At 41.7% G+C, this 141,656-nt stretch overlaps 6 protein-coding genes and 4 long non-coding RNA genes across 27 annotated transcripts; 5 read left to right on the plus strand and 5 right to left on the minus strand.

Moving 5' to 3' along the window:
• Positions 1-2,257: 2,257 nt before the first annotated feature.
• LOC310760231 (small integral membrane protein 8-like) lies at positions 2,258-13,245 on the plus strand. Of its 5 annotated transcripts, none has more exons than XM_083608426.1 (5): positions 4,776-4,964; positions 7,879-7,973; positions 10,535-10,642; positions 11,646-11,848; positions 12,708-13,245. In XM_083608426.1, exons 4-5 carry the CDS (start codon positions 11,673-11,675, stop codon positions 13,126-13,128), a joined length of 597 nt encoding a protein of 198 aa, XP_083464552.1. In that variant the 5' UTR covers positions 4,776-4,964; positions 7,879-7,973; positions 10,535-10,642; positions 11,646-11,672; the 3' UTR covers positions 13,129-13,245. The 5 variants fall into 5 exon arrangements, 4 of the variants coding, with proteins under 4 accessions (XP_083464553.1, XP_083464554.1, XP_083464552.1 ...); XM_083608425.1 differs by lacking the exon at positions 4,776-4,964 and adding an exon at positions 4,971-6,000; XR_014546842.1 differs by lacking the exons at positions 10,535-10,642; positions 11,646-11,848; positions 12,708-13,245 and adding exons at positions 2,258-2,405; positions 3,818-3,959 and having other exon boundaries at positions 4,776-6,917; positions 7,378-8,358.
• Positions 12,846-15,125, minus strand: LOC310760254. Of its 4 annotated transcripts, none has more exons than XR_014546849.1 (3): positions 14,996-15,125; positions 13,082-13,205; positions 12,846-12,984 (listed from the first exon to the last, which is right to left on the minus strand). It is a non-coding gene; the product is annotated as an uncharacterized lncRNA (long non-coding RNA). The 4 variants fall into 4 exon arrangements; XR_014546850.1 differs by having other exon boundaries at positions 14,957-15,063; XR_014546851.1 differs by having other exon boundaries at positions 13,082-13,202; positions 14,957-15,042.
• CFAP206 (cilia and flagella associated protein 206) lies at positions 15,045-31,299 on the plus strand. 2 transcript variants are annotated; one of them, XM_083608365.1, is made up of 13 exons: positions 15,045-15,125; positions 16,730-16,838; positions 18,386-18,469; positions 19,731-19,821; positions 20,572-20,760; positions 22,267-22,425; positions 23,302-23,510; positions 24,695-24,814; positions 25,732-25,930; positions 27,754-27,894; positions 29,223-29,416; positions 30,300-30,443; positions 31,025-31,299. In XM_083608365.1, exons 2-13 carry the CDS (start codon positions 16,731-16,733, stop codon positions 31,253-31,255), a joined length of 1,869 nt encoding a protein of 622 aa, XP_083464491.1. In that variant the 5' UTR covers positions 15,045-15,125; position 16,730; the 3' UTR covers positions 31,256-31,299. The 2 variants fall into 2 exon arrangements, with proteins under 2 accessions (XP_083464491.1, XP_083464490.1); XM_083608364.1 differs by lacking the exon at positions 15,045-15,125 and adding an exon at positions 15,231-15,354.
• Positions 31,300-32,145: 846 nt separating this feature from the next.
• SLC35A1 (solute carrier family 35 member A1) lies at positions 32,146-44,700 on the plus strand. Of its 2 annotated transcripts, none has more exons than XM_083608423.1 (8): positions 32,146-32,288; positions 35,446-35,623; positions 38,910-39,069; positions 40,570-40,722; positions 41,510-41,576; positions 42,377-42,553; positions 43,774-43,908; positions 44,238-44,700. In XM_083608423.1, the coding sequence occupies exons 1-8, from the start codon at positions 32,273-32,275 to the stop codon at positions 44,366-44,368; spliced, it is 1,017 nt and encodes a 338-aa protein (XP_083464549.1). In that variant the 5' UTR covers positions 32,146-32,272; the 3' UTR covers positions 44,369-44,700. The 2 variants fall into 2 exon arrangements, with proteins under 2 accessions (XP_083464549.1, XP_083464550.1); XM_083608424.1 differs by lacking the exon at positions 32,146-32,288 and adding an exon at positions 32,432-32,869.
• A 1,299-nt stretch (positions 44,701-45,999) lies between these two features.
• On the minus strand, positions 46,000-66,135 carry RARS2 (arginyl-tRNA synthetase 2, mitochondrial). Of its 2 annotated transcripts, none has more exons than XM_083608379.1 (20): positions 65,999-66,135; positions 65,398-65,471; positions 64,693-64,798; positions 62,900-62,983; positions 61,299-61,396; positions 60,201-60,256; positions 59,013-59,096; positions 57,982-58,058; positions 57,132-57,290; positions 56,813-56,919; positions 55,552-55,638; positions 54,827-54,887; positions 54,222-54,298; positions 53,675-53,799; positions 53,192-53,259; positions 52,995-53,104; positions 52,590-52,688; positions 51,748-51,822; positions 48,791-48,854; positions 46,000-46,553 (listed from the first exon to the last, which is right to left on the minus strand). In XM_083608379.1, the coding sequence occupies exons 1-20, from the start codon at positions 65,999-66,001 to the stop codon at positions 46,467-46,469; spliced, it is 1,701 nt and encodes a 566-aa protein (XP_083464505.1). In that variant the 5' UTR covers positions 66,002-66,135; the 3' UTR covers positions 46,000-46,466. The 2 variants fall into 2 exon arrangements, with proteins under 2 accessions (XP_083464505.1, XP_083464504.1); XM_083608378.1 differs by lacking the exon at positions 65,999-66,135 and adding an exon at positions 65,745-65,951.
• On the plus strand, positions 66,022-101,423 carry ORC3 (origin recognition complex subunit 3). Of its 7 annotated transcripts, none has more exons than XM_083608335.1 (20): positions 66,022-66,145; positions 67,492-67,543; positions 69,502-69,599; positions 71,094-71,238; positions 74,559-74,663; positions 76,767-76,918; positions 77,527-77,663; positions 79,251-79,410; positions 79,606-79,719; positions 80,621-80,754; positions 82,785-82,848; positions 85,727-85,843; positions 88,251-88,330; positions 89,597-89,730; positions 92,363-92,445; positions 93,724-93,821; positions 95,039-95,180; positions 97,701-97,817; positions 99,660-99,733; positions 100,783-101,423. In XM_083608335.1, exons 1-20 carry the CDS (start codon positions 66,122-66,124, stop codon positions 100,886-100,888), a joined length of 2,136 nt encoding a protein of 711 aa, XP_083464461.1. In that variant the 5' UTR covers positions 66,022-66,121; the 3' UTR covers positions 100,889-101,423. The 7 variants fall into 7 exon arrangements, with proteins under 7 accessions (XP_083464461.1, XP_083464462.1, XP_083464464.1 ...); XM_083608336.1 differs by having other exon boundaries at positions 92,366-92,445; XM_083608334.1 differs by lacking the exon at positions 66,022-66,145 and adding an exon at positions 66,276-66,680 and having other exon boundaries at positions 92,366-92,445.
• On the minus strand, positions 98,676-99,653 carry LOC310760273. The gene is made up of 2 exons (XR_014546880.1): positions 99,155-99,653; positions 98,676-98,817 (listed from the first exon to the last, which is right to left on the minus strand). It is a non-coding gene; the product is annotated as an uncharacterized lncRNA (long non-coding RNA).
• Positions 101,424-103,289: 1,866 nt separating the features above from the next.
• Positions 103,290-118,750, minus strand: AKIRIN2 (akirin 2). Its single transcript, XM_083608449.1, has 5 exons — positions 118,029-118,750; positions 106,084-106,224; positions 105,208-105,357; positions 104,238-104,309; positions 103,290-103,969 (listed from the first exon to the last, which is right to left on the minus strand). Exons 1-5 carry the CDS (start codon positions 118,234-118,236, stop codon positions 103,959-103,961), a joined length of 582 nt encoding a protein of 193 aa, XP_083464575.1. The 5' UTR covers positions 118,237-118,750; the 3' UTR covers positions 103,290-103,958.
• Positions 105,364-112,816, plus strand: LOC310760263. 2 transcript variants are annotated; one of them, XR_014546866.1, is made up of 3 exons: positions 105,364-105,642; positions 109,907-110,082; positions 111,919-112,816. It is a non-coding gene; the product is annotated as an uncharacterized lncRNA (long non-coding RNA). The 2 variants fall into 2 exon arrangements; XR_014546867.1 differs by lacking the exon at positions 105,364-105,642 and having other exon boundaries at positions 106,231-110,082; positions 111,919-111,985; positions 112,482-112,525.
• A 13,645-nt stretch (positions 118,751-132,395) lies between the features above and the next one.
• On the minus strand, positions 132,396-138,508 carry LOC310758988. Its single transcript, XR_014546151.1, has 3 exons — positions 138,408-138,508; positions 136,231-136,393; positions 132,396-132,832 (listed from the first exon to the last, which is right to left on the minus strand). It is a non-coding gene; the product is annotated as an uncharacterized lncRNA (long non-coding RNA).
• Between the last annotated feature and the right edge of the window lie 3,148 nt (positions 138,509-141,656).

Genomic DNA, 141,656 nt, shown 5'->3' on the forward strand with positions numbered 1-141,656 from the left:
CCATATTACAATGAAGGGAACAAAACACTATTTGCCTACCATGTTCTCTTCCTCTGAGATGATTCATTCAGTATTTTAAGGTGAACAATTGCTTTAATCTTTGCTGACAAAGGGCAAGGTCAAGCAATCTAATCCACCTGCTTCTTACAACAGATGATAAGATGGAAACAGCAGGGCTTTACTTCTGATACGATCTTTCATTTTAAAAATGTAAGTATTCACTACAATTGCTTTTTAACATTACCTTTTTGAACTCTCACACATATGCAAAGCTTAGTTCTTTTATATATCAGAATTCTTGTTAATGGAAAGATACAATAGGATAGTAGCCAGTCTTTTGATAAAGACTAGATACAATGGTTTTTTAATGGTGCTGGGAACTGTAGCTCTGTGAGGAATAAACTACAGTCCTCAGGATTCTTTGGGGTAAGCAATGTGCTTTGAATGAGTGAAGGCATAGTTGCATCTAGCAAAAGGCTCTTGATTGTTTTTTACATTTATAGTTTATTTTAAAGACTTTTTTTTACATTTATACTTATTTTTAAGTTAAGAGGAAAAATGGTCATTTGCTGGTGTGGTTTGAATCCAAGCCACATCTGCAAATGAACTTCAAAGGGGTCTGCCAATCAGCTGATTGACTGTTACAGTGAGCCCCTGCCCACCTTTAAAAGTTCACCTATGGGAAGGGAAAGGGATCATGTCTTTCGGATGGATCCATCCACACCAGAGGTAGACAGTACTGAGCTAGATAGATCACTGGTCTGCCCTGAAATAAGGCAGCTTCCTACATTCCTTTGTTTTAAATAAAAAGTATCTACAATAACAGAAAGAGTGGGAGGGGAAGCAGATGTTAAATATGTCTGTTTTATAACACTGTAAATATTAATATAAACCTCAAATTATAATACAAAGTGATTTTTTAAATAAAATTGGGTGTGACCCAGTTTAAAACTGAGCATTTCTAAGCCCCACTGATTTCAACATACGGTAAAAGAGAAAACCAAATGCCTAGCTCTTTCATTTAAATCCGTCAGCCACAAATGTCCTTAATTTTTATTGTCTGTAATTGGAGTGAGGAAAGTTTTGAACCGTGTTTTGATTTTACTCCAGATAATCACAACGGCAACACACACAAGGGTCTTGTGAAAGCAAGCTTCTAATCTCAATTGCACATTATATGATGCAACACAGCAGTACACAATCTTGTCTGTTGACTTTTCATTACCTCAATATCTGTGATCATCATTGTGAATATGAGAGGGACAACTTGTATGCTCCTCCTGATATTGCTGGAGTACAAATTTCCTAATCCCTGACCACTGGCCATGGTTGTAGTCCAACAATATCAGGAGGGACACACAAGTTCTCTATGGCTGCTGTAGGAGGTCTTCAGCATCTCTGCATATGCACACTGGGCCCCACATAAAAAACTTCTCTTCCCAGTTTCATCTCTACGGGGATATAGTCCCCCTGCTGCATTAGTAGGCAACATTTTTAACAGGAGCTTTCCTAGTTATATGAAAAATAATGGAATCCAGCTAATATTATTTCTTTGTTTACTTCTCTGCAGATTCATCATAAAAGCTGTTGCCACAATAGCTACCAGTACAGCAGTTGAAGTGCGAGTTAAATATTGACAGAAAACACAGATGGCCCATTCAGTTCTCTAGTACCAAAGTAGATTCTCCTCATTTCCTACTTTCTAATATTTGCAAACTAGTGATGCACGTGAATTGCATTCATAGTGGCTGGCGAATTCTCTTCCTTTAAAGTTCTCTTTCTTTTAATCCAGCAGTTGTGTAAAAGAGGAAGAAAAAGGGGAAGAAAAAAAACACCCCAGCAGGTGTCGCTTCTTCTCACACCTGTTAAAGGCGCAGGAGGCCCGCTCTGGCGTTTGAAGCCAAAGACATTTTTGGAGCCCGCTTTACAAAGCAATCTCCAGCACGTTTACTCAGAAGTAAGTCCTGCTGCTTTCAACGGGTCGCCTCCTTAATTTCCTCCCGCCTTTTGCATGGTTGGCCGCATGATAAGATAGATTATTGTCAAGGGTCCCACTGTGGTGAAGACCGAAGCTTTCACAACTCCTGCATTTATTTCCACCCTCATCCATTCCCCTAATGAGGAAACAAAGCGGGGCGGTAATGGTGGTGTTGGGGGGGGGCTTAACTCTTCCTCTGAAGCGGCCTGGTGCCTTCCAGACGTTTAGACTTCAACTCCCATCAGCCTAAGTCGCGGTCCAAAATGGCCGGCCTGACCGGGGCCTGATGGGAGTTGTAGTCAAAGACGTTGGGAGGACGTTGCTTAGACTAGAGCAGAGTGCCGGCTTAGGCTTCGGAGGCGCGAGAGCGAGCGAGCAGGAGACGACTTTCTCCTAGGCCGCCCCGTGCGAGGAGCAGATCCCGAAGGTGCCCCCCCCCGCTCCCTTCTTTCTTTCAGGTCGCCGCCGCAGTATTGAATGCGGTGCCAGGTTATAATAATAATAATAATAATAATTTATTATTTGTACCCCGCCCATCTGGCTGGGTTTCCCCAGCCACTCTGGGCGGCTTCCACAGAAAACCAAAAATACACTAAAATATCACAGATTAAAAACTTCCCTGAACAGGGCTGCCTTAAGATGTCTTCTGAATGTCAGGTAGTTATTTATCGCTTTGACATCCGATGGGAGGGCGTTCCACAGGGCAGGCGCCACTACCGAGAAGGCCCTCTGCCTGGTTCCCTGTAGCTTTGCTTCTCGCAATGAGGGAACCGCCAGAAGGCCCTCGGCGCTGGACCTCAGCATCCGGGCAGAACGATGGGGGTGGAGACGCTCCTTCAGGTATACTGGGCCGAGGCCGTTTAGGGCTTTAAAGGTCAACACCAGCACTTTGAATTGTGCTCGGAAACGTACTGGGAGGTTGAGGGAGGTGTGGGGCTTGTGCTCTAGTTAGTTGGCTTTGAACTTGTGGGTCTGGGGGTCTGGTCCCAAGGAGGCGCAGTTGGGGTGGGGGAGAAGGGTGAGATCGGTTAAATAAATATTTGTGCAACTTGACGACCTACAGCTAGTTTTCCCCTCTTTTGTTATGCCTGCTCTGCAAAGTGTGTAGCGAGCCACTTGTTTTCACTGCCTAGAAAACTTGAGGTGAGTTATATATAAGTTTTGAAACTTCTGGTAGTGAAACGTCCACAGCGTGAGGGGTGAGATTATATTTGGTGGAAGATGTAAGGCCTGCTGCTGCTCACATTTACCTGGAAATAAACTGCTCTGGGCTCGGACGGATTTACTGCCAGGTAAAGTATGGATATGAACAGGCTATGCAACATGTTCCTTCCTGCAGTCTGGAGCTGAAGCTGGGACCCAGATGGGCTTGAAATACACATAAATAATATGCTTTCAAAGTGGTGGGGAAAACTTATTAATTGACTAAACCAGGCACCCCCAAACTCGGCCCTCCAGATGTTTTGGGACTACAATTCCCATCATCACTGATCACTGGTCCTGTTAGCTAGGGATGATGGGAGTTGTAGTCCCAAAACACCTGGAGGACCGAGTTTGGGGATTCCTAGGCTAAACACTCTGGCTGTAGTTGTGGCAGGGTTTGTAGGAGTTGAAATGCATGTGCTGCTGCTATGTTTATTTACACATATACTACCTGAGCCTAAGAGGAAAGGGCTCACAGCATAACACCCTAACAGATCTTGCTTCTCCCTCAGTCACAGCCTTGGATTCCAGCACGAATCAAGCACAAAGCTGTGTATTGTACATGTTACCTTTATACATGTTTTTAGAACAGAACCCCTAAGCGAGCACTTACCTAAACCAAACTGTTTTATGCAGCAGTAAGATGTCTTCAGCACCTCAGCCTCCAGATTTACAACATGAAGCACCCAAAGAGAAAGACTATCGAACTCCCGGATTCCGAAGTGTACGAACTACCACCTTGTTCCGTGCTGTGAACCCAGAACTTTTTATTAAACCTGTAAGAAACTTGTTAAGAAATAGCCATGATACGTGTGTGTGCATTCATTATATTACATATTACATCTAATTATAGATTGGGGTTTTTTTTATTCACAAGCAGCACTTGCTTTGATGGAAAAAATGAAGTTGTTAACTAGCTAATCAGAAGTGTGTGGCATATTTGGAGGTGGGGAGAAGCCAGACTATCTCCAGTGTGTTTTTTAATGTTCACAGAATGGGGAAATTGTTATGGTGTATGTACATTCATGATCTAATAACTAGCTACTGTCTACATTTAAGCATTTTATAAATACCGGTACATGTTTTTACTATCGAGTTGGGTAAACTTCATTAAATCTATGAAGTAATGTGGAGCTAAGTGCACCAAGATTTTGGTTGCAATAGTTATGTAGATATACTTCAAAAGAGCACTGACTATCACAGGCAAATGGTCTCCTTGACAATTTATTTATTAGAATTATATCCCACTATTTCATGGGTTCAGAGTTGACTACAGCAGTTTTTCCAAATACAAAAACTTCATCCCCAAGTGTCATGCAGTCAAAGTAATCAAAATGTTTGAGGGATAAAAGAAGTCAAATCAGTCAACATTTTTACTTTTTATATACCGGTATGTTGAATTGTAACAGTGGTTAAACAGTTTGATTCTGTACGTTTCCATTCCCCATACTGAAAGCTGAACAAAAATGAAGAAGTAACTGAAACGTTGATAGCCCCCACCCACCTGTGCACACACAGATGTTTGTATATGAACTGGATTAAGTACAATATTTTGGATTTAAATACTAGTATGTATTTTTTCTTATCTTCACAGAACAAACCAGTTATGGCTTTTGGGCTTGTAACGATTACTCTTTGCGTAGCCTACATTGGATACTTACATGCACAACAAGAGAATAAAAAAGATCTTTATGAAGCTATTGACAGTGAGGGAAAGCGACATATGAAGCGGAAGACTTCTAAATGGGACTAAAGAAACGCATGACTTGCACATGTTCTGCATGTAAGGCGACACAAATAAGTGGTATATTTAGTTTTCTGATTTGTGACTTTTCAGGATTTTGTGTGGAAAGCCAGCATTTTTCTTGGCAATAATGGATGTTTCTTTTGAAATATAATGCCTTTTAATAACTAGGAAAAATGATATTGCCTGTACTGAATAAAAAGCCAGCATTATTAAGAAATGTAATATTTGTAACAACTGATGCAGATATTCTAAGAATAAGCACCTCTCTCTTTCTTTCTCTCTCTCTCTCTCTCTCTCTCTCTCTCTCTCTCTCTCTCTCACACACACACACACACACACACACGCCTGTTCTGTGTGTGTGTATAGAATGCTACACCGACTTACAAAATTTTAAGAGCAGAAAGGATAACAGAAAATCAGAAAAAGAACAATACATGATAATAAAAGCCATACAATAAATAACCTATAGAATAGAGCCAATTAAACAGCAGCAAAAGCATAATAATCTGTTTTATTATCTGGAAAATAACCTAAGCCTTTATTAAATGCTTGACTATCCTGTGTAAACTACTTGGGAGAGCACACAAAACTTTTTAAAGTTATTTGTTTAAAGGATCTAAAATGCTTTTGTGAGCAAAGCTTACCCAGCCTAGCAACAGTTACTGGGTGAGAAGTTAGCCTATATTATGAGACCTCTCACAGCCACATGATAGGCAGAGCTCCTTAACACCAGGGCTGCAGCTGAAGCGGGTATCATCTTGCCATCAAATAATCTCACCAAACAATGGTGAAACCTTTCTCTCTCTCCCCCTAGCATGCACAGATTCTAAGAAGACAATTCAGTTTAGGCTATGAGAACTAAGATTTCGCTTCCTCATCTAGTCCTCACTTGTCGTTGGAGGAGGAAAAATCTTGACTGCAATCATGATTAGGAATCCAGATTTTGACACATTTGTTTGTTGTGCTGTTTGTTCAAAACTAATTCCACCACCTCCTAGACCAGAGACTTTTGAGCGGATTCGAGAATACAAGCCTTACAAAACTCGGTATTATACACACAGAGATATATTGGGTGAGTAGATAGTTACTTTATTTAATTTTAGATACTCATGCCTGTCCACCAAAAAGCCAATATATCTGGTGCTCAGTTGTTTTCATGCAGACATTGATTGCTCAGATACACTTAAGGTGTATCCACACATATTACAGTAATTACAGTTCCAGTAATTCCCATGTTAAACAGGATAAGAGTAAAATCTGGAGAAAATGCAGAAAGAAGGCCACAAACACAAGAGGGTAGAGACCTTAGTTAGGTAAAAATACTTCCGTCAGTTAGGGGAAGGGCTTTTAGCTTATAAAAAGATGTAAGTGTGTGAGAGACATGATGGAGAGTTTATGAAAGTTTAGGAAGAGTATAATAATTACTTGTCTCCCTGTCAACACAATCAGTATAGTCGCATGACACTGGTTTGGGACAGACCAAAAGCAGTGCTTTATACAACGTCTAATGTACCTATGGGATTTACTGCTGTAGGACAGAGAGACTCTGATGGCCTCTAGAACTAACCTTCAAAAATTATTTGTTGTGAATGCATTTTTTCTTAATAAATATGTTAATGGATGAAAGTTTGACCGGTCATTTGATTAGCTTGTCTTAAGATCCGTGGGCATGTTAGCAAGAGCCAGGACCCGCTGCCCTGTGTGGCGAATCACCAGGGCTACAGGGTTTGGAGCATTCCTAGACTCCCGAACTCTCCTGCCCATTCAGCCACTGCTTTCCCCAGCTAACAGCCGAGGCTGATGCTTGATTTGTGACCACTGATTACTGGTTCCTGGATCCTCCCAGTGGTCAAAAGCCAGTCTCTGACAAAAGCCCAGTATCACTTGATGCAATGTTCATTCATCGCCCTATAGTGCCAACTGCTGGAACTGCACCCTTACCACTGTGCTCCATGTTGCAGCTGCTCATGTAGGTGCCTGGTTGGTATGGTCTTCCCTTCTGCTTTTTGAAAAGGAAGAATGGGCATCTGCACTGTGGGGTGGGAATGCAGAGTGCCTGCTTCAACTGGGAAATCGTCTTGCTGGTGAGGGAGTGCTGCTGCTGCTGCATTAGCACAGAACGTAGGAAGCTGCCTTATACTGAGTTAGACCATTGGTCTGTCCTAGCTTAGCGTTGTCTATTGCGGCCCTCCAGTATATTAAACGAGTCTCTTCCAGCCCTATCTGGAGCTGTCGGAGATTGCACATGGGGCCTTCTGCATGCAGAGCAGGTGCACTACCAGTCAGCTACAAAGCACAGGTGGGCCCACCAGTTACCGACACAGAATTTGTTCGTGCCTGTGTGGGGCACTGTTGTGTGCCCTGTGGAACTCCTTGGCTTGTGCTGCATGGTGCAGATTGTGGCCTGCTTTTTTAATGCGCAGGCCCAGAGAGCAGCTGAATCCCGCAGGCTTACTACGTGTGAATCCTACAAAGCCTCTCCTGAATGGGGCCAATGCATGCCATCACTTCTAGGTGTAAGCCTGATGTTAGTGCTTGCTTGTGTTCTGACATAGCTCACTTGGTAGAGCATGAGACTCTTAATCTCAGGGTCGTTGGTTCAAGCCCCACATTGGGGGGAAAGATGCCTGTATTGCAGGAGTTGGACTGGATGACCCTAGTGGTCCCTTCCAGCTCTACAATTCTAAGCAGTCAAATCTGCTAGCAAGTTGATCTGAGGAATCATTTTTTACATACTGAAATCAACCCAGGTCATTAAAAATGATGGGGCTGCACCAGCCTTCAGGAAATTATACATGGTTGAATAATATTAAATAAAAATACCTTAAATCTTAAAGCGTCTATCTTAAATGTTCAAGCAAAGGAACAGGTGGCATGCGTAGTAGTTTATGTATAACCTGTAGTGTTTTGTTCCCCAATTGTGGTTTGTTTGTTTTTTTGGCATACGTAGAATTGGGAGCTGACATTAAGCAAGCAGAAGCAGATAGAAGAGAAGCAGAAGTACAACAACGAATTGAAAAAGTGCAAACTAGACTATTGCTTCAGGTACAACTGTTCTGCTGTCATCGCATTATCCAATCTGTTGCACTGGGGCCTTTCTGTGAATATTTACTGATGTATAATGCAGACAGCATATTTTACAGAAATATGTGATATATTGGGTGGGGAACCTGTGACTCTCCAGAGGCTGAGGGGCTCCAGCTCCCATCAGCCCTGGACAGCATAGCCAGTGGACTCAGGGATTATGGGAATTGCAGCCCAGCAATATGGGCTATAACTTGCCTAACCTTGCTATATATGATTACATGAGTTTTATAGGTTTTACAATGTTTTGCTTTTAATGTTTATTTTGTAATCCACACTTTCAAGACTATACTCTTCAATGTGGGATATAAATATTTATTTACGTAATAAAATAATTGAATAAAAATACCATTGTATGGATCAGTTCTGTATTTATCTTTCTGATGTGTTAATTTGGGTATCTAACTCACCAGTGTTACAGATCAGGGTTCAGATTTGCTCATTAGCAACCCAGTATGGCAGGGAATAAAGCATAAGCCGGTGCCAAAGACCACAGATTTAATATTATAATTGAACCAAATCAGTTGATTTATTGGTACTACAGTGTTTCATTTAAGGCTTGTTACTATCTTCATGTAGAAGATAATGATATTTTGAAATTAGAGCAACTTAAAGATAGAGCAAATTAAAGCAATGTAATACAGCAATATAGTACCTTTAGAAAATAAATTTTACAGATGACATATAGCATAATAATTACATTGACAAAACAATGAATCAGTGTCTTCTTCCTGCCCTTATAGTTGTAACCTAGAATTTCTAAGTTTTGCAGCGTATTAGCATTTTGGAATAAAGTTCATGGTTACCCAGCCAGCGCTGTGAGCTAAGATCTTGTGACCTTCGAAAGCAGAATTAGATAAACTGCAAGCAGAGAGGGGGGGGGGGGATTCTTTGAACTCAGCATCTGGACTGTGAGGATGGAATTTCCCATTCTATCGCAATTTCAGTACTCTATCTTGGAGTAGGGAGAGGGAGTGAAACTGCAACCCTTGCCTCTTCATCAGCTCTTCACTTAGGACAGGGATGGGGAACCTGTGGGCCTCCAGATGTTGGACTACAACTGCTGGGGCTGATGGGAGTTGGAGTCCAAAACATCTGAGGGGCCACAGGTTCCCCATTCCTGGCATACGGCTTGTGTGCCATGACACATCCCAGCACTGCTTTCCAAAGCAGTTCAGTGTTCTGATCCTACATTTGTTTAGGCATTGTGGCTTGTTGTCTTTAAGTTCCTTAACATCTCATTACACTGATGGTATGGTGTTTCCTTTTAATCTTCTCATCTAGGATGCCGGTCTCCCATATATGGCAGAGAAACATGGCATGAAGTTCCAAGCCGCCTTTGTATAGTGTCACAGAAGCAAACTTTTCATCCCTTTAGTGCATTGTGGCTGCTCTCCTGTGTGTTTGACATTGGTTCTGCTGGTGCAGCAGGGTCCTGAGTAACATAATCTACATGCAACACTGAGGCAAAAGCTACGAAATAGCCATTAAATTACTCCAGGGGAAACTACTGCCACCAGCCATGTAGAAACAGCAGCAGCAGCTGTCTTTTCATGGCAGCAATTGGGAATTTGTGGCCTTCCAGATATTGCTGTCTTCCCTGACCATTTGTCCAATGGCTCTTGTGCCAGCTCACCACCTTTCCCAGAAAGCTCTGTTTAGGGGTTTTCCCCTGGCTAATGCAAATTCTTCTGGTGCCACTTCTGCCTGCCCGTTTGGGAAAAAAGGTTTGGATCATTCTGCCAACATGTTTCTGGGCTGTACCACTTTCAGACTGCAGGTGGGCATGTGCATAGTTGAATGGTTTGCTGTAGAAATAAAATCCCTACACACAGGTTTGCTGTAAAAAGCAAACACAAACACACAACCCTTCATATATAAAACCTAGACATTTGATGAGGCCCAAACTCTTCTCCCTGCTACTTCTCTGTACAGTGGTACCTTGGTTTAATCCATTCTGGAAGTCCGTTCTTAAACCAAAACCGTTCTTAAACTGAGGCGCGCTTTCCCTAATGAGGCCTCCTGCCACCGGTGCCTTTCCACCATTCAGATTCTGTTCTTAGACCGAGGTAAAGTTCTCAAACCGGGACACTATTTCCGGTTTTGCGGAGTTTGTAAACCGAATCGTTCTTAAACCGGACTGTTCTTAAACTGAGGTACCACTGTACAGGGAACTTACTTTGTATGGAAGAACAGACAGTTGTGTAAGCTGCCACCTTTAGTCTGGAGTGGTAAAGCCCAAACACAGGCATATCCTCTATTCTGCTGCTTATGAGAACTATTGCTGTGCTGCTGCTTTAAAAAAGAAAATTAATGGGAAAATAATAAATATAGGGTGATATCCAACTAAGTCATAAAGCAGACCCATTTAAATTAAGGGACTTGTTGCTTAAGGTCATTGATATTAATGGGTCTGCTTTGACTATGACTTAGTTGGATATCACCCAGAGCGATCTAGCTGATGTGCAGCATTAGAATGTCCTCAGCACAAGTTTTCTTCATGGCTATGCCTTGTTTTGTAGGCTGCAACAGAAAGAGAGGATGCTGTGGAAGATGCCCTCAATCGTGCAGCTGCTCTACACCAGCAAGATATTGAAGCCCTTAAAGAGAAAGACGAAAAAGCATTACAAGTCAGTAGTCGTTTTATTTTTGTTTTAAACATGTCAAGAGACAGTGCCTTGCATTCGGAGTTGTGTGGGGACGGATTCCCACCAATTGACACCCCCATGTCTGGATCCCTCTACAGTATGTCCTGCACCATTCCCAAAGCCCCCCCCCCAAGTTCTTGGGGAAGGGAGTATGGGGCTGCAGAGGAAAGGGTGGAAGAGGCAGAAAAAGTCCCACTCCATGAACTGAAATCTGCTTTATTTTTGAATGGAATGTTGGGTCCAAACCTACATAAACATGCAGAAGCTTCATGTGGCACAATCTCTCTTGTAACAAGTAGGTGGGGGGGGGATTTTTCTTGAAAACTTTGCTGAATTAAAAAAAAACACCCATGAATTAAAATATAGGGTGTCAAGGTAAAGATTCAGCTGAAACCTCTCTGACATGCAAGAAGGGTTTGTTTGTTTGTTTGTTTGTTTGTTTGTTTGTTTTAGATGGGAGCAGTGCTTTTTTTCGGGGAGGATGCAGGGGTATGCATACCCCTAAACATTTTGTGAATCTAAGTTTGGCCTCATTGAGGGGCAGTATTTCAATATGAGTAGGGAAATGAGACTATCCCTTAACATTTTTTAGAAAATAAAGTACTGGATGGGAGAGTTCAAAACTGATTCATTACTGGCATTTTGACATCCTTTCTAGTCTGTGTCTCATTCTATTTCTACACATAAGAGCTGGCAGTAAAACTTTATTTTAGAACTACATTTATCTATTTATTTAAACTGTAAAAGGGCATTTCATTTTTCATAAATATATAAAACCTAAGCATTCAGTGCACTAGTGAGACAGTCACCAGAAAGATAGCCTCAGTAAGCTATGTGGCTGAAGCATCTGAATTTGCATCTTCTACATCCAAAGTGGTTTATAAAGCATGGTGTGTTCTTTCTAGGCTCGTCTTGTTTAAAACAGGGATGAAGCAGCCTAATCCCTCCCTTCCTATTCTAATCTGTTTTTCTAACGCTGCTGCAGGAGGCTGTGAAGAACACAAGGATAGAAATGCTCCATCACCTGGAACTGGAACTGAAAAGAGAATCGGAAGCTGCTGAGCAGAGGATGACACACAAACTTCAGCGACTCATGCTGGAGCTCGCAATGGAGAAGTCGAAAGCCGTTGCTGAAGCTAGACAGGAAGAGAGGAACAAAATATCTGGAATGCTTGACAAGCAAAACAAGTACTTGGCTTAACAACCCCATTTCATATTTTAAAGCAGGGATGGGGAAACCACTGGACTGCATCACCCATCATCCCTGATAGTTGACCAGGCTGGTTGGGGATAATGGGATAATGAGTTCAATGCCACCTGGAGGGACTTGGGCTTCCCATCCCTGTTGAATATAAGGGGATGGGTTTAAGAGAGCTGCACCTGACCTTATTTGCATCCAGATATCTGCAGATAGAGCGCTTTCCACCACCAGTGTTCCTCCAACTGATCTGCAGGAGCTGGATGTGCACTGGGTGCTTTCAAAAGTGGGATTGGTTTGCTAATGGGTCACTGAGACATTGCAAATGGGACATGGGCAGCAGTAAATCTGGATTAAATTGATGGGTATTTTGATGCCAATGGCATTGTGAGGATGTAGCTTGTGGTTAGTGAGGAGAGCACTTAAGCACAAGCCGAGGTTCAGGTGACATTCTAAATCAACTCTTAGTTTTTTAAAAGAGCCTCTTTTAGGTTGGGCTCCTCCTGGAAGCCTGCATGTTGATACAGCCCTGGTAAGCCATTGCTGGGCTTGCTGTGATTTGCAAACAAGGCTGATGTGATCAGTGGAGTTAACTCCCTGTTATGTGTGCTGTTGGATAGTACCAGATTTAATAGAATCTGATAGTAAAGATGGGCAGGGTGGGGGTTAGGTCTTCAGAAGTTTTGCTATCTGGTTTCCACCTACAGATTTAGTCCAGTTTATTGGAAGGCATTTCGCTTTGCCTCCAGCTGAAAGAAATGTGCAGTTCACACAAGACTGGCTTTCAAATTGCCAGTAATGAAAAATTATGTTGAAGTTATCATACGATCTTTTCTCTCACCCTTCCAGGAAGTTTTTGGAACAATTCCGGAAAGCTGGAGAGATTGCCAACGAAATTTATCAGAAGAACCTGCAGCAGTTGTCCGTGGAGAAAAAATATGAAATGGAAATGGCCTTTAAAATCTCCCAGAAAGAGTTTCAGGAAGAAACTGAGAAACTTATAAAAAATGCAGAAAATCTCCGTGAGGCTCAGTTGGAAGAGGTGTCACATGAGGTGAGCAGGAAAAATGGCGAGATCCTGACTCTTAGCCAGCAACTGGAAAGCATGACAGACTGGAAAGATAGCCTGGAAGCAGAAATATTAGAAACAAGAGAAGCATTTCAGAAATACATTAACCTCACATTTCCACAACTTGCACCAGGGCAAGCAGACTTTATCTTACCATTCAGAAAAGTATCTCAGTTTGTTGACTCTGGTGTAGAAACGTAAGCTGAATGACAACCAGGAAGGAGTTCTGCCTGTTTGCTGCAGCCATCCAGTCTTGCTGTTGAGGAGTTGCTTAACTGCTGGGGAAGGAGGAGAAATAAATCCATCTTCTCTCACTAAGGTTTAACTGTGTGCCTGTGTCTATGTTTCCCTTGGATAACTCATGAACTCCCCTGTGACTCAGACTGTGAAGCTGTGCTCTTTGAGGGGTGGATGGAGAATCTTGCTTCTGTATACTAAAAGAGAGCTGCTTCTGAAAAAGTTAGGGAGCACGGATGTCTCAATTTGAGCCCTGAAACTAGCAAGCGTGCCTCTGGACATGTGCAGAGAGCCTATCCCACCTTGCCACTGGGTTAACTGTAAGCTGCCTCCATACATATTTTATTTGAAGATGATATACTGCCAACTCAAGAAGGGTGGCTTATAACAACTGCAAGCCCCAGCACCTTAAAAAAAAAAATGGAAAGGGGATGGAGGAGCTAGCAAATTGCTCCTGATTTACTGCAACACGTTCTAAGGCTATGTGTACCCATCATAAAGGTGGCAAAGCTGTGGACTTCCAGCTGTTGCTTGACTACAACTCCCATCACCTATAAGCTCATTGGTCTTGCTGGCCGGTGCTGATGGGAATTGGAACACAATCAGATATAGGTGTGCCCTATTAAAGTGCATGGAAGTGTTGAGGCACAACAAATCAATCACCCCATGACTTTGCAGTTAGGAAAGTGATGTGGAAATGCAGTGAAAGATGCAGAATAATGATTGATGGACACAAAATGAAAGCTCTATAAGCTCAGTAAAGAGCAGATACTGTATAATCTCTGCATCAGTGAGGCTGGGGGTGGGGTCTTGTCACCTAGCAGTCCAGGACCTACATACACCCTGCCCAGGCTTGCGCATCAAGAGTTCACTGCTGTGCTGCTAATGCAGCAAAAGCATGGGAGATCACGATTACCAGCCTCTACAGCAACAGCAGTGCTGTGATTCTCCAACAGTTTGACTTCACCCCCCCAAGGTGTACCCCATTGTCTTTTGAGAGACAGATGCCAACAATGTTGTCCTGTGAGATTGTCAAAAGGATCAAGCAGACGGCATTAATTAGCTGGCAAATAATGTTCCCTTGCTCAGTGGATTCACTTTAGGAAAGCCCTCCCATGGGCAGCATGTTCTCACAATCTCGTGTGGCTCAACAGTAACCAGTGTGTCCAACACAGTAGTTCCACAGTAGAGGCTATTAAGAGGGGTGCAGAAAACAGCTTTCAAATGCCTCTTAGGTGGATTTCGGAAGTCACAATCTCTTGAGTTTTGTGTGTTTTAAAACCTAGCACATAGCTGCTAGGACGAGATACTGCTTTGAAGAACATTTCTCCGGCTGCGTTTCCAGCAAGAGCAACAAAGAATGACAGGCAGACGATGCATCCTCCAGCAGGATGGGACGCGTGCTTGGAGACCCCAGTGGGCTATTACGATTCGCACCGTGTCCTGTCAAGCATAGGCATTGCCAGGGCGGACGGGGGCAGCTGCCCTCCCCCCAGATCAAGTAAAACAATAGAAATACTTAACTAACTGACCAATCACGTCGGTCCTGCTCCCCCACAAAAGTCCTGCCTCCCCTAACCAAGTCCTGCCCCACACCAAAAAAAACCCCTAGCTACGCCCATGGATGCAACGGGTGCGTGTGTATGTGAGAAACAGGGGAGGACAGTGGGGTAGGCAAGCGTGGGGACAATAAGCTCCGCGGCGGGGAGGCTGGACCTCACAGAGGTCGGGAGGTGGGTTAAGTTCCCCAGCGAACACGTGTGCGCCCATTCCGAAGACCACTGAGCCTGACCTAAGACCGCGCCGCCTCCGGCCTTCTAGCTCCGCCTACCTCCTAGGCCCCGGCGGTCTCCATGGAGACGCGGCTCTTCAGCGGAAACGCGACGCGGGCGCTTCTTCCCTTTCAGGGGCCGAGACTGGAGGCTCCGAGGGCGCCGCGTGAGGCGGGAGGGGAGAGGCAGGTAAATCTCCGTGCTCGTCTTGGGGGGGAGAGACTGTTGTTATTTACAGAGACGGGAAAGTCAAGGAGTGGCGTGGGGGGGAGGGGGAGAGTTTTACTGGAGCCAGGTGAGCGGGATGGCAGACCACATCTTGTTAAATTCCTTCAAGAGGGTCGCCAGTATCCCCTTCCCCCATCTGCTCAGGACTCTGGTGCGTTTCCTTGCTATAGAGAACAAAGAAATTACACAGGTGAAGTTTTCCCGCTGCTGCACTTCTGGAGGGGGGGGAGAGAGAATTAAGCACCTGTTGAATTTCTTCATGTCTGCCGCACAGCTGAGGGGCAAAGGAACCCCACCAAGCGGGAGGAGAAAGGGGGGAATAGACCGCTGTTTATACCAATAATAATAATAATAATAATAATAATAATAATAATAATAATAATAATAAAAATAGTAGTAGTAGTAAATTTGTATACCGCCCTATATCCGCAGGTCTCAGGGCAGTTACAACATAAAATCACAAAATAGATAACAAAAACAACCCAATAAACCTGCACACCTCCCCAACATTTAAAAAGGGCATGGGCTGTAATTAACTCTGGAAGCCCAAATAATGTAATGTGGAGCCCAAGGACATGACACAGCCAGGCAACTCTGCCATGAGTGCCAACATTTTTCTTGTAGCTGTGTATTTTTGTAATATTTTGGCTTAAATTGCCTGGGAGTCAGGAATTCTCACTCTTGTCACTGATATCACAGTGGTGGGGAACCTCAGGTCCATGAACCAAACATGGCCCACCAGGCCATTTTTAGGAAGTCATACCCACACATCCCGCACCTGATACCATGCATGACATCAGATGTGGTGTGGGTAAAGGTGGGACTCCAAAGGAACCACCAGGAGCCAAAGTTCCCGGTTGTTCCTTGGATCCAGCAAGGCACGCTCCCATCCACCCATCTTGTTTACATAATATGATTTTTATTATTATTAATCACATAAACATCAATATCCATAATAATGAATAAATCATAGTAAATATTAAGATATACATACACACAGCAAATAAGGTGTGTGTGTGTATATATATATATATATATATACACACACACACTCTAGCTCTTAATTATAAGTTTAAGAAAAAAGGTGGAAGAATGGAATAAGAACATGTAAAACACAAAAATAATTATAATTTCATCTCATAAAGTCAGGATTATCTATTTTATTACATCAGCTTGAACAAAGGTTTTTTGTTTTTTTTCAAAAGGCAACTGATAAAGTTAAATGCCATAGCTAGTTCACATGAACAAGGCCTGGTACATTTTAGAAATACATAAACTGAAGCCTTCCATGGCTTGAGGCATGCTCAAAAAGAGTGTCAAGCATGCCTCCCTTTCTCTCAAAAATGCACAATTTCAAATCTCAATTAAGATACAGGTATGTATAATCCCTAACTGAAGTATTATATAGTATATTGTGTCTTTATGCAGAAGTAGGCAGCTTCTTGAAAACTTAAAAGATTGAGGAAGTTTTAATTGAATGTGCAATCACAATACTGTCAGTTATTCTGTGAAAAAAATTACCATGTATTGTAACAACGTGAGCCCTTCATATCTTGACAATGCAGAATGACTCACTCTCAAGCTGAAAGTGTCATAAAGAATATCATCCGTGAAATAGGACAAGAATGTGCCATGAAAGGTCAAACCGTATCAGAAACTCTGGTGGCATTCATGGTAAGTGCAAAATACACAGTTTGCTAATGTGCTTCATTTAAAAGCTCTTCTTTCTAGCAGTGTTAGAAACTGAGATATGAAAGCTAGGAGCTAAATGGCACCTTAAACATGGGTGCCACAACAGAATGTCTAGGTGCGCTTTTTTAAACAACAAGAATACCAAGCTGAAAATGAATGAACTGCAGCTAAACCTATCAGTTTGCCTGACGCTGCAGCAATCTCTTGGAAATCGAGGTGGGGGGAATTTCTCCTCTTAGGCCCTCAGCGCCAGCAGTGGCAGTTTTAATCTGAAATCTTAGACGCGGTACTGTGCCCAGAGCTCAGAAACTGCTCACGCGAATGAAATTCCCTGTCGCAAAATGCGCCCAGAACAATGGGAGTTTCAAACACTGCTTTCTAGTCATGTTAACATGTCACTCCTGTGGCATTAAAATAATGTTAAAGGAACAGAACATCACAAAACACGATTGTCTTGGGGCTAAAATGCAAGTACAGTGGTACCTCGGGTTACATACGCTTCAGGTTGCATACGTTTCAGGTTACAGACTCCGCTAACCCAGAAATATTACCTCAGGTTAAGAACTTTGCTTCAGGATGAGAACAGAAATCATGCTCTGGCGGTGCGGCAGCAGCAGGAGGCCCCATTAGCTAAAGTGGTGCTTCAGGTTAAGAACAGTCTCAGATTAAGAACAGACCTCCAGAACGAATTAAGTTCTTAACCTGATGTACCACTGTAACACAAGAGTTATGCAGGCAACCCTTGGAACTCTAGAACCCATGGACAACTAAGGAAGCTGAACGTTGAAAGGTTCAGGACACACAAAAGAAGATGCTTTTTCACGCAGCACATAGTTAAACTGAGGAACACACTTCCAAATGAAGCAATGAGGACCACCTGCCTGGATGGTTTGAGAAGAGTATTCATACAGTGGCTACTAGCCGCAATAGCAGTGCTCCACCTCCACTTGCAGACTGGGAAAGACTCATTGCTTCTTGTACTTTCCACAGTAGTACACCTGCTCTAGCATTTTGCTTCGTGAGCTGGGCAGGTAATGATGACATTTGTATTTACTTCCCCAAATGCCGGGAATGAGGCCCCTATATTTGTTCTCTGGAGCTCACAACCACACTTCTCCAAGCAATGTTTTAAAGGAGGCTGGAACTGAGAGCAGAATAAAACCTCATACTGGGTTGCTTCTATCCAGTGCCACCATAAGGGCTGTACCTCTGGGGCTCTGCTCTATATTTTATTTAATAGAATGATAAATTAACCACTCAACCATTTATTGCATATTTAAAAATCATTTTTAGTTCCCATTGATTTTGATAAAATTTCCAAGTAAGTAGGACCAGGAAGTTAGTCCTCATGCCTATTAAATTAAACTGGGAAATGACATTTAGTGGGGAAACCTTGAGCAGTTGGGACATTTAATCTGTTTTATTCTGCAGTTGTATTTGGCAGTAATATATCTTTAAGAGCACAAGATAAATATTTAACTGGAAGCCTGGTGTTTTTTCTTTTTGTTTTTGTTTCTTTTTACTTATAGGTGAAAGCTGTTGTATTGGATCCAAGGAATGGATTTAATGTGGACAGGACCCTTACAAAGGCTGATGTGCAAAAACTTATTAAGGTAATTTTGTGAATCTAAACATTTGTTTAACTATTTTTATACTGATTTCAATGAACTTACTAAGACTTATCAACAAATTAAAGCAGTCTTTCAAGCAACTCATGAAGTCTGTGGGAATTAAGCAGCCTAACTCTAGTCAGGATTGCAGCCTAAATTATTGTTTTGTGTATAGTGTTTACCAAATTAATAAAAACCTATGTTTCAGACCACAAAATCATTTAAAGCCTATGCTCTCAGAGTCATCTAAAGCCACATATCTCTCAGTGATAAACCTTTGACTGCTGTCCATTTACTCATTATCCGTTGAAATCTCCCCCAACTGTTTCTCCAAACCTGCACAATTGGATCATAATTTTGTATACCCAGTTGATGAACACAAAATATAACGTTTGATTTAAATGTAATGGAAATTTGGCGAGCAGATGACACTTAATGCATTCAGCCATAATAAGTAGAATTTAAAATATGCCTCACATAAATGGCTTTATAAGCACAGCTACATACATATATCATTGCTTCAAACTGTGATACATGCCCTTTTGAGGTGTGTAGGACACCTGAAATATGAAAATGCTTTGTTCTAAAGAAAGCCTCCTGTGTGTGATTTTGAGGTTGTTAGATAGATTTTAAGAAGGTGGTTAGACTAGTTCATTGCCACTAGTGAACTAGCATTTCAAGCAACAAATCTCTCTGTGTGTCCGTAGCCTAGTGCTGCTGTATTATGCAGCAACAGGCTGCATGCAGTGGTATATGAGACTGCTTGTGTAGAAGGGATTATTGGTTTCAAGGCTGAGGGCTGCATATTTGCTGCTTTAGAGTGTGTTGAGCTGCTTGCCTGCTCTCTGTATTGAAAATGAGTAGCTTCATGAAGCTATGTGCACTTCAAAGTTCATGCAGCCACCTGGAATCAGGCAATAGCAAAAAATCTAATCCATATTATTCAACTCCACGCAGCAGTCCACTTATTATGCTATTTAGGAACAAGTAAATTACAAAAACTATGAACGTTTTGTGTCTTGAAGCTACATTATGGCAACGCAACATTTTGTTCTTGCAGTGGTGCTTCTCAGCCCCTTAATTTGTTTTCTCAAGTAATGTTTAAGCAAAGGGCACCTTATTTTTTAAAACTATTAAACTGATGGATTCTGTTTCACATGTATAAATTCTCTAGCATAATGTTTCCAGGTGCCCAACGGTAATATTATTTTAATAATTAGTTAAGGGGCTTGAAATAACTTACATCAACATTTTCTCTTTTTAGCTTTCCATTGAAAGACTGCTTGACACAAGCAATCCATCCCTGGACACTATTAAGATGCAAGTTTATTTTGATATGAACTATATCAGTCGAGGTAATCAATGTGTGGAGTAATTTAATGTGAATATGGTGATGGTACAATCCTATGCATGCTTATTCAGAAGTCACACTGTGTTCAAGAGGATTTGCTGTCTAGTAAATTTACATGGGATTGCAGCCGCAATGTATCTATTCTTGCTACATGTGAAAACTTATAGTACTGTAATACAGTGACACAGCAAATCCAATAATATGTGAACATGCTAAGAGATGCAATCTATAAGGAGGTTATAAATTAAATTGCCTTTTTAAAAAATATTCAACATTTACTTAACATTAGAACAGTTAATATTTATTGTGCATTTAAAATCCTGGAAGTGCATTTGTGGTTTTTTAAAAGTTATATCCTATACCAAATAAATGGAACCGGTACATTCCACTGTCTCAATTTACCTACAACTGAGTTTGTGCAATTATGTTACATAGTGCAGTCCTATGTGTGATTACTTGTATGTAAATCTCAGCATGATCACTAGATAATGCCTTAGGATGGCAGCCCTCAGAACGAGAAGAGCATGGGAGGATTTAAGCATGTGAAATATGGGCATTTTCAACTAGCTAAGTTGAAAGTCTGTTGATGCCTATGCATGTCTTTTGGCTGTCTGTGCCTTGGGGTTACAACTGATGTGTAACTGAAAAACTATCAAGTCTAATGAAATCTGCATCACTATGTGGTCTGCTGAAGCATGCAGGTGGTGCCAGTGATATAACTTGCTTTTGTATCGTCCTCTGTGTTTCCTCTTAGTTGAGTTAATCAAGGAACAGCATCGTGTTTTGGATTCTCGCCTTGCTCCAGTGGGCAGAGAAATTACAGATAGCCGTGCTCGTACCAGAGAGGAATTGGAAAGTGTTTATCGAAAAATTGTCAGCTATGTCCTGCTGCGCTCTGGCCTTGGATCCCCTACAGACATCAAGGTCATTAGAGAGGCAACTGGTTGGTAACTGTTTCAGATATATGCCGTGAAGAGTTTTGCCAATATGCACTTTACTGTGGTAGTCATTGCATAGGAACTGAGCAACAAGCAGTGGCTAGTTGGGGGACTGTCTTTTTACTTTCTTTTGTTTTGAAGTATTTGTATGCTGCCTTTGTGCCTCAGTATGTACCTTTGGCAGTTCACAGCAAATCTAGAAACAATCCAGAGTATGTATACCTCCCCGGTAAAAAAATTCAAAGAAAACACTCAAAAGCACGTATACAAATATCTGCTCCAGATAGCAAAACCAGTCTGAGAATAGAACATAATCTGAGAGCCAGAAAAAGACACTTCACATATCCAACAGGCCAAATGCAAGCAACCGTCCAACCCTTTCCTGAAGATATGGAGATCTTCTGAAGCAGCATTCAACACAGCAAGAAGGGATGCAGACAGAAGGACACAGCCCCTGTGCTGTGTATTAACCAAGTCACAAGTATTGTGTCAAGGGAGCAGTGGTGGGGTTCTTGGCACTTGACAACTGCCCAAGCTGGCCATTCACCTCCTTACTCACTGTGGCCTTCCATTCAAACTAATTGCTGATAAGGGCATTATACTATTCTGCATACAAAATTCTATACCTGAGATTCTAGGTAGTTCATGCAGAACTTGTAGTCTGGTTGTCTGCTTTAATGCCTTGCACAACTCCATACTTCCCTCCAAGCCTCCATCCCCCTGATGATATTCCTTGACCACTTACTCTTGCATGTCATTCATCTCCATCCTAATCCCTCCTTACACTCTTCAGGTCCTTAACCCCCTCAGTCCCGAAGTCCAAATTATTCAGACTCTTACCTCTTGGAAGGAGAATTAGTAGCGCAGAATTAGCAAATGTCTCCCAGTGGCCTTATTCACTGACATTTATACTGGAGGGGGAAAGTGTGTTAAGAGTCTCTAAATTCTGTAGAGGCTCTTGACACACTTTTTTTTTTTTAGAGAGAGAGGGGGGTGGGGCAGTTTAACACACGTAGCTTTGTCCATAACAATTTCAGTTTATGTTGAGTGTTAGTTTATTGATTATCCTCTTCAGCCATCATAAGATTTAGCATTTTATAGCTCTTGGTAAGTTAAAATACTTTATACTTAACTATGTCCAGAGGAGGGGGGGGCATGCAAAGGGGGCTGCAACAGGAAGAAAAAGATTGAGAAATTCCCATTCCACAAACAGAACATTCACAGTTCTTAGGATTCAAGACATGATCTCCAGCATAGTGGGATCTCAAATGTGAATAAGTATCTTACTATACTAGGGGCGTTTCCATGGAAAATCCAGTAAGATACACCCACACCAGTTACCTGTTGGTGATACCTAAATGATTGATTTGCAAAACGAAGCCCCGACTGGAAGCAACCCAATGTGAACAAATTGTGGTCTCGTCCCCTCACCTTTCTGTTTTATTTGATGTTACAGCTGTTGTCTGCCTTTTTTTTTTTGTATGACATTTTCCACATTTAATATTTTACAGCTGCCCTGCAGAGTGTCTTCCCTCAAACAGAACTTGCTGCTTTCCTCTCCCTTTCAAAGAAGGAGAAAGAGAGGCAGTTGAAGGAGCTCACCATGATTGTCACAGGAATTCGGCTATTCAACAAGGAGTGTGGGAAGGGAGGAGAAGGCATTGATGAGTGTAGGTATATACTAGTAGGTGCTAAACTTGATGGTGTGTCTGCATTAGCCATTTAAGCCACTTTAAAATGTGCAAAAATGCTCAGTGCTGGCTGATCACCAGTAGTCCCATCTGAATTGCTTCATGCAAATACAGCATTTAAGTTGATCTTCCAAATGAGATGTGATAACATGCTGTTCAGCTGCAGGTTAACTTTACTGAATATCTTCAAAATTGATAATCTGTACTGTATTATCTATTAAAAACTCTGTTAAATTGGCTTGTTGTAAAGCCTTTCATAGGATTTTTATATATTTATATAAAATAGAAAGCCGTGTTAGCCCCCTGAGAGAAAAAAGAAATGTTTTTTAGTCTCACCATGAGACTAACTTTAAATAAGTTTTAGAAAAATAGTGTGAGCTTTCAGAGGTGACAACATACTACTTCAGATGCTTATTTTTGGAACTAGGAGAAGCAAGGTGGAAAAGTCAGTTAACATATGATAGTTTATTGACTAAAATCCAGTACTTTTAAAAGGTTATTGACCCAAACCAGGATCCAAAGATGCCACCAATGTGTGCTTAAGAGTCCTTTTGCAGATGCCCAGTCTTGTCTGCAGTCATTCAAACTATGTTGGATGCTCTTCTGAGGTTCTCTCGGTCCTCAGGAGAGACCTTTCAGGGCATGCAAGGGGCTTCAAGTGGAAGGGAAGCCACAAAAGCCTTGGTGTGCTCGTATGGAAGGCTCCATGCATCTCTTCGGATGTCAGCCCTGTTTATTTTAGACAGAAATAGGTGGGGAAAATGCTTGTGGTTAGTTACTGAATTTGAGGTTGGCATGCTTAGTAATTACTGCCATGCCCCTTCTATATGTTTCAAACCAACCCTGTGTCAACAGTACCAGCTATTCTGAATGAAGCTATCCCAGCAGCCAACCACCATATAGAAATAGAACTGCAAGCTTCCAAGGATTTGGCGTACCAATACACAGCCTTGATTGAAATGATGCACCTGAGTCAAAATGCTGAGATAGAACTTAAAACGACAATGTTAAAAGAAGTCCTGTACAACGTGAGACAACACGAGGCTTTCCTCTGCATCATTCTGGTAAGATTGTTTTATACTTTGCATCCCTTCTAGAATGCTGGCATATACATTGATTGTGCCCGTAAGCTTTTTGTATACTTATAACTATGCTTATTAAATTTATATACAGTATTGCCCTTCATTTGAAGATCACAGATTTTTATGTCGCAGTTTGCAACATAAAAAATAAATTAAAAACCCAAATACAAAACAAAACAAAACAAAAAACCACCTATAATACACCCACTCCCCTGAGACATTTAAAAGGCCACAGTTTAATCAGTGAATGGCCTGGTTGAAGAAGAATGTTATCGCTTGGTGCCTAAAGATCTGTAATGAAGGAGCCAGGTGAGCCTTGCTGGGGAGAACATTCCACAAACAGGGAGCCACCATAGGAAAGGCCTGTTTTCATGTTGCCACCCTCTGGACCTCTCATGGAGGCTTCAGTTGATTATCATTCCTTTGGTACATATCTTTAGACACTAGGCAAAAACATGCCTCTTCTCCCAGGCCTTTGGCTAATTAAACAATCTGTGGCCTTTTAAACTGTGGCGGTGGGGAGTATTGTTTTCGTTTGTCACTTTGGTATGTATTTTTGTGTTCTTATATTGCAAACTGCCATGTGATCTTCGGATGAAGGGCAGTATAGAAATTGTATTATTATTATTATTATTATTATTATTATTATTATTATTATTATTATTATTTTATTAATTCACCTCCCTGGCACAGCTAGCTGCCCCCTCCCAACTATGTTGCCACCAGATGAAGAAGAGCCAAGTGGGGAGGGGCAGGTTCAATTTAAGAAACCAACTTTTAGTTGGTAGAGAATTGTACAAGGTTCCAAGTTGGACTGAACTTTCTTTCGTGCACTTTGGAAAAGAAGTGTCATTCTCTGCAGTACATAGCAATATAGGAGTACATGTCCAGATGACTGAGAATCTAATTGGAGATTGTCAATATGTGTGTGTGTGTATTCCATCCCGTATTTCATTTAAAGAGCTCAAGATGGCATACATGGTTCTCTCCCTGCCCCTGCTTTGTCCCATTATTTATCCTCACAACAACCCTGGGACTTTGGTTAGGCTTGGAGATACTGACTGCCTCAAGGCCACTCAACGAGCTAAGGTAGATGTGGTAGATTCAATGAACTGTGGAAATGTCCTGAATTTCCATTGGTAATCTGCTGTATGCTGTCTTTTCAGTCTGATGTGATCACATGTGCACAAGAAGTTGATATGATGCAGAAGCAGTTTGCAGCACAGATGGAGCACTTAAAAAGTATTGTTCAGGCAAAGACAGCAGTGCCTACGTCTCTGGTTTATGTAAGTTCCTAAATTGCTAGAATGTAAAAAGGACTAGCTTGTGTTTGTGTGCTGAGTTAGTGACACAGACCTCTTTTACACTGAGAGACAGAGAGAGCCTGGATCCTTGTCTTTCTGTTCAGCTAGTCCAAGGGAGTTTTGAGCTTGTTGATAGTGCTGAGAGAGGGGTCTTGACTCTCCCCTCCCCTCCCGATGTTTTCCCAATTTCAACTGCCCCCAGGAACTATTACAACATACAACATTACAACATACAACAAAGCATACAGGTGCCCATATGATACCATAGAGCATATTGGGGTGGGGTAGGGAAAATAATCCATTACAGGGACAGGGGAGAATTAACCCACCCTGCATCTTCATGCAGCTTTATTTAAAACAAAAAAACCCTGCAGGACATCAGATCTCCTGTCATCGTAGCAAGTTTGTCTCTAGGATTTTACACAGAGCTGCTAAAAAAGAAAGTACTGTAAGTTCTGTAGGTTTGTACAGATTTGTGGGTTTGTACAGAGCTGCTAAAAAAGAAAGTACTGTAAGTTCTGTAGGTTTGTACATGCTGTCAATTTAACAGCATGAAAATTCCCTGTTCTCTGTTTAACTTTCATCAGAGGAATCTATTGCTTTATTGTATACAAGGAGTATATATCCTGGCACTGTGATAGTCTTTGGTCCTATGCTGTGCTAGAAATAACATAAAGAAATCAGGGATGCATGTTAAGGAGAGGAGAGAGTGTAAATATTCCTTCAAAAATCCTTTACAATTAAAATTGTTAGGGTTTAAGATCATGAATTGCATCCTCTGCTTTTGTCTCCTCACCTGTGGAGTATATATAAAGAACAGCAGACTACATATTTTTGGCAAGCAGGCAGCATAATTTTGCAAATACAACTTCAATTTCTTTGTTTTTCCCCCCTTCCAGCCTATATTTATTGTACTTTCTAACCTTTGGACCAGTTTTCAAGACGAGATCCTGGTGCTGAGTTTCCTCAATAACTTGACTATCAATCTCCAGCAGTTCCTAGGAGCCCACTCAGTGATTTTTCCAGAAGATGTGATGGAATCTCTTCTTGAAGATATTATTGTAAAAACTGATGAGGAAAGGTTAAAAGAAAGTGCTGGTACTAAAACCATAATTATGCATTTTGAATTAATGTATAAAGTCCATGGAATACTCTTGCTACCTTCAGATTCTTAGCCCTTTGAGAGCTAGAGCTTCCATTTTATTGCTAAATAAGTATCATGTGCCATAAAAACCACTGAGCCTCTTACTGATTGGAAGGTTGGTGGTTCGAATCCCCACAACGGAGTGAGCTCCCATTGCTCTGTCCCAGCTCCTGCCAACCTAGCAGTTCAAAAGCACACCAATGCAAGTAGATAAATGGGTACTGCTGTGGTGGGAAGGTAAACGGTGTTTCCGTGCGCTCTGGTTTCTGTCGTGGTGTCCCGTTGTGCCAGAAGCGGTTTAGTCAGGCTGGCCACATGACGCAGAAAGCTGCGGACAAACGCCAACTCCCTCGGCCTGAAGCAAGATGAGCGCCATACCCCATAGTTGCCTTGACTGGACTTAACCATCCAGGGATCCTTTACCTTTTGCCTTTACCATGTGTCATGCACTTACGGCTATATATATATAGCTGCCCTTGAGACTGACCCAGAAACTCCAGCGGGTGCAGAATGCCACGGTGAGACGCCTTACGGGGTCCTCGCCGTGGGATCGCATTCACCCGGTGCTATACCAGCTGCACTGGCTCTCGGTGGAGTACAGGATCAGGTTTAAGGTGCTGGTTTTAACCTTTAAAGCCCTATACAGCCTAGGACCCTCATACCTACGGGACCGAGTCTCCTGGTATGTCCCACGGAGGACCATACAGTCTTCAAACAAAAACAGCTTGGATGTCCCAGGCCACAGGGAGGTTAGGCTGGTCTCAACCAGAGCCAGGGCTTTTTCAGCTGTGGCCCCGATCTGGTGGAATGCTCTGTCACAAGAGACTAGGGCCCTGCAGGACTTGACATCTTTCCGCAGGGCCTGTAAGACAGAGCTGTTCCATCAGGCCTTTGGCCAAGGCACAGTCTGACCCCCTGCTTTGGTAATCCTCATAGAACTCTAGCCCAATGGTTGCTATTAATTTGATTCTGAATTGATTTTAGAATGAATTGATTTTAGAATGCATTTCAATTAATAGATTGTGGATTTTATGTAAATTGTGCTACTTTTACTGTTGTTAGCCGCTCTGAGCCCGGCTTCGGCTGGGGAGGGCGGGATATAAATAAAAATTTGTATGGCTGCCCAATAACATATGTTCTCTGGGTTGCTCTCAGAAAATTAAAATAGAAAAAATAAAATGCAGTATCAAAACCTCCTGTGCTGCAAACTGTTCCTAGGCCACACTATAGCCTCATCTTTCTAGATGAATTGTGTTATTATTTGGGGGGGGGAATATGTTTTAGAATAAATGTTTTGTGAGCTGTTCTGAGGGCCAATATTGTGGATATAAGTAATAAATAAAAGTTGCCCTGAACCTTCCCACCTAATATGAAATACTAGATTATTCAGTACCTCACTAGGTACTTGTGCCATGGGATTCAGTGGTCTCAACCTTCCCCAGTAACCATGTGTATACATGAGTATGATCTGGGGTGTTTCTAGGTGGGACCTCAATGTTGCAAATGGGCTATTGAGATACAGCAAATGGGTCCTTGGCAACAGGTTTTTAACATCATATTCCCCCCCAGAAAGGGAACATCTTGATTAAATGCTGGGGGTAGGGGAAATATACTCTGTCATTTTGACACCAACAATATTGTGTGGACATTGCAACTAATAATAATAATAAAAATCTGCATGCATAAGCAATTTTCTCCTGCAATAAATACCTGTCTGGAAGCACATTTTCTGCTACTGAAAATATATCCTAAGCTGCTGGTTTTTTTTATATTTCAGATAGCAAAGTAAATCCCGCTGACTTTACCGTAGAAGAATGGCTCTTCCCAGAAACCACCATTAATTTCAGCCAACTGCAAATTCAGTACCATGGGTTTTGTGCTTACACTTTTGCAGTGAAAGATGGTCTTCTTATCCCAGGTTTGCCAATTGTAGATAAGTCCAGGTTGCTTTTTAAGAGCATTCTTACTGCTTCGTATTATGTTTTAAGTTGTAGACTGCCTTGATTTAGTTTTATAGAAGTTTGGTGTATAAATAAAATAAAAATATCTGACGTATAAGGAGCTTGCCACCCAAACTACTGGGGCTTGGCTTATAAATGGAGATGGAGAAGAATTTGAGGCAGTAGGAATGTGGGGGTGAGGAGGGAAGGAACAGTGACAAATATTTGGTAGTTGGGAGATAAAGCTGAGGAAGGGAATTAGAAAATTGGTATACACAGTGATCGATGGTAGCTGGGACAGAGAAACAATCGAAAAGAAGACATATCAACAAGACAAAAGGGCAAAGCCAATCAGTGCCAGAAAGAGATCTATTGGAGACTAATTCTCTTGGTTGGAGAGAAGAGGGATGTCGGAGCCTCCACTGCTTTAACAGCACCCTGTTTAGAATTCCATTCAAAGCATAAATTTGTATTTGTTTGTCCAGCAAAGAAACTAGAATTTAACAGTGCAATTTTTAAAAGGGTATTACTATTTTTACTGATGTAATCCACATCATGCAGGATTAGCTACGAAATACTGTATTTTTTGCACCATAACACTCACTTTTTTCCTCCTAGAAAGTAAGGGGAAATGTCTGTGCATGTTATGGAGCGAATGCCTATGGATGGCGGGGGGATCTGCTGCAGTTGTGAGCAGAGGATCCATGGTTCCCCTTCCTTCCCTCCTCCATGGCTCGCTTTGAAACAGCAAAGCGGGAGAAGAGCCGCTGAGTGGGGAGGAGAGAGGGACAGATAGCCTGCTTGCTTTAAAGGAGCAAAGCGGGAGAGGAGAGGAGCCTTCTCCTCTTATACCCCTCTTCATCATTATTAGCAGCATCTTTCTCCACCCACCCCACGTGTGTTCCTTCTCCCCTTAAACCCCTCGCCTGCATTATTAGCAGCATCCTTTTTTTGCATTGGGCTACCCCAAACTCACCCTCAGATCACATGTCTGTGGCCACAGCATGAACCACAAAAATCATACATCCACTGTTTCGTTCAGAATATTTTTTTTCTTGTTTTCCTCCTCTAAAAACTATGTGCGTGTTATGGTCGGGTGCGTGTTATAGAGCGAAAAATACGGTACTTTAGTCTTGTTCTTAGTTCATAGAAAGTGATTTGCTGGGGGAGAGCATGATTTAAAGTTGACTGAATTTTCAGACAGGTTAGACACTAGAGCCATTCTTAATTTCAGAAGTGAAAACACTATAATCTGCATCAGGAATGTCATGAAGAAATCCTGTGTTCTTTTGCGCTTTGTTATCAGCGAACTTTGCTGTTGGAATCCTGAAGTTTCGGGAGAAATACTATGCCTTTAGTTCCAAGGAAGCGGCATATAATTTTGCCAAGAATCCAGAGAAATGCGTTAAGATGATTGCAGAAAAAGCAAAGGAATCTGCAGAGCTTATTCAGCTGCTTGAACTTCATCAGCAATTTGAATCCCTTGCCCCTTATTCTCAGGTATTCAACACATTTATCCCTTACCTATTTAGGCCACTCCAAGAAAGCTTCATTCTAGAGTAAAGCCAAATAAGAGGCAATATGATAGAACTTATGCATAGCATGGAGAAAGTGGATAGAGGAAAGTTCTTCTCCCTCTCAAAATGTGTAGATATCCAAGGAAGTTGAATGTTGAGAGATTCAGAAGAGATAAGAGAAACTACTCCTTCACACAGTATGTAGTTAAACTGTGGAGTTCTGTCCCACAGGAGGTAGTGATGTCCGCCAACTTGGATGGTTTTAACAGGGGAGTAGACAAATTTATGGGGGACAAGGCTATCAGTGCCTACTAACCACAATGACTGTGTTTAGTCTCAACTGTTGGATGCAGTATGCTTCTGGGAACCGTAGGAGAGGAGAGTGTTCTTGTGCTTGGTCCTGGTTGTGGGCTTCCCATAGGTTTCTGGTTGGCCACAGTGAGTACTGGATGCTGGACTAGATGGGCCATTAGCCTGATGAAGCAGGCTCTTGTGTTCTTATGCTCTAAAAGCAATATAGGTACCATTTTAATAATACAATAAGTTGATCAGGAAGTATCTCAAAGAAGAGGTACTTCTTAATGCATAAGGTTGGTGCCACACTTCTTGTTTTGGCAGTGTCTTGTCCTTACTAGTTCATTGTGGGTTTAGCTGCGGTTAGCATGGAGAATAGCACAGTTCCAGAGTGGCTTGTGGTAGTTGGATGCATTGGTTCAGTACACTCAACACTCCAAACAGCCCCATCTGGAAGTGTGCTAAATGATGTGGTGTTGAGATATCTTCCCTTTTAGTTTTTATCTAATGCTTGGTTGGAAGGTGAAAATGTGGAAATAAAAAATAGCTATTCCTTTTTGTTGTTGTTACAGATCAGAGCCAAAGACAAGAAGAGTATGAAACCCATCACAAAATGTGACACCAGTACTCAGACGGACGTCCATATTTTGCCACCAAATATTGTGAAGAACTATGAGTGGAATGAATGGGAACTGAGAAGAAAAGCCATCAAACTGGTTTGTGTCAACATGATTTAAGAGACTAGTTCAGACAAACTACAGATAACAATTATCTCTCAGATCTTTTCAGACTTAACTCCATGCATTTGACCTTAAATTTTTTAGCCCCTCCATCTTTTGTTCTCAGCTTTGTTTGGAATAGCATAGTGCAACATTCGTGCTGAAGCTTTTACTTTGTTGCTTTAAAATGTCTAAACTTCCCTTCATTGTGTCTGGGTGGTGTACAATAATGATAATATAAATAAATATATAAACATCACATATCCTTCATAACAATAAAACTGACAGGTAACAAACCTATGAAGCAGGCAGTGGCAATAAAATGAATTAAAATGCCTGGGCAAACAAAAAGTCTTGATCTTGCACCAAAGAAATGGAAAGTGCTTTCCCCTTGCTAGTTCATTGTCGACATAGGCTTTATACACATCCTAGAATTTGATCAGTTTATTCAATCCACCCTTGATAAGAAAGTATAAATCATTTATAAGTCTTTCAGGCAGTGCAATCCTTTAACATAATCTCACGTTATGTTAAATGCAACTGTGATTATTCTTTTATCTTTGTTTTTTTATATTCAGGCAAACTTGCGTCAAAAGCTAACTCACTCAGTGCAGACCAATCTAAGTCACATGAGAAGGGACAACTGCAGCCAGGTGTACCCACTGAAGGATAATGGCACACAGACCAAGCGTGAAAGCAATACTAATGTACCCAAACCGCAGATTTTCCTGGCTGGTCTCCGTGGAGGAACACCTCCAACTACCCGCATGATCAAAATCAACTTAACAAGAGCAGTTGATGAAACATAAATGACAAGTCCTTCAATAAATGAACTTTAAAAACAAAAAACAAATTCATTGTGTCTCATTTTTGTTCTATTATTTCAAAGGCAATCTTTGTATCATTAATGGGGCCAGATGAAAGGTATCATGGGTAAGTTGAGTCTTCTATCCCCAGCCTTGTCCCCATTGTAGCATCCTGTATTGGAAGGTGCAGTACTAGCTATATTTGTGGACTGCTATTCCTCACCATGCAATGCTCCCAGCTATCCTGTGTCAATCTTAGCAATTAGCCCTCCCATTCTGAATACCTTTTTTTCCTTCTTTTTGAGGGGACAACGGGAAATTCACTTTTCCTTTGGACTTGGATTTCATCTTAAGAAATATTTCGCATGACTGTAATTGTGCTAAAGACACTGAAATTCTGGTTCCTTGAGGCCTGACTGTAAAGTAGTGAAGAAATCTAGAATTTTAATGCCGGTGTTTCCTGCTTGGAAACCAAAGGCAGCGGCAAAGTCCCGACTTTTCCTACCTTGGGTATCATTTTGCATTGAAAATATTTTGCGTATTTATTTGAACATTTTAAGAAATTCCCGGCAGTACAGCCCGTTATCCCTATATTGCTACAGCAAGCTGGAGGCGGCAGTGAGTGGAAGAGCGTGGCTTGGGGGGTTAAAAAGAAAACAAAATTAGCAATTACATATAAAAGCTCTCTATATGTGTGTGAGGGAGATCTATAGCTATATACAAATCACAAATTAATAGGGCGTACGTATGATACTGTAGTGCAGAGTAACGTGCTATATACGTGAAAGCATCCACTATGAACTCATGTAACGTTTTAAACCGGGGCAGGCTGCGCGCGCACGCAATACCCTCCTCCTGCGGCCATTCCCTTCGCTTCCGGCGGAAGTAACGACGCATCCTGCGCTCCAACCATAGAGCGGCTAGTCCGCTCTAGCCTCCGACGGTTGCTCTCTCTGGTATGCTGGGAGGCTTGGCTTGGCGGGCTTGAGCGCTCGCCGAGACGGATTCCTTTTGGATACCATGGCGCCTCCGAAAGGTGAGTGAGAAGCAGCCTGCCGCCGCCGGTTTCCCCGTTCTGCGTAAATGGAACAGTCCGTTCTACTGAGGCAAATAGCCAGGCGTCGTCCAGTTACTTGGAAGGCGGGGGGGGGGGATGTGAAGCGGGGTGGGGGGGAGTTTGGAGACCTTCTGCCTGATAAAGCGAGCGCGGAGGTGGCTGGCACCGGGGACTCCGGGGGCAACAAAACCGGCCCGGCTGCCTGGCAGCTCTGCTGGAAAGCGGCTGTCGCTCAGCGTCTCTCTCTGCTCTTGTGTCAAGCAGGCGAAATAGTACAAGGTTCCTCGATGGAAGACAGTGCTTCCTCCCCTTCCTGCCCCTCTTTAAAGACATGACATGTCGGGGTCTCGCCAGGATTTGGGGAGGGGGGGCTGAACCCAAAATGTTAATTATAACGAGTTTCCGCTCCCCATTCCCTCTCCTTCAGGTTGCTTAGGCGAAAGAATAGCCCCCCTTGAATCTCCCTTCGAGCATGGAAATAATTGCTGACTTTGTCTGTGAACAAAGACTTGGAAACCTTTAAGCAGCCGCGTCTGGCATCATCCTCTCCTGCAAAAGGTGTAGGATGATGCTCTTGTGTCACTCACTTGGCAACGTATTGTAATGGCTGTTCTTGTGCAATGACCCTGGTCCAGAAGGCAAGCTCTTCCTCTAGATCCATGTGTACAGTGGTACCTCAGGTTACATACGCTTCAGGTTACAGCCTCCACTAACCCAGAAATAGTGCTTCAGGTTAAGAACTTTGCTTCAGGATGAGAACAAAAATCGTGCTCCGGTGGCGCGGCAGCAGCGGGAGGCCCCATTAGCTAAAGTGGTGCTTCAGGTAAAGAACAGTTTAAGGTTAAGAACTGACTTCCAGAACGATTTAAGTACTTAACCTGAGGTACCACTGTGTTTATTAATCGGTCTGAAATGCTAGGACAGATGTTTTCACATTAGAAAATAAATGCATCCAGGGATACATGAAATTGTAATGCAAGAAGTGGCTTGCCTATTGTGGTGTTAGAAACGTGCTTTCTCCCGTTTTTGAAAAATTGGGCCGAATAGACTTATTTACGCAAGCACTTTTGTGTGTGTGTTGTCATAAGGATGTTAGATGATCTCTGTTGGATCAGGCCAATGGACCATCTATTCCAACATCTTGTTCTCACAGAGGCCAACCAGATGCCTATGGAAAGCCTGCAGGTAGGACCCAAGGGCGACAGCACTCTTCTCACAATTCCCAGTATGATATTCAGAGGAATAGTGCCTTCTACAGTGGAGGTACAATAGCTAATAGCCATTGATGGGTTTGTCCTCCATGAATTTGCCTGTTCTTTTTTTAAAAAAGCAATCTGAGATGGTGACCATCGGGTTACAGACGCTTCAGGTTGCAGACACTGCTAACCCAGAAATAGTACCTCGGGTTAAGAACTTTGCTTCAGGATGAGAACAGAAATTGTGCTCTGGAGGTGCGGCAGCAGTGGGAGGCCCCATTAGCTAAAGGTACCTCAGGTTAAGAACAGTTTCTGGTTAAGAATGGATTTCCAGAATGAATTAAGTTCTTAACCCGAAGTACCACTGTATATGTGCTGCCTGAAGAAGTGCTTTCTTTTGTCTGCCCCGAAGCTTCCAACATTCAGCTTCCTTGGATGGCCCTGGGTTTCTAGGATGAGAGAGGAATCTGCTTTCCCTACACAGTGATAATTGCATCTTTTCAGATAATTCTGCTGTTTGCATTTAGCTTGATATACACCCAAATTAGGCTGAAGGAAATAGAGTTATATCTCTACCAGGGTGTACTCAGTTTAAATTATTGCAACAGTGCATCTATAATTGTACCTTGCAGGGATGTTTACACAGGCAAGGTGATAGTATGAGTAACAGGATTTAGTAATTCCCAGTCATATCATAATGTGGTGTAATGATTCAGGCATTCACTGTTGAGTTAATAAAGAAATAAAAGTTTATACAGATAAAGATAAATTGTTTAATCAACAGTCTGATTCAACTGTAACTATGTTATTTTTGGTGGCCAGAGACTAGATGATGGCTGTTCTACTATACATCTCTCCTATGAACAATCTGAAGTTCCTTGATTAGTAGCTTCTTATTTGCTGATCCTAAAATCAGCATGTGGAAATAATTTCATTTATTTCTGTTGGCCTTTGGTTTCAAGTAGAGTTATAGGTGCCAGATGAGGTACCATTTTGAAAATAGCCTACATGTATCTAGACCAGAGCTTTCCAAACTGTGTGTCGTCACATGTTAGTGTGTCAGCTGCAGTGTGTCAGTGTGTCACGCAAACACTCCCCCCCCCCTCAGGGCTGGAAAGGGGTTAATTTAACCTCCAGTTTGCTAATAAAACTGAATTACTGTGTCACAAAATGATGCATATCTAAAAAGTGTGCCACCAACATGAAACGTTTGGAAACCTCTGATCTAGACAGCCAGGAGTAGGATAAAGCACTCTCCTGCACCAGTTTGAAGGACCTTTGAGCCCTGGCCCCACATTCGCTCTTCTGACGGGATGAGCAGGACTGCTTTGGCATGCTAATCAATGAATCAATCGGTTAATGCTTATCAATTAAACAATTAATTAATTAAATGTATATCCCTCCGTCCCAAAGGAGCCCAGGGCAAACACACTAGTGCTAAACCAATACAGTTAAAAATAAAACAAAACATGTTTAAAACATCCCAAAACAATTAAAAACATCTGAAAGCAGTAACCTACTCTCACAGCTAATAATTTCAGAGTTGCCACGAACAGTATCTTTTGGCCATCCTTGGTAAACAGGAACATTTTAAAGTTCCTCCTGAAACTTAATTGTGAAGGAGACAGATGTGCCTCACCAGGGAGGGTGTTCCACAAATGAGGAAACCACCACCAAGAAGGCCCTATCATAAGTCAGTGCCAACAAGGCATCCCCTAGTGGTGGCACCACCAACAAAGTCACCTGCAGGTTTTAGGGTGCAAATCCTTCTCATGGTTAACTGTAATGTTTCTGCAGCAGGCCTGCCATAGCTTTTTGAATATAGAATGCTCCTGTTTTAAAACCTGTTTTCTAAGGACCAAACAGCAAACATAACTTCACTGTAGTTGTCAAGGTGGTTCACGTCTTGTGTCCAATAGAGCGATGCTTTTGTTTTTCAGAAAATGTCAGCTTGCTTTTTAAGTTGTACTGCTTGACGGTGATGACCTTGGTGGCTGCAACGTATACAGTAGCTTTGCGGTACACGAGAACAACAGAAACAGTTTTATACTTTTCAACTACAGCTGTCTGTATTACAGAAGTTATCAAGCTATTCCTAAGTTTGGGCATTTTAGCAAAGTAAGTATAAATGTCGATGAGTAAATTGGAGTGGCGTATTTGCTCTTTTTTCTGATTCTTTTATTTTACTTGTTTTGTTTCTTGCTATGGTTCATGTGGACTGTGTTAGGCTTCTGTGAGCAGGTGGTGTCAGAGGAGTCCTTCTCGAAAAGATGAGTTTTGAAACAAGTGAAAACATGCACATTTTAGTTTCCTAATCTCTCTTATGAATAGGTGTCACTGCCTTGAGTTCATTGCTTTGGATAAAGTTCAGAAGTCTGTGTAAATTAAGTATGGATGCTTGGCTGGCAGGTTTCTGGGTTGGTGTAGGCAGGAGACTTCAGAGTCATTCAAGAAGAACTTGTATTCTCACTAAGGCGGTATTGAAGGATTAGAAGCAATCTTCTGAACCATGTTGACCTGTCCTTCCTCAAATATGCCTATGATGTTCTAGAAGGATTCTCAATCAGAGGGCACTTATGATTTCTTTTAGCCTACACAGAAACTATTCAAATGGCTTCTCTCCCATGCTGGTAACATATGAATAATTGACTTTTTTTTGTCTTTTAATGGGACCCCAGGGCTGCTGCCTCATCTTGTGTAATGGTAGAGCTGGCCTTGAGCCTCATGGTGGGATGCTTGGGCACTTTCAGTAATAGTCACTGTTCTTGCTGCATCTTGTAACATGGTACAGTGGTGCAGCCTTGGCTAGGAATTTCTCTAGCCTCTCTGTCTCTCAGAGCCTCAATATTTCCCCAAATCTGTGAGTTTATACAGGTTGTTTATGAAACTCTATCTTATTCAGTAACATGCTCTGCAGCAAGGGGCCCTCCAGCTCCCATAATCCCTGGCCATTGGTCATTCTGGCAGAGGCTGATGGGAGTTGTAGTCCAGCAACAGCTGGAAGGTCACAGGTTTCCCGCTGCTTACTTAAATCATGGTTAAGTGTAGACTGCAAATTGCAAAGTAGAACTTCTGTCCTGAAGTGGGTTTGCTAATCTTGGTCTCGTTCTGTCATGGTGGGTGAGGCCACCCACCTGTCAATTACCTGATGTCACAATGATGGTGCTTTAAAGTGCCCGAGGCTTTGGCTTTACTACCCATCAGCTTTTTGCAGGCACTGGGTGTGTGGGTGAATTCCCCGCAGGGAGCTCAGTAAAGCACAGCCTTATCCAACAAGTGAAGAGTGGTAGAGTCAAAATCTGATTTTTCTTTTGCCAATGCACAATTGGGAACGCATGTTAAGGTTCCCAAATATGAATTGGCAGCTGTGCCTCTATCTGTCCCACACCTGACAACACAGGTCATGTCAGGTATGAGGCAAGCAGGTGAGTGTGGTTTTGGGGAAAACTTCCTCTAAGGCCAAAATTGAATCCCTGGGGGGCAAAGTTTGGCCAATGAGGTAGAAGTTGTCCACCACAGAATATGGGACAGAACCTGAGAGAGAGTTTAGTTCTGCAGGCTGATATAACCTCTGGTTTGTGCTAACCTTGGTTGAACTTTTTTTCTGAATTCAGCATTTGTCTTTTTGAATAAAAATCAGTTTGCCTTTTTGAATAAGCCAGCAGTCAGTCAGACTTAATCTCTTCTCCTGCAGTTGTCTTTGCCATCCTCACCTCTACTTTCCAACAGATGTAATCTAATATGTGTAAATGTTTTATTCCCCTTCTCTTGCAGTTGTGTCCCATTCGCTTCCTTTGTAAAGTCAGCTGAGAAGCACACGTTAGAACGGTGGGGGCTGATATGAGGGAGTGTTTAATCCCGGGTGTTCTCTGTGTTCAGAGTGAAGCAATCTTCTCCTTAACACTGCTAGATCCCAGAGTTGAGTCTCAAGGGGCAAAAAGTAGGTCACCAGTTATGGGTATCTTTTCTGAGGCCTGGTTTCAGCTGCATAATCACTTTAGTCACCCTGTAATTATGAGGGCCATATGAAAAAAATGACATTTCATGCTGTGCTGACTCCAAATACATAATTACTATCCTATCAAATTCAGAAATGACATAGATTCTTGAAATTGGGTCCCAGGAAAGCCCAACTTCCCTGGCAGGTATAATTTAAACAAGCAAGTCACAAGCAATGGCTTGGACTTTTGAAATATAGAGATAGCATTGACACGAAGAGGCTGTCCTCATTTTCGTCACAGGAGGTAGATTTAAGGGGAAACGGCTTTCTTGCTGTTTCACAATATATGGTGACATGTCATACTGTACTGGATTTTGTGAGATTGTGTATTTTGCAATTTTCCTGTACATACGTGTATGTACAATGGCCGTGTACAGGCTCTTTTACTTTTGTTCTCCCAGATCTCTGGTTCTCATACAAGGGTAATTTCACATGCACAGGAGTAAAGACAGTGTTCCTCTGCCTCCCCGCCCCGTTTTTCCCCCCCCATACACTACGAAATCATGGAGGCGGATAAAATGCATTTGTGAAGCTGTTCCTTTTTGCAGCAGGAACAGGACTGCTGACATCTCAGGTGGCTAAAATTAGGCCATCAAAGTGGTGTACTGTATAAGATAAAAATCCTGAGATTCACCTAATGTAGAGTTGCCATATGTCCGGAATTTCCTGGACAGAGCCAGTATTTGGGTCTCATAAACAGTGTCCAGGCGGAAATCACTTAAATGTCTGGGAAAATCCAGACGTAAGGCAGCCTATGTCGGAAGTATAGATTTTGGCAAATTTCATTTGTAATAATTATAATAAATTTCATTTTTATAAAAAGTTCAATAACTTTGCCAAAAAAAGCTCACTTTTTGAAATATGGCAACCCTACCTGATGAGCCACAACAGAGGACAGCTGCACAGCTTCTGCTGTTTTTATGGTGCCTTGAAATGGTATGTAAAGGGTGATAGGTAAATTTAATTAATTAAGTACTTTTAAAATCTGCCTTACAGCAACATTTAGAGGAAGTTTTAAAACCAACCAACCCAAAACCGAATGTTGTCTTCATTCCAGCACTGCCAACTGGAATGTCTGGTTTGCATTCTGTCACCCTCACGGCAGTTACAGTCTTTGTTTGTCTTGCGGAAGGAGGAAGAATGTGAATCTTAAGCTTTCCAGGAGACTCAGCACGACTCTCCTTCCTCCAGTTGGCTTCTGCTTTTCTCTTTTTTTGGAGGGCCTCAAGATTGATACAGGATAGGAAGCGGGTGTTGTTGACAAGCTCATCCTGGCAGCTGAGAGATTGTGGAGCTAGGCCTCTGTTGGGCTATTTCTGGATTGTTCTTGTTCTGCTGTACTATTGTCAAGCAGCTACAGTCATATTTGTGCTCAGAGCTTATTCTTCTTTAAATGTTTTCCAGAGAGACTGGAAGCCCGGGTAGACTATTGACATCTTTAAAAGAAAATGTCTTGGGCAGCCCTAAAGAGCTACTCAAATTAAGTGTTCCATCTCTTGTCTACGCCATCCAGAACAACATGGCCTTCCTGGCTCTTAGCAATTTGGATGCAGCCGTTTACCAGGTAATGGTTGATGTTTGGAAGCTAGATGCAGACTCCCTAACCCTTACCAGGCCACACTCCTCATTGGTCCTGCTTTGTAGCCACTGTGAGTGTTCTTTCCTGCTTAGAACAAGCCCTGGAGCTCTGACCACTCTTTGTGCTTGTCTGGGAGAGAGAGATTTTAATGTGCCTGGAAACACACCTACAGTACAAAGGTGAAATTAGCATTCCATCAATCAATCTTTATTGCGATCATAGTCCAGGCAATAGAAAGAAATTAACATTAGTTTCTATGCCCACTGGCATGTGGCCCCTGAAGCATTGTTCAGAGGGGGCTGTGGCCCTCAGGCTGGCAAATGTTCCCCATCCCTGAGCTATGATGGATGAGCTCATGCAAGTGTGCCCATCAACTGGCGGCTGCAACATCAAGCAACAGGTTGTGCGTGTGAAACAGCTATCACAAACAGAACACCCCAAACAGAACTTCTGCATTGTCTGATAGGAATTCAGGCGCAGTATCTTTTCAGTGGAAAATGGTTCACACTTTCAGCTGCTAGTCACGGAAGGGAAAAGTCATCCTGTGCGTGTAACTCTTTTCTGAGAGGAAGGGGATTGTTCACCAAGGAAGATCCTGCCATGAGCATAACATTCCTTACATGAACCAAGTAATGATGTTGGATGCAAACCAATATGCTTAGAACATGGGTGATGCATTAGTATAATAAAATCATAGAATCGTAGAGTTGGAAGGGACCCCAAGGGTCATCTAGTCCACCACCCTCTACAATGCAGGAATCTCAACTAAAGATTCCAATCTCTGCTTAGAAACCTCAAAGGAAAAGAATGGCAGATGAAGATAATGGACTTTTCGGAGCTAGCCGACCTGACCGGAAGAGTCCGCGACCAGAATGAGTAGGAGTACCAGGAAGAATGGATGAAATTTAATCATTATTTAGTTAAATACGTCAAGTTAAACTAATTGGAAAAAGCTTGCAATTACCAGTTAGGCTTAGGATTTAAATAAGTAATGTGATGAATTGTTGTGTTTAATACTGAATTGGGAAGAAAGACTGATGTTAAGTGATTAAGAGTTCAAGAACCTTGATTGGAAAGCCGTTAAAATGATGTGCATTGAAATCCAACTAGGGGGATACAAGGAAGTCACTTAACAATGTTAAGAAGCTTAGTTTTAATAAAGATATGATTTATGTTTGTTTGTGTATTTGTTAGTGTGGTTTTTTTTTAATTTTGTGAAAACCCAATAATTTTTTTTGAAAAAAATAAAAAATAGAAACCTCAAAGGAAGGAGAGTCCACAACCTCCCAAGGGAGTCCATTCCACTGTCAAACGGCTTTGACTGTCAGAAAGTTCTTCCTGATGTTTCATTGTATTACATTGTTGTTATAATGGTTGTGTTATATTGTTGTTATTAAATAAAGCAGGTTAGATATTAAACAGATTGTCTTTCTGCCCTTTTCCTAATAGCTAAATGAAACATGCCCTTTCTTTCCGGCTTCCTAGGTGACCTATCAGTTAAAGATCCCATGTACCGCTTTATGTACAGTCTTGATGCTGAACCGCTCTCTCAGCAAACTGCAGTGGTTCTCAGTCTTTATGTTGTGTGGCGGAGTCACGCTTGTTCAGTGGAAGCCAGCTCAAGCCACAAAAGTCCAGGTAAAGTTGATCACTGGGAGCCTTTCTCCATACCTGCTTTCTGAAATAAGTTGCTCGTGCATCAAGTTGCATAATCTTACCCTAAGGGCGTTGTGGAAGAGTATACTGCAGGGGTGGAGTAATTGCAGCCCTCCTGATGTTTCTCTACTGCAGCCTCCATCTTAATCAGGATGTCCTTTCCACACTGTAGGAATTGGGCCTTCTGTGTGTTGGCATCTGCCTTTCGGAAGCCCCTCCCTTTGAATATGAGACAGGCACTGTCTCTGTTGCCTTTTTGGTGCCTACTGAAGGCCTTCAGCAAGTTGAGACCTTTCCCAGTCTGTATTGGAACCATTTTTAAGATGTTCTTCGGATTTTGTTTTTTCACTGTTTTAGCACTTGTTTACCACCTTACGGTCCTCTGGGAGAAGGGGTAGTATATAAATGTAAGTAAGTAAGTAAGTAAGTAAGTGAATGAATGAACGAATGTCCTCATTGCATTTCAAGAATTAGCTAAGCTGTGGTATCCTGCAGCGGCTGGTTGAATTAGCAGGACAGGAAAGGAAGGAGCAGCTCTGTTGAGCGAGTGGATGACTGCCTGTGCTACATTGGCTCTCACCCTCTTTTCCCCAGAGACAATTGAGCACACTGAGAGTCAAATTCTGTAGTGCTGCTTGCATAGCACTGGCAGATGTTGCCAGATGGCCTAAGTCGTATTTTGTTGTTGCAGTAAATGTACGATCTGGCTTGACTTCTGGAAGTGACTGCAGCTATAAATAAACTTCCTCTGTTTTTATTTGTTCTTTAGATGGAGCAGAGCCCATTGATAGGCTTCGGTGCGATAGCCATTGCTGTTTTATGTTCAGGATTTGCAGGTAAAACCTTGTAGTTAAAGTTATCTTCAAGTAGCAGGCATTTATCTGTGACTGTGGCTAGTCCGACAGCAAAGGCCCCCTCTTACTTTACCTTGCCAGCTTAGAAAACACCATAGCACAGCTCCTTCCCATCCTTCTCAGGTAACATGGGAGAAGCTCTGGGAAGTGTCTTGGGTCACATCCACACCATACATTTAAAGCACTCTTATACCACTTTTGGTATGCGGGTGGCACTGTGGTGTCAACCACTGAGCCTTGGGCTTGATGAACGGAAGGTTGGCAGTTTGAATCCTCATGATGGGGTGAGCTCCTGTTGTTTAGTCCCTGCTCCTGCCAACCTAGCAGTCTGAAAGCACGTAAAAGTGCTTCGGCGTCGCGGCGTCAGCAGGAGGCCCCATTAGCTAAAGTGGTGCTTCAGGTTAAGAATGGATCTCCGGAATGAATTAAGTTCTTAACCCAAGGTACCACTGTACATTGTAGATGTGACCTATGTCGTAGCTCAGGTCTGCCCAACCTAGGTCTCTTTTGTAAGACAACTCCTATCATCTCTGGACATCAGCTCTACCTGTTAGGGCTAATGGGACTCAGGTGACAACAGCTGTTGGAGGGCATCAGGTTGGGGAGGGCTGCTGTAGCTGTTCCCCACCTCAGCATCACCTCTTCCACAAACATGTACGGTCGGAAGATGGTGCAAGTTGACCCTGGGTTTCTTCTCTCTGTGGTGTGTGGTAAATTACCTAAATCAAAATTTAATATATGGCAGGAGCCGTACATTGTTTCATCTCTCCCTTCCCTTTCAGGGGTATATTTTGAGAAAGTGCTAAAGAGTTCGGATACATCTTTATGGGTCAGGAACATTCAGCTGTACCTCTCTGGGATTGTAGTGACCTTGGTTGGTGTCTACATGTCTGATGGCGTTAATGTAATGGAAAAGGGCTTCTTTTATGGCTATACCCGTTATGTCTGGTTTGTCATCTGTAAGTATCCGATTGCCTTTTATCTTCAGTTCTACTTTTTTCTTCTCCAAGCTGGGGCCAGAGGTGTATGAGATCAGCTTGGGGAACATATGGGGCAGAGACATCACTGAGCACAGCAAATTAAATTCACAGTGGTCTACTGTTCTGCAGGAAATAATTTGGAAGCATGCACTTTCCAGGGGTGTCTGAAGATTGGCAAGAACTTAAGAATCATGGGGTGACTATCAGCTAGACTGCATGAAAGGAATTAGGGATACAGGAAGACACAGGCCTTATTTCCTGGGTTACAGAGAAATAAGTATTCAAGGTTAAGACTAACTGCTGTGCTGGCTTTCCAAAGGGACTTTAGGTGGCATAAGAAATGCAGGTAGGGCAGGTTAGTCACACTGGTTCCATTCAGAGAATAAGCCAAGATGTAAACAAGCCTTTTTCCTTGATATGCAGACCCCCCACCTGTCCAGAAATCAAACCAGGACATTGCTAACCATCATTTCCTATTTTGTCTGAAGTCCAAAACCTGAGTTACAAGCTTCGGAACAAGCCAGGATCCTAAACCAACTCCAAACCATGGTTTCCCAGTTTGGACATGGGGAACTATGCTTAATTGGACACTTCCTGGTTTGATTGGCTGTGCCATGTGCAAGTGTCGGTGTGTATAGGAAAAAAGCCTTGTTTGGATCTTAGTGTAGACTTTGATCTTGCCCATCCTTGCTTCCTGCTGTCGTATGTTGCTGAATCGGCTGCTTATGTTCCCGTATTGAACAGACGGGAATTAAAAGTTCTCTTAACGGCCTGTACTCGAGACTAGCACCAGCAAATATGGGCTCTAGATGTGCTGTGTTGAATCTTGCTGGGTGATGTCCAAGGATAGCCATACTCAAGAGCAGACCCATTTAAATCCATTGACTTAGTTACTTAGGTATTGCCCCATGACATTTAGGTCAGTCTTGTAGGGATGTAAACAGAATTGCTGGTGCAAGCTAATAGGTATAGACTAATACCAGGTTTGGTGTACCATGGGACAAGGGTATGCCATACTGGAACACAAATTTAATCCCCTAATGAGGTTGTGATACATGTCCCAAATGGACAGTATCTTCCATCCTTCAAAAGTTTTGCTATAAAAGGTATTTTCTTATTCGTTTCTTTGAACCCATGTGGTAAATAAGAAAAAGATGCCAGACACTTCATTAACAGGGATATCTCCGTTTGCTGTCTAGTCCTTTCCAGCGTTGGAGGTCTCTACACTTCAGTTGTTGTCAAGTACACCGACAACATTATGAAAGGTTTTTCTGCAGCTGCTGCCATCGTTCTCTCTACCGTTGCCTCGGTCCTCCTCTTTGGCTTACAGATAAGTACGTTGCTTTTGGCCACAGTCCACAATCTTAGGTGACGCTCCTTTGGTGCGTTTGTTTGGCATGGGCTTGAATAACTGTTGTCAGCTAATTGTATTATTGTATAATATTATAATCTGATGTTGTCGGCCCACAAACAAATTAGCAAGGGTTGACATTTCAAAACTGGCAGCATCTACTATTATTGCCAGATGGGGTGAAGCTTAAAGGTAAACTTAAATATGAAGTACACAGCAATCTGATAACGAGTTTCATATAAAAAAAGTATTCTGGAGTTTCTGTTTGGATCAGTGTGCTTTAAACCATGTGCTTTATGTTTTTCCCTTTAGCCATCACCTTCTCTCTCGGTGCCCTCCTTGTATGCATCTCAATATACCTGTATGGACTGCCTCGACAAGACACCACAAAAATCCAGCCAGCAGAAGCAAAAGGGTCAAAAGAAAATCTTATTAGTGTGTGATGTTTTGCATCATGAAGAATAGAAAAAGACAATCTAAAGACTTGACATGAGTGTTTGTTCCCTTTTTTTCTTTTTCCTTTTTAAAAAGCCTTAAACTGGTAATGCAAGATTGTTTGAACTAAAAGTGAAGTAACTCATTAGTGAAATGAAGGATTACACTGGAGGAATGGAAACTTCACTAAATTGTGAAGCACTGCTTTTCGTGTAACGTTGATCTGTGTTGGACTATGAAGAGTCTGTTCACCAAGAAGAATGAAGAAATTGAATGTGCAGTTTTTAAATATATATATATATATATATTGTATATAAAATAAAGGGGAATGCCATTGGAATTCACTTTGCTGAAACATGTATAATAGGGATTCTCTTCACATGTTCTTGTAAGGAAAGGTGCTACATTTACTAACTAGATTGTTGATTCAGTCTTAAAATATCTCAATCAGATTCTCAAACACACAGTACAACACATTTCCCGGTACAGCGGTACCTCGGGTTACATACGCTTCAGGTTACAGACTCCGCTAACCCAGAAATAGTGCTTCAGATTAAGAACTTTGCTTCAGGATGAGAACAGAAATCGTGCTCTGGCGGCGCAGCGGCAGCAGGAGGCCCCATTAGCTAAAGTGGTGCTTCAGGTTAAGAACAGTTTCAGGTTAAGTATGGACCTCCAGAATGAATTAAGTACTTTACCCGAGGTACCACTGTATCTGCTTGTGCCTTGGCTTTCATATTGTCGGTTGCTGAGCTACTCTGATAATCAGCTAGCTGTCGTAGCCAAAATGAAACCAAGATGATTGTTATGAGGGGAAGTGGGGGGTGTGGGAACAGAATGCTGTCATCTGATTGCTGAAGTGAACATAGGTGTAGCTGAAATGGATTCTATGTCTTTTAAGCTTTTGATCTGCTGAATCCACTCTGAAAGCAGGAAGAAAAAAAACGAAGCTGTTGCTCGTAAGAGGATTTTTTTCTATTGTGATTGGGTTTTTTAACACCATTTTGTATAATATTTGTTTTTGTTGCACATCTAATATTCTGAAAGTGCTAAATAATTTTTTGTGCAAGTTAGGTAGTGCAGAGGCCATTTGGGTTTGAACCCTTTGTTCTTGCATTAAATAAAACTTAATGGGGGTGGGACAGTATTTAATGCTACTTAGATGTAGTTCTTCATTTTTGTCAACTTAATCCAACACTGAAATTCATGAAGGACAAGTGTTTTGATTTAGCTTTTCTGCAGCTTTGTAAAGATGTAAAGTTGATAATTAAACAATTAGGAGTGTGTAAGCTTCTCAAGTGGAGAAACTAAGACTGGAAAGGAGGTCCTAAATTCTAGACATGGCAATCTACTCTAAGGGGCTAGAATCTCAATTTTTACCTTGACATTCATACAGCAAACTTGTGTTCCTTGGGTTATGCTATAAATCCTTTTTGTTCTACGCCAGTAGTCTTAACGCAGTAGTTCTTGTCCAGTTATGCAAGATGGATTGTACAGGGACATGAGGGCTGCCCCTAGACCTTCTCTGTGGCAGACTGCCCAACTCTGCTCTGCTTGAATCAATGTCCTATCAGCGGCTAGGCACTTACTTCATTTCTTGGCTCTGTTGGGCACTTAAAACAAAAAAGATGGAAAGGTCTTTAGATTTTAAGACTGCTTTATTGTGCACAGTGCACTGAACTTGCTGTAGCTGCATTTGCATTGCTGTGGGGTTTTTTGTTTGTTTACATTTTACTGTGACATTTCTTTTACAAGGGCAGCAACCTCCTCCCCATGACATATTTTGAAGAAAGGGGTGGGAATGAAAGGACAAGCTCCTCTCATAAGAATAATACAGACAAAATAATACAATGGCAGAAGGGAATGGGATCTGTTCTTCAGTGGCTAATGCTGTGTGTGTCCAATGATCTCGTCTCTAGGTACTGCCAGACTCCAACTCCTTTAATCTCTGATCCATTGTCTGGGGTTGGTGGGAGTCCAAAGACATCTTAAAAGTCCACACATTTCCCACCTCTGGTCCAGGCAATATAGAGAAGCAAGGACAGAATAACAGCTAGTCTTCAGAACTCGTATAGTTTAGAATATGCAGTGCAGGAGATCTTCTCTTTACATTTTATTGACAGGTGTGATTCCTAGAAGCTTCATTCCATTAGCCAGAACGGAGCGAACAGCCTGGAACAAACAGAGCCTTGCCTGGAAAAATAAAAGGTGGGGAAGAGGAGGACACTAATTAATTTTTATCCTTAGCTCCCTTAAACAGAATTAATTCAGTAAATCTTGAATGTTTGGTGCATGTTCAACCATAGCAGAATTACAAACTACTAAAGAATAACAACAAATGTTAAGATGCCCACTTTGCACCAACAGCCGTTTCTTCCAGAGTTTAATCCTAGTAATGCTGAAAGTCTGCTATTATCTGTTTCACAGACACATGCCTATATTTGTATCCTTGTTCCCCATGCATAGTAAGTAGTAGGTTGAATGCTATTTCAGCTGAACATTACCTACCTCTCTACAGTGAGTGTATTTTTAGGGCAGCAAATACACTACAAACTGTATGATGTGAAGTACATATGCGTGCGCACACCCTGACTATGGAAATGCTGCATGGAAGACATGCTCGTGCATAGCGATGAAGTCTTAATCTAAAATTACAATACATGAAGTGGTCCTAATACACCTAGCTCAACCTTCCCCTAGCTGGTGCCTTGCAGGTGTTTTTGACTATCGCTTCTATGCACCGCAGCCAGTACAGAAGGCTAATCTAGCCAGTGATACACGGTCTATGGCACCAGGAAGAAAAAAGTGAACATACTTGTTTCAGGACAATTGCCTCTTGATGAAATACAAGGATATCCTACATCCTGCCTCACCTACATCAGTAAATATACCAAAGGCAATGTGCTTTTATGTTTCACAAATAAAGGTGGACAGAAGGCTCTAGTGGGTGCTGTCAAGTTGAAGACAGATGAAGGGAAGAATTGACCACATACATTGGAGCAGTTTCTTTTCAGCACAGTTGCAAGAAATCTACCTGGTAGGTTAAATCTGCTCCAAGTTTGTGATTAATTAATTTGCCCCGAGTAACAGTGCAAACCCTATTATGTGTCCACTCACGTCTTTTGATTACAATGGGACGTACTGCCAGCAGTCGTGTGTAGTATTGCAGCCTAAACGGATTTATTTAGACTGCAACCTTATTTGGGAGTAAGTCCTACTGAGCTCACTGAAGCTTCTGAGTAGGTATATAATTTTGCGCTGTTAAGCCTGCAGCTGTATTTTTAGTTAATTAAGCAGCCGGAGCTTATTTTAAAAGGTAAACTCAAACATTAGTGCCACACGTTTTTTGTCTTAACGCTGTTTTGATTTGGTGCACTACCTTGGTGTGCTGCCAAAATAGGGAATAAAGACAAGCAGAAAATAGTCTTTTCCAACAAGGATTGGTAGAGTTTGATTAACTCGCTAACCCCGTTTGTATCATCTCAAAAGGAGAAACAAAACCACACCAAACCAAACTGCTTTTCACTCTGCCTCTGTTTAGAACAGTTCACATATCTATAGTATTGGTAGTATTTTGAGTGGCACTATAAGGGGGGAAGTGGGTAGATTTATTGTCTCTGGCTACAAAAAGCCTGAGAAAGCTGAAGTCTAACAAAAATGGGAAAGATTCTCCACGCTAAGGAGAAGGCTTAAAGAAACACGTGGCAATTGCAGAAAATGGCTTATTTAAGCAATGTATCTCCTCACCCCCACAATTATTAGTATGGGGAAGGAAAACATTTTAAACTAAACCAAAAAAATTATGCACCGTATTTTTTGCTCTATAAGACGCACTTTTCACTTCCTAAAAAGGGGAAGTGTGTGTGTGTGTGTGTGTGTGTGTGTGTCTTATGGAGCGAATGCAGGCGGGAGGCTCTGCTCAGTGCTCCCTTTAAAGAGCCACGTGGAGCGTGACACGGCCTGTCAGTCCCTTCTCCCTCCTCGGGGAAAAGCCCCCAAGAGCTGCAAACACACTCCATGCGCTCTTTAAAGGGAGCGTGGCTCTTGGGGGAGCCTTCCTCCCGCTGCCCAGGAGAGGCTGCGCTGCGATCTTGCTTGCTGTCCTGGCTTATGGGATAGCCGCGTGCAGCCTCTTCCGGGCAGGGGGAGCCTTCATTCCCTTCATATCCCATAAGCCAGGACAGCAAGAGGCTATCCCAGAAGCCAGATCCCTCTTGCTGTTCTGGCTTCTGGGATTCAGAATATTTTTTTTCTTGTTTTCCTCCTCCAAAAACTAGGTGCGTCTTATGGTCTGGTGCTTCTTATAGAGCGAAAAAGATAGTGCTTATTTGATATATACCCCATCCTTCAACGGACTGCCAGAATGTACTTCTCTGTAACACATCTCACGAGTAATGCATTCTATTCAAATAGCATCTTTTTTACTTTACCTCTGCTAGTTCCGGAATACTGCCTTTCACAGGTAGCATTTTGTGAGCCACAGCTGCTAAGTGACTGAAACAGAAACAGAGATATGAAACAAACTCTTTAAAAGCTGCAACCCTCAGTACGCATCTAAACTTACTAGCATTTGCTAGGGATGTGCAGTGAACCCAAGATTTGCATTGCATCTAGTGTTTTTAAACAACCCAATCTGTTTGGATCAGCTGTGTGTTGTTCTGATTCAATTCCATTTTAGGGGCCCAAATCTGATCCGTTGGATATGAAACTCTGTTTTATCCACCTCCCCATTCACTCTCATGGGGAAATCTATAAACTGCTATAACTTTATTTACTCCTCACATATAAGTGAATGACATTTGCAAGCAAATGACCCCTCAGAGTGGATTAAACCTACCAAATGGATCAGGCATCATGGAAATTAATGCATTTCCATGCAGGGAACCTTTGATGTTACTTTTTTTAAAAAGTTTGAAACTTTTTCATCCTCTGCCAGAATTGGATGCAAATTTCAAACCTAGTTGCTCCTACTTGAGAGGGATGAAGCCTGCCAAATTTCCAAGAGAGAGATAAAGCAGTTCTCCTGTAAAGGTGGAAGTAACCATTTTGGAGTGGAAAAATAGACATCACAATCCCTTCTTTCTTTCTTTTTGCGGAGGAAGCAATTAGTTTGAAAACTGGGTACATGAGGAAGGTCCCCTGGGTAAGAAACTTGTCAGAGTTCAAACAAACAGATCCAGGGCCTATTCTGCTAGGTGATCTGACTTTTGCAAGCCACCTCAATTTGCCTAACTCTGGCACTTGCATGCTGCTCTCGTAGCCCAAACTCAAGAGAAAACATGACCTAGGTATTTACTTCAACATCCCTCCCTCAAATCACGGTGGTTGGAGTCCACTGTGAAAATAATCTACTCTGTTTTAAAAGCTAGACCTGTCCATTCGAGCTCTGGGCATTTCCCCAGTCAGGTTGGTTTCTGTTTCTCTGAAAATAAAAGGGGTTGCGGGTGGGGGAAGGGATGAGCATTTCATTAATGAATGGGAAAATGAAAGCAACAGAGTTGCTCAGAAGGTTGGGCACTCCCTGCTCCATCACAATAGGCCTTGTCAAGTGTGTGATCCAACTTGGTGATGTGAAAGAGTACGCCCGATCACCTCTATTTACCTTGCCATTCAGCTTTGTTACCAATGAAATTTACTTAAGAGCAGGTTGAGTAACCATAGTTCTATAACACAAGGGTTACCAACAAACAGAGAAACCACCACAGTTTGGATCCTTCTGCCAATGGAACAGTCATTTTCTGACCTATTAAGATGAGCATTATGTGAGAAGCAACTCCTCCCATACCGGAAGAGTTTCTTCCGTTTGCACACGTTTTCCTCAATACAGTGGTACCTCAGGTTAAGTATTTAATTCGTTCCGGAGGTCCGTTCTTAACCTGAAACTGTTCTTAACCTGAAGCACCACTTTAGCTAATGGGGCCTCCTGCTGCTGCTGCGTCGCCGGAGCCCGGTTTCTGTTCTCATCCTGAAGCAAAGTTCTTAACCCGAGGTACTATTTCTGGGTTAGCGGAGTCTGTAACCTGAAGCGTATGCAACCTGAGGTACCACTGTACCTTTTTATAGCCCACTGGAATTTGATAATTTACTCACTATGTTTCTCATGCTGTAATACGGAGGGAGCAGGAAGAATGTGTGGCTTCCCAGAGGTTGCTTGACTCCTAAGCTCACATAAGTTCCAGGCAGCGTGGCTAATGGCCAGAGATGCTGGGAGTCCAGAAACATCTGGAAGGCCACAGGTTCCTCAGCCCTGATTTAACGCCATCCCCAGGGCACTGCAATCCTTCCCTAGAGGAACTAATGCCTTGCCACACTTGCACAGGAATACACTCAAATAATACCACCAATACATTTTTATTTTATTTTTTAAAAATTATACTTGTGGATCTCTGAATCCACAAGGAATAATCAGCAGGCTTGGAAAAATCTTTGCCCTTGTTTTTAAAGGAGGGAAACCTTTGCTGAAGTAAAAACAAAAACAAACCCACAACTTTATGGGGCACAAAACTGGGGTGGGAGCACCTCAACACAGCCACCATTGACTGAAGATGCTCAGCGGCCATAAAATACTGTTGCAGGGAGGGAATAGGAAAACCAGACTGTGCATTCTGGGAAATGGAAGGACACCACCACACATTTGTTTGCAGTTCCCACAGTTAACGTTATTACTGATACAATGGCACGAAACAGTCACTAATGCATAGCTCTAGCCCTCCTGCAGAAGTTGTACATGAAGAGCCTGCTAATACTTGTGCAGTATATTGAAGAGGCTTCTGCAGAGTCTTCCCCTCACCCCCATAAAAGCAAATAAGCTCGAAATGTCATGTACATTTCAGTTCTATTGACGCTATGCACTGTTGGCCTCAGTCACTGGACTGAAATCAGCTCATGAGGTGCCTCGGGGCAAAATGTCTATCAGAGTCAGATGATGGACTTAACAGACCATTAAAAGTAACTGGTTTTTCTAGTTGAGGCAGATTCAAATTCTATGAATATGTACAGGGTTTCCTGGACAGTGTGCCAGAAAGAAAGGGGTGGCTCATTAAGGCTGGGAAATGAAATAACACTTGACAGAAGGCCCATTTCAAAGTTTTCAAGCCTGATTCACAGAATGCATTCTCTTATGAGGCTTATTATTATTAATGGAAATGCAGTATTAACATGTGAAGCGATGCTCAAATGTTCAATCTAAAGAAGTTCATTCTTCAGTGAACCACAAGTTTAGGTTCTAGGTATAGATTTGGCTCTAAATAAAGCCTAAACTTCCTCAAGTTTGGAATGAGGGTCTGTGAATTTAATTACATCAAACTATTCCTTATCAAGCCTTATTTTTTTAAGTAGGCTGAATTCTTGTCAAAGGGCAAGACGTTTCTCTCACCCACTCACCTACCTTAGTTTAAGGAGATAGGCAACAATATGCTTGGGCTGGAGATCTTGAGAAGACTTGTAAAGAATCTCATCATACCTGAAGAGAATAAATAGAATAGCTGACACATACTTCAGAATCTGATCATAGCTAGGATACGCACAGGTCACATCTATATTCCCATACTTATTCTCATTTAACACTAATGGAACACCTGTGATTTTCTAAGCAATGTAGGATGAGGTAGCCTGTGCCTGGAGTCTCACAATCTAATAGACATGATGCGCAGTCTGAGCAGTACAGTATAGTATAGTATAGTATAGTATAGTATAGTATAGTATAGTATAGTATTAGTATAGTATAGGTCCTTCTATCACCTTCCTATACTGGCCACCAAGCTATATCCCCCTGAGTTGGAGAGTGGTGTCTTTCTGAAGCCAGTTTGCCTCTTTCTGATGTTATTTATGAATTGCCTCTCCGGTCAAAAATGCCTGAGGTTATATAAAAATTTAAAAAATCTCCAAAAGTTGGTTTGCAGCCTCGACAAATCACAAGTTAATCATGAGTCATCAAGGAAACCATGGCTTGTTTCTCACACAAAAAAAGTATGTTTTGTTTTCCAGCTGTTGGGTTTACACAAAACAGAAGGCCTTAATTAAACTAAAGTTTATATGCCAACAGTAATTACTTCCGATCATGGCAGTAAAGAAATCATAGTTAAGATGCTGGGCAGGGTTCACACATAACAATAAGCTTTAGTTTAATAAAACAATGGAGCCATTGTATCTAATGCAACTTCAGCTCTCAATTAAGCAAGCAACTAAGTGAACAAGCAAGCAGAAGTTTGCAACTTATATTCTGAATACCTGAGAAGGTGCTGAATTAGCGAAATAGCCTGTGGATCTTGTAGGCATGCAGCATTAATGCAAGACGCCTGATTGACTGCTCCACACATCTCTTCTAAACTGGGTGGAGAAAAAGACAACAGAAATATTAAACATCTAAAACGTCTACGCAATTTTACTGAATGGAAAAGAGCCACATTGCCTTTTCATGAATATTTTCATTGTACTCAATGGAACAGTATTGCTAAAACCGAACTAAAAGCACTTGAGGAGATTGGGAATCCTAAATCCCAAGATTTAGAAACAGTGGCTGGGATCTAAAGAGTTGTTTTGGTTGTGGCCAAGGATTTGGGTTGGCCCCCTGAGGTTTTCTTGGAACAACAGACCCTGACCCAGACTCTCGCCATTTTCAACTGCACTTCTTACCTGTGCAGTCTGGCGTGTGTGTACTGCAGGAAGACACCAGTATCACCTCGGCTCTGGAGAATACGATCCCAGCTGAACTGATAATCAGATAATAGGAGGCCCCTGAAGTCCTGAAATGGTAAGTTATTCAAGCATCTTGTAAACCCTGACAGCATCACTTTACATTTTGTCATGAAAGGATAACAGCATCAACAGACCTGAATGATAAATGCTGCGAGCCCAATCCTCTCAGCTGTCTCAAGAGGGTTGTCCAGTTCTTTGGTTGCTAAGCAGATAACAAAAGGTGAGGTGGGGAAGAGTGTCAATGGCTGCATTTCAATGTGACACTAAACTGTGGATTGTCAAAGCATATATGAGCCTAGTGTTCTCCTGGGCTTGCAGATTCCTTGTGAACTCCTTTATGCGCCTCCTGCTTAAGTAGCAGAAGGAGTTCACAAGTTTTCACATCTGTTTTTGGTTAACCGCAGTGCCATCTGAACTGGCACACTGGTCAATGCCTATAGGGAATTTTAACAAGTCAGCTTAGAAAGCAGGGTTTGAAGTTGTCTTGTTTGAAACTAATTGTAGCTAATGTTAAGCACCATTTGTTGGACTTGGAGGACACAACAAAAATGCTAAGGCCAGGCCGGCATTTCCATTTGCACAAGCATTACGTTAATAAGAGAGAATGATCAGCTAACTTTTTGCAGAAGCACTTTGTTCTATCACCATGGAGCGAGCTTCGTCCAAAACATCGTCAAGGAAAACCACTTCTCCTTTCCGAGTCCTCATTCCTTGAACTCTTCCAAAGGGCACATGCTGGCACCTGCAGGAAGACAGGGGACCAGAAACTTCAGTTGTTTTACTTTACCACCTTAAAGGGGGGAAAAGTGACATTTTCCAAAGTGCATAAACTAAAAATGTTATTCCTTCTGAACAGAGATAATGTCAGCGCATTTTGGGATTCACAACTGTGCCCAGAAAGAAATTACTTTGCAGTTCTTAATATCTAGACACATGTACAAACATGAGGTGGAGGAGAAGGGAGATCATTCTTTCTGGCAAACATAAATGCTTGCACTGACTGAGCAATCAGAAGAACTCAACACAGAATTCCTCCAATAGGGTATCTTCAAAGCCTTTTCCCTGGGCATTTCAGCAATTTCTGCCTGGACGCTGCTTAAGGGGGTTGAATATAGGACGTATGGCAACCCTGCTATAGATATAGATAGGCAAGTACACATTTACCTTTCTGTCCATTGGTAACCCATTAATTTTAGTATCTGGAAGACCTGTTGAAAATGAGGGATCTGGCTTTTATCTGTCTTGGAGAAGGGGAAAAAAGAAAGTATCATTAAATGTACATTCAAACAGACACACAAGTGAAAATGTTCATATCCAAGGTGGGACAAATAATGGAGATGAAGTGAGGATGAAACTTGTGTATCTGAGAACATGATCTTCTAACATAAACTTTGGAAAAGCAGTCAGGTATGCGAGATCAAACTCGACTGAAAGATCCAGTCTTGAGACCACCACCCATTTCCAAAAAAGTGTCAGAAAAACTCCACCCTCACAACTTTGAAAGCTTTCACCTTTTTATTTGTTCAGGCCACAGGTTGTGCCAGAGATTCTGGGCTATAGCCAATGGCGTCCCTCCATTGATGGAAAGCTCTGATCCAGCAGAAGCTTCCATCCCTGCCCCGCAAGCCAATCTCACCCCAGCACTATATCTACTTTCATTTTATCTTTCCTTTTGCTGCTGCCAAAGTCAGTGGGGTTTGAGGGCCGAATCAGAATTATGTGTTTGACGGGCTGGGGAGCTAGCCAGTCTGCGGGACAGCCAGACTTACCACATATATCATAGTGTCAGGATTCCATTTTTCCACTCTGTCTATAGCAGCAGCAAGATCTCTGGAAAACAAACACAAATACAGTCGTACCTCGGTAATCAAACGGAATCCATTCCGGAAGTCCATTTGACTTCCAAAACTTTCGGAAACCAAAGCGCGGCTTCTGATTGGCTTCTGGAAGCCGCAGAAGCCCCGTCAGATGTTCAGCTTCCAAAAATAGTTCGCAAACGGGAACACTCACTTCTGGGTTTGCGGCATTTGGGAGCCACAATGTTCGAGAACTAAGCTGTTTGAAAACCAAGGTATGACTATAAGAGCAAACGAAACTTTCCAAAATTAAACAAACTTTAACTTACTCATTGTTAATCCTTTTGTGATTATGATTTGCGACTGGTCAATATTTTGTCATGTCCATCTAACAGAGGATAAGGCTGGCTGCAACTCTATACTGAGAAGCATCTCACCAGGTAGGCTGGAGCCCCATTTAACTCAACAGGTCTTACTTTGGAGTGGATACGTATAGGATTGCTCTGTAATAGCATCGGAATGCTGGGCCATTTCTATGGCAGCACCTAGGCTATAGAACTCCTTCATTTTTTTATTTCACAGAGTTTTTAGTGTGGGTGACAGTTCTGGGTGTGGTTTTTTGCCAAATTCTTTTATGTTTTTGTTTTTATTGTATTAAAGTTACTGCTAAACAATCATGCAAAAAGAATAACACTTGCCTCGTTAGGTAGAGTGAGGTTCCATCACTCCGCATCACAGCAGAACAGTCCTCCTTTTCTGATAGGTAAACTACTCCTGTTCCTTCTCTAGAAAAATGGAGAAACAGAAAACAATGAAGCAACCATATGCGATACACAGATGAATAGTCATAATCTCACAGCACACTTCTAACCATAGTGTACTCAAAAATAAGTCCTCTTTAATTCAACAAGGCTTACTCCTAGGTGCATGGGTTAGGACTGCAGCTTGTGATCACAATTCTACAATCACACTTATTTCTCAGTAATTCTCCCCTCACTATCCAGAATTAAGGTTGTTTTCAAACAAGGATGATTAGGGCAAGAGGGACTTTTCACAGAAAGGTGATTACTCCCTTTCCTCAGCAACTTTACTGTACCCTCCAGCTCACTGATCACCTATATGGCAAATGTCTATGCTTCTCTCTCTACGAACCAGGCCAGATCCTGTACACCGCACACAAGAGAAGTATGGAGGGTAGTCACATGAGAATGGGCCTTTTCTATGGAATGCTATTCCCAGGGAGATATACTTGGTGTCAGTTTTTAAGCACCAGGATGAGACTTCTCTGTTTACTCAGGTCTTCAATTAATTAATACTGCCCTCTGTGGTGGTATTGATCTTTAGGACTTTGTTCTCATTAATTCATTGTTAGATGAGCATTTTATGCCTTTTGTATTGTTGGCTTTAAAAAAAAAAACCATCTCTGGTTTTAAATTGTTTTCAGAAGCTGCATTTTTGATAAGTGACGGATAAATTAAATAAAAATAATAATGAAGCCATCACGTTTACATTACCTTTACCCTCCCCATTCTCACCTGCCTGCAGACTGCCAACCCTAACAACCTAGAGCAAACTTTGTTATGAATATCAGTATCAATTCAATACATGGTCCTTCCCTGCACAAAGCATGGGTAGGGAAACTGAGGCCAGGGGCCAAATGCAGCCTTCTACACCTCTCCATCTGGCCCTCAAAACTCTCCCTAGGCAACATCCCTCTCTGGCCCTGTTTTGCTAACTGCTTGTGCCTGGCTAGAATGTGCACTTGAACCATGATAACACCTTTTGCTTGTCTGGATGGAGGACACAGAGGGGTGTGTGAATGGGTGTAGAAATCAGCCTACTGTACAAAGGTAAAATTTACATTAGTTGCTCTGCCCCAAAAACCCAAAGTTCAGACAAGCAGGAGAGGTGAGGATGGCAGATGGTTCAAAAGCTGTAAACAGAAGAACCTGTTCGTACTGAGTTTTCTTAAGGAGTCCTTTCGTGTCCAGCATCTTTAAGACTTCTTGGCTTTTCTCCTGGTAGAATGATTCTCCAGAATATTCATCAAAGCACACGCCCAGGCGCTGAATGGCCCCACCAGGACGAAAGGAAAACAGTGTTACCATGAGACAAAGACGACCTTAATTTCTGTAAGTGCGTCATTCGGAATCAAGGTGGCGAACTGAACTTTTGAAACCATACTGATTTTGTGTGCTTCTTAGAATTCCCAAGCAATGCCAGATGTGAGGCTGCTAGTGATATATAAATACCGGAAAAAATGGACCCGAGTTAGCACCTTGTACATCCGGGCATAGTCGTCAATGCTAATGTCTCTAAAATGTTGCCACAATGACACGGCTTGTTCTTCACGTGCCTCCAATCTTCTAAAGAAATCTTGCGCCAGCTTTTTAATGTTTTCCTCCTCTTCTGATGCTTTATTGGCCTGTACATAAACCTAAAGGAAACGAATGAAAAATATGGGTCAGTATTAACTGGGAGAACTCTCTCCAACTAGGAAAGGGACATTAGGCAGTGGTGAAGCACAGCTTTGTACCAAGATGGTCCCAAGTTCAATCCCTGGTGATCCTGACTCGGTGCCAGTGATCTCAGGAAGAAGGGAAATATATCTGGCATGAGACCTTGGAGAACCGCCATGCTAAAGAAATGAATGGTTCGAGTCAGTATAAAGGAAGCTTCAAGATAAAACAGAGTCTGAATTGTCCAACAAGGTTATCTAAAACACTGTCAAATAAACAGTACCACTATTAAAAAGCTATCAGATGCTTGTAGCATTCATTCCACACAGGTGCTCAGTTAAAAGAGGGCATGTCTGTGCTAGAGATTTGTTAATAGCCATTCCACCTTTCCAGAAACCCTAGTTATGTATGCCTCCAGAGGAATGGTGGTATAAAATTAAATAAACGTAATGTGAAAATAAACAGTATTTTAAGGCTCAATTACTTTTTTATAAATAAAATACTTATATACTGCAATTTCACTTAAAAATAAGCAGTGTACAACAAGCAAACACACACATACACAATTTAAAAACCACATTTCATCTTCACTCTGGAGCATGCACTCTGATTAACCTCACTCTTTCAGATTCAAGCTTTTTCAGACTATTTAACTGTGGATTAACGTACCTCAAAAAGATGCTGCAAAGGATTAGATTTTAGCTTTTCTTCAGAGCCAAACTGCTGGAAGCCAGCTCCCAACAAACCTGTGTTATTGTAGCCAATACAGTATTTGTTAACAAAATAACTGCATGAACTGCAAATTAATGACACAGTATTTTTTGACTACTTTTCTGCAATAGAATCTTACCAACCTGTTAAGCAAATATCAAGGGTAGAATAGCCAAGAGCATAGTGGTAGCCAACACCTGTGTTGCACCTCACAATAAATCCCTATGTCACACTGCTGGTGGGAGGCCAGGTCACAGCGCTCCTCCTCACCACTCACCAGCTGCCTCTGTACTATAGCAGAGATCCTCAGGCTTAGAGTTTGAATACAGTTGTACCTTGGAAGTCGAAGAGACTCTGTTCCGGAAGTCCATTCGACTTCCATAATGTTTGGAAACCAAAGCGCAGCTTCTGATTGGCTGCAGGAAGATCCTGCAGCCATTTGGAAGCCCCGCCGGACATTTGGCTTCCAAAAATAGTTCACCGCAAACTGCAACACTCACTTCTGGGTTTGCGGTGTTCGGGAGCCAAAATGTTCAAGAATTAAACTGTTCAAAAACCAAGGTACAGATGTATAACCTTCCAGGACTCTCTTTCAGGCTCCTAGAACTCTCTCCCAAGGCCACATCCCTCACTGCTCCTGCTCTAAAACCTCCTTTCAGGTGTTTTTTTTGTTTTGTTTTGTGTTTGCCAAGATGGAACATGTCCCTGGACTGCTCCAATGCCCTTTTCCTGCCTGACTAGAGGTTGGAGGTTTGTGAATGTAAAATCCTCCGAATTTCTGCATGGCTGGAATACAGCCTATTGTGTGAAGTGAAGCGCCACGTTCATGGCTCCACTGACTTTTGCCTCTGGCTCCCACCATGACTGGCACGCACCTGCCCACTCCCGCAAAGGTCGCCCACAAGGGAATGCAACACGTGAACTGAAAAGGGTTCCCCACCCCTGCACTATACATATCCTGAATGAGAAAAGGGGGGAGAATTACTTACCAAACTGCATGCCCCAATCTCCAAGGTAATTTACTCTTGTAACATGATGTCCCGTTGCTTCTTTGATATTTGCTATGAAATTTCCTGAAAACAGAACGTGACAATTATTGATCCCAGCAGCACACTTCATCCCCAAACACTCAGTTATATGTAACCCACACTCTGCTTTTCTCTGTGACAGCCAACAAAAATAATGACTCTATAAGGGCAGTTTCCTGCTGGATCTCTAAATAGTCTGAATGTGCTTTTACAGAAACATTATTTCTTCTACACATTTAATTCAATGTTAAAGAGCCTCCCTGTTTGCATTGTGTTCCATTCATTCCAGAAACACAGTAACTTGATGCCTCTAATCTGTGTAAATGTTATTACTCCCATGCTACAAATAGGTAAAAAAGGCACAAGGTTAAACTTGAAGGAAATGAACATAACAGCTGAAAGAGAATCTCAAGCATGCCATCCTTGTGCACCAACTGTTTCTCATTAAACATGCAATCTCAGTGTGATCTCACTGGACTCCATCCGGAGTTGCAATTCTTCCCTAGCTGCACTCAAAAGGAGGTCATGTATCCGTATCTCAAAGTTGTGACCCACCTGTTACTGCATCCTCTGTGAATTTGTCCCCTCCTCTCTGTGTTGCGTACGGGAACCCAAAGCTGGGAAAAGTCATTCTAATTCGGCCTATTCCCCACATGATGATACAGAAATTCTCTCTGGTCTATGTCACAAGGTTTTTTTTAGGATAAATGTCTTAACTTGTTTTGTTAAGTGCCTGTCTCAATCCTGACTTGACTGACTTTTCCTACGGCTGACCTTTGATTTCGCTATTGCAGAGAGACTCAAATTCCTTGTGAATGCCTACATTACAAAGGGAGAGAACCACATAGTGAAATATCAGGATTCTTGATTAATTGATTGCCTATTACTTGTCTCAAGGCAATTCATAAGAAGACCATAAAAAAGAGCTAAGAAGTGCTTACAATTATACACCCCCACCCACCCCCAAGGTAGGTTTAAATAAAGTTAACACCCAAGTCATATAAGCCAGAGCAGTGTTGGGAGCCTATTATGGTGCCGAAGGCAAACCATCCATACTGTGACACCACAAGTTGGGAGGGTGGGGCGGAAACACCCACGGCAAGCAGGCCGGCCACATGAGCAGAGAACATAGAGCATTGGCTATCTTACCTATTATTGTAGAGCGCAAATGACCCACATGAAACTTCTTTGCAATGTTGGGTGAACTACAAGAAACAATAACAGTTACCATTTGAAGTTTATTTTCCCCCTTGTCTGTAAAAGGCATACGTGCAGACACACATGCTGAGTCCTCACAGCACCATCTCCCAAACAAAACGGTTTCAATGTTTACCCCACACAATGAAAAATGAAAATCCAACTGCATGGTAATCCCCCCAAAGAACCTATTAAAGTAAAAGCAAAGCCACAGAGAAGGATCCTGGTAGAAAACCCCATTCCAAAATGCACTGGCAGCTTTGTTACTCAAAAACTAAATGTACTTTAGCAGTTCCCCTTGCACAACAGACTTCTATGTGCGCGACAGAACTTCCCCTTCCTCTCCTGCCACCTGCAGCTCCCCACACAGCCTCAAAATGTGCTCCAGAGAGTTGGGGGACCCGCAAGAGCCTATTTTAGAGACACACAAAGGGAGGAGAGGAAGAATTCTCACTGTGCAAGTAGAAAACTGACAGCACTGCAATGGCTACAACCCATTACCTTCAGAGATTTATATGCTAATCCATAGCTCATTCATATACTCTTCATGTGCGTGTTCTTTCATATATTTTACTGAATGGGAAAATGTTAGTGTCATAGCTGAGTTGAGAGGAAGGGAGGATGTGGCAGGTATGCTACAGGAGAGTATTTAATATGTGTGAAAACCTTTAAGCATGGAAGCACAAAATCCCCTAATAGAATTTAAACTATCAGCTGTCATCTTTGATGCAGTAAGACCACCAAACTACCAGTCTACATAGATCAAGCTAGATATTTCCCAGGCCACAGTGGGACACAAACCAGAGCCGTCACTTTGGAGAAAGGAGCAAGAAGATGACTAAAAAAAGTGAGTCAAGCATCATAGTGCATGGAAACGAAAGAAGCAAACAAAACCAGACTCAGTCCAGTGAATCTATGTTGATCCATAGCCAAATATATTTGTGTAACCAGACTGCAGACTCCCAAGGCATTTTAGAAATATGCTTCAAAATAACTGAAGCTGTAATCTGCATTGAGTAAACATGTGCATGATTGTGCCTATGAACTCACCTAAACTCAATCAGAATTTTTCTTTTTGGCAATCCTGAGAAAAGTTCACTCTTTATCCCATACTTGGAGCCATCCTCAAACACTTGCTGCAACACTGTCTTAGAAGGCAAAATATGTATACAAAGAAAGGCATTCATCAATAATGAAGAATTTCAGAAACAGGTTGATATCCCTTTCACAAAAAAGCAAACAGTTCCACCTGAAAGTAAACTTCAAGCATGTTAAAACTATAAACCATCAAGCACACATATCCCACTTACAGGTCTAACCTCAACAGCAGCTCACTTCAGAACTTCAACTCACCACTTGACACTAGTATTGTCAAAGTGTCCTTTTCCTGCCATTTGTCTCCCCTCATGTATCCGGTCTTCTTGGCTTGTAAGCCCGAGGTTTGCGTCAATTTAGTAGGATTGATGTGAGGTGCTTTGGAAGACAATACTTGTCTGAAAATGGGATCCAGGCCCAATTGCTGCACCAACCCCAGGCTGGGAAAGTGTCATCCTGCCCCTGGCCAGCAGTCTCAACAGGGCTGTGCATGAGGCTGAGACCCTGCTGTTCTTTAAAGCTCTGCTGGGCAGTAGCCAAGTTAAGATCACACGCTTACCTTGGAACTCGATGGGCCTTCCTTTCAAGCAGACACATACAGGATTGCACAATAAAAGGAGCGGTTGGTTCTCACTTGAGAAGTGTTTCACCGAGTGTGTGATCTGCTACCCAGAGAACTGCTGATTCTCAGAATTTTACCACACCCTTATCACGCTTTGCTTTGACATCAAGCCTGCTCATTTTAAGAGGCCAGAGCTCCAGCAGCTTTGAATCTCCAAGCATCTGTGACACCACACAATGTTATCAAATATCTGTGGTGGGCTTGGAAGATTGGCAGCAGCCAGAGCTTACTTCGGATTCTCCCTTGCGGTTCAGTTTCCCTTGGTGAACTGGGAAAGGCAGTTTGTTTTGCAGCATATTTCAGTGCTTCGGGCATTAAACACCTCGTTCAAATCAACGTTAACTAAATTTCTGTTTCCCCAGCTTTTAGCTTAGTAAAATGAAAACCAAATGAACTGTTGTGGTTTTAAGTTTGCTGTGTTAGTTGTATGCTTCACTCCCCACCCCCATTTTTATTGTATTTCAGTTGTTTTTATTTTGTTACCTGCCTTGGAACAAACATTTGTATAAATAAAGACTGTAACTGTCAACGTACAAGGTATTAAGCCCCATTGAAAATAATAATAAAATTTTACATTGATATCCCAACTTTCCTCAAGACGGTATACATAGTTCTCCTCCTCCTCATTTTATCCTCACAACAACCTTGTGAAGTAGGCTAGGCTGAAGGTTCAGTGATTGACCCAAAATTACCTAGTGAGCTTCATGGCTGAGTGGGGATTAGAACTCTGGTCTCCCAGGTCTTAGATCAACACTAACCGCTACACCACACTGGCTCTCATAATGGGACTTACTTCTAAGAATACATGTATACGTTTACAATCTAAATGCTCTAGAGCGGTGTGCAATCCACACTGCAACCATAAGCCTTGATTTAGATTTCCCTCCATTTATATCCAATAGCATTTTCACTGCTTATATATATTGGGTCTTACCTTTGCTAATAATTCTCGATTTATTGTGAAGTTTACTGTTCCTTCACCTGCGCTGATTTCACTCACCACTGGATCACATTTTAACTAAAATGAAAACACATTGACAACAGTGGATTACACAATCAATGAGTGGCACAGTTGATGCTGTTTTGTTATCAGTATTATCCCATACAGGTAGATCTTAATTATATTTTGAGAGATTTCAGAACTACTTTATGTTGTCTTTCACAGCTGCTGAATGATGAGAATGGCATGTCCTATATACAATTACTACCAGCAGATGGTGCTTTTTAGCACCCATTACATGTCATTTGCTAATGAGCTTTACAATTAAAAGTTTAGACTTCCAACCTGACATAGAATTTGTATAAGTTGTTTAAGCTATACAGTACGTTTAAACATGTAACTAACACAAACACACACACACACACAGTTAGCAGCTTAGGGCCTCACAGTTAACACACACAGTACAAGAACGTTCAGGAGTAGAGCATTAGTAAAGCGACTGCTTTCCAGATTACAATTTTATATAAAAATTGGTGATCGTAAAACCTTTGTAAAGCGCTGTCCAGAAGAAAGTCACTGATGTCAACATGGAACAGGCAGACATAATCTGAGGTGCATGAGTTGTGGGGCTGCAATATCCAACACCTGATCATTTGCAACCTACAAAGGTGAAGGCAAGCAACCATTTTCCTGCCCACTCCCCATATGCGCAGTAGAAGCGCAAGGAGGAAAAGAGAACATAGGAATCAACCTTTAAGCCAGAGGTTTCCAACCTTTTTGAGTCCATGGCTCCCTTGACCAACTACATTCTTTCTGCGGCACCCCAGTGGGGTTCATGAGCCCTGTTATGTCACCCCTTGCCTGCAGAGCTGGCAGCCTCTCACCCTATTTCGAACACCCTACCTTGTGGAGTGTTCCCTCAGCCGCCTCTCCTCTCCTTGGGAGTCCTCCAGGCAGCCGCTGCTGCTACCGCCCCTGCCCCAAAGAGAGGTGCCTCCTCACACTGCCCCACAGCCACCTGGGACTTGGCTGTCCAGACTCCATTCCCAACAGCAAGGACTGGATGACTGGACTCCCTCGCCCGCTTACTCCAAGGCCACCTCAGCTTCTGGCAACCAGCACCCCCTGACCAGCCCCAGAGGCACCATTCGCCTGGGAAGCTTATAGCCAGAGCTGCTGCAACAAATAGCCATGCAAGCCTTTGGGAGGCAGAGAAGTGAGAGGGCATCAAAGGAGGACAGGGGGCGAGGAAAGAAGGATGAATGCCAGTGTTGCCTGCAGCACTCCTGACCATCATTCAAGGCACCCCAGGGTGCCACGGCACACTGGTTGAAAACCACAGCTTTAGGCTATATCAGGGACCTCTGGCCCTGTTTAACCATTATGTCTATGCTATATAAATAGTCCCAGTCTCTACCTTCCATGCATTTGCATACCTATGGTTTATTTATTTTGGTTTTATATCTGCTTTTGTTCAACCATGATATATAGCTGTATATGGACTACTTATATCGTCATTAGATCTTGTTTTGATAATACTATATTGTACAGGATTTTGTATAGCCTTTTGTGGAGAAATTAATACAAATTGCTATTTTTTTTTAAAGAAAATCTTAGGCCCACCAGATGGTTGGACTCCACCTCCCATCAGCCCCAGTCTGTATGGTGAGGAATGATGGATGTTGTTATGTAGCAACATTTGAAAGACCACAAGCTTCCCACCCTGGGGCTATGCTGCCCTGTTTTTAATTGAATAAACACATTACAGTAAGTAGATCTCCGCATACCTTCTTTGCCAGCTTCTGGGCTTCAAGCTGAATATCTGACTTTGAGTAATTGCTGGAGCTAGCATCCAGCACAGAACTCACAGAGAGTTGGAAATCATACGCCTGCCTAGGGGATGAATAAAAAGAAGCAAGAAATTAAGGGGGGAAGCTTTTATTTTATTACTGCATTCTGGCATAAAGACCTTTATTTATTTGCACACTTTACAATACAATTACCAAACACAGGGAGTGGTCTTCCAAGACAAATACACGTACAGATGTTAGGCATGATTTGCCACCATCCACATGGTATCCAAGCAAACTTGGAAAACCTTTTACATTACAGATTCAGCTCACATCTACAAGGTATACATTAATCTAAAGCGTTAAGATAATTTCTCCATAGTGGCTGCTGCAACTGTGATGAAAGGGAGAATACTGTGCTAGTGTTAATAAATGATCAACTGAGACCATACGGAGTCAAACCCGTCTTTGTCATTCCTCTCATCATCCTTCATATCAAAATAGCCAATGTTTATTTGTACTGGATTTCTTTTGAATACTAAAAGAATTACAACAATTCTATTTTAAAAATTCCTAAATTATAAACAATGGCTAACTGAAATATTAGCAGCATCCTGACTTTTAGTCATCATCTTGTCTTACCATGGCAAAGTGATTTTAAGAAATTAAAATAATTAGAATAAAAATTAGAAATAACTCTACCCTTTTCTTGACACTGGAACAGCATATATTGACTTAATCAAGTTTTCTGGCGGCGTCTCCAGAATATGTGAAAGCTAGATTGAAAACAGATGATCCATATTAGTTAGGACAAAGTCAAGGCGCATGACTTCTGAGACCAACAGTGTCCCGCCCCCCAACTTGTCCATCTTTCACGGGGGTGGGGGAGTTAGCGAGCTGCTATCCTTATAGCTAACTGCTCTCTGCAGTGAAGCTTATGCAATCCCAGCAACCTTTCCAGGAACACTGTAGCAAGGAGGAACCATGAACCAAGGCCAGGGCAGGACGAAAGCCGACACCCTGGCTGCAGAATGAAGAGGGAGTGGTACCTGAGCAGCGATGCTCCTCCGAAATCGACACGCCGCCATGGCGCGCCCTCCACCCCCTGCCGTGGACGCGGCTCTTGGGAGGAGGAGGAGCCACTCGGCTCCCGCCGCCAATCGGATTGTACCACTTTCCGTCCGGCAGGGCAGGCGCGAAAGATTCGTCCCCGCCCCCTCCCTCCCTTCCTCTCTCTAGCCCGGCTATGGCGGAGTGAGGGAGTCACATGACTGGGAGGGGCACAAACTAGACTGGCTCGTACCATTCTCAGAGAGAGGGGGGAAAGGAAGACTACAAATCAGGCCCCGGAAGTGGCGGGAAAGGAGGCTCGAGTCCCGCTCGTGGAGTTTGGCCGCTGCATGTTGAGCGAGCTGGAGCCGCGGCTATGAGCACGTGCTCAGTCTCCAAGGTGAGTCAGGACGGGGAGGGTGCGCCGCCCCGCCCGCCCTCAGCTTTAAAGAAGCCGCCCCCCCAAACGCGTGCGCGCCTGGCTATCGCGTCGCCACGCGGAGGGTTCACTGAGCCCTGTCGACGGCAACGGCGGCCGCGCGTGCTTCGCCGCCCGTTCCTCGGAGCATGCGCGTAAAGGACCCCTGTAGCCGTATCCTCGCGCTTTGCCAGTCCTTACGTCGCGGTTGTAACGGCTCAGAAGGGGCTTCTTTCCCTTTCCTGCTCAGCTGTAATGAAGAAAGAGAAGCGCAGGAGATTCTGAGTCTCTTTTGACCCCCAAAATGTGGAAGGAGAAAACCGGGAGGAGGGACAGAAATTCCTCTCCCTCTAGAGCCTTATCCAGAAATATGGCTGTTGTAAAAAGCGCACACATTGCACATGCTCTAATACGCCCAGCAGGTGGAATATTTGAAAGGTGCAGCATTTTCTCATCTGGAGATGCAGTGAAGGGATGGAAATTTCCACCTGTTGACTGTCTGACAGGCCTACATCAAGTATTTATTATAATTATTATAAATTTATATCCTGCTCTTCCCCTGATGATCACTTGGTGGTTTATAATATAGAAGCACAAAAATGTGTAACATAGTAGCAAGCAAAAATAATACCCCCCCCCAGCTTAAAAAGGCCCTAGATTGTTTAATTAGCCAATTAAAAGCAGCAGATCTTCTACATGGTGGGGGTGAGGAAAGATAGCAAGCCAGTTCTCAGAATAGACTATGCCTGCTCTAGCAAAACCAACCACTTGACAGCCAGGTGCTGGCATGGACTCCTGTCTGAATCGTCCCCACCTTTTTATGTTTTCCATAAATTTACTTTGGTAAGGGTTAGCACTTACCACTTCACTCTGCATATGGATGCAAAGAAGTTTGGCTTGGATAAAGGGAGGAAAGAAAAAGATCAGGATAAATGTGATTTTTCGCATACAAACTGGTGTACACTGCAAAAATTAACCTATCATTTGAAGCCAGGGATGTTGTTAACCAGGGTCTGTACCCAAGGTTTGTCCTATGGTTACAGGCTGTGGTTAAGGAGGAGAAACCTTAACCATGAACCTAGGTTCAGATGACATGTTAAATCAAACCTTGACTTTGCTGCTATGCCATGCTGAGTTAAAAGGATGGGGAGGACCACAGCAATGTGAGCTCTTATCTGATAGCCAGGAAGTTTGGCCAATGCTGATAACCCATAGTTTATCATGATGTGCAAACCAAGCCGTTATATTTTCCTGCCAATCTGGAATTACGGTAAAATATTCAGTAGTTTTAGTCTTCCTTCCTTCCTTCCTTCCTTGTTACTCTTTAGGGCTGCTTTGTGTTCAAGCCAGATTCTAAGAAGGCGAAGGCATCTTCAGCAGGTTAGTACACAATATGTGTTATGAAACTCCACTTCCTAACAGTAAATTCAGACGGAATTTATATAACAATGCCATCTTTATTTTCCCATCTGTTCTGGACATCCTTTGTAGTAGATATAACATTTTCTCCAGTATCTAAAAAATCAAGGTCTTGAGGGATTCTTTTTTAAAGGATCAGGTCATACTGTAAATTCCAGATTTAAAATTCTGCACTTGACATTTTCATTGTTTCCAGGGCTGGTATAATATTGAAAAACAGCCACTCTCCTAGCTTTACGCTGTGAATTTATTGACTGCTATGAAGGTCCTTTGTATTTTTAAAGGCAAGGATAGTAGGACAGTATGTCTATCTGTTTTCAAGGTAAGTAAAAGTGAAATAGTGTTCTTTTGAGTATATGAGGGTGCTTCTTAGATGTCATTTTGCTCCTTTCTTGTTCAGTTCAATCAACTGCAACTCAGCCTTTGACCTTCCTCTCTTGTCTGACCATGGTCAAGTCCATTGTTCATCTTCATAAACTTGAAATGAGCCTTGGGCTCATGGATGGGTGTTGAAGGATTTTTAGCCAACATATGTATGGTCTCATCCTAGGCAAGTCATTTTCTGTGAGTCTCAGTTCCCCATCTGTAAATGGAAATAATACAGTGGCTATGCCTCAGGAGCAAAGGCAAGCATACAAGGATAGATGTGCAGCAGCAGTGAAAATGTGAATTCTGTGCTAGGAAGCATTAGGAAAGGAATTGAAAATAAAATAGCCAATATCATAATGCCAATATTCAAATCTATGGTGCAGCTACACTTGGACTGTATGTATTTTTAACTAGGGAAAATCTTTTTAAAATGGAGTCGTTGCTAAAATAATCCAAAGGATTATCGCCATTCTTGTATTGATTATTTTTACCTTACCCATATTGTGCTAGGTTAGATTTTTTTAAATTGCCCTCCATCATTGGGAACAATACCTGGAAATAAAAAGCAACATATTTCAAAGTTGAGTGCTTTTCTATAGCATGCATTGAATAATATGCAAGGAAACCAGTTCTGCATATGTCTTCCATGCATATTGTTCTCTTTACTGTTTGCCATGAAAATATTTTGCAGGGAGGGATAGGGTTTACTGAATATATTATTTATTTTTCTTCAAATTTTAAGCTACCCTTTAAGTTTACAAAAAATACAACAAAAATGATCAAACTAAAATATATTTAAAATATAAAGCCATTCCATTTAAAATGATATATTATCAACGGATCACTAAACTACAGCAGCAAAGAACCCAATTATACTGACCACAGACATCTCAACCCCAGAGACTTATTGACCAGTTCATGAAGCCTGGGCTCAATTTGGCTCTTCACCATTGGGCAACTGACAAGAACCACCTTGTCTTTGGGAAAATTGTTGTGTGAATCTATCCTCTGTAGAGGGCTTATTCAAGTAAATATGATACAACATTGCTCAAGATTTTTTATGGGCAAACCTAAATACTTGGATCCTCTTTCTCTTCTACACGAAAGTCGGAGAGTAACACAGAAAACCTAAAATGAGGGTGAGAGATTATGGGAGTTGTAGTCAGTAGCATCTGGAGGGCCAAAGATTTCCCATCCCTGACTTAAAGGAACATGGTGGTGAAATGTAATTAGGGATTCTGGCTACAATTTTATACCTACTTAGCTGGTAATAAATCCAAATGAACTCAGCAGGACTTCATTTGGGTTGACATTTATGGATACAGTATTCCATACTGAGGCTGTATAAATCTTACATCTTTCATAGCTATTGGTGGGGGTTTCTTTCTTCCTGAGCTTTGTCCTGACACCAGTTGCAACTCTCAGTTAATTTATACCTCTCCTGTGAAAAGAAATCTTCAGTATTCTGTTGCACTTAAGTTTTTTGCTTGAGAGGAAATTTGTTTTATAAATATTGAGTGTGAATGTCATTTCCCCCCTTGTTTTTCTAGCTGACTATTTTAGTAAAGGCAATACTGACTCAGAGGATAGTGAGCTACGATTTGATACTTGTCAGTTGTTATGGAAACAGATTAAATGTGAAACAGAGGTGAGTGTTGCTGCTTTTAACATTAACCATGAGATTTACTTAAGTCAGTTGTGTCTTGGGTGGGGGAAGGAAGCTTTGAAAATGCTTGCATTGAAAAAATAATGTGATATGCAGTCTTTTCTTTTACTTAGCCTGCACAATGGGTGAAACAGCAAGACTTTGAGCAATATTTTATACCCAAACTACTCCTTAATCTCTTAAGGTACCGTATTTTTCACCCTATAGGACACACTTTTTCCCCTCCAAAAATGAAGGGGAAATGTGTGTGTGTCCTATGGGGCGAATGCAGGCTTTCGCTGAAGCCTGGAGAGCGAGAGGTGTCGGTGCGCACCGACCCTTCTCGCTCTCCAGGCTTCAGGAAGCTATCCACAAACCTAGCGGGCGGCAGCCTGCAGCCCAAACCACGGGGTGCGCTCCGGAGGACGCCCAGTGCTTCGGGCAGATGTCTGCAAGCCTTGCGAGCCCTTGCAAGGCTTGCAGGCAGCAGCCTGTTCTGGGGTCTGGGGGGGGGATAATTTTTTTTAACCCCCCCCCCAAAAAACCTAGGTGCGTCCTATGGGCCCTATAGGGTGAAAAATACGGTACTTTTTGCAGGCTATCTGTATAAATTGTGGGTATCTTTCTACAATGTGTGAGCTGTTAGGAACGAGCTTGTACAAGGAGACAGATTGGACATCCCTAGAGCAAACCGTGCATATGCTTTTTCCTGTCGAGAATGAATTCCACATTCTTGGTCATCAATATGCATGTAAATTCCCCATGGATAACCTGGTAGAGAAGGTTTTGTAAATTGAAAGAGGGTTTTATTTTACCTTTTAGACCGTTCATGTAGTGCTGTTATTAAGACTTCAGTCTTCTGCCCTGCTGCTATCTGTAAATATGTAGCAGTTGACCTAAACATATTTAGGCTTGAACAGCCCCCCTTCCAACAAATATTGAAGGGGTCAAAGACACCTTGGCCCCCTAGAGTTGGCACACCTGCTTACGGCTGACAGAAACAAGTTGGATTCTGCTTGTACATCTTGTGGTATGGCCTCAGCATGAATTCAACAATGTCACTGTCTCAGTTACTATTTAATTTGTTCCTTTTTTTGCTGAGGAGCATTTTAATATAAAAGCTACTCTGTGGAATTTCTGTTGTCTTTGAACTGCTAAAGGTATCAGATCTTTGACTTTTTAGGGTCATATCTGTCTTAAGTAGCAACAAGTAAGGAATTGAATTTTTCCTACAACTGATTCCCCATCCCCCATATCTGTCTAAATGGCTTTAAGAACCCCGTACTCAAATAGAACATTTAAATTGGAATCATGAGTTGACTGAAACAGCTATGGAAACCACAGAAACAGTGTCTATAAACAATTGCCAGGAAACCTAAATAATTATGTGTATCTTGATTAACCTTTGGGGACTGTTCTTTAAAAATACACGGAATGACAATACATCTCTTCATTCAGGCAACTAACAAAGTTCTGTGCATGTTATCTTTTTAACAGCAACTACAAGAGGACTTGAATAAAAAATTGTTTGATAACCTCATAACATTTTTGAGACAATCTCATTCAGACTTCCAAAAGAAGAAAACAAAATGGGCTTGTCGAATGAAGTCCAGTGAAATTCCCACTGCAGCTGTTGTTCTAGGTAACGTTTTATCTGGCATTTTTATTTATTTATAATAACTGCCATAACTTGGTATGAATCCTAAAATTAAGAAAAAAGAGAGATTGGGTAGAAGACTTAATACAGGCAAGGATCATAACATTAAGAATTGTTAATGGGCAGATTAGACATGTTGGCAACATATTTGCCAAACAGGCAACAGCTTAATGCTAACACAGGCTTTTCAGCAGTTTGCAAAGTATAAAAGCCAATTACACAAACATTTAAATATAAACAGCTATAATTAACATAGGCAATAATGCAATCCTATTAAAATGCAATGTTGTATCCAATATTACAGTTCCATGCATGCAACATACTTCTGCATGTGCAATGGAACTTCCACTTCCTCTCCATCCACCTGCAGCCCCCTTCCAAACCCCATCTGCTGCAGAGAGTTGGGGGACTGTGGAGCAGATTTGGCAGGCATATACGGGGAGGAGAGGAAGGGGATATCCCATTGCACTAACGTATCTATTTCCAGTGTTAGATACAACCCACACCAATTAATCCAGAAGGCCTGGGTCAAAAGATGAAAGGAATATCTGTATAAACAGGTGCATCTTCTACAACTGGTCAATTGCCAGTACAGATGGGTCCTTGGGTTTCAGCAGGGAGTGATAACACCGGTGTTGCCAGTGAAAACTCATGTCTGTTACCATAAGGCATTAATCATCAGGCCGTAACAAGACTAATTAGTTCCATTTGTTGATCTTAATGCCTGTACCAAGCAATTGAAGGGTATTTGGTCTTTTAGTAATGTCATACAGAGCAGAGTTGTTTGGGGCTTCTACTTTTTTTAGATCAGTATGTCGGAAACGGGATCTGCCCCGGTCACATAAGGTGAATCATTCACTTTTAACAAGAAAAGGGCACACAGGCAGATGCACATTGCAGAGAGACAAACCACAAAGAGCTTTTCTCCTCAGCTGAGCTCCATCCAGTACCCGTCAAGTCTGCAATGCTAACATGGGGGTAAGTCAATTAAATTCAGCAGGACTTACTTCTGAGTAGACTTGGTTAGGATTACACAACTCCCTTGCTCTGGTAAGAGATACTGCTTATATCTGAGAGGATCACTTTTTCCAGTGTTGCGTTCCTAGATTTACTTTCAATAATCCTTAGATATTTCTCAGTAGAGATGTCCTAGCAATTTTCTAAAAGCATGAGTGAGGAAAATATATTTTCTTGAAGATGGTGGGGAAGGTATAGAATATACAGACCAGATTATGTATTCAAACTGATGAAACTGCTATTAAATTAATTTTGGTGTCATCCCAGGCCAGAGTTTATTGTCTGAGTAAAATAGTTTAAACATTTTGGCTCATGTTGGTAGCTAGCAGAGATTTGTGTTTGTCACAACCAGCTGGTGGAGGGGCCAGGACTCATTGGATGCCATCCTGTGATTGAAGCTCAGGGCAACTGTGAGGCCTTGCTCTCCTCCCAAGCTTCTGAGCTGGGAAAGATGGAAGGATAGCACTCATCTTTCCTTTGCTGATTCATTACATTTAATGTGTTTGCAAATTATTGGATATGTGCCACCTTCATTGCCAGACCCTAGTTATTTCAGTTTTGTGTCTACACATTCCTTATAGGGTGTAAATTATTTCTTTTGCCTTTGCTTTTCTATGCCTTTTCTTGTTTTGTTGCTTCTTCACTCAAGCTGCAGATGCCTTTGTTATATTGCTAACTGCCTTTGAACTTCGTCTCAGTTTTAATATGGAGAGCTAAAACAAAGGCCCAAATCTCCCTTGGGCATGCATTACTAGTTGCATGACCTTTGGATCACAGCCGTGTGAGGGGAAGATGTCCTTTTGGATTTCTAGCTCTTTGCATTTTTGCATTTATGTGTAGATTTAACAGTATGTCTCAGTTCCTTTGTCTAAGAGCCAGTTCTCATGTCAGCCTCATAATGAGGCATAACAAATACAGAAGCTCCCCCTCTGTCTGAGCAATCTACTTCCAACACCACAAATGGTTGTAGATTCTAATGCACCCTCCCCCCTCCCATTGTCTCATTCAGTGTGTCAGCATCTGTTTTCTCCTTGAGAGCAGGACATGAAAAAGGGCAAATGAGAATGCTGGAACTGGAGCAATTTAAGTCTGTGTTGAAATTAAATACAATAAAAAAATATATCCAAATTGGCTACTGGTAGTGTTCTTTCTTAAAAAATGAGAGCTTTATATTTTTTAAAAAATGGTTTTCCTTATATTTTCCACCTACCCACACCAAATAACATCCTGGATATAGTTTTTTTAAGCTAGCAGGCCTATTGTTCCTGATATTCTGTGAGGTTAAGCATTATATTGTTGTGTCTGATCAGTTTGGACATCTCCTGTTTTATGGTAACAGTTAGTGGCTTAAATGTCTATAGCCAATTCTTTGCCACAGAGAAAGTATATCCTAGTTTAATTAAAAGTAGTGAAATACTATTTAAACAGCTCTTTTAAAAAACCCTGACTTCTGTCCTTCACATATTAGAAATGGTGACTTTGCTTATTACTTGGCCACGATTAATTTCTTCATAAGTTTTGGAAGCGAAATAGGCACTGAGCAGTTAAGATTGCATCTTCTGACAAAAGTTGATTGCTTTATTGATCAGTCAGCCCACAGTTTATTTATCCTTCCTCCTACTTTGGATGTACTTGTAAATTTTCCTTTCCCTTCTTTCACTAGAGAAGAGTATTAAAAATATATATTGACCTTTAAAATAAATTATGATATGCAAGGCAGATAAAGTAGTTGTTCCTGAGCTTATATATGGAGCCTTCCCTTAAGTTAAAAATGTTTTTGTTAATCACTTTTTTCTAATTCAGGCTGCAATCCTATGGATGAATTTCCTAGAAGCAAGTTCTAGTTGAGACTTGCTGTACAGTGCTACCTCTGGATGTGAATGGGATCCGTTCCAGAGCCCCGTTCGCATCCTGAGTAGAAAGTAAGATGCATCTGCGCATACGCGGGTTGCGTTTCACCGCTTCCGTGCATGCGTGTGACGTCATTTTGAGTGTCTGCGCATGCGCGATCAGCGAAACCCGGAAGTAACACGCTCCGTTACTTCTGGGTCGCTGTGGAGCGCAACCTGAAAATACTTAACCTGAAGCTACTTCAACCTGAGGTATGACTGTATACATTAAAAGATATATTTAACTAGTACAATGTAGATATAGTCCAATATAGTCATCCACATTACTACTGTTTTACCTCTACAAATGTAAAATGACTATATGGTAAGCATGATAGAAACGTATATTTTGTCATGTTTAAATGCAAACAGCACAATTCTGACTTGTCTTACTCCTAGGTGTCAATGTTATGGACCATGATCTGACATTTAAAAGCCTCTCAGAAGTTCTTCATGATGATGTTACTCCTTTTGTAGTGTCCCTAAGGTCCAAAGAATGCCCAGGTAAATACTGTAATAACTTGAAGAGGCTTTTTAGTTAAGTAGCATGTGGAATATCGGAAGTATCCCTAGAAATACAGTATATATAGGCCTTTCCATCATTAGCCCTGGCAGTCAATGTTTGCTTTCATCAAAGTTGAAAGCAAACTTTGTTGTTGTTGTTGTTGTTGTTGTTGTTGTTGTTGTTGTTGTTGTTGTTGTTGTTCCCATCCATCTGGGTGGGTTTCCCCAGCCACTCTGGGTGGCTTACATAATATGTAAAGCAGAAGAAAAGATAAAACATAAAAAACTTCTTGATATAGGGCTGCCTTTAGATACCTTCTAAAAGTTGTACAGTCGTACCTTGGTTGACGAACGCCTTAGCAGTCGAACGTTTTGGCTCCCGAACACCGTAAATCCGGAAGTGGGTGTTCCGGTTTGTGAACGTTCTTTTGGAAGCTGAACGTCCAGTCGGGCTTCTGCAGCTTCCAATTGGCTGCAGGAAGGTCCTGCAGCCAATCGGAAGCCGCACCTTGAAAGTTGAACGGACTTCTGAAGGTACAACTGTATAGTTCTTTATCTCCTTGACATCTGAAGGGAGGGTGTTCCATAGGGAGGGCACTGCTGCTGAGAAGGCCCTCTGCCTGGTTCCCTGTAACTTTGCTTCTCGCAGTGTGGGAACCAGCAGAAAACCCTTGGAGGAGGAACTCAGTGTCTGGGCTCAGTAATGGGGATGGAGATGCTCCTTCAGGTATACTGGGCCGAGGCAGTTTAGGGCTTTAAAGTCAGTGGCAACATTTTGAATTGTGTTTGGAAACGCACTGGGAGTATTAATATTCTAACACGACTAGTTCAGTGGGTTCGAAGCCTTTCATTCTATACTGGGTATCAGTTTGTAACAAAGCTTTTGTATATAGCTTACAAAATTGGTTTTGACTGGGCATTTCTTATCTCTGGAATATACACACTAAGTGCAGAGATCTGTTTTTGGTTTTAAAAGTTCAGAAGCATTTATTAACTTTGAGGCATTGTTGTAGTGGATAAAATCACAAGCTATAACGATACTGTGTGTGATATCATGCTAAGTCTCATTATTCAGATTAGGCCTGTTGAAACCATGATTTAAAATGCAATCTAGGCTCTCTTGCTTCCTTCCAAGTGTCAAGAGATGATAGCCCACAATTCAGTCATTTTGCACAAGTGAAATTTCACACGTTTTGCAGTTTCAAGTATCTACTTCTACTATTTTTTAAAATATGGAAGGCAAAGGGAAAGATCCATTTCTTTCAAAAAAATATAACTGGTAGACTTACTTTGAATTCCTTTCTAGAAGTGAAATAAAATATTTTGCTTAAGTTGGAACTGGGCCAGAAGGACAATCTGATGGTTGAATGGTAGTGAACGGCTTATTCCAAACAGATCAGCAAACTGACTCCTAGTTCTTTCTGTTCAGACAAGTTGGTAAAGATGCTGTTCAAATAATACAGAACACAAGAAGCTGTGGGGGTATCTTGAGTACAAAGGACAAAGTTTGTTTTTTTGTTTGTTTGTTTTTTTTGCAAGGGGGCCAGCATAGAGAAGAGTTATTTATTTCATGTACTTACACATAAGAGAGTCAAATGACTTTTGTATGTATTATGTGTTGTATATAAACACATTACAGGTTTGGTAACATTCCAAACAAAAAACTGAAATTTGCCTGACCTCCTGCACTGTGTGATTGTCTTTTATAGAGATGCAAGTGGTCAGTGCATATTCAGTGCTTCTCCTATTGCCAGCTTGAGACCTTTAACTGGAGGTGTCACAAACTGAATCAGGAAATTTTTATGTGCAAAGCATGAATTCTATACTGAGTGGTGCTGTTTTAAACTATGCAAAATAAGCACACTTTATTCAGTTTTCTATATTTTAAGAATCTAGGCTGAAGAACTTGGCTTACCTTTGATGTAAATTTGATACAGGATTTGGTTGGTTAGTTTAGTCCCTGAATGAAAATTAGTGAACAAGTCTTAGTCACATAATTCCTTGAAAAATACAGTTATTCATATTTTTTAACAAGATTGCTGAGAAATCTAGCATTTTCATTATTATTTTAAATGTTTGTGTATGTATATTTGTATTGTCAAGGCATAAAACAGCTCCTGCAAAAGCTGATGATTCAGCTGATGGGCTGTCACGTAGATGTGGACTCATCCGAAGAAGAATATTCCAAGCCTTCCTCAAATCGGATACGCTGCTCCGTGGCATCTCTTATTGATTGGTATAGGAACATAACCAAGGTAAGCTTCAGAATTGCCTCTTGTAACGTGTCACTGTTTTCCAGACTTAGTTCCCACCAGAATTTTCCCTGATTTGCCCCATCTAGTTAAATAGCTTTATTGGTGAAGTGTAGATTACATGAAGATAAATCCTGTGTTGGGATAGATGCAAAGTACTTTAATGGATAATCCCTCTTCCTAGGGAATTCTGGGAATTGTAGCTGTGTGAGGAATAGGGGTTTCCTAACAACCCACAGCACATTCCCCAGGAAGCTGTGATTGTTCAAAGTTTTATGATGATGCTTTAAATCAATAGCGCAGATGGTGCCTTGGTCTTGCTAAGGTAACAATTTGCACTGTCAGTCTTAACACAAGCTAAGATAACACAAGAGAGGGTTTTTGTTTGTCCACTCCACTTTGTATATATATGTTAATTACATGTATATTCCATCTCTCATTCACCATGAACTCATCAAAATCTCCTATCCAGGCACTGATTTTAAGCCTATTTAGCTTCAGCAAGGTTGCGGCATCATGTTGCCTTCAAACCATGCCCCTGGGGCGTTATTTTTGATGAGAGGTTTAATTTTCTTTTCGTATTTCCCCCCAACATGCACTATGACTTGAAGGAAACCGATACCGAATCTCCATGCAGAAAAAGGGTGTTCTCTTCCAGACATCTGGAATCTCCTCCAGTTGTAGTTATTTTCAAAGACTTGGAAAGTTTCACAACCAAAGTTCTGCAAGATTTCATATTTATTAGCAGGTAATACGATAGATTTCATAAGGGGGGTGGGGTCTGTTCTAATTCATGAAATCAACTGATAATCTTGACTTGTGCCTGCATTATTATTATTTTTCTGTTTCATAGTAAGTACAAATGCAGGTTCGGGTTACTCTGTTGTGTCATTTGAAGATTATAGGCTGGGGGCACAGTGATGTGTACAATTCAAATGTGGAAGCAGACTTGCAGCCCACTCCTATGCATTCCCCCCCCCAAAAAAGTAAGCCAATAAGGTTGCAATGCAGTGCATGCTTACCTGTGAGTAATATATCTCATTTAACTCAATGGGACTTTTGTTTGAGTAGTCACAAATGAAATTGCATGGTGGATTTAGTTGTAAAAAAAAAAAAATCCAGGAAGTGTGCCTAGAATAATAGCCAAAAGATATTTAGAGAACAAAATAGGAAAAATCTCTGGGATTTCTGAACAAACACTGGCCTGACGTAAAGTGGTGGAGCTAGCTGAGAAGTGGTCTAGAAATCAAATAAGAGCCTCAGCATAGTTTTACATTTTCTTTTTTTTTTATTGACGCAAGCACGACAGTAACAAAGCCAGTGGCACTTGTGTGTTTAAATATAAAATAATGATTAGGCACAAAAGTCAACCTCCTAATTCTGTGAAGGTAGGCTTGAAAGTATGAGTGCATTAGTGGATGGAATCTCAAAGCCAGGAGGTCTCTGAGCAGCATTTTCAGGAGCAAGGACTGTGTTTGCGCCCTGCACCACACTTTACCTGTCTTTGCACCAACAGAGGTAGAATAAATCATGCAAATAAACAAACATGTGAAAGTTGTCTTTGTCTGCATAGTTTACAAAGAATCCAGACTTTCTTGCTGTGTAGTACTTAATTTTTGCTGCACATAACCTTGTGTGTTTCCTTTGTTCTATATATCACTTTCAGTTATAATTTGAACTTGAGATTAAAAGGAAAGCTTCAGATTTATTTATTTTTAATCTACTTTCAAATATATATTTCAGCTGCAGCTCTGGCTGTCCAGATGTTGCTGGACTCCCAACTCCCATTGGCCCTAGCTGGCACTATCAATCCTCATAGATGATGTAGTTCAAGGCTGCAGGTTCTCCATCCTGCCTGCGGTCTTGAACTATGCATAGTGCACTGAGCAGGGAGTTGGACTAAGTGGCCTCTAATCAAAACCCCATGATTCTGTGATAACTGGCACAGCACAACGTGTACCTATTAAACTGAGCACAGTGTAATAGCCATGTTATACTAGCCAACAAAGGACTTGACAAAGCTCCTCTTTCTGATGTCTTCCTGGGAATGTCAGCCCCTGACAGGCCACAATATGCAGCTGATTAGCTCCATTCTCTTTGGTATGTATCAAGTTGTACATGCCAAAACTAGGATGGCCAGAAGGATTTAAAGGCCACATTCCACATGAATAGAGGGTATGTATTGTAAAATTATGTTTTTGCTTCCTTGCCTCATTAATATTGACACCACTGTATTGTTTAATGCCGGGGTAGGTGGTGGTGGAATGTATTGCCCTCTGATCACGATATACAAATTTAATTTTCCCTTCCTGTCTTTTTCTCTTATGTGCCATAGTCATTGTATACAAGAATTTCCACTGGTACTTATTTTTGGAATTGCCACCTCTCCAATGATCATCCATAAGTTACTTCCTCACACAGTTTCCTCTTCGTTATGCATAGAGCTCTTCCAGTCTCTTTCATGCAAAGAGCATTTGACTAAAGTAATTGACAAGGTAATTGCCTTTAACTACAAAGGAAAAAGTAGTTTTTATTAAACGATATGATAAAAGTAAAACTGTAGATTTTTGAATGCAAGGCAGCACCCTTTTAAATGTGTCTTGTATATGTTGGGAGAACCCGCCAAATTATGTAATAAATTGAAAGGAGCAAGGTTTTAATAAATGTTATTTTCTTCTTTTTTACTTCAGCTACTCCTAACAAGCCAATTTCCCTTTAAACTTAGTGAGAAAGTTCTGCAGGTGCTAATAAATATATTTTTATACCATGATTTCTCTGTTCAGAACTTCATCAAGGGATTTCAGGTAAGAACAACACAGTTGATGAACTTTAGATGTTACACTTCTAGCAAACTTAGGTTTACTACTTCACTGTGAAAATTAAGACAGTTTCTGGATTATAATAACACTGCAGACTGCAACTGGGTTTCATATGATTGAGTACTTCTACTTACTTCCCTGCACAAACAGAACTGGCATGGAGAGGAGAAAAACCCTTCTCTTTGATGTCTGCTTTCTGTGTACAAAATCCCCACATATGTAATGGCACTGTTTCACCTAGAACAGATTGATAGGTTACAATCGCTCATTTAGCTGGGGACCATGCATGTGTCTTACACCATTGAAATGAAACAACAGTGGTTTGGCTGATTGATTTCACTCAGAAGAAAAAGGAAATAGGAAATGAATGGGTGGGAAGATAAAAATTGTAAACTTTAACAAAATCTATTGAGCGATTCCTTCATGAAAATACATGGAGTCAGCATGATATCTTTCTGTAACACTGCTGTCCCAGTGAATAAATCTATCAGATCAGTTATGTATACACTAATGGGCTGGTTTCATAACTAATCCATCCGGTTGCATATTGAAAATGTACTCTACAACTGGCATAATTGCTATTTGTTCAGAGTATATAATACTGAGCAGCAGCGGTTGCAGAGCAGGGAGGAATGAAAAAAGCAAAGTGGTTGATTATTGGTCTCTGGATAATTATTCATTTGCCTTTTAGGGAAGCAAGTGATTTCTGTAACCTGATTTACTGCCATATTTTTAAAAATGCATTGCACATGGTTTCAGCTTGATGCTAATTATTTAACAAAATAGATATATTTTTCCAATTGCTAACAATAGTTCTGATATTTTGAAAAATAAAATTTTGAAATCTCCGCATTGATATGTACTGTGATTACCTTGTTGCCTGCAGCTCTCTCTTTTGGAGCATTGTTATTCCCACCCACTCAGTGTGCTGTGCTGTGAGCTCCAAGAAGCTAGGAAGAGAACAGAAACGTTATCACACAGTCAGTGTGAAAACATTCGAAGACTGCCATCTTTTAGAAGGTAAAAGATGAAAATAAATCACTGTCTGCCTTTAAGTGAATTTCTTTTCAAGTTTAGCCTTTCACATGTGGTTATATATGGCTTGTATAGTTGTGTGTAATTTCATATGAGACTGCATGCATGCTGTGCAGAGAGGTCTCTGGAACCTGGTCTTGAAAATGACCATATTCCAATGGATCTACGCATTCATGGGAGACAAACTGTGTTTGCAGCTAGAGGGTACTTTTCCCATTTTTGCTGCAGCCACTTGCTGTGCTGAATGTGCAAGCTCCATTTTAAACTGAAAATCAACTTTCCTTGATAGCAGCATGCAGTGGAGTACCATTAGCAGGATTTCTGGAAGTCAAAAAGTTGATCTTCCTGTGCCTTTCCCTCTATCAACTTGCTTTAGTTCCATTTTTTTTTACTTCATTTCCAAGACTGAGCTTCCTGTTGTTGCTATTAACCATCCAGACCTTTATTTAAGAGATTCTAAATGAATGGAATTCTAATGGAAATTCTGATTGAAATGAATTAAGTGAACATAAAATTGCACATGGATATCTCCCCCCCTCCCTGAGTACTATCTGTCTGTCTGTTTGCCACCTGGTACACATAGCCTGGAAAGTACTGTGTTAGATCCAGATCTCAACTTTTTTGAATGAAACATCTCCTTCTGTCCACAAAAGGCTTTTGATCTACAGTGAGGGGGGGGAAGTATTTGATCCTCTGCTAAATTTGCCCATTTACCCTCTGATGAAGAAATGACCAGTCCATAATTTTAATGGTAGGTTTATTGTAGCTGTGAGAGATAGAATAACAACAATTAAGGTCCAGGAGTGGCCTAGCCAGTCTCCAGACCTTAATCCCATCGAAAATCTGTGGAGGGAGCTGAAGGTTCGAGTAGCTACACATCAGCCTCGTAATCTTACTGACTTGGAGAGGATCTGCAAAGAGGAGTGGGACAAAATGCCTCCTGAGATGTGTGCAAACCTGGTGGCCACCTATAAGAAATGTCTGACCTCTGTAATTGCCAACAAGGGTTTTGCCACCAAGTACTAAGTCATCTTTTGCAAAGGGATCAAATACTTATTTCACTCATTATAATGCACATCAATCACTGACTTTTGTCTTCTGGGTTTCTGGGGTTTTCCCTGTTGTTATTCTGTCTCTCACAGCTACAATAAACCTACCATTAAAATTATGGACTAGTCATTTCTTCGTCAGAGGGCAGACGGGCAAATTTAGCAGGGGATCAAATACTTTCCCCCCTCACTGTAGCTGGGAAATGCCATAGTGGAAAGTGGGAGGCATAAGAACATAAGAAAAACCTACTGCATCAGGCCAATGGTCCACTTAAGTCCAACATTCTGTTGTCCCAGTGGCCAACCAGATGCCTATGGGAAGCCTGCAAATAAGACCTCCTTTGGTTTCCACAACTGGTATCCAAAAGCATACTGCCACTGACTATGGAGGCAGAGCATAGCCATCATGGCTAGTAGCCACTGAGAGCCTTATCCTTCATGAGTTTGTTTATTCCTTTTCTAAAGCCATCCAAGTTGGTGACCATTGCTGCCTCTTGTGGGAGCAAACTCTGTAGATTAACTATACAACTTTGATGGTCTCCTCTCCACCGGCAGTCCCCCACTCCATCTCCAACTCTATTCCAGAGGATACCCCAACACTATGGAGCAGATTTTTGTAGGGTACAAGAGATCGCAGAGAGAAGGGAGAATTTGCAGAAGGTAGTTTTTCCACCCCTTACACCAGCAAGTGCAAAGTCTAGATCCAAGCCATAGTTAGTTTCTCTTATGTTTAGGAAGATAATATGTAATATCCTTCATCATCATCATCATCATTATTATTATATTTTAGAATGTGTGTATTCCAGATGGGACAATAACAACAGCTCATCTAGTATAAACTGGTAGATTCCCAAGGTTCCAAAATACTGTAATGAAGTCACTTCCTTAAAAAAAATGAAAGAAGTTATATTGTATGGTTTGGTTTAGCTTTTCATTTTTTGAAGCACACTTTTCTTTTCTCTTCAGGTTTGTTGAAAACCAAGTATCAAACAAGCAGACAGTTCTGCTGACAGATGATCAATGTTTAAAGGTAAAATGTAGGCTGAAAAACCCCCTTAAGCTTTTAAACCCCTGAGTTCAAGCCTTCTTTCCTACTGTGCTAAACAGCATAGAGTGAGCAGTGGGACCAAGGAGCAGCCCTGCTCCCAGCACTGCTTGCTCCATCTAAGCCCTCCTGCAGTATCCATGCATACAGCATGTATGTTTGTAGGGAGGGGGCCTCTTCACATGTAGTTGGACATGCAAAGGTTTCCCCTAGAATCTGGTGATTGTTCAGGGTTTGATGAACAGGCAGTCAACAAAATGCATGACAAATCTTTTGGCTAACATACATTTCTGTGTAAAGCAGGAATGGGGAATCTCTCTCAGTGGAGAGCTGCATGGTGGTAAGAGGCAAAAGTAGGCAGAGCAATGAATGTGAATGTTACTTTGGTACAGTAGACAAGTTTCTACACACATGTGCGTGGGCACACACGCATGCACACCCTTTTTATCCTCCACCTGGCCAAGTAAGAAGAAGCATTGGAGTTTGAGGACACCTTCCAGCTGGGCAGAAACACTCAAGGAAGGTGAAAAGGAGGAGGAGTGAGGATATGGAGAAACCTAGAGGGTTGCATTTGGTCCCCAGCCCTGATATAAAGCAGCCAGATGTTGCAGAATTAGATTCCATTGAAGTCTTTCATATTACACATTTGATAATGTGAGCCAAACCCATATTTTCATGTGTTATGTGTAACCAGCTCATTCACTCACTAAGTATGGCTTGTCTCTTCGACCTGAGCATGCGTAGGATTATATCCTTCCAGCAGCACTATACTACTTTTATGTATTCAGAAGTCAATCCCATACAGTTTAGTGAAGCTTACTGTTGAGTACGGAATGAATTACAGCTTCAGATGTTTATATACAGAAATTCATGAGTCTTAGAAAAGTCAACTGAGGTCCAGTTTTTTATACGATATAATGCAGAATGTCCAGAAAGACGTATACCTGACATGCATTAAAATGCTGCTCTGTTGTCTTGGAAGTGAAAGATTCTCTTTGGAAGATCACCCTCCTCAAGTCATCTTTATCTGCTAGAAATCATTCATCAAATGATAGAGTGGCAAACAAGGGCAGTGAAAGCACCAGTGATTCAGTGCTGCATCTTTCCAGCTTAGATAAGGCTTTCATAAAACTGAAATTAAATCTTCCTGCTTTGGGAATTGTCAGACTTTATTTCAAAGTTATAACAACAGTTGAACTTAATAGAAAAACCTGCCAAAAACAACCCAATATCATCAAATAGAAGGCCATAGCACAAAATTATCTGTCAGATGCATCCAATAAATTTAGCAGAACTGGCACACAAATGGATTTCCTCTGTATATCTGTAAGGGGCTGAAGATCTCTAAAGTAAATTTTGTGTGATAGGGAGATATAATCTCAGATCAAATAATTCTGCTAGAATAGAACAAATGGAGTAACTTCTCAAAATACTGACTTCTTCCATCTGTAAATTATAAGAAAATTTGTCGGGCTTTGTTATGGCACTAAGTTTTCAGTCTTTGCCAGAAATTTATGTAGTCTTCTATTCCCTATATGAAGGCAGACATTTAGTGTTTGACTACATACACACATAGTTTTATTTGTTGGCTTTTATAGGTAGAACAATGAGGTTCATTTTAGCCAAGAGATAAGAAGTTTCAGCTTCAGACACACAGGGGCACAGCTTGTTGGAGTTGTAAGGCAATCTCAAACACAAATGAACTTCCTACAGGAGATCTTTAGTCACAAGTAATTTAAGACACATTGATTTCAATGGGTCTGCTCCTAGGTATAGTTAAGTCTCAATCCAAACCATTAAACGTTTAAGTTGCTCATATAATTTTGAAGATTCACTGTTTAAGAAGTAGTTGCTTTATTGAAGACTCTTTATTTTCTGCCACAGTAGTGGATTTCTTTTAAGGGAAGAGAGTCTGTTATTCACCTCTATACCAAATTGGTGTAAAATAATAGTAGTAAAATGGGGAGAATAGAAAAGGTCATTGCTTTCTCTCTGATAGTTGCCACCCACTGCCCTGCATATTGTGGGTTTACAACCACTAGGAGGCAGATTCTTTGAAGAAAGATTGCCCAGGGATTGGTCTAGGAAGCACCTCTCACTTTCACCCTAGAGCCAGTCTTTCTCCTGCCTGCACAGTAGCTTTACTTCTGTTACAGATGGTTACTATTATTTGTTCATTATAAGCTAGCTAGCACGTATGAATACTCCATTTGCGGAATATAAATAACAGTTCTTTCTACTTTGTGTGTCTCTTCTTCATAGGTATTAAAGCAGCCTTTTCCTGATTTGTCACTACAGAATCATTATTTTGAATTAATTTGGTATTGAATACACAAAATATTTGTGATGGTGGTCCATATGAAAGATGTTTCAGCCAGCTTTCTCCCCCAACCCTTTCTGTGCAACAAGTTAATTTTTATAAACCATTATCAGAGTAAAAAGGCATGCATCAGAAGTAAAAACAGTTTGTAAGGTGGGGGTTTTGAGGTTTGTTTGTTTTTTAGTAGATTGAAAATGCTAGGCTGAGTCTGTGTTTAAATGTAGATGATGGCCTTTTCTTTTCAGGCTTAGGGAACAAACTTTATCTTAGTTTGATCCAATCAGCAATAGGGTGGGTGGACATTTTCAAGATTATTTTCTTGAGGACAAGAAACTTTTTTTTAAAAAAAACCCTGATTATTGGCATTCCAGCACAACTCCTAAGACTGTAACCCTATACACACTTACCTGGGAGTAAATTTCATTGAACTTTGAGTAGACATGTATCAAATTGTGCTGTAACTTGTACAGTTGTACTACAGGCTCCCAGTTGCTTGCTGTAGCAAGTGGTAGGCTAATCAGACATTTTCCTTTATCGATTTAGGAAACAACACAAGAATTGCTGCAAGACCTACATACTTACCATGAAAATTATTTTCCAATTCTGTGTTGTCTTCATGCTTTCACATCTTCTCTTCCCAAGTATCCATTAGGCAAACAAGTATGTACAAATCTTTTCTGCTTCATGTTTTCACATCTTGAGGAGTTTGAATTCGTTTTGCAGTCCTGCTGCTTCACTATCTCTGCAATAGAGCCCAAGCACTATTGAGTTCATTGTTCTTTCTTTTTACTGTTAGTATCACCCAGTATCCGTGCATGTACATCCATCTCAGTGTCTTCTTGACTCTGAAGCAAACACTTAGGTTTTTTAGGCCTAGTTATATTGGGTTGCATCTTAACCTGCTGGCCACAAATGGAAAGGCTCCAGCTGTACCTGCAGAGAGTCCTCTGTGAACTGGATACTTATATGGTGGGAGGAAGAGGTGACTTCTGCTTATCTTTTTCCTACCTCCTGCCCCCCAGAGCTACCTTCTAAACTGTTCAAGATGATCTCCCAAGTGTCTCAAGCAGATTTTCAGAGAGGGGAGATTTAGCAAAAATCACCACCCATGCAGGAAAGCATTCAGTTCATGGAGTTCTGTTCTGAGTAACTCTGGAGGATCAAAGATTTGGAGCCATCTTAATTGCTTTGGCATCCTTCTGGAAGTCAGTACAGTACTTGAAGGAGCATCTCCACCCCCATTGTTCTGCCTGGACATTGAGGTCCAGCGCCGAGGGCCTTCTGGCAGTTCCCTCGCTGCGAGAAGCCAAATTACAGGGAACCAGGCAGAGAGCCTTCTCAGTAGTGGCACCTGTCCTGTGGAACGCCCTCCCACCAGATGTCAAAGAGAAAAACAACTACCAGACTGTTAGAAGACATCTGGAGGCAGCCCTGTGTACGGAAGCTTTTAATGTTTAGCAGACTATTGTATTTTAATATTTTGTTGGAAGCTGCCCAGAATGGCTAGGGAAACCCAGCCAGATGGGCGGGGTATAAATAAATTATTATTATTATTATTATTATTATTATTATTACTGCACTCTAGTTAAAGGGCTAGGAAATAATAAAAGATACCGTATTTTTTGCTCTATAACTCACTTTTTCCCTCCTAAAAAGTAAGGGGAAATGTGTGTGCGTCCTATGGAGCGCATGCAGGCTGTGCAGCTATCCCAGAAGCCAGAACAGCAAGAGGGATTGCTGCTTTCACTGCACAGTGATCCCTCTTGCTGTTCTGGCTTCTGAGATTCAGACTATTTTTTTTCTTGTTTTCCTCCTCCAAAAACTAGGTGCGTCTTATAGAGTGAAAAATCTAGTAAATGGTATTTAGAATTTCAGTAATGGGTCGTGGAGTGTGTTCCATAATGTAATCATTATGGAATCAGAATATTTTATTTATCAGAATATATCAATCAGAATATTTTTCTTCTTGTTTTCCTCCTCCAAAAACTAGGTGCATCTTGTGGTCTGGTGTGTCTTATAGAGCAAAAAATACGGTACATTTCCCAAGGGACAGTTAAAGTAGCTTAAGTCTGTAGTGTAGATTTATGCATATCCCATATCACACAAGTGTCCTGTTTGGGGCAGGACACCCTAGATTTACAGAAGCCACTTGGCTTCTGGTGCCAGTCCCGAAGTCCCATTTTGGTTCTCACCACCGTTGCTGCCACAGCCACCAGTGTACTTCTGGAAGCCAGTGCCACACTCGCCTGGGAACCAAAAGAGTGCCAAACCAAAAGACGCAAGTTTGTTGGTGCTGCATTCTCCTATTCCTCCGGCACTGCTTCCGGAAGTTTGTGTGTGTGTGTGTGGCAGTGGGCAGTGGTGGGTAAAGGGCTGCTGTTGGCAAGATGCGGCGAGGAGGCAGTGTGTAAGTGCGGTGGGATGATGTGGAGGGGGAAGCAGCAGTGGTGCACACAGGCAGGCAGGGGCGGAATGGTGCAGGGGGTGGGGGGGAGGCCAGCAGAATGGGAGGTCATGTCCTAATTTGCACTCCCAGGATTTTTGAGGGTATGATATTCATCATTTTCCTTTTCCTTACCATCATTTTCAACTGAATTGGTTTTCTTTGTAATCTGGGTCTTGGGCTACAAACACTCTCCCTTCCAGTGGTGGAGCTTCATGCTCCGGCACTGGGGGGCAGAGAGTAGGCGGGGGCGGGGCTGACACGCGTCCTGGGGCGTGGCGCGCAGCCCACAGGGGCGTGACGCACATTCTGGGGGCGTGGCGCTCTGCCTGAGGGGGCGGGGCGGCCAGCGCAGGCGGGGGGCAGCCGCGATGACACGCTGCCAGGATCGCGCTGCCAGGGGTGGTGCGTTCCCCCCGCACACCTCTTCCTCCGCCAGTGCCCCCTACCCCATTTTAAAGATCTGAATGGTGTTGAGTCATCCACATTTGAGGTCAGTGAGTCCTGAGGACTTCCAGCTTTTCATGAAAACAGTGACAACTTAGCCCTTTGTGTTTTAGATTTTTTTAAAATGCTAAATTTAGTCTATTCCATGCTTGTAAAACGTTCTCTTCTATTTAACAGATCAGAGAGTTATATTGCACATGTTTGGAAAAGAAAGTGTGGGAAACAGAAGAATATGAGTCAGCTATTCAGCTGGTGAGGTAGCCTTCTTTCCATTTTCTTCTTGTGTTTTAGATATTTTAAATGCCTCCATCTGCTATTCAAGAAGAACTCAAGAATGTTGCCAAACAGGAAGCTTTTTTGTAACTGACCGCATTGTTTCTCTTTGATAAAGTGGATGTTTTTAATTTACATTTCTATCCTTTATAGTGGGGTTGCCAGCAGGGATACAGAGCCAAACTCTAATTTTTCATTCATGCTTAGTAACGCTGTGAGGAAAACCATTGAGCTCTTAGTTCTGTTCACTGTATCCTATTACATTTCATCCCCACCCGTTTTCTCCAAGGATTTTGGGACAACAAACATGGCTCCCTCCCCCATTTTATTATGTGAACAAGCCAGTGAAGCAAGTAAAAATGAGTAATTGGATTAAGATACTGAGATTTTGAACCTAGAACTTCCTGTTTCAAGCCTGACACTCTATTCTCACTACATCACTCTGGCTGTCATTGGTGTGTGCATATGTATATACGTACTTTCAGCTATAGATGTGAGGATTTTGAGGGTATGGTTTTGATTTAGAAGTTTTTGCTGTGAGCCTTCCCATCAGGGCTCTTATTGCATCTAGCTATCCCTGGTGACATTTCTGTGTAATTTCCCATCTTCACAATGTTCTTACAGTAGCCCTGAATGCGCTGTGTTGAAATATCTTGAGTTTGAATGAAAGGATTTTTACTAATGGAGAAGATTCAGAATAAAACTATTTGAGATTTGTAGATTATAAAGAGTGGAATCCAGATTAAGTTAATTGAATGTAGTTACCTTTGAAATCACTAGGAATTAAGTAATGGCTAAGTTAAGCGTATCTGTGAGCTGTTAGAGTTGCATCATATATAGTGCACAGTTTTGTAACTAGCCAAGTAGGGAATAGTGGGTTATAGCCAATGCTCAACAAATGACATTCCACTCTCACAACAGGATGTTCCTTTTCTCTCCTCTCCCTGTGGCCCCCAAAATCTGCACCCTCTGGAACAGATTTTGAGGCTCCACAGGAGAGGAAGAAGGAATTCTATTGCACAAGCAAATGGAACAGCAGCATTGAATACAACCCAGATACTTAAATGGTTTTAGCTTTGTTTCTTAATAGTCCACATTCTTAAACAATAAAACTGGTAGCTTGAAAACCATTATGAGTTTTCCATTCTTTTGCAAAAATGCTAGACAAAAGGCCAGGCATTCTGCTAAATGCTTCAAGCAGTTTACTGTGTCTATAATAAGTTACGAACATTGTTGGGCTGTTTTTTCAGGATGATGGCCAAGGATGAGTTGGTGGTGATTCTTGAAAAATGTGTGGAGATTATTACTTCCTCTCCTTCAGAACATCTTAAAATCCCTTCAGAGAAACTGAAGCAGTACCTGGACCAATTTAGGAATCTTGAAGGTATTTTGTATCAGTTTGTGTTAGAAATTTAAAGTCCATTCCCAGCATCAGTCACCATTCTCACTGAAAACTTGGAAAATAGCTTCAGTATACTGGGCACCGTTATAAGAAGAAACTATTGGCAGACAAAAGAATTATTGAAATGTTTGTCACAGTTACAGCAGCCGAGGAAAGTAGATAGTCATGAAGTCTGTAGGCTTCCCGACTTGTCTGAAATAAGTCAGCAGCAGGCCTGTTTAATTTTAGAAAATGAATTCCTGAAGTAGTAATGCAAATAAGAAAGTGGCTGTGGGTTTTTTTTGTGTACAGCTAACATGCAGACCTGCAGCAGCAGGTCATTGTCATTGTCCTTTTTCTTCATAGGGGTAGCCTAATTTATTTTACTGTACTACACGATTTCTAGACAGCCTGTGATAATACCACAGACCAGCACTGCTTGTTAAGATAAGGCAGACTGCCATTTGCTGAGCATTACTCCAATTAGATCTGCCCTTAGCGTACACAGCTTAAACTAAATAGGAGAAATGTTAGTTTTCAGGCCTTGCACTGCCCCTGCATTTGGCCACCTACTCCATAACTGTTGCTGAATAAAAAAATGAATCCGGTGTTTACGAAGCAGTGGTTTCATTTATGAGGTTTTTGACCTATGCCCATTTACAAAGGTTTTGCTTGTCTGCCTACCCACATTGATAACCAGAGTAACAAAAATGGCCAAATACAGGCTTATTTTTGGATTTCTGGCCCATTCCTTAGCAAAAGATTTTATACATTTCTTAAATGATACAACTTGAATAAAGAGAACTTTAACTTCAGTAATGTTTACTCTAACTGTCCAGTGTAGGTTGTAGCCAACCCACTCTTAATACTTTAAGAGGACACCTTGAAATCAATGAAGTTAGGTTACTTCTGTTCATGGTTTTCAGTGGGCCTCCTTGGAATATGACTTAGTTGGAGTCAGCACACCACAATTCAGCTGCTGACTGAATCAGTTCACCTCAGTATCCTCAAATTGTTTATAGCTCTTCTTTAAATGAGAGTTGTGTGGTGAAGTGGTTAGTGTCAGATTAGGACTTGGGAGACCTGGGTTCAAATTTTCACCCAGCCGTGAAGCTCACAAAGACCTTGGTCCAGTCACTCTTTCTCAGCCTAAACTACCTCACAAGTTTGAGGGATAACTATGTATGCCACAGAGTTCCTCAGAGGAAAGGCAAGATACAAATAGGGGCTAGCAAGACTGCTTAAAATTAGCAGTCTGCAGATGTTATTAAAATGTATTATTCTTGGAAGCATTATTTGCTGTTTTCGATGTTCTGAAAAAAGACCCCAGATATTTAATACGCTGCATTTGGAAGAAATACAATAACCTTTGGCTTCATTGTGAACAAATTTCTTTCTGATGCTGATCAGTTCAACACATGTTGCTTATAAAACCTCAAACTACGTACAAGACAGAAATATAAATGCTAGATCAGAAAGTGAATGAGAGCATTTCTTTCTGACTCTGAGAGAAATGTAGGGGAATTGTGCAAGGCACTAATTACAAGGCAAGCGTGAGGGTCCCAAACTCACTCTTTCCTCATTATGCTAACTTGGGGGAGAGAATCAGCAGTTCAAAAGGTGTGAGTAACCCTTCCTTTGCCTGCAAATTCACCCATCGTTTTCCACTCTGCCAACTTGAAGTCCAGAAAACAGAGGGGGAGTGTGCAAATCAACCAGTAACTCTTTTCCACCTGTAAGCTCATCAAAGGGAAATACATAAACAGAGGCGAGGATTATTTTGATTTGTAAGAAATAGAAGTTTTGTGCGAAGACTACATGTATTAGGCAATTGGCAAACATGAGCTTTAAATCTGTTAAAGAGCTTAATGCTGAAACCTCATAATCAAGGGCTCAATAGATGTGAGAATAGAATTGCAAATATAGGAATATGTGAAGATTTTGAGGAGAACCATCTTATGCGTGCCGTCAATAGGAATAGGTGGAAATTATCCAAATATGAATCAGAAAGCTGTAGTTGAGCTTTGTGCTTTATTTTTGTGTACTTTTAATTCCGTAAATCTTTGGTGCTTGAGGCAGTAGAAAATAAGCCTCTTTTCTTTCTAAATATTTTACATAGGGGCAGTGGAGCGGAGTGAGATTCAAAACGTTGTATCCAGCTAAGTTATACTAAGAGTAGACCCACTGAGATTAGTGTAGCCAAATCAGTTGCAGCCATTAATATCAGTGGGTCTACTCTGCAGATGACTTAATTGAATACAGCTCCTAAAAGTATATATGTGTGTGTTTAACAGTAAACGAAAGCTCTGGAAGGCAGTGGAACAGAGCAGTTTAGTTTCCACGAATGTGCCCAATAAGATTTAATATGGGATTAAGTGGTGCACAGGGATTTCAGTCTTGATGCATCTTATCTCTTATTCTTCTTTGAATAGGAAGTTCTTAAGCTGTCCTGTTTGAATGCAGGAAATTGATGGGGGCAGGGAGAGAAGGGGATTGCAAATTTCTCAAAAACATATTCTCATCTGTTTTCCACTTAACTGTTTGCACCTTTCTCTTCCTTCCATGGACAGGCAGTAGCAGTTCACATAACCCACACAGTTTTCTGACTGACTGACCCCTGTTCTTATTCTGATAGCAGAAGCGAATGGTGGTCAAGAGGAGCCCATCTCCTCACTACAAGAACTTCAGAAGAAGACAGATCTTTATCACCTGCAAAAGGTCAGACTACCTAGGAATGAAAATATTATTAGCTAGACTGATGGCCGTATTTTAAGCACCTTTGGAATACAAACCAGATAAAGAGAGCAGTTTCAGCTTCAACACAAAGAGAGCAGTTTCAGCTTCTTGAAATTCTGACACAGTCCAATGTAGCGAAGGGACAGGGTGCTCCCCAACCCAGTGTTTTCCTTCTTGGTCTGTTCTTTACCATGTCCATTCTTGTCAAAATATACTGAATTCTCTGAACACCCAGATGTTACAACTTGTGCAGAAGTGGATGATAATATGATTTGATTAATCCCGAGAGCAGGAGTTGGGTTTTGCTTGGCACAAATGTTTTACTCTCCCTTGTGCAAAGTATCACAGGGTGCGGGTACTAATTGAATTTTGCATTATTGGTAAGTTTTAATCTCAAGGTGCTCCAGGGCTCGGGTTTTTTTCTTCAAAAGTGAATAATCTGAAGTTATACCAGTAAGAGGCAGCAACTTATGGCTCTTCCTTCACATCATAGCAATAGCTGACCTTGGGCCAGTCACTACTTCTCAGCCCAATCAACTTTGCAGATTAGTTGTAAGGACATAGTAGCATGGAACCATGTGCTGAGTTCCTTGGATGAAAGGTATAATTCAAAGGAAATACCTAGTCAGAGAGAGGCCCATCAACATAAACAATCTCCATTGTTCAAGCATGTGGTAATACATATTCATTGGGAAGGAAGGAATTGATGGAAAAAATCTTGCTACAAAGATGTAGCAGTCACATAAGCACTGGCAGTAACCTCAGATCCTGAGTAATTGGGGATCTGCCATGGAGAGCTAGCCCTTTGGCTCAGCTTGATTGGTCAATCTAGCTGCAAATCAGGGTTGAAGTGTAAAGCAGATTTTAAGAAAACCCAAGAGTTTCACTTACTTGCTTGCTTGGATTAGTATATTATTCTTGCTCTTTGCTGTAATAGAATCGCAACTGATGAATTTTAGAAGGAAAGAATTACCTGGAATTTCTGTATCAGGTGGTCATGAATTTGTGGAAACTGTTAGTTCTAGTCCAGTAAAATTTCACTTACATGATAGTTGTTAATACTTGTAAAAGTGCAACTGTACTAGTTAAGGAACACAATACTATTTTGTCATCAAGCTAATCCTCTTTATTATTTATCACTGAAATCCACAATAATAAGCTTTTTCTTTTTCATTTAAAAAAATCTAATAACCTCATTAGCATTGCCAAGTGATTTACTCAATATAATTACTTGGAAATTCCTCTTTTGTTTTGCTTTAGACCCTGCTGGAGATGAAGGAATCAAGAAAGCTTAAGAAACTAACAAAATTTGAAATGCTTCGTTTTGAAGTGGTTGACTTTGTAGATGGCCTTGTAAGGTTAGCTTTGCTTTCTTTCTGACTTGGTTGTACAACTTTGCGTAACAAATTTAGTTCAACAGTAGACAAAGGCGCAGTTCAGCTGTGATGAACCATGGTTTGTTCAACCAAGACAAATGTGCACACCTTCCTTCCTCTCATTCCCTCATCCCTGTGCAATAGGAGGGGAGGGAGGTGCACACACAAAGTTCATTCCCAATCCAACAAATCTGAACTAAACCCAGATTGGAAATGATAAAATTGGGTAAAAAGTATCTGCAGAAAACCACTCTGTTTCATGCCAATACATTGTGTTCTTAACTTGAACTTGAAATTGGCCCAACATTGCATCAGGAACAAAGAATGTTGTCAACTAAATAGCAGTCTGGCAGGATGGAGGGTCAAGGGCAAAAGGAGGGAGTAGCACATGATGATAACTGATGGGTGTCATAATAAGACAGCTGTGGAGTGCAGTAGCATTAACTATGGGGGTTGTGGCTGAATAGTTTATAAACATGGCTTATTCAATAAATCAGGGTTTTTATTTGCTTTGGATGTTTTTCAGTTTCACTTTGGTTCATGGAAATTCAACTAAGATTGAAATACAGCTTTAATAAGGAAATCACCTACAAAATGTTGTGTTAAGTAGCTCTCTCAAAAGGAAAGATTGAAATACAGAAGAAAAAGAAAACAGGCAGAGAAGTTGTTAAGTAACGTGTCACTACAGACTAGGAGACTTTTCATCCTCCTATATTTGATAGGGCACACATTAGCAAACTGATATTGGACCCAAGTCGTGTTTTTTAAAAGCTACTGAGGTGCGTTTTACAACTGCTGCAAATATGTAGAGGAGTTAAATCTGCACAGATCACATTTTGGAGGAATCTGAAAATGGGACAAAATGTGGTAAATGTTGTTGGTAACAATTGATGGCTTTAGTAGTCCTTCAATTGCTGGTCATTTCCATAAAGTGAGATTGCCAGTGGTGTGTGCAGATTGTTTGTAACAACTTGCGAGAGAGAAAGAGTCAGAACTTTTCATTGCCAAAATTACAATGAAAAGCCCCCAATAATTTCTGTTTATGGCATCTAGCCATTTGTCTACATAGTATCAGAGTTCATTGCAAAATGTATATGCTTGTTGGTTGATGAGCACTGTGATCGTAGTAGGAATTAAGAAAAAAATCCATGTGTAATACTAGTCTCTCTCCTGCCCTTTATTCATTGGTGGTTTTTCAGAAATTACCTTGCGCCTGCAGAGATGCAGACATTGCATGAGGTGATGTATTTCAGCGCAGCTAATACCCTCCGTGAACATTTGAATGCTGCCCCACGTGTTGCTCTTCACACTGCTCTCAACAATCCATATTTCTACCTGAAGGTAAGAAATGGGCGGCTAAGCAATGTGCCCACACCCTCCTTGTACTTGGCGATCCCTAACTATGTTTAATGCTGTCCTCCCCGGCTTCCCTCATTGGGTTCAACATGATGAGCCCCCACAGCATCTTATTGCTTGAAATGTTGCTAAATGGTATTTAGAATCTCAGTTATGGGTCGTGGAGTGTGTTCCATAATGTAATCATTTGAAAATTGTGGCACTGTGTTTGGATCATGCAAAACGATCACAAGGTGGCTGTTCTTAAATACTTGTGAATCATTTTTTTGACTTTGTGACTTGAGTAATCCTGTCCCATGATCACTCCCATGGCTTTTATTTAATAAAAACCTAGATTTTGTAAGATCCATAGACAAGCCTGTCACAAGATTTTTCTCTTAACCTCCTGAGATACTGAAAATGGTAAAAGTATACAAGATATTTAACTACCTGCTAAAATATCCGTTCCCTGTAGCCTGTTGTTATTGAATTTTTCAACGACAGATCTTCCACTGAAGCACTTTTGATCAGTTCCTTAATAAAAGTATCCACATGCTGACAAAGAAAAAGGAGGAGACTTTAGCAGGCAGATAGCATTTCCTTTTTTTAAGATATATTATAAAAATCAACCTATTTTTATTTGCTGCATTGAGTTAAGTCGTGGAATATAAATTGACAAGAGCCAGGTTGGGAAAAGAATGTAAATTGTGTATGTGCCTGTTTTATTTATTTGATCTTATCAGTTATCTGATTTTATGCAGTGTTACACAGTTTAGATGGGAAAAACAAGCTTAATTCAAGTTCCAATATATTTGATAAAAAGCCAAGTCTTTGGCCTGGCATATCTGATTAATTTCTTATGCGCTTTGGGCAACTGTTTCGGGTATCTATGAGTAGTAATCTCTGTTATTCCAGTGCACTACTAGTATTTAATTGTGTTGTGACAGAAAGAAATAGCTTTTCATAGTATGAATTCAGTACATTCTGTTCTTTCATGAATTATAAAACTAGGATAAAAAATTATCTTGATAAATATAACTATAAAAGATGTAGGCTGTATAAAATCTAGACATTACTGATTACATAGATACTATTTCTCCTGGTAATATTATGTACCAGTCCTTGAAGAATGTTAGGATCATGTTTATGCTAATCTCTCCATCTTTCCACAAGTGTGGCTAAAGCATCAACTGGGCAAATCCCCAGCTTTACCCACCACAGTGAACCTGCATTACCCCTTTAAGGGGCTATCAACCAAAAATGACTCGCCTCACCTCACCTTTCATTCTAGGTCTAAATTCACAGTCAAAATTTTTCCTCCTGGAGTGCAAGAGGACAGTGTCATAAGTAATGTCTACAGCAGGACCTTGTCTTGAGGATTAATGGGGCTGCAGAATGTTGCTTGTATTAGATTAGCCTTATTTTAGGGTTTTGTTTTTTTACAGTCAAGTAGTACATACATTTTATGGCATTAAATAAAAGACAACTAATTAAGTAAAAACAAGAATGCTTGGAGATGATTTCTGCACATTTTTATCATCGCATTGATTCTGTAAGAGGCACAGCAATATGTGGAATTTCCCACGGTTTCCTCCCAGGTTGGAATGCTGCTAGAGGCCAAACTAGATGTCTTGTCCAGTTCGTCTGCCTCCCTCCTCCCTAGCCTTCGTGCATAGCGTTGCCATACCTAGCCCTTCTCTGACCATCCCGGGTGTTCCTCCTTTAATCTTTTGTCAGGCTGTTCTAGGTCTTTAAGTTCATTATCTGCCCTTCACCAAAATGTCTCAGGGCATCTTACAAAACAGAAGAAGAACAATGGTATAAGTCACAAGGTGAAAAAAGGGTTTAAACCATAGACAGTATAAAATGTCATGTCCCTTCTTTGGGGTCTTGCTGTGTGTGCTGTGTCTCATGTCAAGAAGAACAATATACTGCAGCTGTTGGTTGCACTAGACTTTCAAGTAATAGGGCCCTCACTCCCATCTTGCAGCCCTCCTGAATGATCAGGTGGTTTTCAAAACCACTCTGTCAGCTAAGAGAGAAAAGCTTTTTCTTTGTGCTTGGTTCCTCCCTAACCCTCTTCTCTCCCAGCTGACCTTTTCCTAACTGCCTTCTCCTCCTTAGCAACCTTTCCCTAGCACCTGTTGCCATGACTCTTGCCCCTCCCAATAGCTCCATTTTCCTGACTGCTGCTCCCAGGCACAAATGACCCTATTTACTCTTCATCACACTTGCCCCAAGGAAAATCCAGGGCTGAGCTGAGAAAAAAGTGAACTGTGTCAGCTACATACTGCACTTGCAGCTACTATGCCTGGTGTAAGAGCAGAGATGAGTAGATTAATATTTCAGAAGGCTGGATGAAGTTAACAGCTTTCTGAAATAGTGGCATACGTTATGATTGTGATGTCCAGAGGTTGGGAAGTGGCTTAGCATAACGTTTGCTTGGTGGGTCTGGGATGATGGCGTTATTAGCATATAAATGAAATGTACATGCATAACTCTCATTCTCACTATGAATTTTATCAGAATGAATCCTTGAAAACTGATGCAGGATGCATTTCTAATGCGGCTCCCGATATCTGTATAGCATACAAGCTTCATTTGGAGTGTGGCAGATTAATTAACCTTGTTGACTGGTTAGAGGTATGTGAACATGAATCGATTGACTGTTTCTGTGCTTTGCTGAATACTTAATCTGCTGTTTCTTTCTAAGCTTCACTTGTTTTGACAGCTAAATTGCTGCTGTATAACACTGAGAGTCCTCTTTCTTCTTATTTTTCCATGGTCCCAAAATCAGTCCACATAGCCTTCCCAGCTTATACTAGGACCAGAGTTAAATACAGTAGAACCACTTGCATCTTTGGTAGTGCCAAGGGCCCCCAAGGAACAAGCATCCTAGTGTTCCCATCAAGCCTTGCTTTTATTAGTTTCTCTCCTTTTCTCTCCTATTCTCTAAGTGTGAAAGGCGTGCTCTCTTCTGGAAGCTGGGCTGTCACAAAAAGCACCTACACCTTCTTCCCATGGCTTTCTACACAAACCAACAGGGAGAGAAATAGCACCCCTTTTCTTCCCCATAATGGAAAGAAGTAATCCCATTCCCTTGCTTGCAGTTTTTCAGTAAATGGCAGCAGGGTGCTGGTGGTGCATTGTAAAAGCCAACCTGTTTTTCTTCCACTGAGAATGGAAAGCAGCAGCTTCTGTCATGGAAGCAACATTTGAAGGAACCACCTCTCATGCCTCACTACTGATTCTTCAACCCCCAACTAGTGAGGCATGGATTGCACGTTCTGCAAAGTCCAGCTTTCAGGATAGAAGCCTCCTTTCCTTCCTTCCCCCTTCACTGTAGACAAAAGCAGTCCTGATTTTGTTCCCACTTACTGGATTTATTTCAGAAAGTAAGCCATGCCTCGCTGCAAAAGCCCAAGATGGGAGAGAAAGAAGGGGAACTCATTTCTTTCTTGTTTGTCATCTTTGGGGTTTTTGTTTTGTTTTGCAAGAAGCAGTAGTCAGGTGTGGTTGCCCCTTTCTTCAAAAGCCCAAATCACGGAAGCAAAATTGCATCTCATGTCATCCTCCGAGACTGCGGAAAAAGGAAGTGTCTTCTGCTAATCAGGCTTTTGTTGGGTCTTGTTGCTGCTACCTCCTGTGCAATCCCAATGAGAAGGAAAAGAACCCCCTTTTCTCTATGGAAAGGGATGGATTTCCTTCCACTGGGCTTTTGCAGAGGCAGCAGCAATGAACTAGTGTGGAAGAAAACTCCTTAGTGCCATTGTCTCCCCTGTCCATCATGTAGATTAGTTTCTTATTCCCACCAAGCTTTTTCTGGTTTTAATCGTAGACCAAGGCTCAGTTCAGATGCGATAAACAAACCATGGTTTGTTGGACCAAGAAAAAGATGTGTGCACATACTACTTCCCCCCCTTTCTTCATCTTTTGTCTCTCCAGTACATCTGGGGTTTGTTAAATCATCGTCTCATGACAATTGTGGTTTAAGTGATCTCGCCAAAACAGGATATGAAACCAAAATTAAACTGATGTGGAGGTGGCAGTAACAAGGTGTCACATGTACCTTCTGCAAAATTCCAGCATTCCAGGAGAGGTCATTGGCAACACTACAAATGGTCTTTACTAACAAGCTAAACAGAAACTTGTTGGCCACTGGCTGAGACCACCCCTGCCCCCCACCAAAAAGCCATTTGTGCTGATCCTAAGTACTGCAACTCTCCATGCTGTATTCAAAACTGTTTAGGAGGCCCCCAAAGTCTTCAGGAGCTGTTTTTTGGTGAAAATTTGTTGTCTGTAAGTGGAAGTTCTCTTGCTAGTGCAAAGCTATCATTGGATTAAACCCTCAGTTTACAAGGATCTTATTTCTCCTCTGTGCTTTGTTAGCATGTTGATATCAAACTCTTTCAGCGTATATATTAATTTGTGACATTTATTACATTTACAAAAAATGGTATAAATCAATATAGTGTTTCCTCCTAGGCTTTTGCTACAGTTGTAGTTGCTGCAGAAAATCCAAATTCCAGTGTCAAGGACCAGATAGATGATGCTATCCAGTATCCTTTTCTGATTCTCTTCTGATTTAGCACCAGCTAGCAAACCAAAATATTATCTTCTTACAAATAACCTGAACAAATCTAAAAGGGTCTAGCAGAACATTTTGGAGCATTTTTCAATCCACGTTAAAACAGGGCTGATAATTTAGACTGATAAATCTCCCTGTGTAAGTTGTGTGTGCTGTGCCCAGACGCTGTTGTTCTATAAAACATTGTCTATCAACATGCCTGCCTTGTAAAGGCTGTTGATGTTATTTCCAGAGAATAAAGGATGCAATTATTTTACATAACAAGTAACAGTGGATGGTATGCAACAAAGTTTCACTCCGAGTAGACCCATTGAACTAAATTAACTTAAGTCATGTTCATTAATTTCAGTGGGTCTACACTGAGTAAAACATAATTGAATACCACCCAGTATGTTTAAGCTCCATCAAATTTTAGTGAGTCTGGAGTTGGTCCTGTACTGACTAACCTGGGAACAAGCCCCATGAAACTTCTGAGATGACATATATAAGATTGCAGTGAAAAGCTGTGGTTCTTTGCATATGTAATTTGAGATAAGCCCTCGTGGAACAAGAGATTTATTTCTGCATGCAGAGGGTTGTGCTGTAAAACACTTATGACAGAGCTATGTAGTTTAGGACAGACCTTAAGATGTGTTTACGTGACAAGTTAATTTATAACAAGTCATATAACATCAGCATACCCTAGTCTTTAGAAAAAGAAGCCATACCTTGGGTAGAGAATACATTATTCATCCTGATCTTTGAGGCAGATGTCTCAACTACACTAAGTTTGTCCCATGTTATTATATGAGCCATATCATGTGTTAGATGAAGAGTGTACACACAGCTGAAAGACTTGCAGTTGCCCCAAATGTGTGTGTATATGAGTGATCTGTAAGCATGTGAAAGCAGTGCTTCAGTGAACTATGCAGAATACTTATCCTATTAGCAAAAAATATATAGTTCTGTATGTTTAGCCCATCTGTGAATATTCCCTTTGGTAGAGTGAAATGTCTTTTTCCTTGACTGCCACTCCCCAAGTGCTCGTTTCATTAGAGCGGTCTCAGAACTGGAACTCTTGGGATTCATAAAGCCTTCCAAGCAGAAAACTGATCATGTGGCGAGACTGACATGGGGCAGCTGCTAGTATACTTTGTACTCAGAGAAGGAAATGCTCTGTACGCTGTGAACAACTGTGGTAACACTTTCATAATGAAAAGTGCTGTTTTGCCACTGTAACATTGACAAGAACAAGTAGCTTCATGGATTTTGTTTCTTTGCATTAAACAACAAGCTAAATCCATCCATTTTAGAGAGAGAATCCAGTTGATGTTTGTGTTTGAGCATTTTGACATTTTTGTGCCTTTTCTGCAATGTATGTGAAATAAAACCGAACTTATCATCACTGATCTCTATCCTGTCTACAGAAACACTGAAGAAAATATTAATATTGTTCTGAGCTGAGCACATTAATATGACTGTACAGTGCAGACTAGACATGATTGTTGAGGTGGGATGTGAGACTCCCTACTGATGTTTCCTTCCTACTGTGGGGGGCTATGCTCTAAAGTGGTGAGTTAACAAAGCTATTTAGAGAATGGTGATCAGTACCACTGTACTTAAGGTAGCTTCTACAATTTTTTTCTAAATAAAATTTGTTATTTTCTAAGAAAGTGAAAAAATGGTTGCTTATAAGTATGAAGCAAGCTCATCATCAATGGAAGACTGATCAATACTGGCCTGCTTGGTACCAAAGTGTGCCTAATGCATTGTTTCTAAGAGACCAGGAAGATATTGAAGACTTTATGCTTGTTTAATCTCTGACATACTGAATAATCAGTATGGCACTTTGGATAACAGTGTTCGTCATTGTTTTAGCTGATGTTCGAACATTTCTCTTTAATCTTTCCATTTCCCTTGGCATGACACTCAAACAGTTGCAATTTCCTTTTAAAAACAACCACCTTAAAGTGAGGAAAAAATGCAATCAAACCTGAAAGTTAAATTTAGGTTCTTATGGAGCAAACATGAGTGGGGAATTGCAAAACTCTAACCTTCTTGTAGCAGAAGCCTGGCTGAAATTACAATGGGAGGAAAGTACACTAGCAAAATTCAGGCTCAGAATGTTGCAGTGTGGCCATCCAAATGCAATATAACGGAGGCTCCCAGAATGTAAAATTGCTTTGAACAATTTCAGCAGCATCAACAATACTAGAAAAAGAGATTGAAATGAAAGCCAAATGTCTTTCAAGTTAAAATCTGGGATTTTAATCCAGAACCTTAAGAATTTTCAACGTTCACTGCTGCCCCCCAGCTTGAAAAAGCTAATTCTCGGCAGCTGTGATAGCAAAAGCAATGATTACTTCCAAGAAAAAGTAGTTTATACAAAGACTTGGACCATACATAAAAGTTAAAAAGCTATTTACGTGTGGTAGCTATTAGGAGTGTGCACCAGATGTTTTCACAGAAGTGCCTGAAATCTGCAGATAGAGCAGCTCATTCATAGCGAATTAAGCTTTGTAAATTGTAGGCAGATGCATGCAGTAGTTTTGTGCAGCACACCTTTAAAGTATGGTCTAACTTTCATTTTATGCCAGAACTGGACACCTTTTGCAAGTATGATCACCCCTTCTGACTCTACAGAGCCATATAGAATCTTGAGAGTTCCTGATGGCACTGAAACACTGTATTAATGGCAGTTTGACTCAAAAATATGAAAAACCTTCAAATCACACCGATTTGTCTTGAAATATTAGTTCAGAGCTGACCAATCCCCCACTGTGGCTATGAATATGCTTTTTAAAAATTAAGATACAAGTATTGATACAAACTAAGGGTTGTGAGTGGCACTGTGGGTTAAACCACAGAGCCTAGGACTTGCCGATCAGAAGGTCGGCAGTTCGAATCCCTGCGATGGGGTGACCTCCAGTTGCTCGGTCCCTGCTCCTGCCAACCTAGCAGTTCAAAAGCACATCAAACTGCAAGTAGATAAATAGCTACCGCTCCAGCGGGAAGGTAAACGGCGTTTCTGTGCACTGCTCTGGTTCGCCAGAAGCGGCTTGGTCATGCTGGCCACATGACCCAGAAGCTGTACGCAGGCTCCCTCGGCCAATAAAGCGAGATGAGTGCCGCAACCCCAGAGTCGGCCACGACTGGACCTAATTGGTCAGGGTCCATTGATACAAACAGGAATAGCAGACCTTCTAAAGGTGGGGTATGTTCCTCTTGGCAGTGCTTTCTACGTAGTTGTGAGTTTTTCAGACAGGGAAACCTTCCAAAAAGATGAAGGCAGGTTCTTCTAAAATCCTTATGGAAAGGAACTTTGGCTCATCTCAGATTTCTGAGGTTCAGTGAGTCATCCCCAAAGCTAACAGCTTCTGAAAGTCTGCCTCAGTCGGCAGCAGGCCAACTGACTATAAAAAGGAAGCTTTCTTAACCTCTGGTTTGGTCACTTTTTCTTCCTGATCTACCAGCTAACAGCTGCTCGAAGTTTCACTTATTTTATCCAAATGGTGACAAAATGCCACCTATATATTCAAACACACAGGTTAGAAGTAAATGTTTATTCTTTCAACTAAATTCCAGTACTACAAGGGCAGTAAAACAATGATACACTGAAAAATTGCAGCAATAAACATTTGTTAAAGACTGATAGAATAAATAAAACCTACAAAAATGAGAAATTATATAAACCCATTCTTAACCCCCCAAAAAGTCATGGAATACAGAAATGCCCTCCTTCACTATTTCACAGGCAGTACTGTGGGCTATTTGCTTTATATTTGTCCAGGAATTACATTCTAATTTAACTGTGAATATAGCTTTGCAGTGCACAGTTATGAAAACCACACTAACTTCAGTCAGAAGTGTCATTCTACACTTTTATTTACACAACCAGTGAAGGGCAGAGTTCTAGTACACCAGCTTTAATCCTTTTACTTTTCAAACTTATTAACATAAGCCAAATTGTAATGATACAGCAAATGAGACCACTGGTATTAACAGGTAGCAAAGGTCCACATCCAGGTGGTACTGACATCAGGGAGCACTCCAAAACCAGTTGCTGCATAAGAGTGGTTGCCACTGACAAAAGCTTGAAATAACCAGTGTATACAGAGGGGGGAAGGGGGAATATGGCATTGTTGCAAGTATTTAAAGGACAGCTTGCAACAATAGAACAGGGTTTCAGGGCTGCCCACATATGCAGAAAACATGATTCATGAAACATCTGAAAAGAGAAAGAAAGAATTGCATCAGGGAGAACAGCACACAAAATTCTACAATCAAACTCTAGCACTAAACTGCAACTTGCCTCAGCATACAGAAAGCCAATGTGTGGATCCTAGATTCCAGTGAGCAGAGCTCTGCTCACAGGATTCCCCCTACCCCCAACCTAAGAAGTGGGGGCAATTTCTGTGGCTCCCCACTCCCAATATGCTCAGGGATGGGGCGTTGGTCTCTCTGTGACAACATGGGCAATAGCTCAAAATACTTACAACTTGCAGGCTGTTCTCCATATCGTCGCATGATCTGGTCATGCGTGAACTTCACAAATGCGTCATACTGTTCTATAAGCAAGGAATATTCCAAGTGAATAATCAAATGTAACAATCGCTTGAAGAGACTTTACAGAACACAGCCAGTACAGGAAAAAGGAAGCACTCCACATTAAGCACACTACACTCTATTTGTGTCAGTTGGCGCTCTCTGCATTGTGCCTAAGCACCTGCTGACTTATTATCCCTTATAGCACTCTGTCTAGATGTAATAAAAGGAAGTCAGAGAAGGCATCACATCCTCCCTTTAACCCTTTCATCATTACATGTGGGCACAGATATTGTGGACTAAACAGGCGGCATCCAGCACACTCATGCCCTGATATCATCTGCCAGTAAAGTGGCATATTATCAGGTCTAAGTATTGTCATTTAAAAGCAGGCAGAGGATCATCAGATCCAAAGGTCAGCTTTCTACACAGGCAGTTAACCTAAACTAAAGCCCAGAGCAAATCGTGATGAGCATTTATGTTGGGAATGTTTTTAGTGCAACATGTGAGAACTCAAGTGGCTCAGCCAAGCCAAGCTACTTTTCCTGCTCAGCATCATGGTGCAGGAATACAGCTTGGTTAGTAATCATTTTGTGACTGCCATCCTACAGCAGGGGTGGGCAACCTGTGGTCCTCCAGATGCTGGACACAAACTCCCACCAGTCCTGGCCAGCATGGTCAATAGCCACAGATAAGAGCTGTTGTCCAGCAACATGTGGAGGATCCCTTCCCACGCGACAGCAGAAATATCTTGCAGGAAATTAAAAGGAACAGGATCAGCCCTACCTCCTCCAGATAGAGCCAACTCACAAGAACTCGGCTACAATTATTACTCAGGAGACAGAGATTTATTTGTAACAGCTCACTACTGACTAATGTATAATTACTGCAAGTTTCATGCACTGTTTATTTTTGTCATACCTGCAAGTTTTGTGGTCAAAATTTCTTCATACTCTTCACGGATTTTCTCTTCACGTTCTTTGAGCAAGCGTTCACATATCATTCCAACTTGTCTGAGAGTAAAGAGGGGCTGTTCTTTTTTCAGTGGCGATGATGCTGCAGATGAAGTACCTATGAAAAAGTATTTTCATAGGTAATTAAGGTATATTTTAGAGATCCTCCTAATTATTGATGAGTGCACAGAATACACTTGTAGCTGTTTTGAGGATCAGATTTTTGACCAGTGAGTGCAACCTCTGTCACAATCCAAAGCGATGTCAACTGTGCTTTATGTTTCCATAGATTTAAGTGTGTAACTTTCTCTGTATGATGGCTTTTGAAGACAGCAGTCTAAGTTAAGTGCCTGTCAATTATTTACAACAATATGTATTGGCAACATCTCAGAGTATCCACAAGGTAATTTGTCTGCAAACATATAAAATATGGCTTGATGTCCCATTTGCTAGTTACCCTTAAAAGTCAGGCAGAGGAATCTCTGCTGGCTTGCCAGCATGTATGTTGGCCTGTTTTGTTAAAATCTCCTCTCAGGCTGAATGAGATTCCCGTCCCTGGTATATAGTATGTCGCTCTTATTTTATACTCAACTTTTGGCACCCTTTTCAAAAAGGGTGGGCAACAGCCCATTTAAAAGTATATTATCTCAATGATTATCTGGAAGAGAGCAGATAAAGTTTCTTATGAATATGCTCTTATTTGTTTCCACTGTTCATATTAACAGAGTATATCTCCTCTTCAAATAAAACTCTTCCTTCCACAGAGTTTTTTCATAGTGACACGCATAACTTACCTAGGATCCAAATTATCAAATGTTATGCAAGTTTACTTTAAAAGTTTTACCTGGCAAAGCTGGTCCAGTAAGGAGAAATGCTTGTGACTGTGCATCAGTAGAACAACAGGGATCTGTTTGCTGAAAGTTTTCTAGGTGTCTCCTCTTCTGCATGCGTTTGTACTCCTGTTTTATATTGTACAGAATTTGCTCTAGAAAAAGGAAAACATATTCATTATGTTTCTGCTTATTAGTCTAGCAAAGATTTCAAAACCCAAACATGTTACATTGACTATATAAGTGCTGATTTACTATAGTATGCATCTTAGAAGTGTGGCTATGCAGTTCTGTCAAAACATTAAGAGCATTTAAGTAATTTTCAATGAATTACACGTTTTAAGAAGCTAAATTTATGCACCACAAAAGATAAAATTTTGTATTATAAACCCCAGCAATGTTCTTTCCCACACAAATTCCTAAGCAGCAACAGGTAGGGGGCCTAAATGGTTACTTCTAGCAAAGGTCTCTGTTAACAGAAAGGGAAATGATTGGAGATTGGAGCAAGGTGGAATGCAAGGGAGGGAATCAGCAAAACTTGCCTCCACACCCCTTTTGTTAGCAGAGAGGAACACTGAATCAAAGCTCCCTCGGGTAGTTGCACTCCACTCCACCCAATGTGGATCCACTACCAGCCTACTATGACCTCCACTTTGTCCTAAAAGAATAGTGAGAAAAATGACAGGTCCCAAGCGTTAAATTGCGAACCATCGTTCCATGACATAGATTTGGTGGCAGCTACATTCATTCCACCTCCCTGATTTAGTCCGGCTTTAAAGGCACTAGACAATCAACGACAAGTTCCATAAACACGTTGTCAGTACCTCCTTATTTCCTGCATGCTGACTCTGTGACTGGGCCACATATGCAAAATAATCTGTGCTGCTTTTCCAAAGTAGATCTGAATAATTATGCATCACATTATCTCATTAAACTTAACTAAGTATTACCATTAAAAACGTACATCACTATATGAGTTATAATTATTTTCTGAAATACTGCTGTACATTGAATGCACTACTGGCTTAAATGTGCACCATCCCCTACCATTATGGCTTCTCTCGATCTTATGATAATATTCTCTAGACTGCTGCCTGGTGGGCGAAAATGCATGCTCTCCCTTACAGATCTGCACTCTTCCCTGCACTTCACCAGAAAGAAACAAAAGGGGAAAGCAATCAGCCCTATCTACAGCACTTGCTTTGTGGGGCAAATGTAGTGAGACTGATTGTGTCTTTCTCCTCTCTTCATCTCTATCCCATGCGGAGGGGTATCCACAGAAGAAGCAAATGTTTGCCAGGAAGCATCTTTCTTAAGTCTCATGCAAGCACTTCTACAGAAATGCATCCCCAACACTGCTGGCAGGGGAGGAGTAATCTGAGTGCAGATTCTCTCTCCCCAGCATTCCAATTTCAGCTTGCAGGTCTTGCAGGGAAGACTTCCACATGTAAACTCAGAACACCAAGATGCACATGCCACCTTTAATTTCACCCCCTCCCCCACATCTGCCAGAATTCATCCTACTAGACTGTAGAATAATCTCCTTGCCACCAAAAGCCAATCTAGATTGCCCAGATTCTCTGCATGCCAGACACCATGGGGTATACTACTACCATCTCCTTTAAGGCAGTTAATATAGCCTCTTTTGCCTCATCTAGCCAGCTTGCAAATACCAACTGAGTACAGTGGTACCTCAGGTTACATACGCTTCAGGTTACAGACTCCACTAACCCGGAAATAATACCTTGGGTTAAGAACTTTGCTTCAGGATGCGAACAGAAATCGTGCTCCGGCGGCGTGGCAGCAGCAGGAGACCCCATTAGCTAAAGTGGTGCTTCAGGTTAAGAACAGTTTCAGGTTAAGAACGGACCTCCGGAACGAATTAAGTACTTAACCCGAGGTACCACTGTAAATATACAGAGTCACTTCCATTACTTGGGCGCGTTTGCTCATGTCCAACCTTGGAAACATTCCCAGATGGTTGTCTCATTATGGTACTTTTAAAAATGATTACTGTATCTCTTTTCTTTTTTGAAAAAACTTTCACTCTAAAAATCATAGAGTAACAGTAACTTCCTGATCTGCTATAAAGTCCCATGTAAGATGAAACCTGGCACTTTGCTAAGGCAACAATGAAAGAGTAGCAAAATCTGTTCCCTTGGAAAGGACAGCACAATATCTTCAACACCTCACCTAATAAGTAAAGTTGCACAGGATTCAAACCAGTTTAAGATATACAGTACAATACAGATCCATTTCTCCTAATTTGTATACCGCCTTTTTATTTTACTATACCCACAGCTGTTTACAAGCTCAAGAAACAAAGTATGTACACCTTATAACAATCTAATCCAATACAAAAATGTGATAATAAAACATAACTTTAAAATAAGCAACTTATAGCAAATAAAGTAATATTCAACAATTCATTAGAATAGTCATTCCAGTCTACAGCAAGAGTGGCTAACCTGTGGCCCACCACAGGTTGGGACTCCCAAACCCACCAGCGTGGCAGTGGTTAGAAATGGGAGTTGTAGCCAACAACATTTGGAGAAACATGGGTTAGCCAAACCCTGATAAGAGCGGGATTTGAGAAGTTCAAGCTATCAAGTATCTACTAGTTAGACAAAAATTAAAATAAAATAATGGAATGCTTGTTTTGTTCACATTAAGAAACGTCCTTTTTTTTTTACATTTAGCATCTGAATCCCTAACTCCTTCTAAACCTTCAATAGATTGAATCCATGCCTAATCTCACACTGTGAAAACTATCCCCCCTTTTGCATTCAGTATTTGTTCCCATTAAAAAATAAATAAATCCATATATTGCTTTTGAAAAATGTCAGCTAATACCTGTATGTAGAAGAAGTGAAACTGACTATTTTCACTTTTTGGGACACTACACAGAAAATATCAAGAGGCTGCATTAGTCCAATCCAGGGGTGCCCATTTCCCCCCCAAAGCAGGCCAGATTTGACGAAATGAGCATGCGTGAGGGCCGACCAGACCTTTTTTTAGGATTGAAGTTGTTGAGTTTTTTTAGGATTTTACCCCAGGAGACAGGATATAAAAGAAGGTGTAATCTAAAGAACAGTTAACAAGCATCCCTGAATCATGCCTTGGAGGCAGAAACCGAAGGAGGCTGTGGAATGCTGGTCCCAGTAGTCTAGTCCTTTTCAACAACCAATAGTACATTATTTCTTTCTTTGGAGTATGCTTCTCATATAGGAAACTATCATCACTAAAGAAGCATATTCACTTTCAATGTTGTATTTAAGCTAATGTTGTTTAAATAATATTTAAATCTAATTTTTAAATTGTTAGCTGTTTCCATACTTACTTTCTTGTCATACTGTAAGCATAGTTTCAATGTCATGGTAGCATAGCTGACACAAGGCCCAAAATACCCAAGATATTGTCACTGTCAGCCAAGGTAGTGTAGTAGATAAGAATGTTGGGAGTAAGACCTAGGAGAGACCAGGTCTTATAACCCCCCACCTAGCCATGAAGCTCAGAGTCCAGCTCACATCTACTACCCCAAACTATAGATTAGTGGGAACCTGCAGGCTGCCACCAACTTGCAAAAACTTTGTTTTTCAGTTATTATTTTTTGCCACCATGCTGAGCTACACCAAGGTTTGCCTGACCATGTTGTCCGAACCATGGCTTGTGGTTAAGCGTTGTCTTCACCAACCACAAACTAGCCACAAATAAATCTAAGACAAATAACCAGGACTGCCCAAACTCTTAGATTGGATTTGAGTGTCAAGGAATTACAAAGTCCAGTATTTACGCTCAAATGCTGAGAACGACCATTATGATTATCTTTGAGTTTAGATTTACTGCCACTGCTGGGCTTGACAAACCTGAAGTTCAAAAGCTAGTCGCTTTAAACAAGGTACTGCCAAGAAAGGGGAAAAAATATTCATATCAACAACCATGATCCAGGGGCTCCACCTGTGACTGATATGAGCCCCAACAAAAAAAGAAATTATCCACAAATGGAACAGCAGGTAAACGGTGCATTCAAAGACCTGTGCTGGAATGAAAACTATGTGCTGATGAGAGTCCTGAGTGTAGGGGGGAGTCTCCACACACACACATTCAGTGGAGCAATCCAGAGCATCCAGATCAGCCCTTGTTGGATTAAGGTTCAGGTGACCAACTTTATGTTGAAAGAAATATTGCAAATTACAGTTTTCCATCTTCCTTTAAGTTCTTAAATGTCTTGCCACTTCAAATTGTGTTGATCCAATAAAAACAGACAGAAGTCTATTTTCCATTATAGAGTAATATGAACAGAATAATCCAGAAGGTGAGGAGGAAGTAAAAAATCCACCCCAACCCCCCAAAACAGGCAGAACTGGGAAATCCCCAACCAAATATTCTGCTAAAAGCAGTAAATCCTAGGGTTTGATCCAAAGCTGTCCATGTGCAAGCCAAATGGACTTCTGCTTGCGCAACAAGACTTCACTTTCCTCTCCTTCCCTTGCAGTTCTCCGCATGCCCTCAAAATCTGATCAGGGGGGTTGGGGGAGTGCAGGGGGCAGCAGATGACTCTAAAGCCCAATTGTGCAAGTGGAAGTCCACTCACACATTGGATTCCACCCCTAATCTCCCAAAAGAATAATGCGGATTATATTCATATTTCCACTCTGGCTCAATAACCTCTGTTAAACAACAGAAGATGATGCAACAATAATTGTTACTTCTATTACACTAAGGGCATTCCACGGAATACGGACTGGATACATGGTAGCAAAACCTTTTACATAATACTGATCTTTAACTAGTGGGCTCAAACTCAAGTTGGTCACACTAGCAACATAAACCAAAAAAAATTTCCTTTTTGGGTTAGTGATATTTTTTCTTCTTTTAAGCAGAGAAAGAGGAAAAACAGAAAAGACCAAAAAAGTACTAAAAATAGTTTTCGTGGTTTGCTAGTACACTGAGATATTAAAGATATTTAAAATGTTTGGAATGTTACGGCTACTGAAAGCTGCCACTGATATATCCACATGCTTCTCAAGTTCTCACTAGTGTTACCTCTTCCTGTAATTTAGGAATAACATTATACCAGCACATCAACTGTACCAGCTCTGCCATCTTCGTATTTGTGGTTTGAAATGTAGGACAGTTCAAAAAGGACACCGCAGGATAAGCATGGATCATATCATATGAAGTCATATTTTAATTTGCTCAAAAAAAAATATTATGGATAGCATTGAATAAATGCCCCAAATGTACTCTCCCAAATGCCCATATGTACACCAAAGGCTTCGTGAGTAGCATCTAAATGTATAAACATTAAGGAAGTATGTGTTCAAGATGACTGGGCAAGTGTGTTGCTCAGTCTAGGATGGCTCTGTCATGCAAGCAGGTCATCAAGTGATGGATAGGCACATGGGTAGGCAAACTAAGGCCGGGGGGGGGGGGCGCGGATCCAGCCCAATCACCTTCTAAATCCAGCCTGCGGGTGGTCCAGGAATCAGCGTGTTTTTACATGAGTAGAATGTGTGCTTTTATTTAAAATGCATCTCTGGGTTATTTGTGGGGCATAGGAATTCGTTCATTCCCCCCCCCCCCAAAAAATACACAAGGTCTGAGGGACAGTGGACCGGCCCCCTGCTGAAAAAGTTTGCTGACCCCTGCACTTACATGTGAACCACCTTAAGAGGCGGAGTATTAGCACTGGTCAAAGTCAGAAACTACATACCAGATGACCCAACTATTAAAATAGCATTGTTTTAAGCATCTATTCACTTAGTTTTCATTAAGGTGACAAATTTGTGTCTGGGCTGTAACTTCTTTAGACTGTATGACTGACTGACACATTTTTTTCTATGGAGATGCAATCTTAGGACATCTCGACAGACAAGACTTACCGGACTTCAATCGAAGTGTGGCAAGTCCCAGGTAAGTGTCTATATAGAGCTGAGGAATCTATGACCCTCCAAATGTTGCTGAGCTACAAATCCCATCACACCGACCACTGGCTATGCTGGCTGGGGACGATGGAACAGTTGAAGGGCCACAGGTTTCCCTCTCAAATGTAGAAGATTGAAGGAGCAGGCATGTGATTCCTTAACATTAATCTCTACTGATAAAGCCCAGACTGAAGTTTAGTATCAAGATGCTACTATGGCAAGTGATCTTATACTTTTTTAGTTATTTGGATTTTATACTAAAGTCTATGAACAGGAATGCTACAGGTGTCTGCATTGGTATTAAACCTAGATGTACAAACAGACCATTTAACCAAAACATAGCTAGAAATTCCCAGATGGGAAAAAGCTCTATAGCTCCCCAAGATAAAAAGTACTTTTCCCACCATGATTGCTCCAAGTAAATACACTGCACACCAAAATTACATCTTTGTCATACAGGTTTTAAGATATGCAATTTCTTTCAGACATGTACAAGTATAAAAATTGTAGAGAAAAGGCCAATTCAGCAGCTGTCCAAACAATGTTTAAAACTCTTTGATACAATATTTACTCTGAATGTTTCCCTTCTCCTCTCCTACCAATAAAGCACTTATTTACCTATTCAAAACAGCTGGTGGCTCATTTTTTTTAGTGACACACCCACCAACTCCAAAGCTAGATTTTCTTCCTTAATTAAGCATGATTGGCCCAAATCAATGTTTACATTGGCATAGATCCAAACATGCCTTGTGTGAACAGAAAGGTATTTCTGCTTGTGCAATGTACCCCAGTAATAATTCTGTTTCCTCATCCTGTTACAAGCCTACCGTATTTTTCCCTCTATAACACGCAGATTTTTTCTCCTAAAAAGGAAGGGGAAATGTCTGTGCGTGTTATTGAGCGAATGTGTGGTCCCTGGAGCCAAATGGCAAAAAAAATCAGGCAAAAATCAAATCGCGCGTCTCGGAGAAGGGAAACGTGAAAAGAGGAAGTGGCTGCTTTCCTGCATTCTGCCTCAGGGTCTTACTGCCCACCCGCCTCTGTTTCCTTGCTGTGTTTGCTCAAAGGGAACAAAGAGCAGGGAAAGCCCCTCCCCTCCAGGCAAGCAGAGTGTCGTCTCTGTGCTCAGGTGCTGCTGAAAACATGCAGGGGGGGGGGGAGAGAGAGAGAGAGAGAGAGAGACAGAGAGAGAGAGAGTAGGTGAGGGAAAACTTTTGCCTTCCTTTCCTCCCTCCCGTTATACCCCTCTCCTGCATTCTTAGCCAGCTGCTTCTCTGCACACCCCTCTCGTGCTCCTTGTCCATTCTGTATTTTTCCTTCCTTCCCCACTTAAAATGTGGTTAAAAAGCATGGATCCACATGGATCCTCAGGATCTTTGCATTGGGTCACCCCAAATTCACCATCAGATCACATAGCATGTCCATGGCTACAGCCTGCCCCCCAAAAATCACACACGCACTGTTGCCTGGGCCTGCAATGGTGCAAAAATGTGGTTAAAAAGCATGGATCCACATGGATCCTCAGGATCTTTGCATTGGGTCACCCCAAATTCACCATCAGATCACATAGCATGTCCATGGCTACAGCCTGCCCCCCCCAAATCACGCACCCACTGTTGCCTGGGGCTGCAATGGTGCAAAAACGTGGTTACAAAACATGGATCCTCAGGATCTTTGCATTGGGTCACCCCAAATTCACCATCAGAGCACATAGCATGTCCATGGCTACAGCCTGCCCCCCCCCAAAATCACACACCCACTGTTGCCTGGGGCTGCAATGGTGCAAAAACGTGGTTACAAAGCATGGATCCACAGGGATTCTCAGGATTTTTGCATTGGGTCGCCCCAAATTCACCATCAGATCACATGTCTGTGGCCACAGTATGAAGCACAAAAATGATACATCCACTGTTTCATTCAGAATGTTTTTTCCCTTGTTTTCCTCCTCTAAAAACGATGTGCGTGTTATGGTCAGGTGCGTGTTATCGAGCGAAAAATACGGTATATGCCCCATTCCAAGCCATTCTAAGAGGCTCTGTAAATCCTCAGGAACAGCTTGGTTGGCTGTGTGCAAGGGGTAGGAATGGGGAGAGGAGGGGGGTGGGGAGAGACAGAACACCCCATTGCACCAGTCCATTGTTCTTCTCAAGATCCAACCTCCTAAATTCAGGGGGAAATTGAGACCTGAAATGCTGTACATTGAACTGCTTTTAACAAACCAATTCCTATAGCCAATTAGATTACTCAGTCTACTGTCTGATGCATGAGCTAATATGCTGACACAGCAACTCTGAGAAATGAGCAGAAGATGACAGAACTGATGTAAGGACCAAACTTCTCTTGCTGGGCTAATGCAGCAACTCGACCCCAGTCCAATGCAGCTGATGGTGTGGGGTCGTAACATTTTTATACATGAAAAACCTATTGTTACATTTTTCAATGGAAAAAACTCCACTTTAAGAATGCATTCATAGAATTAGTTAGTAACATAACTAATGAATACAATACAAATTCAAATCTGCCAGCTAGAATGGATATACTAGTTTAAATCTGAAATCTAAGTTGCAATTAACTTTTTCATGTGGCTATTCATAGACAAAATATTTTATGTGCATAATTTTTCATGCATGCTGAAACTTAATACTTTACAATGCTTTCATTTCATTTATTAAAATATAAATAATGCAAAGGAATTATATGTCATTCAGCTATCACGCCAGAATTCAAGTAAAAATAATTTCCAAGTAAGCCAAGGGTGGAAAACCCTTTTCATATTAAGGGCCACTGACCCATGGGAAAATCCAACCATGGAGGCCACTGCTAGTGATACGCAGTTAGCACTTCATTATCTTTCTGCCACCCCATCTCTACTTCTATATTTTGTCTTATGAATCTACCTGCACTATGTTCCACTAGCTCTGGGAGTGCATTTGCTGGGGACAAGTGTGCGAGCCTTCTTGGTGGCAGCACTCAGATAATGGAAATCCCCTCTAAAAGAGGTTGATGTTTGAGTTTTAGGAAAGCAGTAATGATTTCAATCTGTTCCAACAAGCCTTCCTATTGAGTGGTGTATTTAGACTGCCCTAGTTGTTAGATGCCCTTTCATGCTGCAGTTTTAACTTGTTTAATTAAAATACTGTATTTTTGTTGTCATGTTTCTGATCTAGATGCCTCCTTGGGAGCCTAAAGGCAGGGTAGAAATGATCTAAAATAATATTTTTAAAAGCTTAAGTCAAATAAACACACAAAGTCAGCTTTCAATCAATTAGGGCAACAAAAAATTTCCAATAAAACCCACATCACTGAGTACTGCCACTACTGATGGCAACACACAAGTGGTACCTGTGTTCCGTATAAAATAGCTGTATTCCATGAAACTTTGTTGCCCTTAACAGAACCAGCAACAACTAACATTGCAGAACACAAAAGTCATTCAGGGTGTCTCCTGAATGTAAAGGTATTTAGTACCCTTATCAATGCTTATTAAAAGCAACCAAACCCACATCCTATTATGACAGCACTGCAACCAATCCTTACATCACACCTATGTAAGAAAGTCTACTTAACTGTCTTAACAGTTCAATGTTCTTGAACTGTACATATAGGAATATCTGATGTGCAACCTGATCTTTTAAATCTTTTGCTAAATTAGTATAACCTAATGTTTGCTAGATTACTGTAACTCATCAATAGACAATTTAATTCATCCTCTTGCATAGAAAAACAGGCACATATCTGAGGCCCTTATTGTCATGCTTTAATTTACAGACTAGTTGGATTAAACACATGCCCGTTTCTGAAACCGGAAACATACAATAAATAAATTCCACAAATCATTGTATTTCTTGTGGAGTAAGGCATTACAAATCTAGGTTATTTCATCCCCAAGTTATTATTGGACAATTTGAACAAAGTCACAAGAATTTACACAGAAGCCCCACATTGTGAAGATTTACTTAAAACTAAATACTGCTGAATGACAAATCTCCAAATAATTTTGAAACAGACCTCTATGTGGAATTATTGGTCTTTAGTCTCAATTAGCATCTAAGGAAGATCATCTAAGTGTTTAAACACCTAGTTTTATACTTTTTTCTGGGTTTTTCAGCAGCACTGCACTTTTCAAGAGGATATGTGCTCCTAAACCACTAATGCCTTCAAACTGCAGCTCCTTGACATGCCCAGCTGTTCACATCACTAAATCAATTTTAAACCCACATTTACATTAAATATTCATTGCATGGATACTTCTACCTCCAGTGAAGTCACCAATCATAAATGTAGCATTTAACTAACACAACCTTGGTTCCTGCTTACACATTTAGCAATTTTTAGCTACTTTATGATTCAAACTAAACTGCAATCCTGAATACATGCTCCACTAACATAATTTACTAATGAGAAAGGTGTTAATTTAACTACCACACTTTGTTAACCCTATTCAAATCAAATGTAGTCTACCAGGTTTTAACAGGAGATGGCTATGGTCCCAGACATTTCAGCATATCATCTCTCACAAGTGAGATTATCTATACAATGGGAAGACCAACATAATTTGAAGCAAGTTATTGTAGACATACCAAGATGCAAGATTTAAGGGCTAATTTAAATATTCATATTTCCATGTGACAGCAAGCATTCTGTAATTAATGTGGCTTACACAGATCAACTTCTTACTATATGAAAACACAAGCTCTTGGGAAATGAAAGCTTAATAAAAACCTGCAAATTACTATGCCTGCTATCTCAGATAATCTTCAGACCCAAATGCCACATCCATATATGCAAAATAAACTGAAGATAATGGTCCCTACATTCATTAATTACTTGAAAACTGGGGGAGGGGGTGAAGACGACAAAATGATTGGGGGGAGGATGAACTCTATATATGGAATAAGATTTCGAATAGATCCAGTTAGTGGAATCCACACTCTGGGCCAACCATGTAAATACCTTCAGAGGTGTAATTCAATGAAACCTGATCCTGCAATTTATTCATTAGGTCTTGGGGTGCAGGAGGAAGAAGAGACAGGTTATCACTTTAACATTTCTGGTGAAGTGACATTGAAATGCATTCTCATCCTTACTAAGAGATGTTCAACAGCCACTGCCTTATTACAGCTTCTTACAAGAACGCCTTTATTGATTTGAGCCCCCGCGGAGACGTGAACAATACCCGGCTCAATACTGGAAGGAGGTGGGGTGGGGTGGGGGAGAGAAATGCAATTCTTATGGTGGAACCGGCCCCTGCCGTCGCGCAAGCAGTCCACCTTGGGTGATTGATGACAGGCCCCGCTCCGTCCCTCTCCCTGCCCTCCCCCGGTGTTTGAACGGGAAGGCGGAGGCACGGCCGCCTCGGCTCAGGCAACATACGCCCAAGAGTTTAATGGCTGCAACAAATCGATCGCCTGCACCGGGGAGGAGAGAAAGAAGGGCAGAGAGACGGAGAAAGAGACAGACACACATTTCTCCCGGCCAAGATCCCGCCTCCCTCGCGATATAATTTCTCGGTTCCTCTTTCTCTCCGCACACATACAATTACCCCCGTCAAACGCCAAGGAGCCAAGCAGCCCTCTCTCCCCCAAGGGGGGTGGGGGGGAGGAAGGTGCGGTGCTGAATAGAGAAATTCCCCTTTCCCAGACGCAGCCCGGCGGGGCTGAGTCTCCCCGCCCCTCTTCGCCCATTACACCGGCTCAGCCCCATTATCAACCCCCTTTCTGCGGCCTCTCCCGTATCGCTGCCACTTCCCCGCCCCCACCGCGGCGAGAGCGGCCATTTCCATTGTGCCGACTCCGCGGCGAAAGCGAAGCCAAAGGAGGTGGGGGGGAGAAGAAAGGGGGGGACAGAGAAGGGAGGTGGCTGGGAAGAGAAAGCGGGGCGACGGGGGAGAAGCCAAGCGGACTCATGAAAAGCAAGCCAAGAAAGGGGGGAGGCGGCGGAGGCGGCCTTCGCCCCTTATCCTAGAGTGTCTCTCTCTCTCTCTGCCCCCCCCGCCGTGCCCCGCCCTAGGCGCCCCTCGGGGCCCCGCTTACCTGTGGTGAGGCGAGTGGACACTTCCCCGAAGGGCGAAGGCTCCATGCGCAGGTATTTCTGCGGGGACGAGGCGAAGGAGGCCGCGGAGGAAGAGGAGGCGGCGGCCGCCGAAGCGGACAAAGGGGCGCAGCGCCGCCGCTTCGGCGAGGCCGGGCTCAGGAGCGGGTCGAAATCCAGAGTCCTTTTTAGGGTGGCGCCGCAGGCCATGGCGGAGGTGGAGGAAGACGAGGACGAAGAGGCTGAGGGAGCGGAGCCGGCTGGGCCTTCGCCACCGAGAGAGAGAGAGCGGGGCCGGAAGGAGCTGACGAGACCGGGGGGGAAGGAGGGAACGGAGGAGGAGGGGGGCGGAGGAGGCGCTTCAGGCGCTGCCTCGCCGCGTCAGGCTCGGGGTCGCCACTGCTACGCGCCTCCTGGGCTTTTCTGCTGCCTGCCGGCCGCCGGCTCCGCCTGCGTCTCCAGGGAGCGGCCCGGAGCTCTCGGCCCGGCTCGGCTGGACTCGTCGGCTCCGCCCGCGGAAAATCCTCCCCGGGCCGAATCCGGGAGGGTGTCTAGGCCGGTGGGAGCGGCACGACGGGAGGCTACCCGGCCTGAGGCCGCCGATGACGAGAGATAGCCGCGGCGGGAGCTGCCGTGCGCCTCTGTGACTCTTCCACACCAGCAATATGGCGTCAATAACAACGCCGCTGATTCAAAAAACCATCCCTCGCCGACGCGCCTGCGCGGCACGGGGGTGGCGCCCGCCGCAAAGGTTCAGGGGAGTTGTGGTTCTCTCAGGGTCACCTCCCGGCGTTTGAGGCAAGGGCGCAGGAGGGGAGCGGAGAACTACGTTTCCCGTCGTTCTTCGCGCTAAGGACTTGACTTCCGGGTGGAATTTAAATCCCCGCAGAGAACCCTGTACCTCAGGAATGCGAGTGAAACGGGGTGAAGGAGTGGAAGCGGTCTCCTTAATATGGGGAGTAGCAGGAAAGGAGCCGGGCAGCGGGGAAAGGAGCTTAGTTTGCGGAAATTATAAATGGCTGATGGTACTTAATTATAACATCAGCCATAATAACACCTGGTCCAGAAGAAAGGGCGTTTCGTTCAGCTATCTCTGAAACACTGAAGTAGATTGTGGGGAAAGATGAATGAATGAAAGAACAAGAAAAAATCCCCGAAAGGAAGAAATTCGCATTTATAATACTCTTCTTGACTGTGCTCCAGCTTGTGGGGTGGGGAGAAAAAACTGTCGTGTCTAATGGCTTCACCGTTCTAGACAACACTTTGTATTAAAGGAAATAAATCACACATACAGCTCTAAAAATGTTTGAATTTAAATGCCAATAGTGACTGAAATATATCCAAATATATGTGAAAACAAACATTTGATTCTCAAAAGCATTAATAATTATACAGATAGAAAACCATGGTGTGCCTGTAAATTGATTTCTTTGAATGATAACACAATGGTGTGTTTTTTAAGGCCAGCCAAGAGCAGCAGATCCTCCACCCCCATCCCGAGAAACATCACTCTGTTTTGGGGCTCTAGTGAGTGATTATAGAACCTACCATCTTACTCTGGAAAAGATGATAGCATGTAACAATTGATCACATTTTACAAAGGCTCTCTCAGTAATACAGTAAACCTGAAAAGTAGCCCAAAATTAGCATCCCCATATTGCAGTTGAGAAGTGAATATTTTGATTTGAAGAGTTAATATCTATACCACTTTATGAGAGAGAGTGGTAAGCTTCCCCATGGTCACGTAGTGAATTTAAGCTGGGGAAAACATTTTAAGTCAGAGACTTCCTGGTTCTTGCCCACCGTTCTATTCAAGGAAAGAGCTATGGTTTTCTGAAGTGGAATATAGAAAGGGCCACTTAATCTTCTCAAATCAAACTAACTACATAGGGTGCATCCGTTGCATCATAACAGCCAGGCTGGAAGGCAGTGTGGCAAGCCTGGAGCTGGCACAGCAGTCGGGCTTGATGCTTTCAAGAGGTGACCGTGGGGCAGACTCGAGATCCAGCAGTTCCTAGCTCAGTCCCCACCCCTGGAATCAACATTTTTTCCCCTCCCTCTCCCATGCCACTAGAACTCATAGAATCGTAGAGTTGGAAGGGATCCTGAGGATCATCTAGTCCAACCACCTGCAATGCAGGAATCTGTCCCATATGGGAACTGAACTTGCAACCTTCGCATTATCAGCACCACACTCTGACCAACTGAGCTATCAAACTGGCAGATTTTTATTTTATGGTGTAAGCACTGATTATTGGGGAAACAGTAAGTAGGCCATGATTAGTCTTGAGCCGCAAGGTCTAATACTCAACTAAATATTGCACCAATTCTTGAGCATCTGATTTTATTTCATCATTTAATGGAAAGAATGCAGAAGATGAGCACTATGAACAACATGTTGAGAGATCAGGAAGCTTGGCCTTTGGCATCTAATGCCAGTGGAGGGAGCCCTGATGCCAGCAGGTGCCCCTTCCTAGCTTCCTGTATAAATATTAAATATCCGTACAGAGATCACTGTCAGAGTTAAACAATCACAGACAGTGATAATTAGATCTCCCATCTCCTACATTACTGGAGTTTCCCACACCACTACCACAGAACTCCCAAGGGGAGGCAAAAGTCCAGATGGAAATGTGACTTACACGAGCCATCTTCCTGCCAGTGTGCTGGCTAGGATTCTGCACAAAGAAGCACAGCTACCATTTACCCTTTACACAAGCACAAGCCTGTCTGAATCAACCTTGTGCTAGTCAAAGAAGGTCTGGCTGTAACTGATGAGTTCCAAGTATTGTTCACATGGGTTTGTTCTTCAATCAAATGAATTGTTAAGACATGTTCTAGCATCACATGTCCAGGTATCAGGTTCTGGCTAAAGACCAGGATTTGGCCATGCACTGACAAAGTGTAATTTCATTGGGGTGCTAACAACATTTTTTATTTAGGCATTTTTGTACTGCTTTATTTGTTTCCATGAAAGGCCATCATAAAAAGGAGCATAATAAAAACATAAAGCATAGCAATAGACAGCATTGGTTGCCATCTGTCTCAGGAGGCAATGGAGGAGTGAGTCTTTGGGGTGAGGTCAAGCATCATAATAACAGCCCCCTTCTTTTAACAGGGCATGGATTATTTAATGGCCAAAGGCCTGAGTATAGAGGTATGTTTTTGCCTGGCACCTAAAAACATGTAATGATGGCACCAGGAGAGTCCCTCTGGGGAGAGCACTCCACAGACAGGGAATTATGACAGAAAAGGTTCGTTCTTGTGTTGTCACCCTCTGAACCTCTCAGGGAGTGGGGACATAGAGAAGGGCCTTTGATGAAAAGTGCAGGGTCTGGGTTGGTTGATATGAGAAAAGGCAGTCCTTAAGGTATTGAGGTCCTGAGCCATGTAATGCACATGTGACCTCAAAGGAAAACTTACATTTTGGCGCCACAAGTAACTCCAAAGTTATGTCTAAGATATTCTTTGTTGAAACAAAATCACGAGGTCGTGCTCACTTCGGCAGCACATATACAAAATCAGAGGCTGTCAATAACCATTAGGTATGCAGCCAACTCCCCATTTGCACACAGTTGAGGCATAAGTGACACCTGGAGCATAAGTGACATCCTGCTGAACACAACCCCTGCACAAATGGGGAGTTGCCTGTAGTTAAACCATATTAGGCAATTTCTGCCTTTAAATTTGTGTAATTTTCCAATTGTGTTTGCAAAGTACGGTATTTAGAACTAAAAGCTTCAACCTGATGGGGCTCTGGGAACTACCTGATATTCAAATTAATAATAATACAATTGGTATCTGTTTAATTAATAAGCACCCTATAGAGCTGCAACTACAATGTAGAGCTGTAATGTTTGCAAAAACCTAGCAGTGATACTTGGAAAGCATAGTAGAATAGTGGTTGTGGACAATCTGTATTTCTTGTCAAAGTTCAACAAGATGCACTGGTATAAACAGCCTTCACAATTTTTTCACATGGAAATCAGGCCTTTGGGAAGGATAAAAAGGACTGCAGCCTTATGCATACTTCTGAGAACAGATCCCACCAAATTCTTCTGAGTAAACATGCATAGCATTGCACTGTAAAAGTGGGGGGAAACTTTCAGATTCACTTCTGTCCTTGTAAGAAGAAAGCTGTGTCCCTTTTCATTATTATACATTAATCAGCTCTGCCTGCTCTCTAGACTAGAACAGACTTACCATTAAAATGAGACAACCGAAGGCAACCTTTACCATAACTCATCATTTTAAAATATAACAGTGGCAAGTTAGAACACAGAGTTCTTGGTCTTTGTTCACACAGGTGCTTTGGGGAGAGACATTGAAAAATGACTTTAAATGCACAACATTGTGCTATTTAAAGCTGGGAATTAAAAACCAGTGAGCATTGCAGCAATTTTTCCATTGTTAATCTTGCCCGATGGAAGATGCTATGGATTGCTTTTTTGCTTTAGGCTCCTATCATGTGCCATTTAACCTGGCAGCAAGCCCCCATTGTACTTAGCGGAACTTACTTCTGAATAGACATGGGCAGGACTGCACTGTTAATGAATTTTATGTAGTACTTTGAAAATGTGTCTGTGTCTGGACACTTATTATTTTTTTAGCCATACCAGCCTCTCAGGAAATCTGTCTCCCAATTCTAAGCAAGCCAAGAAAGTGGATCAGCCACTCAGTCAGATGAACACTGATTTTACAAGCTCCCTAAAAATACTATCACCTTCAGAGAATTATCATAAGGCATGGAACACTCCTTCCCAAGTACTAAGTCCTAAATTCAGAAGACTCTTATCTTCTGTGCTGTCATTTCCTCTTTCTGCCTCTCTTGCATAGTGCTTCGTTGACCCATCTGCTCCCATATTCCTTACCCCTTCTTACAACCCTTTTACTTGACTAGATTTCCCCCTCCCAAATGTATCCCTCATGAAAGGAGCAAAATGTTTTCTCATCTTTATTACTTTGTTGATCTGGCTTGTTGTCTAACCATAGTTGAGTCACTGCTCTTGGAGATATGGTGCCTCCCTGCTTGAGACTTCAGGGAGTACTATAAACACACAGTATATAATTCAAAGAGATGGGATGAGCAAACAATGCAGGCTCCTTTATGAGCAGGCTTAGTACTGCTTAAGATGCCTAAGGAAATCTTACTATTAAGAAAGGTTTGATGATGCGGCCTGAAAATGCTGTGTGAAAGATCTGTTGAGAGTCAGTAGAGTCTTGGTATACAAATGTCAGGGAAGACAACAAAGAGAGGCTAAGACTATGTGGGTAGCTTTAGCAATCACTACTTCATAGCTATGTTTTGAGATATCAGCAAGTTACCTTCAGGAAAAATAAATATTGGTAAAGTTTGAGGTGTGAAGATTACTTTGTTGGTATTTTCAAAATAGACATTGATTCAAAATTAAAATCGATACAAACTTATACCACTAATTCATTAGGCAAGCTTTAGGTAAAGCATCAAATCTATTCAACTCAGAGTACATCCACTGAAATCAATGGACCTAACTTAGTCATGTTTATTTTTTTTTTTATTTTTTTTCCTCTCCCTCCTCCCGGCATGTTTATTAATTACAGTGGGTCTACTCTGTGTAAAACATAGTTGAGTACCAACCTAGTTATTTTCTATAAGCCATTCTTGTACCACTCAACTGTGACCAAGTAACAGAACCCAAGATGGGCCTCTGCAAATAAGAAATGGCTCTTTAGCAGCTCAGATTTCTATTGCCAACACTGCAAGAAGAAGCAGGTGCATGTGTTTGGGTTGCATGTTCCCCCTTCTATCTTGCATGTAATAAAATGAAGCTTCTTGTTGCTGTTTTGGACAAACCACAGTTTCCAGTTATGAAGACAAGAAACTGTAGCTTGTTCTAATCTCAGCTCAAATAAACCCATTTTCAGCTGTGGTTTCAGATCCTGATTTGTTAACCAACGAAGAAAAACAAATCCGCTTCTCATATTCAGATATAGCACTGTGGTTTGTTTGTTTTTAAAAGTAATCAGAAGCCTTAAGCTTCCTTATCTTGAGAGGAGACTGTGCAAGTCTAAGATTTGCACTTGCTCATCCCTGTACTGTAATCAGTGGTGTAGCGTGGGTTGTCAGCACCTGGGGCAAGGCAAGTAATTTGCGCCCCCTAACCCTTGGATTTGCGCCCCCTAACCCGTGGATTTGCGCCCCCTAACCCATGGATTTGCCCTAACCCCAGATGTTGCGCCCGGTGCGCCCGCCCCCCCTGCACCCCCCACGCTACGCCACTGACTGTAATTCTAAACAATGCTTTATAATCAATGGCAACTGCATGGTGGATAAGGCTTTTAGTGGCAACTAACCAGATGGTTATATACTATCCTCTATTATCAGAAGCAACATGCCTCCGAATACCAGTTGCTGACGTACAAGAATGGGAGAGGGCTGTTGCTTGATTATGGTCTTCCCATAGGCACTTGGTTGGCTACTGTGTGAAACAAGTTCTGATCAGCAGGGCTCTTTTAATGTCTGGACCAAGGCGTTGCATTTATGTAGGAGAAAGTAGAAGAGCTACAAACAGGGACCAAGGTTCAAATCCCCACAGCCATGAAGCTCATTGGGTAACATTAGACATGTTACAATCTCTCAGCCTAACCCACCTCACAGGGTTGTTGTGAGAACAGTATGGAGAGGGAGAGAACAATGTACTCTACCATGAAGAAGTGTACTTTTCCTTGGAAGAAAGGTGGGATTTTAAAAAGTTTTTTTTTTAAGTAAGTAAAAAGTCACCATCTACAAATTAACTATTTCAAATTAATTATATTTTAATGTTCAACAGGACTATTCCAGAGTATGTGGTATGTAGTGAGAAACCTCAGACTATTCAGTATATACAGTATATTAAATGTTCCCTTACAGCACCCCTATACCAGGTAGATTTTATGTAAAAGTTAAAGCCAGAGGAGGAACTTACTAAATGCCAAGGATCCAAAGCATAAATTTCCTCTGTGGGTCATTTATTTATGGGTAACTTATAACCTTTGCTTGACCATTTGTTTGCTAGAGATAACCATGCACATCCTGGATTCAGCTGGGAAATCTTTTCTAGCTAGTAGGACTAAAGGGTCAAAATATGCCTTGTGAAATTCCCCATGATTCCCCATTGCAAGTTGGAGGTACCCAAAGTTGAATTTGGCTTCAAGAGTCTGGTTTACAATAACATTGGCCATCATTGCACTTGCATGTTGCAGCTAGGGGTAAGGCCTAGCATCTGAACACCCATGATCACCAGAGCCTTGACACCAACATCTGAAACCCAGTTTTGTGTGCCATCGAAAGAACTCAAGAGCCTGATGAATCTTAGGCCCAAAGTAGACAAGACACAGGATTCCATGCCTCTTTTCTGCGGCGGACTTTTGCTTTGAAATGAAAAGCATCCTTGGAAGGCTGCAACCAGGAGTTGAAGAACAGATGGAGGAGTTACTTAACCCTCCGGCAACTTGTCCACCCGCCATTACCCTCTAGCTGTTTTCTTACCAACAGCAAAATGGTGGTGATTCTGAGTAGACAAATGGTAGGAAGGGATAGAGTTAAGCAGAAGCTGCAAGTCTTCCTCATCCACCACTACTCTTCTTTCAGGTGCTACTTTTCATTCTTTTAAAAAAGGTGGTAAGAGACAGGTAACTCTTTTCACATATATTTTGGCTATTGCTTACAAAAATAGCTAGCTTTTGAACCTTGAAGCTCATAGGAACCCCAGGCATTAATCTTCCAAGAGTTTTCCCACATACCAACCATTTACTTCATGAAGCTTTGGTGAAGGGTGATAGCATACAGGTATAGCATCAGCTTTATGTGCAGAAGGTCCTGAAGTCAAGGAGGGCAGAGAAAGAGTCCCCATCTGAAGCCCTGGAGAACCACTGTCAGTCATCCTAGATGATACTGAGCTAGCTAGACCAATGATCTGACTGTTAAAAGTGGTTTCCTGTTTTTGTACATTTGAGAGGATCTGGTGGCTTAAATGGCACAGAGATGGTAAAACAACTCATCTACCACCCAGGTAGATGTTTGGAGTAATCAAGAGGTTACAGGGGGGGGGGGAACAGTCTCCTTTTCCTCTGTTTTCCTCTCTTCAGTCAAATATTGCTTATCTGTTTTGGTTATGGAAATTTGTTGGGGAGATCAAGCTACTCATCTGCCCTCCAGCAAAGCAGTCACAAAATGCTTCACACCTTTAATAAAGGATCTAGGTTCCTAAGGGAAAATGTTCACTGCATGTTATCTTTTTTTAAAAAGAAAGAAAAAAGAGTAGTAGTTATTTTCCAGGTGTGGGCACTTCAGTGAGGTAGTTTTGGGCAAACAAAGGAAAGGAAGGAATAGCTTCTCACCTCCACCTCTGGCTACTTTCCATTTTAAGATGTTGGAAGGAAAGAGACAAATCATCTCAAATTCAGCTCTAAGCTGCATGCAAATGAATGCTGAGGAGGCAGTAGGAGACATTCATTCAGCTGAACTTTGTGATGGAAAGAGAGATCCACAGCTGGGAATGCCTCCTCATCATGTGGGTCAACCATCTGTGCTTGGCAGATAAGCCTCCCTGTGAAGAGGTTGTGCTTGGCTAATTGTGGAGAATGCACGGGAGATGCAGGAGGAGCGGGTGGCTCTTAAAGTTGCTTGCAGGGCAGAAAGTCTGGCGAAATGAGCGTAAAGGCTGGTTCTAATTTAAGAAAATTTTAAAGGGGGCACGTGTGCTATGATGACCTTAAGCATACTTGGAACGTAACAAGGCAAATCTAGGGGTCATCGGATGAGCTCTAGTGTGCATCTGTCCGTGAGTCATTTGTTCCACTGCAGACAGAGGCAGCCTGTGTCATGGCAGGAGTAACACTTGTATGCATTTTATCCATCCCACATTACTCTTGTATAAAAAGAGGCAGGAAGTTTTCTTGCGGCACTTCCCACACCTAGCAGTATATTACATGCAAGCAGAAGAGAAGGGGGGAAAGAACACCTGTTTTTATATAATGCACGTATGTGTTTACTGGGGAACATCTGAGTTCCCATAAATACCAAGAGCTTGGTATTTATAGCATGGTGGCTATTGGTTAAACTACATGTTACACACAAATCTGTATGGTAGAGGTGGATGTCATTTTTTAAAAAAGAAAAGATCTATGGAGGTGGCAACTGAGAGCAGAGAAGTGATTGGGAGAAGGTATGTTTCATCCTCCCCCCCCCCTACCATTTTCCTGATCCAGTTGCCCCCAAATGAGTTTTCTTTCTCCATCCTAGAGTTTCAGATATATGTTTGTAAGGGCTGAAGGGATAAAGCTGAGTTCAAGATTCACAAGTGAAAATTTAGCACATCTGGAAAATACAATCCCCACAAGGTACAATGCTCCCCATTTTTAATGAGTTGAAGAAAATGAAAGAAGAGCTTGTGTTCACCAGGCAACAAGAAATTTAGTTTTTAAGAGCTCAGAAACACCTTGTCAGGCTCAGAAGAGTACTTCCTGGCTGATCTGCAATGAATCATCACTGTTTATAGGGCTCCAGCATGCGGTAAGCCCTGAGGCAATCTGGCTGGAAAGGATGTGAATGAGATAATTATGTTGCCTGTCTACTTGAGGAACACCTGCTTTTCAAAGGTATTTCTATTGTTGAAGAAAAGAATTTGCATGTGGGTATAGCAACACCACACATTTAAACTCTGTAAATTATAATTATGTGTCTAGCAGAACATTCTCAGCACTGAAACTGAGCCACACGTCCTAGGATTCTTTGGAGGAAAGCATAGACAGTTTAAGCTAGTTTTAAAAATAAGCGTAGGTTGTAGGTCTTGCCATATAAAGAGTTCCCATATTTGATGTTCACTTGTTTCTCCAATTGTATATTTCTGCCTAGGATACAGTAGAAAAAAGAAAAAGAAAACAAAGTACAGTGGTACCTCGGGTTACATACTCTTCAGGTTACATACGCTTCAGGTTACAGACTCCACTAACCCAGAAATAGTGCTTCAGGTTAAGAACTTTGCTTCAGGATGAGAACAGAAATCATGCTCCGGCGACGCGGCAGCAGCAGGAGGCCCCATTAGCTAAAGTGGTGCTTCAGGTTAAGAACAGTTTCAGGTTAAGAACGGACCTCCGGAACGAATTAAGTACTTAACCCGAGGTACCACTGTATTGTTTCTCATCATTTTGATGACTTGAATGGATATCATTCAGTAAAAAAGGGTGTGGAAACCCAGTTGCCTCACAGGTACTATTTACTTCATGTTAGAACATAAGAGCCTGCTGGATCAGGCCAAAGGCCCATCTAGTCCAGCTTCCTGTTTTCCCAGTGGCTAAGTGACTAGATGTACAATATGAATCAGTAAGGTGTCAATTACACCTTATATGTTTTCAGGTCCCTTTCTTGGGGAGGGAAGTTGCATCACTGAGAAGCTTTCCTGACTCTACAGTGTAATCTGGCCTGCAAGGCTGTTTTTCCTATAGCCAAGCTTATCTGTCCTATGCCTGACATCATCTAGGACATCAGGTGTGGGGCAGGCAAAGCTGGGGCTCTCTGATGAAATGGGGAAAACAGCTATTGACAGCATTCATGCCTTTGTCTCGTTCTCTTTTAAGGACAAGTTGGTGGCCATCACTGGCTCCTGTGAGAGCAAGTTCCATAGATTAACTACAGTGTTTGAGGACCAGTGTGGTGTAGTGGTAGACTCGTAATCTGGTGAACTGGGTTCAATTCCCTGCTCCTCCACATGCAGCTGCTGGGTGACCTTGGGCCAGTCACACTTCTTTGAAGTCTCTCAGCCCCACTCACCTCACAGAGTGTTTGTTGTGGGGGAGGAAGGGAAAGGAGAATGTTAGCTGCTTTGAGACTCCTTCAGGTAGTGATAAAGTGGGATATCAAATCCAGACTCCTCTTCTTCTATGTGAAGAACTTTATTTTCTCTGTCTGGAATCTTCCAGTGTACAAGTTCATTGAATAGCCTTGTATTATGTTTGAGGATGAAAAAAACCCCTATCTTTATCCACATCCTCCACACCTCTATCATGTCCCCGCTGTAACTCACTTTTATTCTAAATTAAAACACCCCCAAAATTGTTGCCTTTCTTCATAAGGGAGCTGCTCTAACCTCTTGATCATTTTGTTTGACCTTTACCTTTTCCAATTCTACAATATCCTTTCTGAGACAGGTGACCAGAACGGTACATAAAAATGAACACACAGAGACACACAAAGACTGAACAGAGAGGTAGAACCTATTGCCCTTTCACAGCAACTGCACACTGGATCAACACCATCCTTGAGCTGTCTGCTAGGACCCCAAGGTCAGTCAATGTCAGTTCAGATCATACTAGTGTGTGTGTGTGTGATAATATATACTTTTTTTTGTCCAATGTGCCTCGGTGGTGATCAGCAGGGGTGCTCACCTGACCTCTCATCACCGGCTTACTGGGATGGGGAGATACAAGGCGGGAGGTCGGTTGGTGTGGTGCAAACACAATAGCAGAGCCATTTCACTGCTCCCATTGGTGCGTTTGCACCACACCATCCTCACTGCCATTTCACCCCTCCTAGGAAGGTGCAGTGACTGCAGTTGCAGAAGGTCAGATAAGCACTGCTGACTACTACTGGTGTACACTTGCAGACGCTGAACAGCATCTGCTGTTTTACTGCCCATTTATGCAGCCTGGAGAGAGATTTAATATTTTGTTGGAATCCGCCCAGAGTGGCTGGAGAAACCCAGACAGATGGGCGGGGTAACAACAACAAAACAACAACAACAAAACAACAACAACAACAACAATAATAATATGTTGTTGTTGTTGTTGTTATTATCATTATCATCATCATCATCATCATTAAGCTTTTGCCACTTCTAATGTGTTTCAACCTCTCTGAACAACTGGGCTTAATCAGCAAACTTGTCTACATTACTGCTCATTCCTAACTCCACATCATTTATGAATATGTTAAAAAGTACATGTCCCCAAGCCAATCCTTGAAGGGCTCCACTTTCTTCATCTCTCAGTTGCAGCCCCCACCCCACCATGACACAAATTATTCCAAACCTTGGGGAAGTTTTGAAAGCAGTTTCTAATGCAGCATGATTCTATTATTATTTTTGATGCTATGCAGAATTGGCTGTTGGAAGGGAGATGAATAAAGTCAAAGGCAGAGATGGCTCTGCACATGCCATTAGGCCCACCCAAAGGCCTCTGTGTTGCTCAGAACACACCTTACAGTGGGCCTCCATACAGTGGCCAGTATGTTTTAAGATCAGGGTGCAGAAGGCTTTATTAACAAGAAATCTATGTGAATATGATTTTTTCCATGAATGCATTTTAAGGGAAGGCAAAATTATATTGTAATAAATGTCTTTCAAAGTATATTCTGGGCATGAAAATGACTGTGTCTTCCCTTCTATCCGTGTTCCTTTTGTGTGATTTTATGCCCAAAGCAATGAAGTGAAACTCCAAACATTGCTGCTGCATCAATATATACTGCCCATGGAGAAAAGCAAGAAGCAAGTGAATTGCAGTAGGTTTGGCAGGGGTGGGGGGGGTAGGGGAGTGGGGATGAGGGAGGCTGACAGTAGTGATTAAAGAAACAAGTTTCTTACAAGCAGACATTCATGTTGCTAAAGGATGTTCATAAATTGTTTCCATGTAACTGAGCAAGTAGGAGACTCTGGAGACGGCAAGAAACAAGAATCCGGGCGATGCAGATATTGTCACTCACACCGCCAGCATCTTTGTGCTTAGTAATAGGGCTAGTGGGATAAAATATAATGCACTCTTATTGTTCCTGGCTAGCTGAAAGTATTTAGCAGAGCTAGAAGGAGCGGATCAGCATTTTATCAAGGGTACAAGCAGTACCTGCTGGGGTGAGGGGAGTGTTCAAATGCAAGGCACTGCAGCATGTTCTAATTGTAATGTCAAGACAAGTATACTTTTAGGCAATGGGAAAGTGGAACATTCTGTCCTCTTTTGTACATCACAAATGTTCTTATCTGCAGCCTTGCAGGAGTATTAAAAAAAGAAGAAGTTTATGACAAATACCATACCCCTCTCCCCAACTCAAGAAACATTTTCTTCTGTTTGTAAGGGAATTAGCAGAACTACTTCCTCAACAGCTTATCATGACCAATGGCCAAATTCTTTGTCAGGCAAAAGAAGATTAATGGTTGTTTGATGTTCCTCGATGGCTAGTGAATGTCTCTTTAGGAGAGGTGATTGTCACAAGATGGTTTCTTGATATGGAGGCCTCTCTGGAATGTTCTGAACACAGGAAGCTATTAGCTTTCAGAAGATCCCATGTCATGCTTATGGAAGGTCCATTTCTTGAACCAGACCATGATCCCAGAATGCTATGGGCTAAACACAGAGACCAGGCCATCTTGGAACATACAGTAGGCAGGTGTGGCGTGGTAGGGGATTATGGAAGGAAGGACATCAGTTTGCATATAGCTGTAAGCCTGCAGTCTTGAGTCTAGGTTTTTATTTTGAAGAGTCTCAGGCCTCTCAGGACAACACCTCTGACTGAGGGAAGAGCTTTGTGTTTGGGAGAGAGAAAAGCAATGAATGGAAGCAGTAGCTTTGGAAAAGACCCTTTAGGGGCTGCCTCTCTGGGAGATCCAAGGTAGCCTGCAGGACAGTGGAATAGCTGCCTGTAGTAAACAGAAATTCTCAAGAATACAAACTGTGCCACATTAAAGATCTGCTCTGCATTGATGGGTAAATGTGTGTGTCCTTGTGTATCTTTAGAGGATACTTTGTGGAATGTATTGTTATGAGTTTGGGCAGGGGCATACCTAGGGACCCTTGCACCCTTGGCAAGGAGCTGTATCAGTGCCCCCGCCCACAAAAAAATTACTTTACCACAATAGCCACATTATTTGTCTAAAAATTACTGTTGGTTTAGATGGGAATGCTTTGATTTCATCGATTAAATGCTCCAAGTAATTTAATGGTGCAAATAATAAAGTACATAAATCAGTTATGCACTATAAGCAGTAGATCAATGTACACTATATGCATAAATGAGTAATATGCTATAATACATTGACTTACCTTAACCCTGGATTACTAACCCTGACTAAAACTTATATTACTAACTCATCATATTCTTTTATGACCTTTTTTTAAATACTTATTTTCCTGTTCCTATTTATTTTGAAAAAATTACATGATCTACTTTGGCATAATATGGAGATGCAGGATTAAAAGAAACATCTGGTCTAATGTGTTTAAACAGTATTTTATTACTTATAAATCTATGTGTATGAACAAGTTAAAATTTCACTTTTCTTGCTTTGACTGAAGCAAATTTGCTATGGCATCTACAATAATCTGTGAAACCACTTCATGTTTGATTGATAATAAGGCAAGGCTGGTCAATTTTTCTTGGTTCACAGTACAACAGAGATAATTCTTTATCAACTTGAGCTTGCTAAAGCTGCGTTCGCAAGATGCCACAGTCATTGGTAAGGTTACATAAACTCGAAGTGCAGTCTTGATGTTTGGCTAAATTTCATCCAGAGAGTACTCTTGTATACACTTGTTTGATGCATCTCAGTATTCTTCCCCATCTTTGAAGAAGGCAGAACAAAATGTGAAGTCTATTTGTCTGATCAAATCTTGTGCTCCAAAAGCTGTTCCATCGCTATAATTTCTGTGATCTGCCATGTCATGCAGTACTGAAAAAACACAATTTACTGACTTTTAAAAAGCACTAATTGCTCTCTGTTTGGATGACCACCTCGTATCACTGTGACCTTTTAAAGAAACTCCAAGTGTGTCCATTAAAACTTGCTATTTTCTTGGAGAACCACTGAAAAAATTGAAGAGTTGTTGTACAGTTCCAAAAAACATTACAATCATTGCTCAAACATTTGCAGCCTGGTATCCAACAAGATTTAAACTGTGGGCAGCACAGGGTATGTATCTCACCAAATCATAAACCTGAGATAATCTTGCTTGTTTGCCATTGTATTTTCCAGCCATGCTGCTGCCATTATCATACGCATACGTTTGACTATGGCAGCCATTAATTTTCAAACCGTCTGCCTGCAGTTTTAATAAAATATCATTTGAAAGGCCCTTTCCTGTTTTTTCATTTGTGTTTACAAAATCATAACCTTATAACTTGGCTCATCTGCTCCATCTAAGCACTATTTGGGGTGCAGTTGAAGATGACAGAAAAATATTTTGCTGCTTTAATTTTCCCCAATATCTCTCATCCTTTGCTTTCCCTGCTATCAACTCAATCAACTCATTTTCATATTTTTTTTGGGGGGGGATAACACAGAACTTATTTACTTGCATTCACATAGGTCATGTGAGCTGCTAGCTGAGGGCTTATCAATTCCAAGGTACTGAGGAACAGTGCTTTCTTTTCTGGGGGGACGCAGGGAGACGCATACCCCTAAACATTTTGTGAATCTAAGTTTGGCCTCATTGAGGGGCAGCATTTTAACAGGAATAGGAAAATGAGAGTACCCCTAAACATATTTTTTTTAGGGGGGAAACATTGCTGAGGAATATACCAGGCTCCCATGAAATTTCCCTCCAATTGCCTCAATGAAGTACCAAGTTGTCTTGGGCACAAAAAATGATAACATTGACAGCAACTTTTAGAATGTTTTGCCATTCCTCAGTCTCTTCTTAAAGGCTGTTTTTAGCATCCAGAGTTTTACCAGTTCTTAATCTTTCGAAGTCTTTCCACGTTGTCTATCAATGTCTGTGATGAGATGCATTTTAATGAATTTGTACAGAGGGATTCAAGTTTTTCCAATACTGAAAACCCTTCTCAAAGTCAGAAAATGTTGTGAGTTTTGGTCTCTTGAAGAAAAACAAAACACAATGGGAAACAAAAAAAGGGAGCATTTTTAGATTGGCTAAAGGATTGAACATTCAGTGCAGGAATACACATTTTCCCCAGAGCTGCACCCATTACAAACAATGCTACAGATTTCCTTCAGATGGCTGTATACTGCGCAGTCTAGGCAATGCCACTGGGGAAGATAGTAGCCACAGAGAGACTGGGTATGTATTGAACAGTGCCAGGAACAGGGAAGACAGAGGAGAGCCGATGTCACTCAGAAGGATCATAGATCCAGAATAAGAGCAAGCAGCAAAACAGATTGCCAGCCCCCTGCAAACTGGAAATGATCCCCAAAAGAGGGACTTCAAACCTGCTGCTTCACGTTCCTTCATGGCAGTGAAGGTTTACTATAAGGAAAGAGCCATAGGTGACCAACCTCTGTCCCTACATACTAGAAAAAGAACCCAGAAATGAGACTTATAAGGGCACAGTGGTATTTAGCAAACTGGTATCTCTGTGTAGAAAGCTTTGTCCTGTCTCATACAGGACTGCCAAGTGATGCCAAGTTAGCTGCTAAATCTAGAGAAATGGCAGGATGTCTGACAGGCCTTAGACCAGGCGTAGGCAAACTCGGCCCTCCAGATGTTTTGGGACTACAGCTCCCATGAACCCTAGCTAACAGGACCAGTGGTCAGGGATGATGGGAACTGTAGTCCCAGAACATCTGGAGGGCCGAGTTTACCTATGCCTGCCTTAAACCTTGAAGAATTCTTAAATTGTGCTTTAGATTTTGATTACATAAGGCTGAAAGCCTGCATTCAATTGTGGCTGTTGGAATAATTTGATATGAAGGGCTGAAGTTGTTTATATGTGGGGAGGAAAGGCAGCGTTTTTATTCCCTGTGTTGCTTGTTTTATTTTTCCATTCGTTTTTGCTGGCAAGTGTTGGTTTGGGGGTAAAATATTTTGCAAGGTGTAGAAATCTTTAGTTTTATCCATGATGAAGCAGAGGAAGCTGTCTTATGCTGAGTCAGGTCCACTAGTCCATCAAGTAGTGCAATATTGTCTACATGCACTGGCAGTGGATCTCCAGGGTTCCAAATAGGGAACACTCCCAACCCTGAATGGGGACACCAGGGGAGGAATTAAAACGTCACACTGGAAATTGCTAGATTTTTTTTGCTGAAGAGCTTTCCTTGTGGCAATGAGTTTTCCTTAAGCGAACAACAGACATTTCTTCTGTAGATATTGTATCAGCCTCTTTTTCTTTTATATATCTTTTCTTTTCTCGCCCCCACATGTGTCTCAAAGTATTTTTATCCATCTCCTGTAAATTCTTCTCCCTTCACATTCAGCTCATACTTATTCTCCTCACCACCACTATGCCAGTTTCTTTCCTCACTTCCTCCTACATTCACTTCTTTCTCCTACAACAGTTTTCCTCTCTTATTCCTTTTTCAGTTCCCTGTCTGTTTGGTTTGTTGTTGCCAAATTCCATACATTTAAGAATCTTAAGAGTTGGAAGGGACAATGACCATCATCTAGTCCAACCCCCTTCAATGCAGGGATCTTTCATCTAACCTGGGGCTCAAATCCACAACCCTGAGATTAAGAGAGTCTCATGCTCTACAGACTGAGCTATCCCTCACCTTTTATTTCGCTTTCTAGTTTCCTCCATCACCTCATCCAGCCATTTCCCCTCAGAGGAGGGACACACACAAAGTCAAACCTCGTTGTCCCCCAGCCACTGTTACTTAGCATGGGAGAAGTTGCTGGCACTGGCATTGGTCTAGCTAAAGGGCTATGGAGTAGCGAGGGGGCAAGTGACAGGCAGCTGAGGAGGCCTTGAGCAAGATGTGGCACTGAGGCCCACCTGAAAGTGGACCAAGGACCACTGGAAGGCCACACTCTTTGAGAAACACTGTTCTAGACCAAAAGAATCATCAATGGCAAAAGTGAACAGGGAGTGGAGTCAGGGTCAAATTTTGCACAGCTAAGAAAGAAAGAAAGAAAGAAAGAAAGAAAGAAAGAAAGAAAGAAAGGTTCATTTTTATTACAGAGTTCCTGCTTAATGTCTGGAAATGTTATCTCCTTGTATCACTTATGGTCAATCTGAAAAACTCCCCCAAAGTTTTGGCATTTCACCAATATTCTAATTCCTGGTTGTGCTCGTTAGCACTAAATAAAACTGGAGTAGGTTAAGTGTCTCAGTGAAGGCGCTTGTTGAGAAAGGAAGGTGGTGTCAAAAATGTTGACACGATTTTGTAAAAAGATGCCAGGCATTTAGCAGATTCTGTAATTGGTAGCTCTCTTAGGCTTACATGCAACAACCCGCACACAGAAAGAGGATACTTGCAAAACAGTAAAGACCTAATGGGAAAGAATTTTCAAACCACCTAATAATACCTTTTCTGTTTCCCTGAAATGACAGGCAGGAAGATTGCAGGACATGCCCTGCTATTGATTCAGCTTCTCCTGTGTTGTCAGACTTGATTATCTCAATTTCTCCCAAGGTTTGACTTGATGGAGAAGGAATTTGGCTCATTAATACACGTCTTTCGATCAGGCACTGCGGGGAGCAGGTGGAGAACAGCAAAATCAGCAACACCCAAATGCAGAACTCTGTGTGGTTCTAGAACTAAAATCAAAAAGGTTTATCCATGGAGATGGAGTGCTACAGCTAATCCAGTGATGGACTATTAATAAGTCTGGCTAAGGGAGGAAAAGTGAGGCTTTCCTTCCATCAGGCTTTGAGATAAAGTCAGGACGGCACGCTGCAGCCTGTCCTTTCTGTGGGCTACACCCTTTATTTAAGCCAGTGACGCTGAAATGTCCTTCATCTCAGGTAAGCTGGGTGTGGCAGATAGAATACTGGCAAGCTTCCATTCACTGCAGCCTTTAAGCAGGGAGAGAACTATGAGTGATCTTGCCTTATCGACATGCCTCATCCTCATAGTCATCAGCAACCTCCCCTTTACTTTTTCAGGCCATCAGAACAGGATGAAACCAGGCAGGAGAAATTCACAATTCCTGAGGCCCTTCCTCCCATAAAGATAGATGTCCATGGTCCACTGATACACTAGAGTAATGAATGAAGAGTTTACACGCTGTATGAAAACAACAGAAATGTCACTGTTCTCTCTCCTTGCAAGCATGCTGCCAAGTTAACGCCACAGATACTTCGTTGTCATCATGAGTGGTATAGTTGTAGACCAGTCCAGGTGTGTGAAAACCAGTCTATCCATCAGTCAACCTCCTTATTATGGTCAATCATTAGTATTAAAGAGAAAACAAACTTTGCAGAAATATGTAAAATAATACCAAACGAAACAAAATGGAGAACCGCGAAAATGAAATTAGTAGGAACTGTATTGTGTTATAAAACACCAGGCATGGAAAACAAAATTATAACTCTGCCAAAATCAGTCCCTGGTGAGCTTTACATGCAGCAACACAATATTTAGCCGCACTGGAAAATGTGGATGCATTCTGCTTTAAAAAGAATTTTTAAAAAGCACAAAATGCACCATTTCGTCCTGAGAATCTCTGTGAAAAGAGCTCAGTAAAAATCTTACAAAATATCACAATAAAAGGAGCAAAACATAAGAAAGCGAGGTATCAGTTCTACTTTTCCAGATTCGTAGGGACGTGTGGGAAGAAGAGATGCCATAAGGCTCCCCCGCCAATTTTCCTCAAATGCTGCAGTCAGTCCAGGCAAGCGTGTGATTGATGCAGTACTAGTGCAATAACCTTGCATTCTCCTAAGATGTTGTCAAACATCTTTTCCAGGCACATTTGTATACATTTTCATGATGCATGGCAGCTTAGATGGTCAGATCACTAGTAATCAAATGGGACAGATTCTATAGAGCAAGGGAGATGATCATACTCGTAATATGGCTTATTAGAAACAGCCGAAGCTGCCTTAGACCAAGTCCACTGGTTCACCCAGCTCAGTAGTTGTGTACATTAGACTAGCAGTGGTTTTCGACAGTTTCACGCAGGAGTCCTTTTTAGGCTTACCTGGAGATGCTGGCGAGACCTTTTGCATGTAAAGCATGCAATGCATTCTAATTGTAACCTCCTCCCTTTTCATATCCCCTTACCCCTTCTGCTGGTCCCTTTGGCTCAACTTGAAACCACCAACATTTGCTGTACGTTATACAGGGCAGCTCAAGTCGGGGCGAGTATTGCATAACCCATCGTTCTGCCTTTTTGAGCCAGATTATTATTTGATATCTGCTCAGCCACCAGATCTTGTCACACTGAGTTAGTAGATTTCCCCTCCTAACAAGGCAGAGGCAAGTCACAGTGGCGGCAGATCCTTGCACTGAAAATGTGCCTTCCCAAATGATGTAGAAAGACGAGGCTTCCACTTTTAACTGAAAAATGAGGGGTTCAGAAGCCATGGGAGTAGCCGGGGGGGGGAGGGGAAGCAGGAGGGCAGCAGCCCCCACATCAAGTAAATCAATAAAAAATACTTAACTAACTGAGGTTCTGACCCCCCCTAACATGAAGCCTTCCCCCCTCCCAACATAAAGCCTGGCTATGTCCATGGAAGACTTTCTTTTGCAGCTGCTTACCTTTCCAACTACTGCCCCTCTCTCCAAGCACTTTTCTCCAGTCCAGCACTGGAGGAGGGAAACTCTTGGTGCATGGGCAACTCCACGAGGAAGCGGGCAGGGCACCTGTTCCAGAACCGCACTACCTGTGACGCAATCGGTCAGTTCCCAGAAGCCACACCTATTGCTCAGCTGGGTTGCCAGTTGTTTCACTAGAATGTGCCACAGCATCATCGAAGTGACTTCAGCGAGTGTTTCAATTTCAAATATCCTGATCACTTCTACTCTTAGTTAAGTAATTTTGTTTATTTGCCTGATTTACGGGGTGGCTGCCTCCCTCCCCTCGGGCCATGCCAATGCCCAGTGCTAGTGTATGTTGTGGGGCAGGCAAGCAGGCAGACTTCAGAAACTGCAGGGGGACGGCTCTGTACTCCTCACCTGTGTGTCTCATTTGTTTAAAAATATGTACCCTCTTACTTTATGGCTGGGAGAAATCTGTGCTTAAAAATGTGGATCACCTGCTCTCTAGTTTGGCCTTGAGAATGCTCTGAAATGCAGTCTGATTTTCACATTTGGTACCTTAGTGCTCACTAGTTCAATAAAAAACCATTAAATCTCTCTCTCTCTCTCTGTGTGTGGATTCAGGTGGAAATGGGAAGAAAGCAAACTGTTAATATAACTTTCCTGACTGTAACCTTGTCCTTTATGCATTCTAGCTATTGAATGATTATTTATTCCTATGGTAAAACTCTTTAACACTGAAATACTGCTAGGCAGAAAATGGAATTGATGGTAGCTGTACAAAGAACTGCTTTGCACTGGCTGGTGAGTGGAGGTGGAGGCTTGGCTTAGGAGTCTGCACTACGTGAATGCAATGATCTGGCTTTTCAGTGTGAAAAATTGGGTAATTCGACAATGGAGCGAGTGGGAAGCTTCTGGCTAGGTCATTCTGACTTGCAATGACCCTTATCTTCCATGAGGGCAGTATGAGGAGAGGTGGAAAGATAATTAATACAGACCTGCTGAGGGTTTCTTTCTTTCATCCATTAATGCTTTGCAGCCTGCAGAGATGAAATGACCCAGGTGTCTCTTGCCTGAGCCTTTGAGGACACAGTTGATGTTCCAAATGAATGTTTAATTATCTGGATATAAATTTAATTGACATAAGCTTAAGCAGCCCTGATGTTGTGAAAAAGACTTAATAAAAATTAATCTTGCAGCAGCCTCACTTGCTCACATGTTGCCTAAACAGTTACCCGGCTCCAAATGGTAATACAAACTTGTATGTTAAAATGAGCTGTTTAGAAAAGTGATGTTCTTTGGGGCCAGACTGCTGGTTACACGCTGCATTTTTTTTGGTCCCGATTTATTTGTTATTGAAAAGATACCTTGGGGACTACCACAGAGAGTACCAAAAGAGAGACTGTATAATCCTTTCCTTTACTGCTAGTAGTCTGCTCAAAGTTATCCCTCAAGCTGTTTCTCCACTCCCTTGGCAAAAGACACGGAGACCACACAAGCTGCCTTCTGTTCATACACAAAATATGCCCTTTTGACAGGATTTGAAGAATTTGTAAGTGGAAAGAACTATTGGGAAAAGTGTTTCCAAGATATTTCCTTCTGCAGAGGAAATATTTGGGGTCGTTAAGAGTCAAGATGGCTTCAGTACTGCTCTCCTATACTATTTCAAACATGTGGTTTATGTATGTGTTTTTCCCTTGTGCGCTCATGAACATTCATTTTATTTATGACCTTAGATGTCTTATAACAATTCCCCTCTCTGGGGCTATAATTTTATCTAAAATTGCCCCCCACAAACAAACTGGTATCCACCCTTCCTTAGTATAAAACAAGAGAAATAGGCAAAGGTAATGGACAAATGTAAGAGTTGGGTGTTGTAAGTGAATCTGATACTGTCAATCCACATGGGAATTGTGCCAATCTCTTTTGTGATTGCTAACAGCCAAATGGGCTAGCAGGACCAGCGTAACTGGAACAGGAAATGTGACACGCAATCAGTGGCTTCAACTTCAAAGCTCTGTGCTAGTAGGTATCTTTTGTACAAGGTACTTCCTGTTTGGTATTAATGTTGGCTGGGGGAAGCACTCCGTGACACGTTGCTTCATCTCATAGCCTTATTCAATATTTAAATTAAAAACTTAGTTAGAACCAAACCTGGATTTCCTCTTTGTCAGCTTCAATATATTTTTACAAAAGTTGGGTGCCATCTCCACTCTCTGCTAAGCAATAGAAAGATCTTTCCAAAACTTATCGACTCCTCCTTGACTGGACAGTCAAGGAGGAGGAGGTAATAGTGGCAATGGTGAGGTGGTCCCAGGATTTTGGCCATTCAATAACCATGGCCCAATGGGAAAATTTATGGAAGATCAATTGGAAATTCACAAATTGTTACACAATTAGAGAGAACTTTCAAAAAATGCAACATCGATGGTATCTAACACCATGGAAACTTTCAAAAATGTATAAAAATATGTCAAGTAATTGTTGGAGATGCGAAGACTCAGGACCATTCTACCATATGTGGTGGATATGTAGGAAAATACAGGTATTCTGGGAGAATATCCATGCAGAACTGCAAAAAATGCTAAAGATCTCTTTCAATAAAAAACCAGAGGCCTTCCTCCTGGGAATAACAGATTTGGATATTCCACAAAAGAGGAAGGGTATCTTTTTATATGCGACGGCGGCAGCAAGAGTTTTGATCGCAGCAAAGTGGAAGAGTAATGAAATCCCCTTTATACAAGATTGGATTCAAAAGCTGACAGAATATGCCAAATTAGATGGTTTATCAGAAAAAATAAAGAATAAATCAAAAAGGAATTTGTTTCAAAATGGGAGGTTTTCAAAGAATATCTGAAAAATAAATATAGTAGTTTAAATTCAGTTGCAGCATTCGAGTAACTTCAGTAATAGTTGCAAGGTAGATATAAGAAATTAGATTTATTAAGAATAAGTTTAATTATGATAAAAGTGTGTATTGGCAATAAGTAATATGAATTTTAAATATGGAATAACGGGAGGTTGGGTCTTTAGTGTTAAGACCAATAGATGTTTTCTTGTTTGCTAAGAAAATTATGTGTCTATGGTTATTCTTGTGTGTAATTTGGTATTTGTGTTTTTTTCTTTTTTCTTGTTGTATCAATAAGAAACTCGAAAGAAAGAAAGAAAGAAAGATCACAAGGGGTTCGAGGCACTCACCCAGGGTGTGTGTTCCTTGAGAACTGAGACATGGTGGAGACCTGTCATTGC

This window comes from Podarcis filfolensis (genome assembly GCF_964270895.1).
Source record: "Podarcis filfolensis genome assembly, chromosome: 3".
NCBI lineage: Eukaryota > Metazoa > Chordata > Lepidosauria > Squamata > Lacertidae > Podarcis > Podarcis filfolensis.

Coding starts and splice junctions, on each gene's coding strand:
- LOC310760231 (XM_083608425.1), top strand. CDS start 5,853: ATGATTAGGAATCCAGATTTTGACACATTTGTTTGTTGTGCTGTTTGT. Junction 7,974..10,534: donor AAACTAGACTATTGCTTCAG/GTACAACTGTTC, acceptor CTTGTTTTGTAG/GCTGCAACAGAAAGAGAGGA. Junction 11,849..12,707: donor ATGCTTGACAAGCAAAACAA/GTACTTGGCTTA, acceptor TCACCCTTCCAG/GAAGTTTTTGGAACAATTCC.
- CFAP206 (XM_083608365.1), top strand. CDS start 16,731: ATGACTCACTCTCAAGCTGAAAGTGTCATAAAGAATATCATCCGTGAA. Junction 20,761..22,266: donor GGTCATTAGAGAGGCAACTG/GTTGGTAACTGT, acceptor AATATTTTACAG/CTGCCCTGCAGAGTGTCTTC. Junction 22,426..23,301: donor AGGAGAAGGCATTGATGAGT/GTAGGTATATAC, acceptor CTGTGTCAACAG/TACCAGCTATTCTGAATGAA.
- SLC35A1 (XM_083608423.1), top strand. Junction 39,070..40,569: donor TGGATGCAGCCGTTTACCAG/GTAATGGTTGAT, acceptor CCGGCTTCCTAG/GTGACCTATCAGTTAAAGAT. Junction 42,554..43,773: donor TTATGTCTGGTTTGTCATCT/GTAAGTATCCGA, acceptor TTTGCTGTCTAG/TCCTTTCCAGCGTTGGAGGT.
- RARS2 (XM_083608378.1), bottom strand. CDS start 65,783: ATGGCGGCGTGTCGATTTCGGAGGAGCATCGCTGCTCAG. Junction 65,472..65,744: donor GGAGGAGCATCGCTGCTCAG/GTACCACTCCCT, acceptor TTTTCAATCTAG/CTTTCACATATTCTGGAGAC. Junction 61,397..62,899: donor ATCGAGAATTATTAGCAAAG/GTAAGACCCAAT, acceptor TTGCCTTCTAAG/ACAGTGTTGCAGCAAGTGTT.
- ORC3 (XM_083608333.1), top strand. CDS start 66,468: ATGTGGAAGGAGAAAACCGGGAGGAGGGACAGAAATTCCTCTCCCTCT. Junction 69,600..71,093: donor AGATTAAATGTGAAACAGAG/GTGAGTGTTGCT, acceptor TCTTTTTAACAG/CAACTACAAGAGGACTTGAA. Junction 92,446..93,723: donor ATCTTTATCACCTGCAAAAG/GTCAGACTACCT, acceptor GTTTTGCTTTAG/ACCCTGCTGGAGATGAAGGA.
- AKIRIN2 (XM_083608449.1), bottom strand. CDS start 118,236: ATGGCCTGCGGCGCCACCCTAAAAAGGACTCTGGATTTCGACCCGCTC. Junction 106,225..118,028: donor GTCCACTCGCCTCACCACAG/GTAAGCGGGGCC, acceptor TCCTTTTTCTAG/AGCAAATTCTGTACAATATA. Junction 105,358..106,083: donor TACTGGACCAGCTTTGCCAG/GTAAAACTTTTA, acceptor ACTTTTTCATAG/GTACTTCATCTGCAGCATCA.